Source organism: Drosophila obscura, unplaced genomic scaffold, assembly GCF_018151105.1.
Source record: "Drosophila obscura isolate BZ-5 IFL unplaced genomic scaffold, ASM1815110v1 contig_73, whole genome shotgun sequence".
Lineage (NCBI taxonomy): Eukaryota > Metazoa > Arthropoda > Insecta > Diptera > Drosophilidae > Drosophila > Drosophila obscura.
Genome location: NW_024542865.1, coordinates 1,537,428 through 1,644,490, shown reverse-complemented (window position 1 = coordinate 1,644,490; position 107,063 = coordinate 1,537,428). Strand labels below are relative to the sequence as shown.

Sequence of the window (107,063 nt, the reverse complement as noted above, 5' to 3'; positions counted from 1 at the left end):
AAAAAAGAGAATTTAAAAAAAGCAGCGACCTTCTGCTGATTTCTGTGCGCCTGGTATCTCAGATTTGAATTTAACGATTTTCTGCCACTTGAGCGGTGGAAAGTGGAGGCAGAAAATGGGAAAAATTAGGGCGAAAAAGGAGAGCAACGAAATACAAAGAGAAACAAGAAAAAAAGAGAATTTAAAAAAAGCAGCGACCTTCTGCTGATTTCTGTGCGCCTGGTATCTCAGATTTGAATGTAACGGTTTTCTGCCATTTGGGCGGTGGAAAGTGGAGGCAGAAAATGGGAAAAATTAGGGCGAAAAAGAGAGAGCAACGAAATACAAAGAGAAACAAGAAAAAAAGAGAATTTAAAAAAAGCAGCGACCTTCTGCTGATTTCTGTGCGCCTGGTATCTCAGATTTGAATTTAACGGTTTTCTGCCATTTGGGCGGTGGAAAGTGGAGGCAGAAAATGGGAAAAATTAGGGCGAAAAAGGAGAGCAACGAAATACAAAGAGAAACAAGAAAAAAAGAGAATTTAAAAAAAGCAGCGACCTTCTGCTGATTTCTGTGCGCCTGGTATCTCAGATTTGAATTTAACGGTTTTCTGCCATTTGGGCGGTGGAAAGTGGAGGCAGAAAATGGGAAAAATGAGAGCGAAAAAAGAGAGCAACGAAATACAAAGAGAAACAAGAAAAAATGAGAATTTAAAAAAAGCAGCGACCAGCAGAGGCAGAAGATGGGAAAAATGAGGGCGAAAAAGGAGAGCATCGAAATACAAAGAGATAATACAACAAAATACAAGAAAAAAAGAATTTAAGAAAAGCAGCGACCTTCTGCTTGAAACCTTGATATTGAATCAATAATTTGAGAGTCTCTTTAAAAAGTGAGAAATTTTGTAAATTGGTTCTTTTGGCTCTTCTGTCTCAAAAGGTTGCCAACCCCTGGCTAGGCTAGAGAGTATTAAAAAGTTGAAGAAATCAGCTCTGATTACACTAGTCAACACGATTTTTCCTCAAGGAACAAAACGAACTTTTTCTTAAAGATTTGGGGCTTAGAAATGGTTTGATGATATTTTTTTTTTTTCTATGGCAGAACTTTTTTTTAAAGAATTTTTGAAAACTGGTATTTTTTTTTTAAGCTTTTTTCAGAGGTAACGCTTGTTTTTTCCACTAACTCTAGTATATTACGTCTGGTTGTAAAGAACTTTGTTATTTTGAAAAGATAATTAAAACAGCTAGAAGTTGATGCCAATCACTTTGTGATTTCAGCTTTCGTCTGGGAAATGTAGAGCATTGAAATGCAAAAATGATGATTTTTGTGGGGTACTTTACGAAATTTTGACTTTAAAAACTCAGGAAAAGTCGAAAAAAAATTATATCTTGTGTCCTCTATTTTTTTTGGTGCATTAATTTGGCGTCGTTTAAGGTATCGCTCATTAAAATGTTGGAGAAACTTGGAGCTAAAATTCGTTAACCAAACCTAAACTATGAAAAAATGAACAAAAAATACCTTTTTGAAGGCTGACCCGAACCGATCAGGTACCAAATGTACAACCCTTGTTCGTTTGCTTTGGTCCCAATTGGCAAAACAACAGCCAAAAAAAGCGACCTTCTGCTGATTTCTGTGCTGGTATTCAGATTTGAATTTAACGGTTTTCTGCCATTTGGGCGGTGAAAGTGGAGGCAGAAAATGGAAAAATGAGGGCGAAAAAGGAGATCACACAAAATACAGGAAACAAGAAATAAAGGGAAATTTAAAAAAAGCAGCGACCTTCTGCTGATTTCTTGCAAAGATTTGAATTTCCCAGACGGTTTGAGCGGTGTGAAGTGAGGCAAAATTGGGAAAATTAGGCGTTCAAAAAGAGAGCAAAAATTTACAAAGAGAAACGAAAAAAAAAATTTGTGAAAAAACGACCTTCTTCTGAAAAGCTTTATACCAGACTTCAAAAATTCTTCAAAAAAAGTTCTGAGAAAAAAAACCTAAGGTTCTTTTGGCTTTTTAAAAGGCTGCCGTATCCAGGACTAGGCGTAGAGAGGAAAAAAAAGTTCAGAAGTAATCAGCTCTGATTAGCAATGCTTAAAAACTCATCAAGGGCCTATGGGTACTTAAATGCCCATGGAAATTATGAAACTCGCAGAACTTTAGCGCCAAACTGCTGAAAGGTATTGCAATATTTCTTCTCGCTAGGTAAAGAAAAAAGACGGATCTACAGGGAGAATTTTCAAATAAATAAATAAATATTAGTTTGCTCTAGTTTGCTGTAAGATAATTCCCAAAAAGGTGTTCAATAGATCTCCCAATAGTAGACAAAATATAGTTTCATATAAAAGTGCAATGATTTTTTATTGTTTAGTAAAAAACGAAGCGTAATCTAGGGATTCGATGAGGAAGGAAATTGCATGCTCTGATGGATGGTGTGTGGGGGTTCGTTCGCATGAGGGTTGTGCGATCCGGTGCCAACTAGTCACCGGATTGGATGTATTTTGGGAGTACAATACCCATGTCTCTATTGGCGGAGTCCCTGGCGCTGGCTCTGGCTCTGTCCCTGGCTGGACTGCCTCCAGGCCTCATGGACGGCATGGTAGCCGCTCTGGGTCTGGGCGGGAGTGCTGCGGCCGAAGGGGCTCTTGGAGTTCACCTGGAGCATGTAGTCACCCTGGACATCGTAGTCGGTGGCGATGCCCATGTAGGCGCGCTTGCCATAGCCATTGTTCTGCTTGTACTCCTTGTAGGAGCTGGCGGCGACGGCGGGGAAGTTGCGCTCGTTGCCAGGGCGGACGGACTCGGCGAAGTAGCGGGTGGCGCGCATGGAGGCCTCCACGACGTTGTCGGCGCCGGGCACACCGGCCGATGGTCCGTTGGGGTAGAAGTCGACATTGGCCAGACGGGCGGGGGTGCCCATGCCGTGGGCGGAGGTGTGGATGGCATCGACAAAGTCGGCATCGCCACGGGCCAGGCCGGTGAGCTTCTCCTCGGGCTTGCCGTAGATCTTGGCGGGGTCCAGGCCGGTGATGCGGCGCAGCTTGTGTCCGGTCTGGCGGGTGAACTGGCGACCGGCGATGCCGGCAACATGGGCAGCGGGTCCCTGGCCAATCAGATGGATGATCTCCTGGGGCACATTGACGGCGTTGGTCAGCTCCACGAGGCGGTTGCCGATCAGCTGGCCGAGACGCTCCACATTGAGGGTGGCGAACTGCTCAAAGTCCTCGATGGCATCGCCCAGATTGATCACGATCAGGTCTCCGGTCTTGGTGTCGTCCTGCTCCTGGCCCTGCTTGCGGCCCTGCTGCTGCTCCTCCTCGCTGCTGGACTTCTGCTTCTCCTCGCTGCTCGACTGCTGGCCGGGATAGGGCTGGAGGTTGTACCGCTGCTGGTAGGCCCTCACCAGCTTGCTGGTGGCCTTGCGCACCTGCGACGAGCTCTGGGGCAGGCCCTGGATGAAAATGGTCACCTCATCGTCGCCAAAGTTGGGCTGGCGCTTCACAGTCTGGACGAGATTGTTCAGGTTGAACTCGACCTTCTGGCCGCGCTCGCCCACAATGAAGCCCTTGATCTGGCTGGGCTCCGGGGTGTAGTCGGGCTTGAACACGCTGTTGAACTGGGAAAGATGATCTACAGCAGGCAGGGGCGGGAAACGCAAGTAAGCAGGGGGATTGGGAACGGATACGTGGGGGATTGACTACTTACAGAGCTTGTCCAAGAGAGTGGCACCCTCCTCGAGGCTCATCTCCTGCAGCTTGCGAAGGTTCACCTGCTTCAGCGAGGGCAGCTCCTCGATCTCACGAGGACTCACCCAGTTGCTGGGCTCATCGATGTTGCTCAGCGAGTTGGAGCGGCGGCTGGAGGAGGAGCCCGTGTTCGAGTTGGCCATCGACGCTGCCACCAGGCAGGCCATCAGGCAGAGAGTGCGCAGAGGATTCATTGTGATCGGTAGAGACTCGGATGGGATGATGTACCAAGCTGTACTGCATAATTCTCCAGCGGCTCGTTTGGCTTTTATAGCCCATCAGAAAGGGGGAAGCGAAGCTCGTCATTCATGGATCACACGTGCCACGGCACCTAACGGAAGCAGCGATCGATCGATCGATTGAGCGGATCAGCAGAAATTCTAGAACCGATTTGTGCAATTTTCTTTTTTTTTGTTTTTCGAGTATTTTTCCACATATATATTTGTATATATTTTTATATATTTTCCGCTTTATCAGTCTGTGCGGCGTCAGCAGTCCGTCGGGCTTGATTCTTGATGATGATGCGGCTTGTGTCTCTCTCTCTGCCACTTTCTGCTCTACTCGAAAATTGGGCAACTTCATGGGAAACTTACGTAACAGTAGCCGCGATGCAGCGGTTGTCGATCGGGTTTCATATGGGGGGGGGGAAAGTGCATGAGATAATCTCATGATCGATCGGGTTGAACGACCCTCACAGATTGATAGAATGTTGCAGCCATGCTCTGAGCAACATATAACAGAAAGATTGTATATTTTCAGCACTTAGATTCATGAAACTAATGATGGACTTGCTGGTGCCCAAAAGATGTACCATGGGCGATCAAAAAAGAGATGCCAAGCCACATGCAGAGCATTCCCTCGGTTCTGCAACTCTCCCGAATTGGTTCCTTTAAGATAAAAGACCGAAACCCATTGGGAATGGCAGCTCTCCAAGCTCAATCCAAATGAAGTTCTGCCTCACATCAGCATCAAGGTAGATGCAATTCCCTTTCATATATTCCCTTCCGTATGCGCTTGAGGCAAAGACTTTAGTATCAAAGAGAATGCACGGATAGTTCATGAATGAATTCTTAGAGTTCTGAGTGGGAACAGCTTGCCCTCCCTTAACCTTGAGCAGCTCTGCCCCTGAAGTGCGATTTTTCTCTCTCATTGTAACCTTTGGAATGCCATCTATCTATTCTGCATCTAACTGCCATAGCCTCTTGTCCATTCTGCGCGATAAATCTGCATTTGATTTGTCCCCCAAAATATTCAATATTGACAATTCAAAGGCAAACCAGAGATGAGGGATAAATGAGGGAGATGCATGCACAGATCATACGCCCAAAAATGGACTTGGGAGTAGAATAAGTATATGGAATGCCCTTAGGATTCACAATCAGTTGGGGGCTACAATGTAATTACAAATTAAAATATATGATTAATTATGGCAACCGCCTGCACTATCATCGTCAGGTGCTAAGTCATCAGTAGCTATAGCCTATAGCCCTATAGCCCATATGCGTACATATATTCGTAGTCGTTTAATCATCAGTTTGTTCCCATGATTGACAATCCCTTACGCTGCAGAAACCCCAATCAGAGCGGAGCACTGCACTGCAGCGAAATGCAGCGAAATGCCTGACGCGGCAGAAAGGTGCAAAATTGGAAATGGAAATGGAAAATGCAATACGAAAATATGAATATATGTATTATCAATTCGATTGATAAGCAGAAACCGATGGCTATATAAACGGATGGCCGGGCAACGGTAGGACAGTTCCACTCATCGGCTTGCAGCTTAAGTGTTGAAGTCGTAGTCGAAGTCGAAAAGGCGCTCTATACCCGGACACCCAACACCCACACCCACAGCACTACCATGAATCCCATGAGAGTGCTCAGCATGCTGGCCCTCCTGGCCGTCGCCGTTATGGCCAAGCCGGGCAGCAGCCATATGGACAACTCTGTCAGCCAGGCCCTCAAGCCGTCGCAGTGGCTGTCCGCCTCCGCTCTGGAGGCCATTCCCGCTGCCGATGACCTGACCGTCGAGCAACTGGAGAACATGTCCCTGGAGAAGGGAGCCGAGCTCCTGCAGCAGATCTGTAAGTACATTAAGTTACCCTTATTTTTGATTTGGGAATTAAAATGAATTTTTTGTTTGCTGCTCGCAGACCATCTCTCGCAGATCAACCACAATGTGGAGCCCAACTTTGTGCCCAGCGCCAGCAACATTCAAGTTTATGTGCCCAAGCGCAACGGCGAGAAGATCGTGGCGCCCCTGAGCGAGATGATCCAGCGCCTGAAGCAGAAGCAGAACTTTGGCGACGACGAGGTGACCATCATCGTTACTGGCCTGCCCTCCACCACGGAGACGGTGAAGAAGGCCAACCGCAAGCTGGTCCAGGCCTACATGCAGCGCTACAACCTGCAGCAGCAGCGCCAGCACGGAAACGGACGCGACTACGACGACAGCAACGAGAAGAAGGGACAGCGCACATCCAGCGAGGAGAACTCCAGCGAGGAGTCCAAGAATGCCAAGACCCAAAGCGGTGACATCATTGTACGTTAGCCCCCCCCCCCCCATATCGCCAGTGCCCGTGCCCGTCCACTAATCATCATCCACTCTGTCATCGTTTTAGGTGATTGACTTGGGCGCAACTCTGACCAACTACAAGCGCTATGCCATGCTGGACATTGAGAAGACCGGCGCCAAGATTGGCAAGTGGATCGTCCAGCTGGTCAGCGAATGCGACATGCCCTTCGACACCATCCATCTGATCGGCCAGGGTGTGGGTGCCCATGTTGCTGGCGCCAGTGCCCAGGAATTCACCCGCCTCACCGGACACAAGCTGCGTCGCGTCACCGGTCTGGATCCCTCCAAGATTGTGGCCAAGACCCGTCACACCCTCACCGGCCTGGCCCGCGGCGACGCTGAGTTCGTCGATGCCATCCACACCTCCGTCTATGGCATGGGCACACGCGTGCGCAGCGCCGATGCCGACTTCTATCCCAATGGACCCGCCGCCGGAGTGCCCGGAGCCGAGAACGTGATCGAGGCCACCATGCGCGCCACCCGCTACTTCGCCGAGTCTGTCCGCCCGGGAAATGAGCGCAGCTTCCCCGCCGTGCCGGCCAACTCCCTGCAGCAGTACAAGCAGAACGATGGATTCGGCAAGCGCGCCTACATGGGCATCGATGCTGCCCACGACATCGAGGGTGACTACATCCTGCAGGTGAACGCCAAGAGCCCCTTCGGCCGCAACGCGCCCGCCCAGAAGCAGAGCAGCTACCATGGGGTGCACCAAGCGTGGAAGAACGACAACAAGGACTACGACTAAAGTGATACGCCCCCCCAATGGATGGACAAACGGATGGACTTCCTTTTTAGCATTCTCTAGACACTAAGCTAAAACCCATAATTGGCATTTTTCTCAACGCATTTAACGAGCCACTCGCAAACAAAATTCAAATCGCAAATAAACGCTAAAGACTCCTTTTGACAAGGAGCTTAAAACGTATCTGAACATCTATGCAATGTGCCTCAAGGGAATAGCTTTGAGCAGATCTCGAGTCGGGGATTGCACTCCAAAAGAAAGCGCCACGCTTGGGCCTTAGGCCTTTCCCACTTACAAAAAGAAAACACTAAGCAATGTTCCCCATGGATTGGTTTCTGTAAACTTAGATTTATTTCATTTGTTGTCTGTGTGTGGGGTGTCAGGTGTTGAGTGTAGGGTGTTGGGTGTCGTGGTGTCCAGGTGTCCAGGTGTCGGGGTGTCCGGGTGTTGTGCAGCTCCATCGATTGCATTGCCTTGGCTTACAAAAGAAGATCTCAGGCGTGGTTTAGGGATTAGGAATTAGGGGTTTTCTGTGGGCTAACAATATGCCATATGATGCTCAACCCTGAAGCAATAATAACAACTAGAAATACAGCCAAGAGTTAGGATCAGAGCGTAGCCATGAACTTATGCTATTTATTTTGCTTGAGTTTGGTTTTGTTTTAGTTTTAGCTTTAGTTTTAGCTTTAGTTTTAGTTAGTTCTTTTAGTTAAGTGCACATTCCGAATTGTTAGAAATATTATTTCTAATAGGTTTTCTTTTCTTATCTTTTTTTGTTGTAGTTTTATTTGTTTGGTAGCTCTAGCAGATCAATGCAAAACGAAAATACATACGAGTATGTTCGGGCCAAGGCAGCGGCGGCCCGCCTTCAAAAACATTTCGTAAAAGCGCAGGCCAAAGTGTCTTAAATGTTAGCTACAGTCTTTCTTAAGATTTAGCCCACCCCAAAAACCTCTATATACATGTACATGTTCCCCCATTATAAATATACATATGTGTATATATTTCGCTATATATGTATGGTATATTTTCATATCGGTATATACACTATTTAATCGCTTGTTTAACAATTCATTTTGATTTTATATGTATTTTAGAACAATTTCATTGTTTTTTTTCCTCTCCATTTCTGTGGTTAGAGTTTACTGTGTGTGTGGAAGCAGCTTTTCTTTTTTGGGTTTTTTTTTTGCCCCCTGGGAAACGAATATATTTAATTTAATTTAATTATTTTCCCAGCTACAATAGCATGTTTAATAATTCTATAGCTAGGTATGTATATATTGGGTTTAGTTTATTCATTGGATTTATCATAATATCTTTTATTCAATTGAATTACAGTAGCTTGTGAGGCCGAAAACTAAAGCACGTGGCATTTTGCCATTTATTTCAAAATGTTTATCAAACTTGTATGTATATCGAATATATCGACAATCGATAATTAGAATCGATTATCATTTGGTGCGCTCTACAGTGCAAAATATTTGCTCAATTATAAAATTGTTTCACAGTTTGTTGAATCATTCGAACAACAAAACAAAACAAATCAACGAAAAAACTAACAACGAAAAAAACTAACAACAACGAGTCAGAGTCGGAAAGCCTATATAGTCGAGTGGTACAGTCAAGTCTGGTTACGACTACGAGAGAACCGTTCTGCCATGCAATCGGGTTGGGAATCCGAGATCTGAGATCTCAGAATCGTGGAACCCAAGAACTGAGCAGAAACGGATCTCAGCCAAAGGAATAGTTAGGAGCTTAAAGCAAAACTTTGGTTGGCTTTTTTTTGTTTTTGTTTGTTCTCTATATAAATTGAAAAGATGGCTGTGATGGCATTTAACTAGGCAGAAATTGAAAACTGTTTTTTGTTTGTTGGTAGCTTCAGCAAATTCATGAATAATTATACGTTCGTTATTGGTAAATCCTTACAATTTCCGTTCAATTGAATTTGGTATCACAGCAATATACTTGTTTTCTTTAGTATAGTTTAGTTTAGTTTAGTTATAGTTATAGTTAAGTTAGTGTATATATTCTAGATATTTGTGGCGTGTTGTGGTGTGGTGTGGTGTGTGTCGTGTGTGGTGATTCGGAAAAGCAAACCAAATCAGATATTGGAAAGCGCTTAGCTCGTCTCTGAAGCACGGAGGAAACCGAAATGAAATCAAACTGTATGCACCCGTTAACTGTAACTAGTGTGGTAAGCTCTAATAACAATCCGAGATCAAACCGCAATGTGGCAACAACCTATGTGGTAAGTGTTTGTACTCTCAAATACGCTTGATGGTGGGACCTGTAAAAAATACCGAAACTTTGCGCTTAAATCTCTCCATTGTGGGCTCGTGATCCTCCTCATCGTCATCGTCATCATCATCAAAGACCACCATTGGTGGCGGCGGACGATGTTGCGGATGGCCAACGGGATGCAGGCGACTGGGTCGTGGCTTCTGGCCAAAGATAATGGTGCGTGTAAATCGCACTCGTGCCTCCTCCTCCGCTTCGGCAGCCGCTTCCGCTTCGGCATCGTTCTCATCGTTCCCACCAGCAGCACCGCCGCCATCCGATTCGCTGAAACCGGGATTAAGTATTATATTCGGTATAAGCTCAATGCTATCCCAACCATCTTGCAGTTCTTCCCAGTTCAAGCCACAACAGCAGAAGGGTTCAAGAAGAATCATGAAGAATATATATTTTTGTATATATCAATATATAGAGATAGACAGAGATATAGAAAGAGAAAGAGAGAGAGAGAGAGAGAGAACAAATACATTTATTAGACAAATTTATGATAATTGTTCTGTACTTTACCTCTGCTTTTTTTTATGCATATATTTTTTGTTTTTGTTTTTAAGGGGATTCTTTTTTTAAGGCAGTTTTGTTTTAGCGTGTAGTTATTTTGTTTTTGTGTGTGATTGTGGTTGTGGGTACGAGTATATATGTGTGTGTGTTGTGTGCAACAGTTAAACAAAAGTTAAAGCTCGAGGAATAAGCTTGAAGCTCTAGGTTACACCATGGGCATTCCCTCCTAACGTGGGAGAGCATTGAAGCACGAGAACAACGTACACCCATTGAGTGGAATGCCCATCGTGTGACAGCAGCTGTGACTTTTGACTATAGTATATTGTAGGTATATATTGTATATAGTATCTGTATAGTAGGGTATCCAGTGTCTATATTTGTGTGTGTGTTTGTGTGCAGTTTCTATGGCGTGTACTCTGTGTGTGTGTGTGTAACGAACATATATCATAAACACTCAACAAAACATTTATACATTCTTTTTGGTGGTTTTTTGTGTTTTTGTTTTTTTTCATTTTCCATTAAAACGCTTAATGTTCGTGCTTGGTTTTTAAATGCAAATAACATAATAATATATTCAGTAAATTACATAAACGGTTACAACATTGATAAAGCGGTTTTTGATTATATATTTCATATTTTTGTTTTTTTTCTAGGCATATTACAATATTAATTAAGCAATAGTTTACTAGTTTTCTTTTATTTAGCGAGTATATCTTTGGTTATCCCTTTCTAGCCGTTGTTTAAAACTTCAAAAGAGTGTTCAGAGTTGTTCGGTCTCTTTTTATTTGTTTGATCGATTGCTTGCTACAAGTGCGCTGGCTATCACAGTTAAAGTGCTTAAAGCTTTGATTTCTTTTGGTCTACGATTGCAATTCTTTTATTTATTTATTTTGTTTTTCTTTGTTTTTTGTTTTTATGATTTAAGGGTAAAATCGCACTTTTGTTGGCTTAAGGTTATACCAGGGTACGGAATATCTCAGTTTCATATATAAAGATTTGTTCAATGATATCATTTTGAATGAATCGGGATGAATTATTGAGCTAGTTTTATTTTTCTACTGTCTGGAATATTGATTCAGCTAACTACATATATGGTAGTATATGGGGAAAACTGCTTGAAAGATCAGTTTTTATTGGGGAATAAAAAACAACACCGACTGAGAGGTGCTGCCGCATTACGCGCAACACCGAAATGGGAGCATGGTGTTGCTGTAAAGGTAATCTACTATTAATATATCAGAGCTCTATTTTAAGTAAAACTATTTTCATACAATAGATGCATTTAGTGGTATAACAAAAAGAATAAATTTTAAGGAATTTCCACTAAGCGCAGAATCTACGTTGAGCAAAGTCCCTCAAAAGGGAAAAACATTCAAATTAGGAGTCTGAGTGAGGGATTCACAACACTCATTTGTTTACTCATTAATTTTTAACACTGGTTCGTTATTTTAGTGCACTTCATGGCAGACCTCTAAACTTAAAATGAATGGAATTTAACTGATGGAAAAATCTTTATATACGAACGAACGTATTGTATAGTATGTGGATAGCATACTACGGTATTTGGTATTTGTATTTACAGATTATATAGGGGGCGGGCATTGGTACTAAAGCTATATACATATCATGACTTATAGCTAATAAACAACAATCGACAATAAAGCAAACAATTGTTTCGGGGGCCGTTACCAGGCATACATACGAGTAAGTTTCGATTATTGTAGATAGACACTCATACAACACGCAAATGATAACTGAATGGAACATCGAACAACAATTGCAACAATTGCAACAATATCAACAATAACAATAGCAACAACAATAACAGCAAATAGCAATAGCAATAAATGTATGTAGCAATGGCCAAAGCAATGAGAACAACAATGCGTGAAAGTAAACAAAAGGGAGACACGTACATAACTGAACTCAAGAGCTAGCTAAGCAACCCAAACATTATAGAACACTTAGATGGCGCATCCATTCTCATCTGTGACACATCATCTATGTGGTTCTAGAATCTTTGCTAAAACTCAAGAAAAATTAAATAAAAAAAAAATGGTTCTAGTAGATTGCATTGCCCAACACTGGCAGACACAAAAGACAGGAACACAGGAACGGTAACAGGCATTCGCTGCACAGCACTGGCAAGCCACACACAAAACGTGAAATCTTTTTTGGATTTTGATTAATTTTGATTGTTTGTTTGGTTGGAGTTTTTTTTGGAGTTGTTATTTGATTTTTTTGGTTTTTTTTTGTGAGTTAATTCGACTTAGTCTGTACCCATTTGCGATGCTTGGTAGCACTCCTTGGAGAGCACAATGCAGAGTCCAATGGCTAATATCACAAGTGTTCCGAGCACTATACTGACGGCCACTATCCAAATGCGTGGATCAAAATTGTCTAGGTCGGGTTTAATAAGGCGTATGAGATCTGAACGCGCAGCAAGAGAGATATATATAGAGAGAAAGAGAGATATATAGAGAGAGAGAGACACACACACACACATCGAGCACTCCCGAAAGGGAGACAGAGTGAGAGAGTGAGAGTGGGGGGGAGAGAGAGAAAAAAAAGATACATTGATGGACAACAAAAATAATTACAAAATATACATATACTAAAACAATGATCTATACGATAACGATTACGTTTACGTTTACGATTACAATTTAAGGTTAAGTCAATCGATAATACACGATAACACTAGAGTTGCGGGGCGATGGCAACCAGGGCTGCAACTAGTGGCTGCTGGTGGCAACTCTGGCCGCATCCAAATACCGACAACAACAACAGAACAAAAAAATCCAAGTACAGTTTACACATTGAAAAAAGTTAGTAGTAGAGTAGATATGGATTATGGAAAGATTATCCAACAGAAAAAACAAAACAAAAAGAAAGGTACAATCAGACCCTAGAACCTATGATAGATAGCCTATCCTATGATGGATAATGCCTATCCTAAGATACAGATCGCCTAACTATCGTTTGAGAGTTGTTTGTGAGTTGGATGTATGTGGACCTCCACTGAGAGTACTCACCCTCTTCCTTGGTCTCTGGCAGGGTGGTGACATTGGTGGTTACCACCACGCCGCTGCCCAGCTCATTGTTGGCCCATATCCGGAACTCATAGGTGGTGTTTGGCGCCAAACGATACACCTCCATTTGACGCTGAATCAATGGAATTTTTACTTTGGTATTTGTTGTGATTAAATGATGGGCACCACACAAAATACTGACCACATTGAATGCTATATTGATGGGATCCATGCGGATCCAGGCGTGCTCGAAGCTGGCATTTGCCGGCGGCTGGCTGTACGAGACATTGCGGTATTCGGCCGTGAAGCTGCGCACGGGATAGCCGCCCGACTGCGTTTTGTTGAAGCGCCAGATGAGAAAGCCCAGTATGGTGGATGCCTTGAAGTACAGCTGCGTCACGGGGCCGGGCACAGTGCGTACCGTGAGCTTTGTGCGCTGGTATGCCTGATACTTCAGCTCCTCCTCCACCTCCTCCTGCTGCTGCTCTTTGGGTTGTGTTGTGGTTGCGGCTGCGGCTGCGGTTTCCTCCTCTGGCAGCTGCTGCTGCTCCTCCTCCTCATTCTCCAGTCGCGGTGAGGTAGTTGTCGCTGGGCTTGTGGCTGTTGCTCTTGTCGTTGTGGTTGTGGCAAAGCACACATAAATGCCAGCATCCGATGTGCTCACATTTCGCAGCACCAAGAGGCGACCCGTCTGAGGAAAAAAAAGGAGTACATTCTGCAAGTGGATTCTGCATTTGTTGGGAGGGGTGTTACCTGGACTATTGTGCTGTTGCTGCCATGTTCTTTCACCCACATGATGTTGCCCTGGGCGATGCAGGGTATGCTGACATTGCCGCCCTTGTCCGTTGCGTATTCGTTGTATTTAATCGTGGAGCTGAGCACCGTGAGCACTGCAAAACAAACGAGAAAAACAGGGAACAGCATAGAGGACAATCGGAGGTGAAGTGAACTCGGTTCAAGCGCTCGCCCACCCATATCTAAGATAGATCTTAGATCTGCCCGCCCGCCACTTGGATTAATTGCCTTTGATAGACACGAGAGACGAAGCCACGCTTCAGGGAACTCACTGCAGTGCCCGTTGCGATGTCCGCCGACTGGCTAGAGCGCTGTCTGGGCGGATACTTTCAGCTGCTTGGCCTGCGATGCAGCTACTCCAGTCGTCGTGTGGGTCGCCTGCTGAGCAGCCTCTACCTGGTGCTGGTGATCGTTGATCTGCTGGTACAGATGAGGAACTATGGCAATGGCGAGGAGCCAATGGTCGATCGAGCGCTCTTCTTTCCCAAGGCCATTCAGGCGGTGAATATGTTCTACAAGCTGGTCCATGCACTGATCGCCCTCTTTGCGCTGCTCGGATGCCAGCGGGAGCGTCGCCTCTTGCAAAAGCTGCCACCAACGCATGCCACCGCGGCCATCTATCGACTGGTGGCCCTCGAACTGCTGATGGTTGTGTACGCCCTGACGATTTGCTTCAGCGATGCCTTGAGCAGCGGACAGATTCTTGAGAACCTGCGCTATGTCTTCAGCTCCCAGGGGGTGCGCGCCCGCTATTTGCAGATGTTCCTGCTGGTCGGCCGCCTCCAGGCCCAGCTGGAGCAACTGCAGCGCCAGCTGATCGCTTGCTCTCCGGACGACTACCAGCAGCTGCGCTCCTCGTATGCCCACCTGGCGCAGTTGTGCCGATCTCTGTCGCAGCTCTATGGCCCGTCGCTGCTGCTGCTGAATGTGCTCGTTCTGGGCGACTTCCTCATCGGCTGCAATGTTTACTTCATGGTGGAGCATATGGAGGCGGCGCCTGCCACATGGATGGTCTTCTGGCAGGCCGTCTACATTGTGGTGCCCACTCTCGTAAAAATCTGGACAGTGTGCGCCGCCTGTGATCGCTTTGTGGCCGGGGTAAGTGTCCTCCGATCGATCTCCAACGGAATACAGATAGAGGATTCTTCGTTACAGTCGAAAATACTGCGACAGCAGCTGAGCGAAAGGCGCGGCAGTACGTCCCAGGAGCGCTGCCAAATCGAGGAGTTCGCCTTGCAAATCATGCAGGATGCCCTGCAGTTCAATGTCTGTGGCATCTACCATCTGAATCTGCAAACTCTGGCGGCGGTAGGACACGCAACGGGCACAAATAAAAGGCACTCAAATGAACTCCTCTCCTCTCTCTCTCGTGTCTCGTCTCGTCTCTCGTTGCAGATGTTCTTCTTTATATTGGAGGTACTGGTCATATTTCTGCAATTTGTGTCCCTCATTCATTGAGTGAATAAATCATGAAGCGAACAAGGAAAATGGGGCAAAAGGAAAACAACTCGAACATGATTTTCTTTGGTGGTGGGGTGGGTGTCACAGAGGGAACTCTTCAATTTCTGGTTGTTGCAGAAAATGTTGCCACGACATGCGATGCGCGAAGGTCAGAAGGCGGCATACAAAAAGCACGCATACAACACAGCACGAAGCGACGAAGCCCGTCCACTTGCCATGCCCCCCTCCCCATCACCCTACATATCCTTGCAGGAGAGTGCTTTACTTTGCATCAAAAGCAGCAACTGTTTTCCATAGGCTTTCCCAAGGTTTTATTTAAGCGATGATTTCTTTGGCAGCTAAATGATTCCTTTTTACTTTCCTTTACTTTTTTTTATCATTCCGATTACGATGTTCATGCTGTGACTGCAGCAAGTATCGTATCGATCCCTCCCAATCGATAATTATCGATTAATTCTCAAATTTGTGCATCTTTCGATATCGATTTTGAATCTATCATATTACATTCCAATATCGAATATATCCTTTCTTGCTTTTCATTTGGCGTCTACTTTATGGCAAAATCAATGCCTAAACCGAAACTAATATGGCCAAAAATGCGTCACCGCAGACAATGGAGGAGCTAATTGATGGACAGCCAGCCAGCCAGCCACTGAATGAGCCCAGTGACTGAACGAGTGAGTGATTGAACAAGCCAGTGATTGAATGAGTGAGTGGGTAACTCACTGAACGGACGAATGTCGGACACATCCTGCCTCAGACTTCATTCGATTGGGTGGGGGTGGGGCCGGAGGGTATTCCGTGTTTCAAATCAATTAACTGACGTCAGCACATGGATATGGATGGACGAACGGATGGGGATAAACAGAGGCAGAGACAGCCTTACATCATTCTCATCCTGCCCCCCTTGAAGTGGTGGGCTCTGGGCCCCCACTTCCGGGCCGAAAAGCGCAAACTTTTGGCCAATCGCTTATCAAAATTATGGATGAATGCAAGAACAGAAGCAACTGGCACGAGCACTGAAGGTTACACACATATTTTCATTGCAAAATTACTAAAAATAAGTATGATTTTAATATGAGTTCTCACTGTTTTATTTTTGATTTGTACGTGAAAGTGCAGAGTGCCGAAAACACTTCAGGGAAAACAGACTGCCATTTAATTCGTATGCCCCAAATGAAAGCCATAGTCCAGCTCCCTCTCTATCCATTCCATTTGCTTTAGGGGATGCTGCCTTTCTTTTCAGCTCTTGAATAATTAAGGTGCTGCAAGCCTGCCAGCCGCCAGAGGAGCTTAGGGAGCAACATTTGCTGGTGGACATATCCACCTTTCGGGACAACAAGCATTAAGGCATCCCTGAAATAGGACCCTGCTGGGAGATCGAATCCAATAGGTCTTCAAGGCAAAAACTTTGCCAGCTGCTGCGAAAACTTTTCAAGTGCTTACACGCATAGTTTTTCCGGCATAGTGGCCCCCATGTGAGTAGCCCTCTCGAAAATTATACAACTTTAGAGTGGGGAACTTTGACTGTTGCTTGCAGCACACACACGAATCAAGAGCACTTCAAACGCAATTCAATTCGAGCTTTAATCAATTTTTTGGGCCTTAATCAATGTTTTCGGAATATTTTCCCATCCAAAATCAAATCATAGCATCAATTTACCCTTCGATTCATGGGTAGAACTCTTACTGCAAGTACTCATGTACCCAGAGTGCTACCCTGTGGCATGGTTTTGTCAATTTTGAGTTGAAATTGTTTGCAATATTTATGAGTCCCCCTAGAACGCCCCACGTTGATTCGTTGTCGCATTTGTCGTGTGTCAGCCACAAGCGACCCAAAAACCCCACCAGCAAGCGTCTACACATTTGCGGATATATGGTAGGGGCATGTAGGGGAGGAGTGCGACTCTATGTAAAAAATATAATATAAACAGAGAGAGGGCCCTGACATTTTTATGGCGTTTAATAATGCATTTGTCTTAGAACCATTTGCTGGACTCGTCGTCCACCGATGCATCGATGGGTTTGGGTTTGGGTTTAGGTGGGGGCGAATGTGGAACAACAAATGGCATTTGGGAAATGCAATTTTCATCCAGAGAGAACATTCAATTCCAATTCCAAAGACCATGAAAAACACACTCAAACAAATGCACGAAAAGAGGGGAAGATGTGCAATGCAAATTGAAATACCAATGAAAATAAATGTACAATAAATCCAGCATCCAATATTACCCTTTGGATGAACAACAGAGAGCCTTAGCCTCTAAATATTTCTTCAATCAAACATTTACCATTGAAATTCTTGGGTTGAAGGAAACATTCCGTCGAGGAAACGTTCGTGCCATGCCCCACAGAAGACCACTCGAGTGGAAGGAAGCGAAACTCAAGCGACAACAAAAAGAGTCACTCAATGTTAATACTTTTCCTCTCTCTTTTTATTTTATTTTATTTTATTTTTATTTTTGTTCGTGTCCAGTGAAAAAAGTGGCTTCAATGTCAAAAGTTTCACAGGCAACAAAATAGAAAAGCCGTCCAAAGAATTTTCCTGTGCAATTCCCCAGAACTCACTTTATTATTATTGCCCCAACGGGCTGGGCTCTTGGGGCTTGGGGCAACAAAATAAAATGCCAGAATTAATTAAAATTCATAATTAGTTGCATTTTTGCCCCACGACTCGACTGCGGTGCAGAGCTCACGACAAGAGCTAATCCTCACAGCCCCTGGGCTGTGGACCATGGAGCCCGCACAGTGGGAACAAAAGCGTCAGCAACAGCGTATCCTTTCGCTTATGGGACATTTGTACAGCAACAGCAAACGTCACTCTGTGGAAAAGTATCCCATTTCCATTCCAGATTAAAGGAACTTTAAGGCTTTAAGCCATTTCTGCATTCGGTGTAATTGCTTCCATTCCATTTGCCACTCTCTCCCCATATCCACTGTGCCTTGTTTCACGTCAATTCTCATTTCGCAGTTTATTTGTTTTGCAAAAACTTGCGTCCTGGGCTGGGTCCTGGTGGCAAGGATTAAGCCTGCGAGTACTATAATGAGTTGGCTCCATCGTGTCGGCATTCAACCGCAGCTGTTTCTCTCCCCCCCTCCTCATGCGGGCACACACTTGTTGAACTTTCTGCTGTTTGTGTTCAGAGGATGAGGCGGGAATAATTGAAAATACATTTTCCGTGGCAGAGCCACACTCGATCCGCATCCTTATCCCCAGTATCCAAGTGGAAAATCAATGCAAAAATCACATGATGCATGGACACGTGGGCGCTCCTCGGTTGGGTGGTGTGGGTTGGGTTGCGGCTTGGCGGTTTTGGGGTGCTGGGGTGTGGAATGACACTTAACCTTTTCTCTTTTTGGCATTGACATTGAGAGTTTCCGTAGCCGTCGCCGTCGCCGATGCCGACGCCTTCTCTTTGTCAACAGTGCCCCACACCTGCCCCAAGCAGGCCGCACCCGCACTTGCTGCACCATTCGATGTGTAGCCAGCCCCAAAAGGGGAACACAAACCCCTCTTTTTACAGTCTGAAGATCTTTCCAGATCGTATATCCACATTCACGTGCGACTGGCACGGAATCGCCTTAAAAATTTCCCATAAGCGATAGGATACATTCGGCCTCAACTCTTTTGATTCGTGCATCTATGGACAAGTGTATTCCATGACTCGACCTTGCCCTTGCCCTTTTCTGGCCTTCTGCCACACACACACACACACACACTTCTGTTGGTGCCACGCTGCCACACTCTGGTCCTCTGAGGTGTGTCTGTGTGTGGCAGAGTGACTAAAAATAGTTGCATTTGTTATCCTTTGTTTGGGGACTTGGGCTCTCAGCGCCCAGAGGGCAGAGTGTCGAAACCGCAGAATGGTTCAACAAAAAGGTGCAACGAAATTTGATTAGTCCCTGCAGCCTTTGTTTCCTTGGGTTATCCTCCAATTAAAAAGTCCCACGCTTTAAGCCACTAATTGTTGATTCCAGCCCAGTCTTGGCCATAAAAAATCAATTTCCCCTAAACAAAATAAGAAAAATTCCGAATTTCGCGCTTTCTTTTGCTTTAATTAAAAGCAAACATTTTGTCGCAAGAGAGAGGGAGAGAGAGAGCGCGCCATAAGATAATGAAAGTTTGGCCAAGTTAACTAACCAAGAAGCCATCTCTTCTACGTCCACCCTCCAATTCCCCACTCCGTGTCCGCAGCCCTTGCAACAATACCAAGAAATGGTGGAACGTGGCTTCAACGATTCAAGGATTTATACGCAATTTGCATGCAAATCAGGTTGGTTACGGCCCCAAAGTGGGAGGCCAGGATTAAGGCACTTTGACTGAGATTTATTGTCCAGCAAGAACGGCGGCAGTGGACATGGCTACACACACGATGGACTGGGAGGCTCCACTTGTAGTTGGACTCTTGGCAAATCCACGGCAAATTAAATGGCAAATTCCGAAGCCTTAATCGAATTGGAAACACCCTAAAATGGCAATCAAAAAGCCTATAGGGGTCCTTTGGCAGGCATAATAATAATAATCTGCAAATGGAACTCCAATAAAAATTGGCTCTATTTGCGAATAATAAGTGCTAACATTTATGGAAGTTTTTATTTTTAGAATCATTAATAAATGTTTTGATGATACATATATGTTATCTGTGATATATAGGATATCATTAAAGATCTTCCTCAGCTTTCGGTGGAATATACAGCAACAGCGATTACTTTATTTCCACAATTTTAATAACATTTTTCCTTAGTCTCTGGCAAAGTTCTTCCTCATTAATACCCAAAATCTTCATCAATTTATTATCATTCCCCGGGAAAGTACGAATACCCCAGGCACACAGGCCCCCACGTCTGAAGGATGGAAGCGAAAGGCGATTAAAGCCGAAACCCAGAACCAGATATGGGGGCCACATGGACATTAATTATGAGCAAGGAAATGAAAAGATAAATGAATGACCGAGCCCCAAGAGCACAATCTCCCTTGGTCCACCGCTTCGCTCCGCTAGCCATGGTACATGGGTCCTGCCGGGGGGTTACATAAAAATATATTGTATGTCCTTACCTTGGGTGAAAAATAATAGATTGAACGATGACAACGTTAGCACGGAGCTGGACGTGGACGACATGCTTCCATATTACGCTTTACATAAGCGTTGGTGTTCCCGTTACCGTGCCGTTCCCGTTTCCGCTGTGTTACGTTTGTCCGCCCGTCGTTTGCCTTTACTTTATCGTTGCACGCACCAGTCTGCCGTCTGCTGCCGCCGCTCCTCCGCTCTGCAGGACTCGGCGCTCTCTCCACTCCTCCGCTCTCAGACAAAGCCGGCTTACCAACAACAACAACAACAAAAAACAACAAAAAAAATGGAAAATAACAGAGCACAAAAAAAAGCAAGAGAACGTAACGGAAATGAAACAACAACAGAAAAGTAACGGCGACGCCGCCGCCAAAGGCAGTTTGTGCTCTCCTCTCCTTCACCACCTTCCTCGCCTCTTAGTCTGGTTCTTTCACAGTTTCTGGTCTTGGGTGCCCAGGCGGTCGGTTTGTTGTTGCCGCTGTGACTCCTTTTGACGTAACTCCTCCGCAATGCCGCTCCGCCTCACTCTTTTGTTCTGGCACACTTTTAGATGATTTCTGCACTAAAACTATTGTTCTTCGTTTCTATTTTTATGGCAAAAAAAAAAGCACGCACACGTTAGATTACTCTGCTTAACTACATTTAATTTGTTGCAAATCGAAGTGCGAGTGCGGGGAGTCACACTCTGGTGCGCGACGGTCGTTCTCTTTGTTACAGTTAAAGGTCACAATACAGGGACAACAAAATAATAAACTTAGCCTCAGATACGAAAATACAGCAACTGTTTCTGTCTGTTGGTTAATAAATACGTTAATACGCTAGAACACGACCGTCAGCGCCGAACTTTGTTTGGATTTTGATTGAAATATTGAAGGAATGACTGCTTGACTGCTCACAACTGCTGCGCGAAACTGAGCATCGTGCTCGCGTTTGCTTTGCCCAGAGGATGAAACTTTCTCTTTCCTCCCGCTGCTCCATGCCTGGCTTTCGGCTTCCTTCCTTGTTTTTTTTTTTTTTCGGCGAACTGAACACGCTTGCTTCGGCAATCGCCAATGCCAATGTGTGCGAGTGGGTGGGTGGGAGGTAGAGCATATAGCCTGCTGGTACCACCTCCCCTTATGCCGCACTCCGATGCGAATGCTTTTGGTTGTGCAACTCTGGGGCCGCCTGGAACTGTGTTCAACTGTAATTTTACCTTGGCAGGCGTACGAGAGAAGATGAACTCCACTCCCCCCCAATCCCACGCACACACACACCTATTGAACAGCTGTCTGTCGCATCTCACGGGCGCGGAACAGAGAGGACAGACGCCAGAAAACGACAAGTTCGCTGAACCCGCGGCAAATAACGGGGATTCTGTGGCCAGTGTTGTGTACTGCTCTACATAAATGCAAGCCGCTATGTTTTATGCATGGCATTTATTATAAATTTAGTCTGTTTCCAAATGCATTTGATTTAATATTAAGTTACAATTTACACTTAAAATACATGATGTGTACACTCCACGGTAGGATGGGGTCACCAATCGAATGGTGGGGGAGGGTTATACACTAGAACACTGAAATGCATCGCTTGCAAAGCCCGCACCGCACAAAGAGAATTTCGACATTTTGCTAAAATTAAAACAAACTATATACCGACAATTTGGTATGGAAGATACTCCGAACGGTACATCATCATTGGAGTACATGTACAATATAATTATTCTAGTATTTCTGGCGTTCGTTTGGAAATGATTGCATTCGAATATTGTCGATCCTCGTGTTTGGCAGTCGCGTGCCAGGAGTGATTAAAATTTACAAAAAAATATACTTATATAGTGACCCTCCTCATTCTCCTCTTCGTCACTCTCACACATACAATTTCTCTTTCAGTGTCTTTCTGCCTGTTTCTGTCTCTGTGCTAGCGACGCTTTTTGACGCGTTCAATGTATTTGGTTTTGTTAAGGGCACGATTGCCGGCATTGGGATCCATCATGCGCTTCCAATCGGTCTGCCCCACCACAAAGCCAATGGCACGCATCTTGTCCTGGGCGCGTTTCTCCTCGATGTCTGCCCAGCGCACCTGAAATGGATAGGACAATGAGTAAAGTATTCTTGTAAAAGATGGCTTGCATTTGAGTCAGATCTCCAGCTACTACTATACATATATACTCATTATATTCTTCATCCGTTTGAGGGATTATTTCATATACATATTAAATATCTAAATGGTATCCACAGATCTCAAAAAGCTTTCTTGTTTAACATCGAATTTACTTTTAGTTTCAGGAATCAATTCTTATAACCAATATCTATCTTTCTTTTAAGTTTTATTACAATCGTATAATGATTTCGGCTAGAAAAAATATCCAACAAAAGGGAATACCTTACCATACACCTAATTATTCAATATCTTTTTTTCTTCAAATCCAATTTAAATGAAACTTTAGGAATCACTTCCTATATCCAATATCTAACTATCCTTTAAGTTTCGTTACAATCGTTCGATAAAAACCCTTCAAAAAAAACATTGCACAAAATGCTAAATTCGCAAAGAGTGAGAAAAAGAGACAGCACTATCCACTATTTCTATCTCTTTTCTTTTAGTGTTTAGGTAATTTTCTACGACTTTTTTTATCCACAACTCACTCGCTTCTTGCCATCGACTGAGGTCTTGGGTGGCTCCCAGTCGTCCAGCTGCAGATATTCGGCCATGCTGGCGGTCTTGCTTTTCTTCAGGATGCGCATTGTGCCGTCCAGACGTGCTACAAGAACAATAATCAGTGAAGAGATCCCGACTAAAGTGAAGAGTATAAGGTAGCAGGACTTACCTAGATTATCCTCGGTGGTGTCGCTTTCCCACTTGCTTTTCAAATTGCCAAACTGCACGGAACCACACGGAACCACCGATTGAATAAAGGAGTAGAGGAAGGGGAGAACGTGGAGAAATTTCTGTTTTCTTTTTTGTTTGCTTGTATCCCCCCAATAACACCAAAACCCCACACTGGTTTTTTTTGTATTGTTTAACACTTACATCGTAGCAGATATCATCACCGTTGCTGTCATCTGTCGTTCCATCGACAGTGCCGGCGGCTGTGGAAGCGGAGCCGGAGGAGGCGGCGGCCACAACATCCGCATCCCCAGTGGCTGCTGCCTTGGTGGCGGCATTCGAAGCAGTGTCCTCACTATAGGCATTATCATCCTGAAATAAATGAAGCCGCCATAAATCAACAAAACGTTCGCATCGTTCGTGTTTTCAGCCTTTTTGCAGAAGTTGCCTTTACTAAAGAGCTTAATCATAGGATCATTTCATTGATAGGTTTTTGCTATAGATCTACAGTGAATTTTTCGATGATGTGTCGCTTTCGCTTGAGAACTTATGTGCTAGAATCTTGGCGATACAGAGCGCATACCCATATCGGTATCATAGTAATTCATAATTAATAATTCATTAATAATCATTGCATTTGCACATATGCCAGAGAACAAAACTTACGTCTAAGAGCATCTATCTCTAAATTATAATCTTTCCGTTCAACTTTCGACAGAAAGGCCAGAGTAAAGGTTAAAATTGTTTTGCTTTGAGTATTCATATATGACTAGATTGAGCGAGAGGCGACGACGACGGCGGTGGCGAGAGCCTCGCGGGCACTGGCCTGCAGCGCCTGTAGCCTGACGCCACATATGTCGGATACATAGTGTGGTTACAGGCTACAGGCGGCACAGGCCAGTGACCAACAGGCTCACGCCCCGTCCGAGTGTGCAGGGGGCGGCGGGAATCATACCGATTCCCATTCCCATTCCCACACCATTCCCGTTCAACGGGAGAGAACCGCATCTCGATTCTAGGGCATAGTTACCGTTGCCATATTCTCAACATCTTCCATCTCGACCACATTCTCCAGCAGCGTAGCCACGTCCAGTTTGATGTAGTGCAGCGGCGTCTCGTTCCAGTTAGCCAGCGCTAGCTGGATCTCCTCTACGGTGCGCTTGTGCGCATTGCGTCCCAGACAAGTCTCCACATCGCACCACAGATCCACAATGTACGGCTACAAAAGAAGATTTATTGAATATATACAGATACCGGCATGTAGATAGATAGAAAGATAGAAGGTTGTTTGTTTCGCACAACTCACCACAAAAATCGAGTCCTTTGCATTGCAGTAGAACTCGTTGAGTGTGCGCAGCGAATTGTTATTACAGTCAACAATTATAAAGTCGTACAGATTATCGCTGAGCGTCTTCTTGAACGATTTGATCAGGTATTGCATGTAGGTCTCCTCCATGGTCTCGTCGTACTCGTAGAGTAGCTCCTTTTTGGGTATCTGTCGGGCATAAAGTAAAACGGAATGAAATACCTCTCGAGTTCCATATCTCGAGCTCTCACTCACCTTCTTTCCCGTCTTGGGGCACTTCTCCTCGTAGTCATTCTCAATTATAAAGTAATCATCGATGCTGAGTATACGCGGTGTGGTGCCGCCCATTTCCAGCTCCTTCTCCTTGATGAGGCGTGCCACAAACGACTTGCCGCTGCCCGGTGGACCGCGTATTACAACACAGATACGCTTGGGACGCGTCAGGCGGCCGGGCGGCAATAAAATCTCATCAATCGAGATGGTATTGCGATTCTCATTCGTGGGCACACTCATCTCTAAATGTGGGGCCGGTACATGGCCAGCGGGCACATCCTCATTGGCCTTTGCCTGCGAGGGAAACAGAGATTGTGGCGCCGGAGGAGCAACCTCTGATGGCGACGACGACGGCAGTGGTTCCGCTTTCACTTTCAATGGGCTCTCGCCCAGCATGCGCCGCTGCGGATTGGCGGGGAAGGCCTTCTTGAAGGGTTCTGCACCGGAAGAGACGCTGTTCAAAATGTGCATCGATGGCGGCGACGGCAGTGAATCATCATCGCGCATTTCTGCCAGATTACTGCAAGGATTCAAAACAGAAAGGATTCACATTAGTCACTCAATTCACGTCTAACGTGACAGTGGCTCGTGGACTTTGGGACTTACTCTTCAGCATCGGATATATCCTCGAGATCATCGAACTGTTTGGCATTGTTTTGCCCCTGCGGCCCATGTGTCTAGGGGGAAGGATTACAAGCGGATTAGATATCGAATCAAAGGACGACTCCCCACGTGGTGTGGAGGGCGCTTGGGCTTACCTGCTGATCGCTCTCTTCGGGCGGAACCGCTTGAAGCTGACGATTCTGATGCATTTGCAGGCGCTCCTGCAGGCGCAGCTGTTTCTTTCTTTTTTTATTACGCTGTTTTAAGGTATTTTGATTCTGAACGGATCCGGGTGCGGATCCGGGTCCGGCTGCGATTCCAGCTGCCGCTCCGGCTGCTGCTACTCCACCTAAAACTCCTGGTCCTCCTCCTCGTTCCATCCCCATTCCATGTGACGCTCCGCCGCGTCCACCTCCGCGTGCGCCTCCTCGTCCAGGTCCCATTCTTCCACCAGCTGGGCCATAGCCATTGTTTGAGGCATGTCCATACTCAAAGGTTTTCAGTGGCCGAAATTCGGGCAGGCCATCGCCAGAGGCTGGGGCAGCGCCTCCTCCCGATGTGACCGATTTGTGGCCATAGTCGATGACCTTGGGGGCGGGCGTCTTGTTCTGGTAGTCGAACACCTTCATGGGACGATGCACGGGCTGGTCGTCGCCGTCCTCGTTTGTCTCCACACGTGGAAGAGAATGAGGGTGGAACGGCGGCCCCTGTGGCTGTGGATGTTGCGGCGGCTCCGGTCTGCAACGTGGGGGCAACGTGGTTTGTAAGAGGTGGCAGGCGTAGGGTGGTGGAAAGGACGCAGTGGCGTGGTCGGTATTGTCGGTATCAAATATCGGTATTTGTTGCAGTATTTTTAACGGTATTTTACGATATTTCGGTTGGTATTGTTTAGTCGTTCGATTTTTCATGGATTCGATTATCGATTATTTTCAATATTTTGAATTGATTTTTGTTTCGTTTTTTGAGGTTTTTTTTTCAATGTTTCAAAAACCAAAAGAAAAACACTTGAACTTTTACTTCTCTTTGAAATTTACCAAAAAAAAAAACGTATTGAAGATGTGCGGGGTGGGTTGGGCATGGTGGGGCCGGTTGTGAACGTGGTGGGGGCAGGGGAGGTGGGTCATAGTTCAGAGGTCCTAAGTTTCACACAGAATATAGCACGGACAAAAAGGGGGGAAAAAGCCTCACTCTATTCAGAGATTTAAAATTCGGACTTTCGGTGGATATTTTCGCGCCCCCCCCCCCCCAGCCCATACAGAGAATTTATATGTATATCGATAATTAATCGGAAAACTTGACAACTCTTTGGAGAGAATCTTTTGAGAGGAGGAATGGCATCTCATTACACCATGAGGTATCCTTATATTCCATTAATCAGCGGACAAGCAATACATATCTTATGTACATATCGTACATTTTATTTATTTCTTTATTTATTTCTTTAAAACTTTCGAATTTTGAGGCATACAGTGCGTTTCAATGGTGTATGTATATAAGGGGGACATCATATGGCTTATACAATATAGTTTTACAATATTTTACAGCTTATCGACTCTTTTGTTGGTCAGTCATCGAATATTGAGCTAACTATCGATAGCTACCGATACAACAATTTTAGCATGTTAGATTTAGAGAGATAGACAGAGAGTGAGAAAGAGTTATCGACAATAAAATCCATATCATTAATCGATTTATGTTTATAATTGATCGAGCAACGATTGAATTTATCGAACGGTTATCGAAACGTATTTATACGTATATGTACGTCTTTTATATCCAATAAAAAAGAATAAATACGGTATATATTGTGGATTGAATTACATATATGTATATCTTTTAGCTATCGAACAAAAACAATGTTCAATTATCTTAATGATTAATCGATCCATCTATTATCATCTATCATATATCGTTAATAAAAAAAAATTCAATATTGGTCTCACAATACTTAATAATGTGACATATTTCAAGCGCTATCTGTATTTATGGTTTATGTTTTGCTGTTCTGATCAATCATTTAGAAAAGTTCTTCTACTGAATAAGGATTCTACTATTCCTAGCGACTATCAAACGCACTGCACACCCCACTGTACACGTCTCTTTTTTTTTTTTGTAGTTTTTCTTAAAACATCAGACCGACCCCCAGACGACAATGGACACTGGTAACTGGAAACTTCTGCTATTGATCATCTTTATATACACATTGATCTGTCAGTGATCCCTCATTAGATGGGCACAACACAACGAACGGACTGACTGACTCGATATCGAACATTTCTCTCTGGTGTTCTTTTAGGTGTGTCTGAGTATGTTTAAGTCCAACCTCCAACATTGATTTAATTTGATCTTCATTTATTGGTATATATATAATATATCATTTTCGACTTATACAACTTTCAATTCTACTAAAAGAATACATCATGATCTTAACGTTCAAAAACTTCGATTCAGAATTAGAGAGAGAGAGTGAAGAAAGAGAGAGTCAAAGGAGAGGGAAAAATGTTCTGAGGAAACGAACAAAAAAAAACAACTAAATTTAACAAAGCGGAAATATTACAAAGAAAATAAAAATGTTTCATAAGCCAATTCATTTTGGATGTAAATTTTGTTATTTTTTGGGAGCAACGAACTTTTTCAGTTGTTTTGTTTTGCATTTTTAAGGACATGATTGAGCTCTAGATCTCTGTTCCTGGTTTTTTTTTTGGGCGATGTGTACATGGTGTGGGTGTGTTCTTATTTGCTGAATTAATCTACTATATCTCTATATAGTGCTATGTTTTATCGATGCATAAGTAGTAGAGGAAGCTCTGAGGCTGAGGCTACGGCTGGGGGTTCAGAGGAGCAGAGAGAGACCTGATCCTCTGGTGCCACTGGATCCACCATCCCAGTGCCGCTTCTTCACTGCTTCCTTCTCTAATACTCTCTTTCCTACTCAGATCCTGCGCTGCTTCTGCTGCTGTTGAACGTTTCTATTGGTCCTGTTTTTGAATTTAGCTTGGACTTGACCGCTGCTCAGACCACGCGGACACCACAAGACACCATTCATTCATCGTATGTGATCGTATGGGATCGTATGGGATCATGGATTTATGCATCGATCGATCGATTCACCCACCACCACCACATATCAATACCATAAATATATATATATATTTTTTTTTTCGTTTGTATTTTGTGTTTTGTTTTTGGTATTTTTAACAAAAGTTTTGTGTGGTATTTTTTTGTTATTTTTTTTTGTTTTCGTTTCGTATTTCGGATATTTTTTATATTTTTTATCAGTTGCATAGAAGTAGAAGAGAAGAAGAGAAAACGGGTATGGAATATAAATTCCAGCATTAACGATAACTCGAAAAAAACACATCGCCTGCACATAATCTACATAAAGAATTTTTTGGGGAAAAAAGAGAGACGAGAGAGAGCAACAAACAGACAGAGAAAGAGCGACAGGGAGGGGTGGGCGGAGAAGGTAAAAGATGAAGGACGAGCAGAGACGACAAATATCGACGGGGACTCGTCGGACGATGGTGAGGGGAGGGATGATGGGAGGGAAGATCTCAATAAAAACGCATGATATATACATATCTAGTATTTATGCGTAAATAAAACAAGTACTTAAGTCTGGTATTTTCTAGTATTTTTCGGAATAAACTACTATTTAAGTGTAGTATTTATATAGTATTTTTTGGAATAAACTAATAGTTAGATGTGGTATTTATCTGGTATTTTTCGGATTAAACTAGTATTTAACTGGTATTTATTCGGAATAAACTTGTATTTGATGATCGGACAAATATGACTAGATATTTTCTAAATTTGAGAAAAATTCGATTTTCCCAAGGAGGCATTCCGTTTTAAGTGTGGAGCGTCCTGCAGCAGCGACCCTCGGTCGATTATTGCATTACTGCCTGAGACTCACGAGTTAGAAGACTTTGATGAAGGAAATCGTAGCTTTATACATGGGAAAACAGCACTTTCTCTGAGCCAATGTTTCGAGCTATTCTCAAACATCGATTTCAATGGTGAAGGAAAGTAATTCATAAAATTTCTTACAAATTATAGGATGGACAAAACACCCCACAAAAATTTCTACAGGAGATGCAAGGGGAGATTCCTTAAACGTTTAAACAGAGAGAGATTTAGCGGACAGACAGTCTGTCGGCAAGGGAGAGGGATATCCCTTTGGCCCATTTTCTTGGGGGCATTTTCTTTAGCATTTTTGCTTTTTCGCACAAGAGATCAAAGTATTCTGGTGTTTTGATTTTGCGTTAAAAGAAGAGTTATTCATAAAAGTGTTAGGAGTTTCAGAGAGTTCTGTTTTTGGACACATACCCGTCATCCCATGGCTTCCGATTTCCAAAGTTCATCATGTTTCCGCCTCCGCCTCCGCCTGGTCCCGGTCCTGGTCCAAAGTTTCGACGATTGCGCGGAGGACCTCCTCCCATGTCCTCGTCAAAGTTGGGCATCGGGGGACCGGAGCTGCGCCGGAATGGATTATCACTATTATTGGGATTATTGGGTGGACCACCGCCTCCTCCTCCGAAGTTGGGTCCTCCTCCAAAGTTGGGTCCAGGACCATCGAAAGGCCCTCCAGGACCAGGGCCACCAAAGCCGAAGGGATTAAACGGTCCCGAGTCGGGGCCACATCCATGACCAGGTCCAGGGCCAGGTCCACGGAATTTCGGACCAAAATTGGGTCCTGGTCCGGGTCCACCGCCGCCGCGATTGTGGGGTCCGAAATTGGGTCCGAAGTTGGGACCAAAGTTCGGGCCATTTGGTCCATTGTTGGGACCGAAATTGGGCCTAAAGTTGGGGCCATTGGGACCAAAGTTGGGTCCTCCAGGGCCAAAGGGTGGGCCACCGTTTGGACCAAAATTGCGGCCGCCATTGGGGCCAAAGTTGGGACCGGGTCCGGGTCCGAAATTCCTGCCATTTGGCCCAAAGCCGGGACCATTTCCATCAAAATTGTTGCTGAAGTCCGTGAAATTATCGCCCGGCACCTGTCCGGGTCCAAATTGATTCATTTGATTGGGACCAAAGGGCCCGTGAGCATCACGAAAGCCAGGACCTGGACCACCGGGATGAGGACCGAGACCGGGCCCACCACCAGGACCATCACCAGCAAATCCACGATGGAGCCGCGAGTGCTGCTGCTCATCCATGTCCGTGGGTCCACGACTGCGGCTGCGTGAGTCGACGGCTTCGACGCTATCGCGACTCATCATCGACTCCCTGGAGTCCTGCGAGAGCTTGTCCACATTCCCAGGCGATTGAGACTGCGAATGGGAGTGGACCTTCTTCTTGCGCTGCCATTCGGCAAAGGACAGGGGCCGTCCCTTGTTGGCGGCGCCTCCTCCTGCTGCACTTGCATCCGCTGCATCGTTGGCTCCTGCTCCGCCCTGTTGATCGCTCAACCGCTCCTGGGCCTTGGCCACTGCCTGGGTGAGATTATTGATGAAATCGGGATCCTTGAGGGCGTTGGACACATTCGCTGGCAGAGATTCATCCGCCGTCTTTTTGCTGTCGGCGGTGGCGGCCACAGCAGGGGGTGCTCCTCCTTCTTTGACGGGTGTCCCTTCGGCAGCCACACCGGCTGCCTGATCCCCAGGGTTCTTGATCACCACATCGAACAGCGATGGTATCTTCTTGCTGTCATCAGTGGCGGCGGCTCCGCCTCCGGCGACGCCCGGCTTAGCTCCCTCCTCGACCAGATCGAGGCCAGGGATGCCATCGCTCTTCTTGAAGATATTCGTCATGGGTGTGTCCACCAGCTCCGGCTCTGGCTCGGGCTCATCGTCGTCATCGTCCAGTGAAATGGTGAGAATATCCTCCACTTTGGTTTGCTTCGCCGGCGTGGAGGTGGCAGCGGCACCCTCGAACCGCCGCTTGCCAAGAATATTCGTTGGTCCAGGTCCCGGAGCAGGCTCAGGTTTGCTCTTCTGGTGCTGCTGCTGCTGTTCCAGTGGCTTTTTGGGCGACAACTGCTTCTGTGGATCTGCAGTCTTTTGCTCCATGGGAGGCTCCACGATATCCCGGCGCATAGGCGGCGGCGGCTGCTGCTGCTGCTGCTGCAGCTGGTGCTCCTTAAGAGGTTCCTGCTCGCGATGCTGCTCGTGATTTCCGCCTGGGAATGGACCAGGGCCAGGACCATGTCTGCCTCCAAAGCCAGGTCTGCCGCCAGGACCAGGACCAGGTCCAGATCCAGGACCACTCCGATTGGGACCTCCATCAAAGGCCGGTCCAGGGCCTCGTCCTCCAAAGGGACCTCCCCTCTCAAAAGTAGGGCCTGGTCCCGGTCCCGGTCCATGTCCCTGTCCATCCATTGCAGGATCACCTCTGTTTGGACCCTCAAAGGACCCGGACCCACGGAAGCGTGCTGCTCCGTCTTCAATCTCTTCGATGGGATCCTTGCTGGCCATTGGTCCGGCTGGTGGACCATCTGGAACAGCGCCAGGTCCTGGGCCGCCTCCTCCTCCAGCACCCTCTTGAGCCTGACGGCGACGTCGCATCTGCTCGCGTCGCTCGGCAATGCGACGCCGCTGCTTCTCAAATTCCTCCTCGTAGCGGCGGTACTCATCGCGATCCGGATGATTGGCATTGGCCCGTTTCCAGTCCTCGAACTGCTGCTCCCACTGATCGAACAGCCGATCGAAGCTTGCCTCGTCCAGATCTGGCCCGGCCGGGGCTCCTCCTCCGCCACGTGGATGCTGTTGCTGTGGATTGTTGTTGTTGTTGTTCCTTGGGCCAAAGTTGCCACGATTCTGGCCACCACCGTTGCCATCGTTGCTGTTGCTGCTGTGGCCTCCTCTCTCGTCGTTATATCCCTGATTATCCCAGCGTCCCGCTTTGTTGTTGTTGTTGTTGTTTGGCGGTGGACCACGGCGATTGTTGGCCCCAAAATTGTTGCCAAAATTACTAGAATTATCGGATCCTTCAGTGACTCCTCCGCCTCCGCCTCCGCCACCTCCACTTCCAGCGCCATAGCTGTTGTTGTTAATAAAGTTCGAGCCTCCTCCGCCGCCGCCTCCCCCGCCCCCGGGACTATTACCAAAGTTTCCAGAGTTTCCACCGCCACCGGTATTGCCAGCAATTGATCGTCCAGGTGCTCCTCCGCGACCACTGAATCCTTCTTGATTTGAGCCAAATTCCTGGCCAGAATTCTGAGTAAAAGGATTGTTGCCACGTGCCGGGGGAGGGCCATCGCCTACTGCGCCTCCTCCCTGCTGTCCTGGTCCATCGCTCCAGCCCTTGCGCTGGAAGTTATTGTTCGGTTTATTCCCTGCATGGCGCTGCTCCATATCCGGATTATTCGTGGACCAGCGATTCATCCGCTGGTTGCTGTTGCTGCCCGGCGGCGGCTGCTCCTGCTGCTGCTTGTCCATAGATGGGGGTGGTGGTCCGTCCCAGCGTCCTCGATTTGTCTCAGCAGCAGGCGGTGGCGGTCCGCTCCAACGATTGTTGCCATCGCCACCCTGCGGTGGCGGCGGTCCGTCCCAGCGACGGTTTGCATCGGCGGCAGGTGGCGGCGGTCCGGAATTCCAGCGATTCCCAGCATTCACTCCCGATGGTGGCGGTCCCTCCCATCTGCCTGGTCCTACAGGACCTGGACCTGGACCTGGACCCGGACCAGGTCCGGCCCCATCTTTGGGCCCCTCCCAGCATGGTGCATTACGTGGCGGCGGCTGATGCTGCGGATGCTGTGGATGCTGCGGATGATGTGGATGCTGCGGATGCTGGTTCCATTGATTCTCCATGGGATTGGGCGGCAGCTGGCGCAACTTGGGGTCTCCACCCATAAAGGCAGGCGGCGGCTGCTGCAGATTGGGAAAGGGATTCATGTTGCCCTGCATCTCGTTGGGATTGGCACCCATGGGCGGCTGACTGTAGCCTCCCATCTGTGGCTGTGGCATTTGGTTGTAGCGAGCCGCCGGCGGCGGTTGCTGGAGATGCTGCTGTTGCGGCGCCGTCTGGGCAGCGGGCCACATATTGGGATGCTGATGCTGCTGGTGCTGCGGCGGCTGCTGCATGTAGCCTCCGGGATTGGCGTTCTTCTGCGGTGGCGGCGGCGGCGGCTGACTGTACATTTGCGGCTGGGCCATAATCTTGCCCGGCATTCCAGGCCCTTGCGGATTGGGGGGCATTTGAACGGGCACCGGAGCCACCGCCGGTGGAGCCTGGTAGTACGTCTGCTGCGCTGGCGGATAGCCCTGCACTCCCGGCTGTACTGCGACAGCGGCGGGCATCACGACTGCTGCTGCGACGGGGGCTGCAGCCACCGATGGTGTGACGGCGGCAGGAGCGCCGGCCGCGGGATTTGCACCGCCAGCTGCTGCGGCAGCCATCTCCCGTTTGTACTGAAAGAATGCAAGAAAATTAAATAAATTTAGGGCGAGTTATTATGGGGATGGGGATGGGGATGGTACAGGGTGGTACACACCTGCTCGCCGTATTGGGCATGCCACTTGGCGTACTCCTGCTGGTACGTCTGCCACTGATGCCAATGGTGCTGCAGCGCATACTGCTGCTCGGGGGTCATGGCCGCGTACTGGGCAGCCGTGTACTGCTCGTAGGGGTTGGTGGCCGTTTGGCCAGCCGCGCTGTAGGGGTTGGCTCCCAGTGCCGCAGGCATAGCGACTGGCTCAGCGACGGCGGTGGCGGAAACAGCGACGCCGGCGGGCACCACCGGGGCTGCTGTGGACGACTGCTCGACGGGCGGCGGCGGTGGCGGTGCGTCGGGTAGTGGTGGCGGTACCGTGGGCTGCGGCGGTGCAGCCATTGGCACGGCGCCTGGCACCATAGCCGCAGCAGCAGGCCATTGGTTCCACATTCTCACTCCTCTTTTTTTGCACACTTTAGGTCACAAAGAAATGTGTTTTTCGGTATTATTTTGTTGTGTACTGTTTGTATATGTCCTGTCCATATATTTGATTCATCATTAAACTTACCGAGATTTTGTTATTTTATGTAATATGCAGCAAAAAACTAATTTCCGAACTGAAGAAAACGTAAAAATTCCACTCACTTCGCCATTTTTGGCTTGAAAATTAGAGATGTGGAACGGGGTGCTCGATTGCCGCAATACTAATACGATAGCAATAAGCAAGTGATATCGATAGTCATATATTGGGCTATCGTGTTAAAACATACATACCATATATTATTAGTTATTTAGAACATATATTAACTCTTCCACTTGGGAAAATTCCAATAAGTGCCATTATATATTTTCAGGACCATTTTCTTTTTTTAATTTTACAACTTTTTGTATTATACATATGTACAATAAAATCTATCTAATGGCAGTGATACTTATCGGTCATCACTATCGATAGCAGAACTCGACACGTGCTGTCGAAATTGTGTACCTTTTATTTGTGTGAAGAAGACTCGCAATTAAAATGACCGAAACAAATGGAAAGATTAAATATATGGTGGCGGACACCACGGCATTCATCAATGCAGTTCCCCTGAACGTAAATTAAATTAAAAATAATGCTGAAACCAAACCATTAAATCCGTTCGCTTCCAGGAATACGCCGAAAATGTTCTCACTGTGCCCGATGTGGTTGCCGAGGTGCGCAATAAGCGCCAGATACGCCGCCTCTGTGTGCTGCCCTTCGGCATGGAGGTGCGCGAACCGCGCCCTGAGAGCATCAAGCACTGTGTGGAGTTCGCCAAGAAGACGGGCGACTATGCCAGTCTCTCTGGCATCGATCTAAAGGTAATCGCTCTGTCCTACGAGCTGGAGAAGGACAATGTGGGCACAGAGCATCTGCGCACTGAGCCCGTAATGGCCCAGACCATTGCCTCCAAGGAGGAGCCCAAGGAGATGCAGGAGGCCAACAATAAGCGTCTGGTGGGCTGGTTCATGCCCGATGGCGAAGAGGACGAGGAAGATGAGGACGATGATGATGATGAAATGGATGACGATGAGGACGATAATGAGGAGGTGGAGGACACCTCAGTGGATAACGTAAAAGCAGCCATTGAGGCTCAGATCGAGGGCATAGAGCTGCCCACCACAAATACGGAGACAAAAATGGACGACATCTCCGAGGAGGATCTAAAGACGCTTCTGGAGGAGTTAAGTTGCGAGTCCGATGTCCCGGAGTGCGATCAGCTATTGGTCCAGACCAATACAGAAGACGATGAAATGGAGCAGGAGCCGGAACAGCCTTGCTCCAGCAAGTCCAACAGCAATCTGGACGATGACGTGGGCGACGACGGCTGGATCACCCACTCGAACATCAGAAGCGCCAAGAAGGCGCTCGAGGGCAAGGTGGAGTCCGATGCGGTGCCCCTGGTGGCCTGCATGACCACAGATTATGCCATTCAGAATGTGCTCAAGCAGATGAATCTGAATTTGGCCGCCCTCAATGGGCGCATCATCAAGCAGCTGCGCACGTACATCCTCCGCTGCTACGCCTGCTTTAAGACCACCAGCATCATGACCAAAGTCTTTTGCCCGAACTGCGGCAACAAGACGCTGAAGCGCGTCGCCGTCAGCCTGGACGAGAACGGCAAGCAGGTGATCCACATCAATACGCGTCGTCCGCTCACGTCAAAGTACAAGAACCAGAGCCTGCCCAAATTCCAGGGCGGCAAGCATTCCCGTAATCCCATTCTGTTCGAGGACCAGCCCATGCCCCGCCAGATGCCATCACGCGTGGCCAAAACAAAGACAAATGCATTGAACGAGGACTACGTGGCCGGCTACTCGCCATTCGTGCTGCGCGACGTCGACTCCAAGTCAGCCATGCTCCGCTCCAAGGGCAATCTCAAGGAGTGGGCGCGGAACAACAACTTCGAGGAGGATCGCCGTCGCAAGCACTACAATCGTCTCTACAAGTAGAGGGGCGATCAGGGTCAGGGTGGGGTCCGTAGCAATTAAGCTTTCCATTAACATGTTATCAGTGTCTATTTAAAGAGTAAACTCTTCCTACACACAAAACAATTTTGCATTTTAGGTGAGCAGCCGGACAACCAGCTTGGAGCCGTAGGCCGGCAGATTGAGTTCGTATTTGCGCTGCAGGGCTGGCGGCACAAAGCGTCCGCCCAGGTAGTGATGCTCGCCCTTGAAGTGCTTCGCACAGAGCTTGGGAGCCGTCAGGGAGATGAGCAGCTTGGGCTCAATGTCGCAATCGGTCTGCTTGCCCTTCTCCACATCCCAGCCACTGGGTATGTCCACACTAGAGAAAGGGGCGAGTAAGTGTAAGTGAGCAGATAAATGGGCAACTTGCTCCATTCTCACCTGGCTATGGGCAGCTTTGTTTGCTGCATCATGTTCACCAGGGGCACAAAATCTTCGCGTACCGGCGGCTTGAAGCCAAAGCCAAACAGGGCGTCCACAATCAGGTCATAGTCCTCCTCGGCAGCAGCCACTGAGGGGCACTTTTTGACGTTGGGTATCTCCATGTGGTGGCACTGGTTGGTCAGATTCTCGTACAGCGCCAACAGTGTGGGCTTGGGATAGTAAACGGTGGGCTGGTAGCCCATCAAGGACAGATGACGGGCACAGACCAGACCATCGCCACCATTGTTGCCCGGCCCACAGACGATCAACACTCGCGGATGGGTCTGGTCGGGAAAGCACTCGGCCACCGCATCTGCACAGCTCAAACCGGCCAGTTCCATCAGCTGGCCCACATGGAACATCTCGAACAGGTCCAGGTCCAGTTCGATGGCTTCTGCTTGAGTCAGATACTTGACCATGTTTTTGCTGCAAGACTTTTGACGCTTTAATTGTTGTTTTTGTCTCTGCTGTTGATTTTCGATAAGTGCAAAATGCGAAAATGGCAACCGGCTTTGTGTGTTTTTTGCACGCCAAATCAATTGACAAGTCCTTGGGATGCACCCATTCCACCTGAGACATTGCCAGCTAAGCAAGCGCATATTTCCTCATATAAATTAGCACTTAAATAATTAGAAATTAATTTTTAAAATAAATAAACTCAAAATCAGCCTCAGATTATGCAGCTGGACAAAGAAAAATCTATCGATAGCCCTCAGCGATAGTTGCAGGGACAGTCGATGGCCCGCAATTTGAATGAATTTGAAATGGTTAACACACTTTATTCTTAAATCAGGTACACACTAAAACTAGCAAAAGGAATACAATAAAAGGTTCTTTCAGATGACTTCTCTGGCCCGACCATCACCGCCACGACCCCCGCAGGTAAGTTCCTGCTCCCTGTGCTGGGCTAGGAGGTCAGCGCTGGCAAAGTTCAAGCTGCAGGCGCCGCATATGTGCGGCTTGTGGCCGCTGTGACGCTGCTGGTGCATCTCCAGGGTCTGGCGGGTGACGCACGGCTTGTTGCATTGGGCACAGGCATAGGGCCAGAGGTTCTTGTCATGACTGCGCATGTGGGAGGCGAGTCGCTCCCCGTCGGAAAAGCATTTGGAGCACACATCGCAACGGGAGGGTCGCTGCTCGTCGCCGCTGGCGTGCAGGCGCTCGTGCCTCAGCTGGGAGGCATGGGTCCCGAAGCGTTTCTCACAGTGGACGCACTGGAAGCGCCGCTGGCCCTCGTGCACCACCCGCACATGACGAGAGATGGCGCTCTTGTGGCGGAAGAGCTGCGGGCACTGCTGGCACTTGAACTTCTCCCAGCTAGGGTTGTGTATGCGCAGATGGGTGAGCAGCTCCGTCCGCGTCACCTTGGCCACGCCGCAGTGCTCGCAGACGTGCTCCTTGCGCTGGGCATGCCGCTTCAGATGCTCCCCCAGGGCGTTCTTGGTGCTGTACTGCCGGTTGCAGTGTTCGCAGATCAGATGCTGCGCCTCCTCCAATTGCTGCTGCTGGCCAGACCCGCCGCCACCGCCGCCGCTCCCCTGGGACGGATGGGAGTTGCGCATGTGCGAACGGAGCTGTTCATAGCGCGTGAAGGACTTGTCACAGTTGCGGCAGAGGAATGGCTTGGCATGGCCCTGGTGCACGCTGCGGATGTGAGCTTCCAGGTAGGGCAGCTTGTAGACCTGCTTGCCGCACTGGTCGCAGGCCAGGGCTCCCGCTGCTCTCTTGCTGGACGAAACTGAAATCGAGCCGGTGTCGGTTTCCCGTTCGGCTGCATCTACGGATTCATTCTGACTCAGCTGCAGCTGCAGCTCCTCCTCCCCGTCTTCCTCCTCGCTGCCTGGTGGCTCGTCTTTTATCGGAACATCGCTGGGCAGCTGTGGAGAGACGCTAAGAGAGCATTAGTCAAGTGAATGTGTTTGGCAATAACAAGTAAGTATCGTATATCAACCAGCTGCGTTTCCAGGTGATGTGGTGACTGTTGCTGTTGCTGTTCGCCCTCGGCTCCAGCTGCGACGGAGTTCTTGGCCTGTTCTTGGAACAGGGGCGTCAGCTTATCGTTCGACTCTTTGGCGACCTTGCACAGCTCTTCAAAGTACTCAATGGCGTTGTAGCAGAGGGCGCATATCTGCTTGGGAAAGCCTTGGGGCTGCTCCAGCACATCAATGCCGAAGAACTTCTTCAGCATGTGGACCGAACGCGAGTTGAGGTTGTCCAAACTGTGGTCCGAGCGATGCTCCTTGAGCTCGCGCAGTTGACGCAGACAGATGCGACATTGTCGGGCTATATTGGCAATGGTGAACATTACTCAGACGCGGCCAGTTTCGTTGCGCACGGAACGCCCGAAAGGAGTTATCAGCAGACAAAATTTAGTTCTTGGTTCTTCTTCTTCTCCGCGGAATCCAACCAGTGGCCAGTGGGTAGGGGTGGTATTGTTCGCGTTCCCGTCTAGAGCTGGGTAAACAATTATCGATAATAAAACTGCTAGCGATGAGCGGTGACTTCAGTGACATGACTACCGGGTAGCAGTTTTATCAGTTCATATCAAGTGAAACGCAGTTTTTATTTGAGTATATCATATTATATTATGAAATATAAATATTCTGCTTTAGTTTGTCGCCATATTGTCTCTGAGGCTATATGATGTGGAGGAATCTGTTCTGATCGCGCTTCCTCCCTCTCTATACATTTTCCATTGTCATTGTGCAACCTATCTAGAAAAGTGCACGCAATAATTAACTTAGTAGCGACTATTAACGTTTCCACAAGCTTGCACCATTTTTCTGGTAGTTTGTATGCCATTGCACATTCTGAATTTTACCTGTGACTTTACTTACACTCTGACTTTATATCGTTAAGGTATCAATCATCGATATTTATTCCCCTTCGATATCCGTATGGCACTGCCATCTCTCACTTCACCATCGGACCTCGCTTGGCAACTGTGATTTTTAGTGTGATCGTTTTGAAGAATTTCGCAAATAGTTTTTGGTTAATTTGTTTGTAGCTTCTAAAGTAATTTGAACACGATGTCGCTGAATCCCCAGTACGAAGACATTGGCAAGGGCTTTGTCCAGCAGTACTATGCCCTGTTCGACGACCCGGCGAACCGAGCAAGCGTGGTCAATTTCTACAGCGTAAGTTTTTTTGTGTTCGCTTTTGTGGCCTGGACGCTCCAGTTTGTGAAACTTTGCAGAGGTGTCGCTGCAGCAGCGGCAGCAACAATTTTGGAGCAGCTCTCTGCTGCAGCTGCGCCTCCTCTTGGCGCACAGGTGACGTGCGTTGCGCCCTTGAAAATGTGCGCCTCCTCTCGTTCGGCCTCATCCGAGGCGGACACCAAAAAGGGCGCGCAAATGCGGAAAATCCCATATATGAGGCCTGAGCTGATCCAAGGGGGGATGGGGGGTTAAATTGGCCAATGCCTCTTCTCGAATCTTCCCATCGTTCCGGTCCGGTGTGACACATACTTCCAATACACGCGCGCCTACACATATGTACAAAGATATATACATGCTGCAAGACGCGTGTGTTGGGTGTGTGTGTGTGTGTGTGTGTGTGTTTATGTGTACATATGTATGTTGTATGATTTATCATGAAACAATTCTCTTTCAAGGCAACAGAATCCTTCATGACCTTTGAGGGCCATCAAATACAGGGAGCTCCAAAGATATTAGAGAAAGTCCAGGTAAGTCTCCACAGCATACAGTAGTGCTATGTACTTTAGCATCTTTATGAATTGTTTTGTTGTTCCACAGAGCCTGAGTTTTCAAAAGATTACAAGAGTGATAACCGCTGTGGACTCGCAGCCCACCTTCGATGGAGGAGTGCTCATCAATGTCCTCGGACGTCTGCAGGTAAGGCTCCCCAAGGCTTCACAGCACCCCCCAGGCGTGTGGTAGCAATCGAAAGAAGTCTCGGTGCAATTTCGAACATATGTTCGAAAATGTACCGCTACGGCTTCGCCTGCTCGATCAGGGATTTCGCGTTTCGATTGTTTTCGCAATGCCATCCCCCCCGCAATCGTATATATCCCGTATATATATGTGTGTGTATATCGTATATTTCAAATTAAACAAAAATTCAATCAATGGAACAACAACAACAACAACAGACCGACGAGGACCAGCCGCATGCCTACATACAGACCTTTGTGCTGAAGCCCGTCGGCGGTAGTTTCTTTGTGCAGCACGATATCTTTCGGCTATCGCTTCACGATGTGTAGCCCCCCGGGCAGTCGTCCTCCTACCACAACCACAACCACCACCACCAAGCGAGCAATCGGGCACGGGCCAGGCCAAGTAAAAAGAGAAGCGACACTTTTGTTGAGTTTACTGCAAAGAAATCCAAGAATACCTCAACCCACAAACCCAACTAAGACACAAAGCCCGACTCGGAATCCGACTCCGTCTTCGTCTTCGTATCTGAATCTGAGCCTCTAACGTAAATCCGTAACGTAACGAAAGTACATCCTAAGCGTTAACTCTGCTGTTTGTCATTTTGCTGTTGCTGTTTGCGCCATCATCTCCTCCTTCTTCACCTTCTCCTACTGGTCTTCTAATTTTTAATATCCAAAATCCACTACAATCTCGTGATTCGATTCTCTCATAAATTCCCACAATTAACATGATTCACATTTTATTTTGTGCATGATTTTCTTTTTGTGTTGGATTCTAACATTGAGAAAATGCCGGTATACCCCCTAAGGTACACGACGAGTGAGAGCACAAAAAGGGTTTACTCTCTCTCTCTTTCTGTCTGTCTGTCTGTCTGACTGAATCTCGAACATTTTGGCTGGACTTGGACTTCTATAGATCGCCCTTTTCTACTATAAAAATATTCAATTGCCGATTCCCCGACTGTTCTAAGAAATGAAATCAAAACATTTGTAAGCCAGCAAAAGTCTCGAGTGTAGCGGGTATATCTGATGGTCGGAATATGAATCCGGCTTTAGCGTTTTTATTCTGATTGTATTACTCTTTCTCTCTCGTCTTGAACTTTGTTCATGTTTCTCTTTTCTTTGTTCACGCCTTTTAATCGAAATTTAAAACTTTATTGATTAATTAATGATTATTGGGTTTCTACCTTTTGCAGTGCGACGACGATCCCCCGCATGCCTTCTCGCAGGTCTTTACGCTGAAGGCCAATGCGAATTCTTTCTTTGTGGCCCACGATATTTTCCGCTTAAATATACACAATTCTGCATAAGTAATATCCATAAAGACACATAACCACACCATACCCAAAGAAGCGGCAGAACAGACATCATAACGGCACCAATGATCAGCGACACGACAAGGAAAACTCAGCAGGAAAAGCAGAAACTCAACAGCAACTCGGCACGAACGAAAACGAAAATTCAAATTACACGAACAGCTCAACAACACTTCAAAATGCGAGGAATGTCATCAACAACACTACACAACAACAACAACAACAGCATCATAACATCAGTAGAAATGCAACAACAGCAAAATGTGGAGATGGAGCTGTTGGTTTTGTGGCTTTGTTGTTTTTATGCTTTTCATCAAACAACTCAACAACAAAAACAGCAGCTCAACAACACTATAGCATAAGCAGAAATGGCAACAGCAAAAGCAACAACTCAACAACCATTCAGCAGCGACACACCAATGAAAACAATTCAACGGCAACCACAACCAGAATAACAACATCAGCAGCAGCAACTCAACAACAATTCAACAACAACATCAACATTGGCTAGCTCAAGCAATGGATGGGGGGGTGGTCCATGCCCATGCTCATGCCCAGACGCATACGAAGCGCCGCAACAAGTTCTCACGTTAATCAGCAATGAACAAAACAGAATAAACAAAGAAATTAAATTCCAACTACTATTACTATGTAAACGAAACGCAAACGCAATGAGCGTGTACCGTGCTCCAATTTTCTTAGATATTTTCGGACCATTTTCCATGTCAATGACTAATTAAAAAAGCGGACGATTTACTTTTTATTGAGACTAAACCTCACACAAGAACAAAAAAATGTTGCACTTACATTTAAGCGAGTTTAGTGGACAAGGACGATCATCGAGAGTAAGAGAGTAACTAACGTGTATGCAAAATGTACAAGCAATTTTAGATGCGTTTAAGGAAAAAGCAATTGTAACCATCGTCCGATGCGTTGGATCCCAGAGAGGATAGATGCATGTGAGCTGCTGGAGTAGCTGGCAGCGTCTCTGGTCTCTCTCTGGACAGTCTAACACATCGACCCGGACGCATGGATCTGAAACGTATGCAAAAAATGTAATCTAAGATCCTTTTTTGTGGCAAAGGCAAAAGCAATCTGAAATTGTAACAATCATAAGTGCATCATTCGGATGCATCCAATCGCTAGTGTCGCTAATTTGCAATTGTGTTAAACTCTAAGAAATGCACCCGAGGGAAAGCGCTAGAGTGGCTATAACCTCTGCCGTTGCATTAATCTAAGACACCACTAAAACACCATCACCATCAGCACCGCACAGCACAGCACCACAGCACGTTGGGCAGGAAAGAACTTGGGGGGGGGGGGGAGCTCGCGAGTAAGTTGTAAGCTATTCAGTTGTATGTGTGGTTAGTGTTATTCTAAAGAGCGAATGTTTGAGTAAAAAATATATAAATAAATGAGAGTAAATTAACTCTGAATCTGGATCGACTTATGGCCTATTAAATGCATATGAAAGAGAGAGAAAAAAAAACACAAAATAAATGTTTTCACTTGTCACGAAAGGTGAAGATGGCATCGAAGCCAAACATCACGCCATTGACGATCGACAGTGAGGCCTTGATCAGCGCCAGGTCGCGTGTCCGTGTCCTGAAGGAGAACTCCCAGGCCTCGATGATGAACACACCGCTTGCCACAAACAGAGCGCAGCCCAGGACGCTGAAGAATATGTCGATGCGCTTGTGGATGGGTGCCCGCATCAGCACGCCTGAAAGAATGTAAGCGGAGAGGGAGAGTATGATGGATTTGCAGTGATATATTAGGGTTATATTCGAGTGCTTACCAGCAAACACACCAATCACCACGATAATGTAGCCCGTGAAGGTGCCGGTGGCCAGAAACGATGTCATAATATCCCGATCGTTAAAGCTGTAAAAGTGCAGCACCAAACAGGCCACAGCAAACCCCTAAAGAGAGATGATAAAGGAGGCGAAAGGGCTTTGAGTCGAGGATATCTGCTCAACACTCATTGGGATCAGTGTTGGTTAAGGGTAAGCAAATGGAGTATCCATTTCTGTTGTGTTTACGCAGATTGAAGGTTAACTTATTCCTTGGATAAATGGAGTGCATTTGAATATCCTTGCGAGCACTTTTCCTCAAACACTTTTCACTCTTAACTTTCCAAAAAAAAAAAAAAAAAAAAACACTTGATAAAATTGCGTTACCAATTCCAGAAATTTGACCACATTGAGGCGACCTTTACGCTCGCCGTGCGACATTTTGTGAAACTGTTGACGATGGTAGTCCTCGAAGATGTGATCCAGTTTGAAGACGCTCCCCGATCTGCGAGTCGACAAGTATTTATCTGGATTGGATGGATGGGATCTGGGATCTGGGAACCGTTCAGCGTGTACACGAGCAAAGCGGAACGTAAACTGATTGCTGCTCCCGTGGATGCGAGAGGCAATGCAAATCTCTGCTGTTCTGCCGCAGATCGGACAAGTCCGAAATTAATTAATTACACTTTTGGGCGGCGGCTCGAGAGGGCTGTGGCCCGAGAGGAAATAGGCTTTTAATTTTTGTGGCTCTGTTTATCTGCTGTTTATCGTGAAGTGGACACCGCCCGGCGTGCTTTCTGCTGTAAGACGGAACTACAACCCCAGACATCCCACGATATTACAGAGCGCACTTAAGGAAGGAGGCCCTCTTGATTGAGTGGAAGAGTGGCCATGGGCATCGGCATCGGCATGGGAAGGGAATTTGCTGTGTGTTTGTGCCCCATAATAATTATTGTTATGTTGCGGGGCATACATTATTTCTCGGATTATGATTATGACTATTATGATGCTGCCCCACATGGCTAATGATTTAGTGCTAGAAGGTTATGTCAAGATTTATGCTGCGCGACTCTCCCTCTCTCTCTCTCTGGAATCGAATGGGCAATGGGGCCATTAGGTTAAGTTGCTAATTGTAGGGCGCAATCCCCAGTTCAAGATGATATCTATTATAGATTTAGATTCTTATGGCTAACCCCTTTTAGATCAGGTTTGCATCAGCAACCCGTTTTCCCTGTGCTTCTGAATATTAGCTATGGCTTGTTATGTCTATTTTTAGATGATAAGTGCATCTATAAATCTATAGTATAGATATATCTAGTTGTAACATAGTTTTGGACCCTTACAAATTGCATTTGTTTTATTTCAATTGATTTTCCCCAACCTTTAGGGGGATTAATTACGAAATGCTCTTATCAAACAGCACAGAGCTTTGTAGCGCACCTGCTGATATGATCCCTCCCCACATATGGAAGTCTATGTACCTTACGACCTATATTTGGACCCCTGCTTATCGCTCGATTAATCCCCTCCGTATTTGTAGAGAATTGGAGGTTCGTTCGCTTACGATTATTTCTAGCGAACAATTTTCCAGAACGAAAGCTAATTGAGCTTTGGTTGGTTGGAGCTTTTTGTCTTTGCAATTTTACGCTAATTACCGGCAATTTGTATGCTTTTGTTGTTTCATTAAATGTTAATCATTGCAAAACGGGTATTAAGTAGACGAATACCCTGTTGATTACATGCCCCAACACCTTGGGGAAATGCTAGATCTGATCAAATTCACGCCAACATTCACACAGCAATGCCAGTATCAGTATATACCCCTTTTGGGGCAGACTCTACAGGGCATGAATTGCAATATTACTAGTATTTCCATCACTTGTCGTGCAACGATCGATTCAGTCTGTGAATGCACGCGAAAGATCTACCCGGCCTCAGAATGCTGCATCCCGAGTTGATTTCCATGGAGAACGAGGTGTTCCGCGTCTACCTCGGCTGGACAGCGGTTTTGGTCCTCAAAATCTTTGCCATGGGCATCCTCACGGGTCTCACACGCTTCGTAACGGCAGTAAGTAATCATCTTGTTCCCTTTTTTGTTGCATCTGCATCGTATCTGCGAGAACCTGTTGACACTACTTTGACTTGAGTTTCGGCTTCAATTTTTAATATTTATTATTTGTCAGCCAATGGTGCGGCTTGCCTTTAGCTTAGTGTAAACAGGGCATAAACTATCTCGAAAATTCGACATTTCTGACTAGCTCAGAATGACGCGACACATTCTCGCTTTGAGAGCTATGAGAGAGCTTTTCTAGCAACTGAGAGAGAGAGAGAGCGAGGGAGAGAGAGAGTGCAGCGATAGCGACAGCAACAAACAGCGATATAAAGAAAACACAAGCATGAAAGCTCTCACAACTTGAAACTTCACGGCGTGCGGCAGACCTGACGAGCGAGCCGGCAGAAAATCATACGAGAAATCTAAAATAAAATCTAGAATCAACACCCAAGTGAAAGATGGCCGGCATTGTGGAGCTGCTCAGCCTTAATAACCCAGTATTCAAGAGCTATGTGTTTTGGACCGGCGTTCTGGTCATCAAAATGCTGCTCATGAGCCTCCTCACGGGCCTGCAGCGTTTCAAGACGAAGGTGTGTGTGTGTGTGTGTGGCTAGGGCTGGGGCTTAGGTCAAAGTCTCATTTAAGTGAAAGTCACTAATGTTGCCGCTATCTCTCTATCTGCTGACATTCCAGACCTTTGCCAATCCCGAGGACTTGATGTCGCCCAAGCTGAAGGTCAAATTCGACGATCCCAATGTGGAGCGTGTGCGCCGCGCCCACCGCAATGATCTGGAGAACATTGTGCCCTTTTTCATCATTGGCCTGCTCTACACGCTGACGAACCCCAGCGTCTTCCTGGCCGTCAATCTCTTCCGCGCCGTGGGCATTGCCCGCATTGTCCACACCATCGTCTATGCCGTGGTTGTGTTGCCCCAGCCATCGCGCGCCCTGTCCTTCTTTGTGGCCCTCGGTGCCACAGTGTACATGGCACTGCAAGTCATTGCGGCGGCTGCCTTTTAATTGTTAGATTTAAAAACAGCTAATTGTACATTTTTTTTTTATACATAAATTCATATGTAAACGTAGGTGCAGCACCACGACACGTACATATGTACATACATATACCGTTTTATTTTTAAATTTGTTGGCTATCATTGGTGATCTTCCTGCAAGTGGCGTTGATTTAATTTTGGTTAGTTTCAATCAGCCTCGCAGGTGATTTCCAGACATACCTTAATTCCAATCTGCCTTGTGGTTTTATTCAATCAAATTGAACGTTGAACGTTTTCTGGTTTGAGAGCTGGTGTAAACGGGTTTAATTATGCATGTAGTTAAGCATTTGTACTTACATAAATCAAAGGTAACAGCGTAGTGTAAGTGCTGCACTTTAGCTGTTAACCGGTTCGTACAGTTTGAGAGCAACTGTATGCCCTGTTTACACTAAGCTGCAGGCAAGCTCCACACTGCAGCCCTGACGATTATTACCAAATCTATCCGCATCAATTTCACATTCACAACATCTTCAAGTTAGTTGAATTAACTGTTTCCAGAAATACTAAATTTTTGTATTTAATTTGAAACGAGCTTAAGTAGTGTAAACGCTTTTGCTGCGCTCTCTTCCTCAACCGGTTCTCTCTCACCTTGCCTGTTGCTCTCTGCCCTCCACATCGGCGGCTGATTTGGTCGATCATGGTAGAATATCTTCAAGGTAGGGACAACTTGGTGAAAACTTACCAAAAGGGAGAATTTCATGAATTCAGGGGTATTTCGGGTGACACACGACACTTTTATATGCAGATGAGCACGCTTATTATTTAAGTTTTGTTTTTTATTGTAAAATAAGAAAAATTTTGAGATTTTTCTGTGGCATAAGTCCTCAAAGAGCGGGAAGTGCTCACAGTCATACCTATTGCAGTGATACCTTGAACCAGCAGCCCCCAACAGATTGTAGGCCCAGTGGGGGCCGTTTCATTGACACATCCATCGTGGCGGCCGGCAGCAGTTCTCGAGCTCATTCTCGCTCCTCTCATTTGCCGCTCACTTCACACGTTTCGCGTTTTCTTCGCTTTAGTAAGTATTTGTTTTAACTGTAAACTGTAAAGCTGAGCGGGGCTTATTCTTTTCTCTGTTCGCTGCCAAGCCGCAGTTGCAGCCGTCTCGCTCACTCCTCGTTGCATCTACGCATTTTAAATGCTAATGTCTGTCGCACCGACCTCTCGACGGCTAGAATACCGGCTTTTTGGCAACGAAAATACATAGAGTAGGAGGAGGAGAGAAACATGTGCTTGTCTATTTTTTGTCTGTTCTGTGTGCCTTTTTTTTTATTTATTGGAGTGAAACAAGAATACACATGCACACACATGTGTACATAAGTGAGAGAGTGTGTTTTGTGAACATGTGTGCATGACAAACGATAATCAGGAGAGCAGGAGAGCGCAGCAAAAGTCCAGTTAGGACTCTATTTGTCTCCTTTCTTTCACCAGGAATGCAACAGGGGAACGGAAAAGATGAAATAAGTGCTTACACTGGAAAACAAGTTTGGGCCTAGAAGATTTCAAATAACCATTAAATCTAGCACCAAACAGAACCCCCCACCCACCCAGCCGTGCAAACAGAGTGTGGAACCCATGTGGAACAGGCCCCCCTGCCCCTCCCTTCGTTCCGTATTTACTCAGTTTCGAATAGCGTATCTATCAATCAGTGCCACCTGGCGGAGTACCCCTTATCTATATGGCATGCTCGTTAAAAAGTGCTCAGCCACCTGAACAGAAGCAAGCGACTCACATTTTAAGACTTTTTTAAGTATTTGGGCAAACATGGGAAACACTAAAATAAAATTTATTCAAGGCAAACAATTCAGGAAGAGATTTCCCATTGTGAAATTCGGAATCTCTCCGCCATCCTGTTCGATAAGGAAAACCTTGGAGTGGAGGCTCTCTCTCTATTGCTCGCTCTAATTTTAATTTAAACCACGTCATCGTATAATATGTACGGGCAATACGTAGTTCCGGACCTGACCTTTTGCCTACGATTGAATAGTAATCTCACGATACCATGAGACGACAAGAAATCGTCTCGGAAATCTATAGCGTGTTTTTGTTATTCGGCTGATTAGAGGCGGTGGGTTTAAGGGGTCGCCAGAGGCCAGATCTTTGCTGTAGGAACCATCTGGCAGTGGCTCTGGCTGTGGCTGTGGCATGTGGTGTGTGTAATCAGCAATCAGAAAGCAGCCTTCAGCATTTGGCATTTCTTCTAATTCATTCATTCACTTCCGCTCTGTGCGTAGAGAGATGCCTGCCAACAAGTCGTACCAGAGGCCCGCGGACTATATTGATCCCGGCACACCCTCCAAGTGCAAATGGCATCTGGGGACCAAGGAGAAGACGCCGCACACGCAGCGCGGCATTGCCCACAGGCAGAAGATCACCCCGGACATACTCGAGGTGATTGGCTGCACGCCGCTGGTGCGGCTCAACCACATCCCTGCGAAGGAGGGCATCGAGTGTGAAATGTGTAAGAGTCCTTCCTCATCCGAGTCCTTTCTTTCCTTCCTTCACTGACTCTCTAATGGTATTCTCCGATAGATGCCAAATGCGAGTTCCTGAATCCCGGCGGCTCTGTGAAGGACCGCATCGGCTACCGCATGGTGCAGGATGCCGAGGAGCAGGGCCTGCTCAAGCCGGGCTTCACCATCATCGAGCCGACGTCCGGTAACACCGGCATCGGCCTGGCCATGGCCTGCGCCGTCAAGGGGTACAAGTGCATCATCGTGATGCCGGAGAAGATGTCCAACGAGAAGGTGTCGGCCCTGCGCACCCTCGGCGCCAAGATCATCCGTACGCCCACCGAGGCGGCCTACGATTCGCCCGAGGGGCTCATCTACGTGGCCCAGGAGCTGCAGCGCCAGACGCCCAACTCGATTGTGCTGGATCAGTACCGGAACGCCGGTAATCCGTTGGCCCACTACGACGGCACGGCCGCGGAAATCCTCTGGCAGCTGGACAACCAGGTGGACATGATCGTGGTATCCGCCGGCACGGCAGGCACCATCAGCGGCATTGGCCGCAAGATCAAGGAGCAGGCACCCGCCTGCAAGATCGTCGGTGTGGATCCCTACGGCTCCGTCCTGGCCCGCCCCAAGGAGCTGAACAAGAGCGATGTGCAGTTCTACGAGGTGGAGGGCATCGGCTACGACTTCCCGCCCACCGTCTTCGACGACGGCGTGGTGGACCTGTGGGCCAAGATCGGGGACGCCAACTGCTTCCCGATGAGCCGCCGCCTCAACGCCGAGGAGGGTCTGCTCTGCGGCGGCTCCAGTGGCGGGGCCATGCACGCCGCCCTCGAGCACGCCCGCACCCTGAAGAAGGGCCAGCGCTGCGTGGTGATCCTGCCCGACGGCATTCGCAACTACATGACCAAGTTCGTCTCCGACAACTGGATGGAGGCGCGCGGATTCAGGCAGCCGGTGAACGAGCACAGCCACTGGTGGTGGAATCTGCCCATCGGCCAGCTGGAGCTGCCCTCCCCCATCGCCCTGCTCCGGTCCAGCGCCACAGTGGGCGAGGCCATTGCCCTGATGAAGCAGCATCGTGTGGACCAGCTGCCCATGATCGACGCCGAGGATGGGTATGTGGCAGTGTGCAGCCTCCTTTAGGGGACGTCCCTCCTTACATCTCTCTCTCCTTGCAGCTCAATTCTGGGCGTCGTCGGCCAGGAGACGCTGATCAATCAGATCGTTAGCATGAACCGCCAGCAGACAGAGCCCGCTCTCAAGGCGCTCAACAAGCGCGTGATTCGCCTGGCACCCAGCGAGGTGCTGGGCAAGCTGGCCCGCGTCCTCGAGGTGGATCCCAGTGTCCTGATTGTGGGCCAGAGTGCAGCCGGCAAGGAGGAGATCAAGTCGCTGGCCACCAAGCTGGATGTGACTTCATTCATTGTGGCCGAAAAGAATGTGAAGGCGGCGACGGCCAACGGCAATGGCACCGCCTCCAATGGCAACAGCCACTAAAGGACTTTTACCATCCACAAGAAAGGAGCAACAACAAAACAGAACCAACATACCCGACTCCCACTTTGTGTCCCATATATACTGACTGTAGCTACCAGCTGATAACTTATTCGTCTATCTACCAACTCGCATGCATTTGTCCATTTTATAATATTAAAAGAAAAGGAATTTTTAAATATACGCAAATTTGAATTCAAAAAACCGTTGGAGGTGCTGCCATCTGCACACATGAAAGTGCAGTTGGCGGCGCTGAAGCGGCAGTTTAGTTTGGCAGAAGTCCGCTAGATGGCGTCTAAAGGGGAGAAAATAACCAAAAAAAATGCTAAACGTTTTTTTTTTTGTTTTTATGGTGTACGTTTGTTTTGCAGTATTTTTTTTCTGTTTTTCAAGTAAAATTTTTGTAATTTTCATATGGTATTTTTTCCACATTTAATAGGGAAAAAAAACAAATAAGCTTTAATTTTACATCAGGTCAGAAGCTGGCCGATACGAAACTAAGGGCGCGAAATTCAAATTTGCGGATTATTTTGTTTAGTTAGAATTAGCAATACTTAAAACGCAATAGCTCTGTCATTTCTCCTCCGATCAGGACGTTATATGTGTCCTCGTGATCGGGGGAATATCCTTGATTTTATGGAGTCCTTGCCAGAAATATGATCCCAGAGACTGCGGATGGCTAATAACTTTTTAATCTCGCACTAATTTTTTTATTAAGTTTGAACGCTGACAATCGGCAGGTTTGTCGTAGTTGATGATCAGGTTTGTCATACGAGTATGTATACAATATATAATATATATTTCGATCTTTTCGCTTACACAATGTAGGATATAGGGGCAGCGTCTTCAGAGGGCTGCACGCACTAGAGGCCCTTTCATGAGTACACGCAGGAAACGCATATGTGCATATGTCTATGCAACTGTGTGTGTGTGTGCTCATATGGTAGGGGCTCTAGTGCGGAACCGACATTTACAGCTTGACAAATACTAGGCAAAAAAAATGAATAAAATTTTAAAACTAAATTGCCCGCTGTGAGAGGGGAAGGTGGAGAGAGCGAGAGGACAGACAGGGCGCGAGATTACCAAATGCGGTTTCCGTGAGATAGAGAGGGACACATGGAGAGCTAATATACAAGTACACACGCACACGAAAGGGACAGATATAGAGACAGCGATGCTTGGAATGCTTCCGGGGGGATTTTGGGGCGTACCGCACCTAGACCCCGCGATTGGGCAGATCCTTGACCTTGTAGATGCGCACCAGCCAATGCTCCGTGGTGTATGCCTCCTCGAGGACATCCAGCTCAAAGTCCTTGTTGCCAATTTCTGCGGCACGCACCCTGTCATAGCCCTGGGCCTTGCCACCTTCGGTGTACATCTGGCCGAAGCGATAGTAGCACATCTTGTACATGAGGCAATTGAGGAGGGTGGGTGAGCCCTCCTTGTCGACACGAAACTCCCCGTTGGCCGCATAGTAGTCCTTCTCCTTGATATGCGCCCCACGGTCCGTGCTGCCGCCGATGCGCACCATCCACAGGAACTTGTTGATATCGTCCGAGGAGTAGCCGGTGAGGCCGCCAAAGATCACCAGGACATAGTCCACATCTAGTTCGCGCATTATCTCGTAGGCCTTCTCCTCGGACGAGGCCATGGCCTGGCCCACGCGCGATATATGCGTATTATTCCACGTGTTATTGTCCACCAGAATGGTGCGATTAGCCATGGCGGTGATCTGATAGCCATAGTCCCACCACGACATAATGCGGGCGTCCTACAAGCAGACAGGCAAGAGATCAATCGATTAGAATGGGGAGGGGAATAATACAAGGTGTGGGTAGGATTTGTTGAAGGTCAGATATTGTTTTAGTACTCATTATGTTTCATACTCTTCCTATCAAGAATTTACACAATAATCATCATGGAAAGGTAGGTGGTAATTGGGTCTAGGATGAGGATGAGGATGATGGCATCTACCTACCTCTGGTGTATTCATCTGCAGCCAGTAGTAGGCCTCTCGAAAGTCATCAAAGATAATGCGACCACCGTCATGGGAGCGAGCACTGAGCACAATGCTGGGCGAGGAGTAGGCCTCGGAGGTGACCCACGTACAGTGGAGCGTGTAGACAATCAGCATCATTGTGATGATGCCCACAAAACCAATGGCCACCTCACTCTTGACGCCGCCCGCCTGCTGTTCGAGCTTCTTGTGATGCCGCTTGCTGTCCGTGGGCTTGGCGGCGCCGCCAGCGTCCACGCTCCTGATGTACTTGGCCAGCAGATGGGAGATGGCGATGCCCGACAGCACACACATCACGGGGGCCAGCACCAGCATGAGGCGCACCATAACACCCGCAAAGTAGATGCTCGTCACGCCATACAAAATGATGAAAATGTTCGAATCGGTGAGCTTCGAAAAGCAAAAGTAGAGGCCAGCGGGAAAGAGAAACACCAGAATCTGCGAAACAGGGAGAAGCATTGATTTTAGTTGGAGCAGCAGACGAGAGAGAGAGAGAGAGAGCAGCCGCAGAGGATCGTGGTGCCATGGACGCCTTCAGCGATCAAAGTGCTAGGTAATCATGCAATGCATTAAGTCGCAACTCATACGCATCGTTGTTGGGTTTTCATCACAGGCGGAGGCGGAGCGCAATCACCACAGAGTGATTAGTAGGTAACAAAACGCACCTGAAGATCAAAGTAAAATGATGACCAGGACGTGGGCTGATGCTCCGACACCGAGGCAATGATGGGTATGTGATTCTTGGCATAGGATGGGTCCAGCAGCGAGTAGAAGCGTCCCGTCCAGGGCGACACTTTGCCGGTAATCGTCAGCAGAGTGCCCACGACCAGCACCACAGTGAGCACACTCGACACCAGCGTCTTGAAGAGCAGCTCAAAGTGATCCTTGGGTATGCGAGAGCGCAGATAGTCCACGAACGCGTGTATCTGGCACAGCCCAAAGACGCCAAGGGCCTGTAAAAGGTGAAAAAAACGAGGAGCATTAGTTGGACTGAACAACGCGGAGGAGAATGGTGGGGCATGGCATCGAATGGAATCTAAGGATCAAATCAGTTTGGTTTGTTCGTACTCATTATGTTTCATACTCTTCCTATCAAGAATTACAAAAGTAATCATCACATTTTGATCCGTAAATTCAAGAGCAACACAAACAGGGAAGGGCGGGCAGGCGGCAGGCACTCACCAGCATATGCTCGGAACTCTGGATGGGCTGGAAGCCCACAAACGATATCTGCATGGAGAGGATGGTGCCCACGCAGTAGAGCGTGCTGTAGGCAATGTAGATCCTGTGCGAGAATCGTCCGGTGATCATCAGGGCCAGCACATGCAGCGGTATCAGATTGATGAGGAACACATAGCCGCCCCACGAGGACACCATGTAGAAGTAGGCCAGTGCGGACATGGCCGACCAGAAGATGGTGCCCGTCTTGACCGCCTTTATCCACAGATAATAGGTGAGCAGCATGCAGAAGATGGCGATGCCCTCGTTGTCATAGGATCCGGCCACCGACCGCGATATATAGCCAGGAACAATGGAGATCAAAGCGGCAGCCACTAGGCCAGCACCAGTGCTCTGCGGGGAAAGGAAACAAAAGTTGAAGCCACGTGCACGACGACATAACCTCCAACTGGGAGGGACACTTACATGAATTTCCTTGGTCAGGGCGTAGGTGACCAGCACGGTCAGGGAGGAGAAGAAGGGGGCCAGGAAGACGCACACATTGCGTATGTCAATGGTGATGTTCAGCAGCCACATGATCCGGTACAGGGCCGCGGATGTGAGCATCAGCCCCGGGTAGATGGTGCCGCCGATGATGCGGCCCAGCGGATACCAGGCGCGCTCATCGAACCAATTGTGGAACTTGTAGAAGCCCTGCTCGGCCAGGAACCGCGTGGTGCGGTAGTTGAAGTAAGGATCGAATTCATGGATCACACTCTCGAACCGCAGCACCGAAAATAAGCGCGTGGCGAAGGCTGCAGCCGGAAAGAAAAAGAGGTGAGCGTTGGATTAGCACAATATGTTCGATTATCGATTGGGTGCCTATCGATAGGGGAGCGCTTGAACCGGTTCGCGGCCGGCACGAACCAGTTTGCAATGTTTGGTTCTCTTTCCCAACACGCCCACACACATATTTTAGCTTCTTGAGATGCATCTCGTATGCATATGGTAGTACTTACACAGCACTGCCGCCAGTATGAGGATGACCAGCCTGAGCAGATGCTCCTGCTTGTCCCAGGTAAGGAGACCCTTGGCCCTGCTGGCGACGCTACCGCCCACGCCTCCGCCAATGTCCACGGCCATAGTTTTGCCGGTCGGTGTATGCCGGTTGCTGGGATTTGGGGTGTGTTGCGGGACCAAACTACACGTAGGTAAGGGCTCGGGTTACAGCTCCAATGCACGCGCTTGTCCTGCACATTACCTGCACTGGCTCACAGTTGATAATGGGACGAAAAAAATACTTTTAAACTGCGCGACGGAACTTTATTCGTGGCAGGAACTCAGCAATGGTAGGGATGTGGGTCGTTCATGAACGAACAGTGAAGCGCCATTGTCGCCAAAAATTTGATTGTTTTTCTTATCGATATAAGAAGCGCATCTCTAAGATGGTTGCACGGTGAGTTAGCTAGAGAGGGAACAACCAGGCGAAACTATTAATACAAATATCATTGTGGGATGCATCATCAACTGAACTAATTTTCAGTGTTGAGTCAGGGAAAATCGACACTATTTTCTGTTTTTTTTAATAACAGCGGTTTTTGAATCTACTTACAAATATCGGTGTTTTTGTGCGACAAACGGAACAGGGTATGGTATGTTAAAGAATTTGGGGTGTTTCTGGGCCGCTCTGCCTGTTTTCAATAACCTTGTTGTCCTCAGCAGCATGAGTTTTCTGTTATCATGTGACAGAAAAACATTTTTTCAAACAAGCGGCACATTTTGTAGAGGTGTCAAACCGACTATCGACTCTACCGGCAGCAAAACATCGATTTAATCGATAGTACCCTTTGTGGTTGGACACGCACCTCTAGTATCTTGGATCTTGGACGGGGCACGGCCTTGCCGCCCCCATTTGAAACACGACCGAACACTCGGGCCGCGAACAATGAAATCGAATTATTTTCTAAGTTCAGACTAGTTGAGATATCTCGAGAAATATATTATCAAAAAAATATATACATATATCAACATTCCCAGTCGGGTCGTCGGATTGTCGCTTGTCGTCGCAGTGTCGTTGGGTCGCGAAGCAAAAAATAGAAACAGATTTCTGCTGGTAAATAAACGAGTAAATTATTTATTCACTCTCGCTCTCTCACGTGTAAAATATAAATAAAAACTCTGTGCGTATCTTCGCTCCCCCTCCCTCTGTGTGTGTGTTAGGTTTTTTTTCGAGTGACTGGACTAGTGTGTGTGTTATTTTGTTCTTTTGCCAAATGTTGTTCATTCAAACTGGAGTGTGGTGTGAGTGGGAGTGTGACAGGGAGAGTTATATACATAACCTAAGCGTCGGCAGAGGGCTTTTTGTTGCTACTGCTGCTGCTGTTGTCGCGCCAAAAGTAATTAAATAATATCTATAATTACAGTTAATGTACTAACTGGAGTGTAAGCCTGTATGTATCTGCGTGTGTTTGTTTGTGTGTATTTTGAATACAAGAATGATGAAAAATCGAACATCAACACGAGTTACGCTCTCCAAAAATGCATAAGTATGTGTGTGTGTGATTGTCCCAAGGCGGGTGGTGGCAGCGCAGCAGCAATAGGAGCAGCAACAACAACAACAATTGGCAGGCAGCGACGTAAGCAGCAGCAATTGCAGCAGTTGCAAGCACGCACAAGGCAAAGTTGAAGAGGAAAGGGATGGCCAAGAGTTGGAGGAGGAGAGGACAAAGAGCTCGTAAAAAAAGGAAAAGAAAAAAGAACAGGCGGGAGAAGGAGTAACAGCAAAAGAAGGTGAACGGGTGGGAAGCAGGAAAATAAAGAGTGCAAGGCAGCGGCGGCAACAAACTCTCAAGCTCCTGCTAATGCTTTCTCCCCCACCACCACCTCTCCTCTCTAACTCGCTCCCACTTACTTCTACTCTGTGCGTTTCTTTGTAAGATTTGTAAGATTTGTAAGTGTGTGTGTGTGTGTTTGTGTGTGCGTGTGGGTGATTGCATTTGCATGCGTATGCGGGTATGGTATGTGTGTGCATTGATTTATGAATGTTTTGCATGTGTGTGGGGGACTAAAATGTACATGTACATACATACATAAGTAGATATATTACAGCCAGACTAGCCCCCCAGCCCTACCGTTGCCGGAGCGGGTGGTTCCGATTGCCGGCTCCAATTTCAGATTTGCATCCAATAAAATATTTACACCACCAAACGGTACAATATTTTGATTTCCACTTGCCATTCCGGGTGGAAAATGCATTTGCCAAGGCCCCTTCCTTTGGTGGGGTGAAACATCTGGTGGGGGGGAATCATCTGGTGCGGATTCCATCTATTAACCCATTGACCACAGTGCCGTCCCTGATCATCAAACTGCATTTCGGTTGGTAAATATTTTAATTTCATAATTGATTTGAGTGAAAACTGATTTGTTATTATTTAATGGGATTAAATTAGGATCTCTGATCTTTGAATAATTATATTATTATATTTTATTAGCGCCTGGCTATACATACATACATATGTACAGCTGTGGCATAAATAATAGCACCATGACACTAACTTTTCTGTATTGAATGATTTTGTTTAAATAGTGGTTTTAATGAACGGTTTTAAAACTAATATATAATCTTTAGGGTGTAATTTAATGTTTTTGAAAGCAATGGTATGTATTGCAGGCTTCAAACGAAAATATTTGAAAAGAATAGAAATTATTCAGGAATTAAGGCGGCAACAAAAATAGCACTGATTTCCAAAAATTAAAAAAAAATACAAATTTAAAAGAAGCTTTCCAAATTTTTCATTAAAGTAGGTTAGTTTAGTTGTATTCAAAGGTTAATATTTTATTGTAAAGCCTTTGGAAGCAACCACAGTGTCTCAGCGTCTTGTCATGAAAGTTCACCTCATTTTCGCATCTTTCCTGGGAGATATGGCTCCACCAACAATGCCTGATACCCCATAGATCAATATTGTTCTTTAGTTTCGTATTAGAAACATATTTTTTAGCTTTAGCGCATAGATTTTTCATGGTGTTCATATCTGGCGACTAAGCAGGCCAATGCATTACATTAAATACACTGATCTCGAACCACCTTCGAGCTTCCTTGCTGGTCTGTTTGGGATCATTGTCCTGATGGCAGACACAAAACAACGGCATTTCCTATTCCATATAAGGCAGAATCATTGTTTTCTAATATTTTAATATAGACATGTTGATCCATCATCGATTTGTGACATGTATTGGACAACCTCAATAATACGAAAAGCATGCCCATGCAATGATACTTATCCCTGAGTGTTTAATAGTTTAACATATTAGCCAGGGGTTTTTATTCTGCATTAAGTGTCGTCATACATAAGATTGATAGCCTTTTCCACAAAAAAAAAAAACAATTTGACTTTCTTCGGACCACATGATGTTTCTTTGGGACAACTCCAGTGCTATTTGCAGACTGCACTCACTTTGCCCCATGGCTTTCTTTCTAAAGTGAATTTTTCCTCAGACTTTTGGCACTTAATTTATGTTCTTGTATGCAAGAACTAACTTTGCTCATCATTGCCGATTTTTTAAGATCCTTTTTTAGCTCTGTGGACGATTTATAAGGGTCCTTCTTGCTCTCATCAAGCAGTAGTTTGACCGGAAATGGCGGTATAGCGGCTTTTATTCCATGTGTTTTTTGTTGGTTGCATGTTTTAAAGCATTGCGAATCAATGCTCAATGATCAACCAACAATTGGATTCACCTTAAGATAGGTGTCTCCTTCTGGGATAAAAGTTTTGATCCTCTTGCTTTATTCTTACCTAAAGTGCTTTCTAAGGCCCAAAACTAATTTTATTTTGTCAAGTTCCTGCCACAATCTACTAAAGACACCGAATTTTAATTTAATCAAGAACATAAAATATCAAAAAGCTCGGAAAAGTAAAAGTTTTTATAAAAAACCAATTTTAGTGCTATTTTTGTTGCCGCCCTATTTCGCTTCTTTTTTGGAAAATTGCCTAAAGTAATAAGAACCGTTAGGAATTTGAGAGTAAGCACACTTCTATCAGAGAGGAAACATGTAAACCTAATTGATATTATAGTAGAGGTCAAAATATGTTATTGAGTGATCATGTTTTGAAACAATAAAGACTGTAGTACCAAACAGTGCTATTATTTCTGCCGCAACTGTATGTATATTCCATTTCGCAATCTTTCTTTCTACTTTCCTTTACTGAAGCAGTTTTTATTATTCAATTTTTCACTTTGCGTTGCTGTTTTTTTTTTTTTTTTTTTAAATATGTTAAATACAGTATGTGATGGGACTCTCCGTTTTTATGATTACTATTATTATAATTCTTATTGTTGTCTGTTTTTTTCCGTCCTCGCTCTTTTTGTTTACTCCGTGGGAAACGGAAATTGCCAACTAAAAAAAAACCTGTCCGTCGTTTCACTTTCTGTTTTGCCTCGAAGGCATCCTCTCCACTCCACGCCACTCCACCATTATCCACTCTCCCCACCCTAAAAGTTGTTAACAAATTATAAATAACAAACGAAATGAAAGAAACACAAGCGAAGCAACACAGTCGCAGTCGCAGTCGCCGTTGCCCTACGTTTTCTTTACATAAATAAAATTTCATGTAATTAAACTTTTATGGCGCTTCCAACTTTGATGAGTCCCCCCCCGCCCCTGCTCCCTCGATCAGTGTCCCATTTTCCAATTTCTGCCATAAACGGAACGAACGGAACCAAGCGTATGGACTTCCAATTGGATTGCACGTCGAAAGCGGACATAATTTTTCGTCTGTGGGCTAAATACCAATTAGAATCGGGGGAAAAAGATACCGCGTATCGGAGAACGATAGGGGAAAGGCCGTCCCTGAAGGCAGTGCGCTAATTGTTTAAGGGGAAACACAAATTTTATCTGAATTCGTAATAAAATTGAATACAGGCCAAGGCGGAGATCAGTAGGGTTCCATAAATGCAGCGACACTCAAAGGGAAAGCGAGTACACATGCCCCATTAGACGATTTCCTCGCTTTTCCCGCATTTCCCCCACCGATGATCACTCGACTGAATTACCATCAATTGCAGTCCCTAGGCAATTCATGACTTGGATACCCCCAATGACTTCCTTAGAAAAAACAAAGCTCCCTTCGTTTCTCTTTGCAATGTGCGGTCAATATTGTCATTGGTCATTGGCCGTTGACATGCCATCTTCTGTATTGCTTCAACATCCCGTCCCACTGTTCGATGAGAGGCGATGCCCACACCAATCCAAAGCAAACCGGGCACTGTCCACTCCTCCGCAGCGCTGGCGTCAACTCCCTCGTGGCAATTATCAGACGAATGCAGCGACCAAGTCAAGTGCCCCACAAGCTTATTGGCATTTTAGCATCCAAGAGGTTTTATTTTCTGGTTTTTGTTTTGTTTTTGTTTTTGTATTTATATTTTCTATGTGCATATCGTTTAAAAAAAGAAAAGCAAAACCAGCAAATGAACTGAATGCGTGGTCGTTTGAATTGTCTTTGGTGCCATGTGTTGGCCCGGCCTGGCCTGGCCGCTCGCTCGCTCGCTCGTTCGAGTTGTGGCTAAAAATACCCTGACTTTCGGGGTATGCCATGGACCATTAGGGTGGGGGGCCGCTCTATCTCGGGGTAGAGTTCTTTACTATTAATGAGTTGTAGAACCAGGAATTGGTTTGATGAAGGGCTTGGGTAGAAGAGCATTGAAGAGTATTCCCAATGTGTTCAACTTATCTCACAGCTTTCCCACATTCCTTGCACCTACTCCTCCTCCTCCTCCTTCTGTAGAGTATTTAAATTTCATCATGCTTTAAACAGCAATTTCTAATTTATGGTTTTCATGTATTACACATTTTATTATTATATTTCTCTTCTTTCCGCTCTTCCCCTCTTCTTGGCGTGCAAGCTTCGTTCCCATTTTTATTTTTTGTTTTTTTTTTTTTTTTGGGCTTTAGGCCAGGCCGAGACGCTGGCTTAATCGTTGCTGTTGTGGTTGTGGTTGTTGTTGTTGCTTCTTTTTCAAGGCAACAACATGACGATGACTTCATCTTCTTTACTCCCATACATATGTACATACGTCGTTGTCGTTGTCGCCGTCTGCATGGTTTTTGTTTTTAATGAGTTCTGTGAATTGTGTGTTGGTGTAGCATTGTTGTAGGTGTACCGATGGTTGGTGTATGTTTTTCAACGCTAAACAATGATTTTAAAGTATTGTTGAGGGTGTAGATTGGTGCCGTTGACGCTGTACTATGTTGTTGGTGTGTGTTTTTTGTTGTGGTCTGGGTTCTAACGTGTTGGTGTGTTTCTTTGTGGTATGCGTTGCTTTTGGTGAATGTTTTTCGAGGGTTTTCTTTAATGTTGGTGTATGTTTTTCGAGGGTGTAGCATAGGTGTTGGTGTAATTACGTATGCTGTTAAAGGTGTGAATTGGTGTTGGACTGTTGTTAAAAGTGTTGATGTATTCTTTTCTTATGTTGTTGTGACTGTCTTCTCATGTTGGTTTGTCGTTGGTGTCTTTTTATTGGTGTGTTTTGGTATAGGTTTGTTGTTGTTGATGATGACCACACCATCATTGTTGTTGTGCTTTTTTTATGGTTGGTGTGGATTGTTCAGAGTGTTTGTTGCTGTGCAGCTTTCGTCGTTCCTTTGCTTACTTGCTACACACTTCCCCGTCCCCCTGCATCAACAACAATGATAATGATGATAATGGGCCATGATGATGGAAGCATTGGCCTTGTTTTCTGAATGTTGTTGGTGTTTCCTGTGCGATATGTGTGTCACATCATCATCATTATCCGCACAGAAGAAATTGTCGGATGAGGAGAAGCGTAAAAGTTTATGCAAAGTGTTGAGTAATCCTCCACATCAGCGTCATCGTCATCGTCATCGTCATGGTCAACATCCCCCCCTTCATCATAATCATCAAGCGCTGCTGTCAGGCGCTTTCAATAATACATTTGTATACCATACCCGGGATCCAGGAGTGACACCTCGACCACGACCTGTGGTCTGATGGTGACATCAAATTGATTATTGTATGCCTTTTCCCCATCACTCACTCACCCGCTCCCTCCACTCTAATTCTCTTTCTCTGTCTCTGTCTCTGTCTTGTTTGTTGTTTTATTGTTCAAGTCCATGCCGGAAATGTTTCCCGAGTGCCGACACCATCCCCAACAATGAACAGCGCAGCAAAGACCCAACCCAAACCCAAAACCATATACCAAAAAAACAAAAAAAATTACAGTGAAACGCTGCATAGCTGGAAGTGAAGGCTTCTCTGTATCTCTGGAATCATGGGGTGGACCTTTCACTGTATCTTTCCCCCTTTCGGCACAGTCTGTATGTTGGCCCCCCACCCTGTTTTTTGGTAGTTTGTTTTTGGGTCAGCTAAAAGCAGAAAACCAACATTTGTTGGGCGCTTGGGTTTCGATCAAGTTTCCGCATACAATATGTAAAATATTTGCTTTGTTGCACACGTACACCGAGTATGAGTACGAGTATTCTCTGGAGAAGGCATTTGGCCAGCATTTCGCTTCAAAGAACAGGTTGTGTGTGTGTGTGTGTGTGTGTGTGTGTGTGTGCCTGAAAGATCTGTATCTCCTCCACTGCGGACTTTTCTATGCGTCTGTGAATTCGGTGTGGTCCATGGACTTTTATGGGGAGCACTGATATTGTGTTGTGTAGGTGAGTGAGGAAGTGAGGTCAGAATGGAGTCTGGAAGTGAAAGTCTCTGTTCTGTTTAGCATCTGCTTCAAGAATAATAATAATGATATTCGAGTGTCTTTGGGCTATAATTTTTTGTATGGGTACAAAAACCAACTATGAATAATACATAAATACCATACGCGGATGGGAACACTCGGAACCCTTGGGAAATGCCATTTTTGTGCACAAAGAACTCGTCTAATGGCGAGGAGTGACGCAGCGTCATGTGGCGCGACTCCCACTGCTGCATCGTTGATGATTGACCGTTATTGATTAACGGTTTTGTAATTAATGGCAGCTTTTAATTTACCGTTGCAGCAGCTGCGAAACAATGCAACAATGTGAGACGGGACAGCAGCGAGAGACGAAGCAGCAGCAGCAGCGAACCCAAGCAGTGCGTTCAGCATACACCACCAGCAGCAGCAACAGCAGCAGCAGAAGAACCCCCCGCCACCATCCTCAGAGCGGACTGCCTAGCGCGGACTGCAACGCCAACGCCAACGTCAACGCCCACGCCAGCGACCACGCCTACGCTTACGTTTGCTGAGGCAGCAGCAGCAGCAGCAGGGTACAGAGACGGAGAGAGCAAGCTGACAAGGAGAGCGACAGACTGACACGCGGCAGAGTGAGAACGAGAGTGAAAGAGTCACGGGAGAGAGCGTCGTGTAGGTAGGCCAAGGCCATGCCCAGCACAGCCGGCAGCGCCGCCAGCGTCGGAGCTTTGATCAACAGCGCCGGCAGCAGCGCCAGCGTCATGGGCATCGGTGCGGGCGGCGGCAGTGGCGTGGGCGCAGGTGTGGCTGCTGCTGCCGCTGCCGAGGTGGGCGCTGGCGCCGCAGCTGCCGCTTCGGCAGGCACCATGATAGCGCAGAGCACGGCGGGTACGAGCGCCGCCAGCGGCACGATCACGTGGGATAACAACGGCACCCTGCGCTCCATCAATCCGGGCGACTGGTCCATCGAGCAGTGCCTCAACTGGCAGCAGCCGCATCATCTCTACTTTCAGCTCGGCTGGGCCTTCCTGTTCCTGGCCTTCCTCGCCCCCCACGGCCCCTTCGGCTCGCTGTGGATGCGTGCGATGCTGCTCATCGGCTGCATTATGATGGGCATGTACGGCTACCTGGTGGAGTGTACCCCGGATGTGGTGCTCTGGTCGGGCCTTGGCATCGGCGTCAATTTCATCTATCTTATTGTGGTGCTCTGTCGCCTGCGACCCGTACGCTTTGAGCAGGAGATTGAGGCGGTAAGTCCACACCATGCCAATATACTCGCATATATTTTCTTGTCTGACTTCCAAAAAGTAGGCTATGTATAAGTGGGAGCAGCAACGGCATTGCTTAACTTTCGAGACCACTCTCACAGATTTGGCTCTCTCTTTTCCCTCTCTCTGGCTACTTTGTTGGCACAGCCTAAAAGCATGCAATAAAATTCTTGAGGTGAACCGAAAGCTGACTAAAATAACTTTTGAAAAGAATTGGTTACCTATTGGTTAATATTTTGACCGATCTACGGATATTTTCTTTGGTTTACAATAATCTCGCCGCCCCCAGAAACCCATCGAAGGCAAAACAATTATCTCTTTAATTTAAGCACACATTCAAGTGGTTTGAATATTTATTATTGATTTTTTACTATTATTTTTGTTGTTGTTCGGTTTTCACTCTTTTTTGGTGTTTTTGTTTTGTTTTGTTTTTTTTTTTTTCTTTTTATTTGTGGTTTTTGTTTTTTTTATTTTATGTTTAATTTAAAAACTATTATTCACTATGTATTTGTTTGCTTTCTCAATTAAGCAGATAAATATTGTAGGTTCGATGAATTAATAAATAACCAAAAAAAAAGAGATATAAACGGAAATGTGATGGAAAAAAAACCGATTGCTTTCGGCATAATTAATTATTAATAGGCTATTAATTAATAACTGTGTGTGTGTTTGTTTATTTTCTACGCGGCTATCGACTAAATGTTTTGTGAATGTGTGTGTGTGTGTGTGTGTGTGTGTGGGTGGGTTTTTTTGGGGGCGGGGCGGGTTGGGTTGAGTGGGGTTGGTTGGTGGGGCTTGGTGGGGTTTGGGGGTGAGTTTATATCACAGGAAAATCAGATTGGGAAATCGCAGAAAATACTCGTTTTGTGTTTTGTGCGTTTCAAGAAATTATTTTGTGTGGATGGCAAATGATTTTTGAATATGGAATTTAATTTATCGTTGAACATTATTTAAATACAATCGAGAGAGTGCGTAGCGTGGCGTGACGTGGCGTGGCGTGGCGTGTTGTGGTCGTGCGCTTTGTGATTTGTATGAAATTTTAGACTCTAAGATTAATTTATAAATTCTTGGATGCCGCCAGAACAGATGATATTCCGGCGCTGAACGCTCGCTCCTTCCTCTCGCCAGACTCTCTCTCTATTCAGAGTGGGCGCTGTGCTGTGCCCTAGCTAAGATGTATTTTCGATGCCAGAAAATACAATTGCAGACACGTGGACAGCATGACGGTCATGTTGCCAATGGCAATGGTCATGTGGATGCGACGGAAGCCCTTGTGGATGCGCTGGTAGTGCGGACAGTCGATCAGGTCGCCCTGGACAAGGCTGCCCACCTCCTGGCCACTACCGATGGCGCCCTCGATCTTGTACTTCTCGTGCATCAGCTTGAGCATCGGCGGCACCAGATACAGTCGCACCACCACCTCAATGCCCGCCGCCAGAGCCAGCGATCCGACCTGGATGCCCGACGCGGTCGTCCAGCCGCTGAGGAAGTACTTTGCATAGGTCACCAGCATCGTGAGGCTGAGCATGGCGTTGAAGGCAAAGTACCGGGGGAACAGTATCTGCTGGCACTGCCCGAAGATGTGGCGCGGCAGGGAGAAGTACAGCGAGAGTCCTGCGCGAGAAAAAGAGAGGATTGGGGATTAATTACACGAGTTCCATGCGGGGAATGCACAATGGGGATTACGATTTGTCGATGGATGGAATGCTGTCAGATGGATGGATATGGATGGAATCCCCTTGAGCCTGGAGAGCGGCAGATTCGTCCAGTGGAGACGACGACACTTACCCGAGACGAATGTCATCCAGATCTGCGAACCAAAGTGAGTGGCGAATGCCCCCAGATAGACGAGGTTCGGCAGGGTCCCACCTCCGCCACCTTCTCCGCCTCTGGCTGGGCTGCTGCTGCTGCTCAGAGTTCTCGTCGTTGTTGTTGTTGTTGTTGGTGTCGTTGCGGGGCTACCCTCGATCAGGTCGCGACCGACAGTCATCAGCACAAAGGCCAAGATGCAGACGGCTATCAAGTGTGCTGGCTGTGTGGTACGTGTCAGTATTCTGTGCGGATAAAAGAAGATCGAAATAAAGAGTTAGTTAACCCGCAAAAGCAGTTATCAATTTGATGATTAATCGATGGAATATATACTGTTCGTGTTCGAGTGCTTTGATCTATCTAATCTGAATAAGTTATAGCCATATAGCATTGCAATCCAGAGTCCGCTGTTGCTGCTGCTGCTGCCTCACACGAGTAGTGCAGTCCAAACTCCAAACCCTCGAACCAGGCTGTTGTAACTCTTTTGGCCGACACGACATTTGCTTATGTCACAGACTGTACGTAAGGGCGGGAAGAATGCACTCACTCCACTCTCTTGACAAGAATATCCAACGTTTCTCTCTCTCTGTCTCTCTCTGGTTACGTGACGTATACACACACACGTGGCCCTCACGATTAGATTCGCATGCAGCGAACTTTCGCAGAAGCGAGCGAGCGAGAGAGAGAGCGCACGATCCGATCCGATCCGATCGCACGCTAATAAATTATTTCTGTCTGTCTGTTGCTCTTGCGTGTGTACGTCCAAGTATGTGTGTGTGTGTGTGTGTCTGTGTCTACGCATTTGTTGCGTCTCCCTTCCCTTTCCTCTTCGGTGGGTGCACATTTTTGCATACATATGTATGTATGTATATTCGCGCTTTTATTTCTGCTGTTGGCTGTGCTCTGCTTCTGCGGCGAATATAGAGCTAGAGCTAGAGTGGCGTACGTGCGAAAACGCATGCAACCGAATAATGAACATTTTTTCCACTTCCCCTCAACCAAAGGCCCCCCCCTCCACAACACAACAACCATGGTGGGTCGGGGGGAGGGAACGGGACAGAGTAGAAGCCAGAACTAAAGCAGCAAATTGCCAATCTACATAACCGTAGATAATTGTGCACTTGCACCTTTAAGGCGAATTCAGAGAACGGAGCGAATTCAGAGAATCAGCTGTGCGCGCCGTCCAGCTGATAAAAATCCAGAAACAGAAGCATGCGGAGAGGATGGCAGGAAGGGGGAACGTGACTGACTCAGCAACAGAGAAAGAGAATGAGAGAGGAGCCGACGGACTACGAAGACGACGACGATCCAGTAGCACCTTCCCTCTCTCTCTCTCTCTGGCACTGCTGTGACGTCGCCACAGAAATCAGACTTTGATCTAGCGGAGGGAGGAATGGGAGGCGAGGCAAATGCTGCTGGGGGAACTCGGGAACTCTGTTGACGCTGACGCCAAAGCGTCGCACTTTGTCCCATGCAGCATTTCATTGTCAAGGGGAGAGGGAGGGAACTCTATTGACACTTGGTTTCGTCAGGGATCCCCGCCAGCAGACAAGCTTTGGAGCACCCCCTCACGCTCTGAAGAGCTGACTCAACGGTCAAGGCTATACGCTCCGATGGTATTTTATCGTATCTATAAATATGTACCCTTGCTCGTATTCTTTAATTATATTTAGTAATACTTTTTGATAGGAAAGCCCGCCCGCCGTGTGTCTTCCCCCAAGTGAATCACCTGCATGAACTGGTTTTTTTTTTTCGTTGTGGGGTAGAAATTGGAGGTTTAATTGGGCTAGGTTATGGGCGTGTTTTCGGCCTTATCAGTGGGACCCCTTTATGCGCTTCATAAGGCAGTTCTAATGGGATTGAATATCAAATCCGCCTTTCTTTACGCATTGAATATCGTCTGGCGGGGGTCTAGCTTTCAGCTGCTTGCATAAAGGTAGTGTGGTGGCCAGACAACAACAGCTGACAACAGCTCATACAGTATATGCACATACGTATAAATTCCAAAAGCACTCGGTGAAAATAATGAATTGTCGTGATCGAGCGATCGGTGATCGGCCGGCATGATCCATTACCGTGCAAGCGAATGATAAGAGGGATGCCTGCTGCCTGCTGCTGCCCGTTGCCTGCCTGCTGATAATTTCCATTTTTCTACTGGAATTTTTTTTGTCACATGGTGCAATGATGATAGATGGATGGGTGTGTGCTCGTTTGTGCTATTTCAGGGGGCTCGTTAATATGCATGATGGGTATGATGGGGGAAGGTACTCACGTGTAGAGGCGACTCTCCTGCAGCTGGGCAACCAGACAGGCGATCCTATCCGATACCTTGCGGGTCATTTGGGTGCCAATGGCGAGGGCATCATCCATGGAGGGTTCCATCGAGCTGAGCTTTCGTTGCTGCTCTGCTTTCAGCTGAGAAATGTCCTCCACCTGTTGCTGTGGCTGCTGCTGCTGCTGCTGCAGTTTGCGGAATCGTCCGCACATTTTTGGAATTTTGAAGATCTCACTGTTGTTGTTGCTGCTGCTGTTTTCCATGCTGCTGTCCTTTGGGCTGTGGGTCTCTGTTAATGTCAGGTTCTCTGCCGCTGTCACAGCCACTGCTGCAGCGCTGCTTGTAACTGTTTCTGCTGTTTCTGGATCTGTGGCCTCCGGCTCTGTATCAACCATTTGCGCTGCCTCTGCTGAGACCAGCTGCATGGAGGTGCTATCGGTGCCGCTATCTTCGCTGTCGCTGTAATTATTGCTGCCGCTGCCGCTGCTGCTGCTGCTGCTCAGCTCCAGCTCTTCCAGGTATTGCTCCTGCTGATGGTGCTTCTGTCGCAGCTGCTGCTGCTCCTTCTTCTGCTGCTGCTTCTCTCGCTTGCGCATCGTGTATTTCACGCTCTTGACGGCGCGCGAGGGCAGCCCGAAGGCCATGTACCGTTCAATCTGCTGCTCGCCTTTTTCAATGCCCGAATTATGGCACATTTTTGCATTGATTTCTTTCTCTCAACGTAAGTTAACCGTTAGTTCTTTGCACACTCTCTCTCTCGTTCTCGTTCTCTTTCTGTCTCTTTCTGTATTTCGGAAGCACTTTTTCGCACAATCAAAAAAATTAACTGTTTTTTAGTTCGAAATTTACGTGGTGGTTAGTCGAGGTACCGCGGGGGCTGGGAGGGTGAGTGAGTGTGTGACCAAAGGGGGAGTGTGAGTGTGTGGTTGGTTGGTTGGTTGGTTGGTTGGGTGACGGCAGGCGACGACGTCCACGCGCGTTGAGGTGTGAATGGGGCCGACAGCCATGGCATAAGGTTTTATATACGACGGGGGCTGCCTGACGTTGCCGTTGCTGTCGCCGTCGCTGTCGCTGCCGCTTCGGTTCTTTGCGACGTCGCTGCTTCCTTCTCTGCAGCGCGCTCTCTTGAAAACGATCTCTCGCTCTCTCTCCGTCTGCGCTTAAACGGGATTAATTACGAGAGAGTGTGGGAGAGAGCCGCCGCCTCACAGAGAGTGGCGAGACGCTCTCCCATTCTCTTTCTCTCCTTCTTTTGCAGTTCCCTTATCACCTGCAGAATCTCAATTAGCGGCTTCTGTCACGCTGTTGCTGCGATCGTTTTGGTATTCGCGTTTTTGGCTCCCGATCCGAATCCGAACCCGCCCCCCATATAAGCACCTGACAAATGGGACCCTGCGCTTTAATGAGCGCCACATGTGAATAGTTTTTGTGGCTTAACCTTCATCCCCCAACCAGCCCCATCCCACTTGTTGCTCTTCCTCTTGTTCTCCATTTCCCAGCTCTCAGTGCTCACTTCTGTGCGCTGCTGCCCCGTCTCTGACGTTTTTTGTAGCTTTCCGTCCGTCTGGGCTTTGGAATTTCTACTACAAAAAACAACATTAAAATTCACAAAAAATTCATTGATTCAGAATTTCACACAGACGTCACAGAGAGAGAGAGAGCGCATGGGCTACCAAATCGAAGGGGGCGAGGGGATCTCTTTTGGGGACCCCATAACCCAAACACCCAATCTGCAATCCAAATCCCCGAATGAGTCGTCCATCGAATTCGATGAATCGAATTCGCGCACTTTGGCGTCGTCGGTGATTTTTTCGGGGAATCTTTATCTCTGGCGGATGTTTCTGTATTCGATTTTTGCTACCGATCTACCAGAAAATCCTATCCCTTTCTCTAAATCTCATTAGCACGAATACTAACGTTAGCATTTTTATTTGCTTTTACTTAGTTTTTAGATAAATTCACGAAAATCAACAGCATTGAAGGGCTCTCTTACGTTTCGTTTGAGGATCGTTTCAAAGGTGCCTTATATCATCTCTCAAAAACATCTTTGAATTTCTAGTGGGAAGTGAAGTATTTTCAAAGCTTTACCAATTGTTTGAGATGATCATTTAAGGTTTAAATATTACGAGTTGATTTCTTGGAAATTTCATACATTTTTCATATGAAAGATCACTTGGAAACATTTATGTATTTCCATTTATTATTAGATCCCCTACTTCCATCTTCTATTTTATCTTGCAGTATTTTAACACTTTAAAAACTCTGATGATCTTTGATCTTTATCGAAACTATAACCAATATTTTTTGAAGCATTTGTTCAACTGACTGACTAACTGCCTGACTGACTGACTGATTGATTCGTCGGCCATTTTTCTGAATTTTGTTCGGCACGTGCCCCACATGACAAGAGAACTGATCTCTCGCATAGATATATCGATATCGAGGGAACTTTCTATATAGTATCTTCTCATCCGCTGATCGACGGGCTGCCTGCCCACGGCCCACAAACTGCTCATTATCTAATTACGGTGGCGGGTCTCCCACACTCCACACTTCACTCTTTCCCGCTTCCCATCCGATCCGATACGATCCGTGCAGCTCTGGAGCTCTGGCCTGGCCGGACGTGGATCTTTCCACAGACGATCAATCGATGGATCCGTTTATGGCGATAGGGACTCCTTTTTCTGCATACAAATGCTTCAATTAGTTTCGTTATGGCAGGCCTGATATTCTCTCTCTTTCTCCAATCAATCGAACCGATCCGATCCGATCATCGTGACCATTATAATTGCATTTTAATAATTCCATGGGGGCTCTCCCTATTGATTCTCTATTCACTCGATTTTATGCCCGCTCATCGTTGCTAAGGAAGATTCGCTGGGGACTTTGGTTCTTTGAATTTTTGGAGACGCAATACCCTCGGAAGGGTGTCGTGTCCCGTCCATCCATCCATCCACTGATTGACCATGATTGCTGGATAGCTGCCTGGCAGCGTAATCAATGCCGTGGCTGACCTTTAATCAGTTTGTTTATTTGGCAACTTTCTGTTTTGTTTATTTTTAATTTTTTTTTCGCGAAGAACCGACCCGTGGGGGCGATACACCGATCCCCTATGGACTTTGATCTCTGACTTTGATGCTTAAAATTCTGGCAGGGCAGTCGGTTGTAGGTTGTTGTTAGTGAATCATTTGAAATCATTTGCTTACTCATTTGCTTCTTCGGGAGGAGTTTATGAATGGGGAGAGGGGGGGCCTCTTATCAAAATTTGATTTTTAATAGCGTATTTCATTTGAATTTGTTTTTGTTAGGGGGTTTGACCCTAGAAGACACGTCCTAAAAATATAATTGGCTTTTTAGAAGATCTGAAATTGTATACCAAATATTATAGAAATTGGATCTGTTATGAATTGATCATAGGTACAATGGATCTCTACAGTTCTACCAAAAAGATTCTAGTTCCCTCTTTAACCTTTTTCGGTACGTTCGTAAAATGTAAGGGCAGATCTCCTGTTTGTTCTTTGTGCTTTCGATCCTCGAACATTGATCTTGATCGTTGAATATTATCAGATTTCGATTTAATTTTGCGCTTATCTCTCGTTCATATTTTGTATTTTGACAATGGGACGCGATGGTACATACGTAGGCCAAAACACGTCTGGTTGATTTTTGTTTTCAATTTTTTGTTTTTTTTTTTTTTGGCATTCACTTTGGGGCTGTGGCAAATTCCACTTGATTGCCGCAAATGCGGACGTGCCGCTTGGCTTTCACGTCACATGCGTGTGTTATGATCGGTGGGCGAGGAGAAAAGTGGAGCGTACAGGGTACATGGGGGGGGGGGCATAGAAATGGTTTTCTTTTAGCACCTGACGCATTCATCGTCTCGCGATGTCGCGTCGGTCGTCAGGCGGTGCCCGAATTCTGATGAAAGATGTCGTTCCTTGCGTCAGCATCAAGCATCTAGCATCATCATCTTCGGATCAGCTGTCTGTCCATCATATGGCAGTGATCCAAACAGAGATCTCCATTCCAGAGGGTACGCATGTCTTTGGTCACGATCCCCCCAAAATCCCACACAAAGTCTTCGCTCAATCAGTGCCAAAAAAAAAAAAAATTAAATGCAAACAAAATGTAATCACCATGGAGGTAGGAAAATAACCCACGTGAGGCGGTGTCTGCCTCAAAGAGAGTCATGTGAATCGCACACAGAGTCGGGAATCATCATCGATTATTGACAATAGAATTCGATTAGCACTAAACAATGAAAAAAACAAGCAACAAACAACAGCCAAAAGGCAGGAGTTCGATTTCAAATGGTAGCTACTATTTCACCATGAGGCGGCAATAGTGACGATCCCACTGGCTAGAGGATCGGCTGATTAGATGGTGGCGGCTAGTGGGGCGACTGGTGGGGCGCCAGCCCGCTGTCCAGAGGCGCAATGATAAGGCTGTGGGCAGAGTGGAGTGTGGCAGAGTGCGAAGTGAAGTGCAAGGGTGCAGTTCCTCTTATCAGCAGGACAAGATGGTTGTTGTTTACGACGATCCACAGTTTTTACGGCCTGCACTGGAAACCTCCCATAGATACTACCTTTGCCAATTCTGAGCATTGGCCATGCGGCGGATCGTGTGCACTTATCGATTTGTCCTCACTCTCTGTCACGGCCTCTCTCTCTCTCAATTATTGGCTAAGAGAGCGGCGGCTCTCTTTGCGCTTATTTTGTGCCAAGGCATTCGATGGTAAAAATAGATATCTATGTACTGGTAGGTGACGTTACTCCTTTCATTTGCTCTAAACTAGTTACGTCACACCCCCCTTTGGCGCTTGCTTATCAGCTAAATACACACACACACACATACACAGCACACTGCTTGCATGCTGTCGCACATAACAGGTTCAATGGCTCTTGAATGCTTTTCTGCGCTCGGCTCAGCCCTCTGGATCGATCTGCTGCTGCTGCTGCTGTTCCAGCCGCTGCCTCTGCTGGTGCTTTTGCTGCTGCTGCGCTGCTTCTTTTAGTTCTGCTGCGCTTCTGTTTCCTCTGCTGCTGCTGCACCTCTTTTACTGCAGAACTGCTCCTTCTTCTGCTGCTGCTGCTGCTGCGCTTTCACAAACACATGAAACGACTGATCTATGGTGGGATCAGTCTCTCTTCTGTTTAATCGGGCAGGTCAGTTTTCAGTTCTCAAAGCTCAAAGCTGAGAGCTAGAAAACGTACTTTGTTGTCTCGATCATCGCCCAAGGAAATACATGCGTTAAACACGTTCTGACATTTGATGGAAATTCCACAGGCTAATAAAATGCATTCAAAGAGCACAGTGCAACGAAGGAAAAACCCCTGTGATTGGACTGCTTCTTGGGCTTATGTATCTACTGCTTGCTAGTCAGTCTTGTCTACTGCTTACCTGACTCAACCACTGATGCAGTAGATCACCGACAGCTTCTTTTTCATAAAGCTACTGCTTCCTTGATGGAAATACTGCTTCGTAAAGAGTTTTTTCTTCTTAAATGTTGATATATAAAGAGTGTTTTCCATTATGATTTATACGATATCTGCTTGGGAATGCTGCCTGCCCCCTATATCTCTACAGTATTTATGGGTCAGCCTGCGCTCTCCTTTCGCTATCACTCCCTGGATTTATGGCGCCTGGAAGTGCGGATCGGTTCCGCAATGCTCTCGAAGTGGAGCGGAGAGCATTATCTGTCATAAAGATCATTCAGATCATGCAATCCATCATGCTCATCCCACCCCCATTTTGATGCCTCAAATTGGTCCAGTGGTAGCCGTATTATCATTATGTGGTGTACGCATTATTATTATTTATTTTTTGTGTTCTGTTTGGAATTCTCGTCGCATTCATTGATTTCAATTCGCAAATTGCGGAGCGGCTCAACGGAATTGCACTTTGTTTCCCACACAAAAAGGAACGACAATAATCGTATGGGCATCGCTCATCTGTATCTGTATCTCTGTATCTGTATCTCTATTCCAGTCCAGCAGTTCATCTTCATCAAGAGACCCGCTAATCTGCCAGTGCCTCCTCCTATTTCCAGTGCTTCGTTCCGTTTTGTGCCTCCTCCTACTCCACGCTTACAATATTCTTTACCCTTTCAGAAGGGGTATTCTAATTTTGGATAATCTGTTGGTGTTCCTCATTGGATAATCTCTCAGTTACCCTCAAGATTGAGGCACTGTAGCATCTATTAGTTGGATATTTATTACCGCTACAAACTCCTCAATATGTCCCTCAAGTTTCGTGGCAATCGAATGACAAAAGTGCATCCGCTACAACCAAAAATTTCTTATAATTAAATCGATGCATTCTGCTATAGATTTCTGGCTTTGAGCCGTTGATCTTTCGTTTTGCAAGGGTATCCCGTTCGTGTGTGTAGCCTTTGCGGATCTTTGTATTTGGAGCCGCCGTCTGGCGGCTCAGAGCTCCGCCTGGGCTTTTGGCGTACGTGACTTTGGCATCTGCGGCAATGTCCGCGACGACCGACGACTGCCGGCTCTCGACTGCTGTGGCGACTGTTGCAAATCGAAACGAATCGCTGGATTCGCCCCATGGAGTGGATGCCGCATGCGGCACAGAGCGGCGGTGGCGGAGGCGGTGGCGGTGGAGCAGGAGAAGCCGCCAAACCTGCCCGTCGTCGGATTTACAATTTGTCTGCTCTGCCGCTCGGGCTAAACTTTTTTGATTATTTTATTTATTTATTTTGCCATGCTCGTTAATGTTTAATGTTATTGCCGCCACAAAACAGGCAAAAAGTGGAAGGAAAATCCACATAAAACAAAGCAACGTTGTGGAAACACCCTACGATTGCATTCACATCAAATTCCTTAGCACTTCTTTACAGCATTACTTTTTCTGCTTTTTGGATCGTTATATTGCTTAAATTTGCAAGAATTTCCTACCTTAAAAATGATCAAACAAAATAAATGGAGAAGCAGGCATGGAAAGTGTATTTATCCCTGAATATAACAATCTGATATGCCCAAAAGTACAGCTCCCTAATCTCTAATTCCCATACTTTCCTGCATGTAATTCGCGTCATGCAGCAGAGCCCATCGGTCACTCGACAAGCCGCCCATGTGCTCCGTATTTAGGGCAGAGCATTCGTGGGGCCAAAACTGCTTGCGTTTCATGCAATGCGATCTGCTGCTGCTGCTGTTGCTGCTGCTGTTGCCACTTGCTGGTTGGTGTGCCTCCATACGATGCCGATTGAGGGGCACCCTGGGGCGTCTGTCTAACGGCTGCGTCAGCAACATTTTCGCATGGCAACACCCGATCGTTTGGGCCATGTGATTTGCTGATCACGGATCGCGGATCGCTGTTTGCTGTTCGCTTGGCTTGTGGCCCATTTCGCTGTGTGTGCGTGGGGGGTTGGGGGGGACGACTATTACAGACGACTGCCCCCGAAAAATAAACTGGTCGAAACGTCATCTAGCTGTGAGCGCCTGCACTCCCGCAGAGCGTCTGCTTCTATCTTGTTGTACTTGACGATTAGCAGGGCGCGAATCGGAGCCAAAACGAATGTCAACAGTCGAGTCGTTTAGTGGAAAAATATTTACTAATTTCTACAAATTGTTTTTGTTTTTGTCGCGAGGGAGCACCCCTGGCAACAGATGAGGCAACCCCCCAACTAACTTCTGGCGGATCAATGATCTCTCTCCACTCTCTCTGGGGCTGCTCCTACTTTTGCCGAGCGAGGGGCTCGACCTGGAATGTAGTTAATTTTTGTAAGCACAGATGTGGAAACAGCCCCATTAAATATACGGAATACTTACACTGTACTGCCCATCCAATGATCGTGGGGGGAAAGGTGTACGATGACTAATACGAATGCCATTATGAATAATCATCTGCGCTCAAGCCCAGAGTGAAAGGGCTTCCAACCAGAACTTAAACCCGTCAAAAGCGAAAGTAAACCTACAGATGAAACGATCTTCCATTAGATTCGATCTGACTTAATCGCACAGATCAAGGGCAGATCTTTCCTTGGCAGCCAACAGCCTAGGCTAAGTTCCATCTTTGATAGAATATATCTGATAATTTTGCTTGTATTTCAGGTGTACATGGCCCTGTTCCAGCCGCTGCATGTGACGCGACATCAGTTCAAAAAGGTGCTTAACTGCATGAAGGTGATACGTGCCCTGAAGTACCAGGAGGTCTATGCCCAGGAGAAGGTCACCAAGGTCGATAGCCTGTCGCTGGTGCTGAGTGGCAAGTGAGTAACCACAAATGATTCAAGCAACAATAAATACAGAACATGCTACATTTATTCCCATTTTCACACCCTAAAGGCTGGTCGTCTCGCAGCATCAGAGGGCATTGCATATTGTGTTTCCCCATCAGTTCCTAGACTCGCCGGAATGGTTTGGCGTCTCGACCGATGACTACTTTCAGGTATACACACACAGATACAAATAATATACGTTCAAATAAAGGCATGTGGCATATCTAATTGATATTTGGCAGGTCTCCATTATGGCCATGGAGGAGTCCCGTGTTCTCATCTGGCATCGCGACAAGCTTAAATTGTCAATTATGGCCGAGCCCTTTTTGCAGACCGTCTTTGATCATATACTGGGTCGGGATGTCGTAAAGAAACTCATGCAGGTCACACAGGTCTGGGTTCTCCCCACCCCCGTAGGTGCAGTAGCCAATAAATGATTCGTTTCTTTTGATTTGGTTGTAGGTGAGCGAATCGATAGCCAGCAATGGCTTCCTGCCATCTGGGGGCTATGCGGAGGATGCCGAGGATAAGCCGATGCTCATACTAAAGAAGAGCGTGGATGTGGGCCATGGACTGACGGCGCTAATTAATCGACAGCTGCAGGGTGAGTCTCTTCTCCTTCTCTCGCCCACCATCTCTCTCTCTCTCTCTCTCTCTCTGTCTGTCACTCTGTCTCTCTAGCTGTCGTCCTATTTCATTCAGTCTTCATTTTTTCACCTCACAAACTCTCTCCCTCTCTCTCTACCTCCTCCTCTACCACTACCTCTCTGTCTCTCTCTCTCTCTCTATATCTCCGGCTCTCTGTTTGCACGCATTCTGCTTGTAACGGGGCTTTTGCATGGCTTAACCTCACTTTTGGCTAGAACCTAACCTCACATTTGGAACCCAACCAACCTAACCTAACCTCAAAGTACGATTTACAAGTAGTTTGATTTATTCGTTAAGTTAAGTTATTAATATTGATTTTTGTACGTTTCTGTTTATTGTTCCGTTTATTTTTTCTTTTGTTTTTTTTTTTACCTATTTGCAAAAACAAAACAAAAAACAACAAAAAAAACTCTAATTTTAGAAGAGCATGTTCCCTTACTTGGTCGCACGTACAAACAACAACTGCAACAGCAACTGCAACAAGAACAACTGCAACTGCAACACCAACTGCAAATGCAACTGCAACTGCGAGAAGCGCCACGAGTGCACGAGTCCTCCGCCTCCGCCCCCTCGAACAACAACGATCAAAGTGCTTTGTAAAATGAACGGGGCAAATGAATGAAGAAATGCTGCTACAACGATGCTACTCGCTACTCGCTCCACCACTTGCCATACCAACAGAACAGCTCACCTCTGACCCAACAACAATCAGTCACCACAACACAGACACACACACGCAATCGCTGAAAGCAGGAGTCCACCCACCCAATAGCAGCCGGCAGCAGCAGCAGCAGCAGCATCCTCCACAGTCCATCAGTTCATCATCCACTCCAATCATCAACCCGATCCGATCGCAGAGAGAGCCAACGCCAACTCCAGCGCCTAATCAGCACATCATCCAGAAGCAATCATCGCATCGCATCGCATCTCATAGAATCTAGCACACACACGCTCCTCTTAACGCCCACCCCCCCTCCACGTCTAACCAGATCTAATCACTCTAATAGCATTACGATATGTACTCTACATTGTTTGTATAACCCGAACGAGAAACCCAAACCCAATATCCAAACAAATTGCCAGGCACCACTCGAATTTCACAGTCTAAACAAAATCTCACTTATCACTCGCCCGACCGCCCGCCCACTCCCGCACACCAGCACAAAAAATATTCCACAGAAGTACGGAAATTTCTTATTGAAGTCCATCGATCAGAGCCGCTAATGAAAGATCACAGAGAAGGCAGCGCAGCGCAGCGCAGCTCTGAATTGAATTGAATTGAATCAGAGGAATTTGTTGAAGTTAATTCAAATCCTTGAATGTCTCACGTCTGCTCTTATGAGTTGTAGTCAAACCAGATATGAGCATGAGATAGATAGACTCGACTGATCATGATCAAACGTCCACATACTTGAGGTTGATTCGATTATGAATACATACATATGTATCTATTGTACGCTCGTATGGTAGTTTGTAGTTTAAATGTTTGTTTGACTCTCACACATGATCCTATGACAGATGATCTTGTAGCGTGTCGAGATCTGAAGTTGATAGACATTTGTGACTATTTGTGATCATGAGCACAGATTTGAATTAGATTAAGATACTTGACTGCAATTAAAGAGATTGTTCATCATAGATTAGACATTTAGTGTAGATTATGTTCTGTTTTAGCACGAGAATATCAATCACAGAAGATTCTCCAACCGAATCTCTCATAGATTGTGTCAATCGGTAGTTAATTCCCAGCTTCTTCAATATCCTTAAATAGAAAACGATCGAAGATTGTGCCACCAGCAGAGACACAAACATTGAACATAAAGCAGCTACAAGATCCTTGACATAAGTATGATCATCGATTCAGTTGCTCGAAAGACAACAAGCAACTGGTTTGAGAACAGCTCTCGAATGCAGCGATTGAAGAACGATTCAACGTTCGATACGGGTGATGGAGGGGTCGATCGAGTGACAAGTGATGATCAATGATCAACGATCGATGTTGAATGATAAATGATTAAATGATCTTTAAAAACCCAAGTGAAGATCAGTTCTCTGAATGAATTTTGTTATCTAATATACTTTCTATCCATTTGTTTGACATTAACACATTTATAATATTATTAATATATATTATTTTTGTTTTGTTTTGTTTGTACTCTCCACATTTATGTTGATTTGCATACAAATTGAGCGCGAAAACTAATTAGAATTAATATTGAATAATAATATTTAGTACTGTGTAAGCAATACACCTAGGCACCTACATAAGTCTCTGTACATACATAACCCATACATGCAATATAGTACATACCATATACATATACATATACATACACATACATATACTATACATATGTACATATGAACTGCTGTGTATAATCACCCTGCTCCAAGTCCCACACGATACCCACAACAAATAATTATTTGTATAACGAAAGGAATCAATGTGAATGTGTAAACAAGCCAAAAACGAAAGCAAATAAATAACTAAAAAATCATATTATATATCAAGAGAAGAACATCCTCACTCGTATCGGATATATGTATCTATCAGATATATATTTATATATATTCCAATTGAATGGGGAGGCACGCGCTCTGCCACTGGCGACTGTCGGCCATTTGGCATCATTAACATTATTTTGGCATTGATTTGTTTTTTATTTTAATAACAAAAATATTTTCTATTTAATTAAACAATTTTGCTATTGTCGCGATCTCCGCGCCGACTGTTGATTGCGATCTTTTGCCGACTGTCTGTCTGTCTCTCTATCTATCTATCTTTGTGTTGTGCCGATCCGATGATCGGGGGCGGCACAGCGGTTGGGTTCTCGCACACACTCTGTAAACACATCGATAGCTTGGGCTGTCGATCCGATCATTTCCGCCCCATTTGTAAGCCCCGTGTATCAATAATAATAATAGCGCAATTAGCACCAATATTAATGTGTCTTGGAGACAACAGCTCTACAAAAATAAGCAGTAATAATAGTTTGGGGGTAGCCAAGGAGTAATCAAAATTAAAATTCGAACCATCAAATAAATATGACTAAGCGCTCAACCAAATGGGGGCTATAATACCTGAGAATGATAGTCTTATCTTATGTAGCCGGAGTACCTATTAGAAATAAGCTAAGGAATAGAGCTGCCTGGAAATCCATAGACGATACGGGTGATTAATTCATGAATAGCGATCTACAATTAAGTTCAGAGACAGATTGTACCGAAATAGCATTCGATTGGAGGCTCTGAAAATAGCACGCACGATTAGCGGGCGTGACACACTTCCCCCATAGAAGACTAGTCGTAATTTGTATCTGGATCTACCATAGCGTACGTCGTACTTCCTCTCACTCTCTGTTACCCACTCTGCTTTTCTCCCAACTCACTCAAATGATTTTCACAATTTCCCCCAACCCCGCTACCCTATTTAAAAAAGACAAGCCAACATATATTGTAATCTGTATGTTTGATTTGTGATGAAATTTATGTATTTGATTTTCTATTTTTTCGGTGAACTATAATTTTGTTGTACGATATGTCCAAAATATGAACAAACAAAAATAAAAACAACTCTCGATCATAAACGTTAATCAACAAAAACAACAAAACTACAACTCCAACTACAAACCAACCAACCAACCAATCAACCAACCAACCAACCAATCAACACCTACTGTACCAATCCTACAAACACCAACAAATAAAAAAACAACAACCACCAAACAATCGATTAATAATCGATTAACTGTTGTGTGTGGTGTTAACGGTGTATCAGCCCTGCCCAGGATATCGAAGTATTACGATTGCGGTAAGTCCCAACCATAAACTCCAACTTCAACTCCAACAAAGAATCAGATCAGAAATGAAATCAATGAAAAGATGCTTTAGCCGTCAGCGTATGTATGCTCCTAGTCTGTGTGTCTCTCTCTCTCTCATATTCTGTCTGTGTTACCGTTACCGTTACCATTACCGTTACCGTTTGTAGTGTGACCGTTTGTGTGTCTGTTTTTAATAGTTTTTACGTTTTTGTAAGCTTTTTAGAGTTATATTCTATGCATGCCTGCCCTGCCTTTTTGTTTAATCAACAAAAACAAAAAAAGCGTTTCCATATTCGTTAGCCCCCGCCGCCCGCCCGCCCCCTCTCAAAATGCCGATAAACTCTTTTGCTACACGCCGTCTCTTCAAAAAGAACTTTTTAAGAACTTAACATTTGGGAATCCATTGAGAAATAATAAACAAACTCTTTTCTTCTCTTTTGTTTCTTTCTATTTCTGTATCTGTTTTTTTAATTTTCGATTTTAGCTGGTGATCCAAACTCCTGGCGCCTGGGACGGATCGATGAGACTGACCACGAGACGGCCGTGTGAGAGGATGATCAGCGCAATGGAGGAGCGAAATGTTTAGACTTGTGTTTTTGAGTATTATTAGATGTATATTTTAGGTAATACTGAGAGAGCCCCCGCTGCTAATGGTAACCGCAGAAAAGCAACCAAAAAACAAAAGAAACCAAAACCAAAAAAAATTACAATATTTCTAAGGAAACCAAATGCCATTGCGTCGTTAAACAGATACAGATAAAGATACAGATATATATATATATATATGTATATATATATATATTGTACGATAAACTATCAATTTCGTTATGGGTATTTCTATGGCAATGCGAGTGTGTGAGTGTGTGATGCCATGCCACTGATATGCATATGTTTAATTTTCATCAAATTTCATTTCAATGTCAATGAGCTTTAATAATTGATTAAGTCCTTCAATCAGTTGATTTTCTATGAACATCGAATTTAAATGGATTTTGTATTGGTCAAAACGATATATTTATTTTGATTATTTTTGTATTTTAAATATATTTTACGTACGTTGGCATCCATGGCATTTGAATTGGAATATTTTTAGTTTCACAGCATGGCACTGCTTTCAGTGTTTCAGAAATACCCATAGCCAATACCACAAAATGGAAATGCGCGAAAGTATATTTATAAATTAAATTTAGTCTAGTTGCAAATTGTATTACGCTATAACTATGGATAATAAGGGTTGGACGAGCGAACAGAGAGAAACAAGAGAGAAGTGGACAAACGACCGTGGTATGAAACGGCAATGACGCGGTACGGAACGGCAACGGAACGAAATGATTATTAATTAAATAAAGAAGAAAATGTATTTTTTTATTACCCTAAAGTTAAGAAAATTACTAACAAACAAACAAAAAATGGTTAAAAAATGGTTACAAAACAATTAAAAAAATGCAAAAATGAAAGTAAACCCAAAAAAAAAAAAATTAAGTGTACAATATACAACAAACAAAAAAACATACTAAATATAGGAACATACACACAGAAACATACATACAAAACATACACATATGAATACGTAGCTATAAGAATGATATTGTTTTGTGTGGCTAACTATTCCCCATCCAGAAAATACGATACCAGACGATGGCTTAAGAATAGAATTCCATTCCATTCAAACACACAATCACAACGGACACAGTGCAGGTACAGTCTGTGCTGTACTCCAGTCATCCAGTTCCCGCCTAAATTGTCATATGGAATCATTTACAAATAATAAATTTCCGGATACGAGTTGCTGCAGAAACAGAAGATCAACAGCGATCCCCAAGCCTTAGGACAGTACTTGCTCGTAGTGGGCCAGTGCATTTATACCCGTACTCAAAAAGAGTTAAGACCCCCTAAAGTATATATATATATCTTATTCGGCATCGGCAGCCGAGTCTATGTGTGTCTGTCTGTCTGTCCGACTGTCTGTCTGGTTGTCTGTCTGTCTGTCTGTCCGTCATGATGAGCGCCTAGATCTCAGAGATTATAAGAGCTAGAGAAGCCAAAATTTGTTTCCAGACTCATGAGATATCACACTGCTACAAGTATATTTCAAAATTTCATTAAACATCAAATTACTGACTGAGTACGGGTATAAAAGTAGAGTCGCGTCCAAAGAAGCGACTCACACGTTCCTTCTCGTTTCTTTTTTGTTTGGTGCTGCATGAAAATGCCTACCCCCAAACCCATACATACATATATTCATACATATATTCATACATATATTCCCCATATCACTAGTCGTCCCACCACCCTAGAAAAAAATGAAAGAAAAACGGGCAAAGCTAAAAGAAATACCCGGTACTAAAAGACGGACAGAAGGAATAGTTTCTGAACCCATTAGGTATATACCAAATGCTTGATCAATCCAAGTACCGGGTACCATGTGTGCCTCGCTATATTTTTGTAGTATACATAGCTGATGAACCCCCCGCCCCGCCCCGTTGGGTTATTGATGGTCAAAAAAGTGAATAATTTTCGTTAGCTAGTTAGGGATCAATATCAATGGATATATAAACTGAGAGTTAGCCCTGAAAACTTCCTTTAAATTTGGAATTTTTTTTTTCAAGGCATACAAATATGGAATTTGGTTTCATTCCCACACAGTATTCGAGTATTCCCTCCCATAGATTGCATTCTATTTGTATTGTATCGATCCCAACGTCTACTGTCTCTCATGTAAGATCCACATTAAGCGAAAAAGCATAAGAGTACCGAAGATAAAAGCAAACAAAACAAACAGTTCAATGTATCTCGTACCTTGGAGCATAATTAAAAACTTAATTAAAATGAAAATAAAATGAAAATAAAAATAAAACATAAACATAAGTTTACCGACAGCTAAACGCTCATAGCACAAATATTTATCTATTATCTTAACTAACTCTGCGGGGTGTTTGCCAGTGGGTAAGTTTCGTGGCCAGTTAATGTTCATGGACATCTAATCGGATATGGACAACAGCATTATCCAGTCATAGCTGCATAATTAGCTAGAAATTTTACCCAACCTTAGAGGGATGCTAAAAACGGAAGCCAAGTGATGTTCAGTCTCCTTTGCTCTGCTCTCTGCTGGAACAGCAGGCAGCAGAATTGCAATTAATGCATGCAAGTAGTAGCCACAGATCCGGGGGACAAACAACTTTGACAACGACATTGTCCTGGAGTTAGCCGTTGGGGCCACAGGCGACCAAACTCTCTCTCTCGCTCGCGCTCCCTCGAAAAGTTGAACAAACGACATTTTTAATATTTGATGTGGCTTTGCTGTATGCGGTGGTGCCATCCAGCGGGTTATCTATCTATATGCAGGGTGGGCTGGTGGGTTTGTTGCAACTTTTCCTTTATACCCATTAAGGCGGTACTTTTGGCCGCTAAAAAGGTTTTATTTTACTTAGTTCCGTATTCACTTGGCATATATGTATATATGTACATCTAAATCAGAGTTTAATCAGCCATCAAATCAACGATGGATCTGCATGGGCGAGACCTGTTCCTGTTGTGGCTGCTAACTTTGTTCTCCCTCTCCTTCACTACCCTTCGTTCTTCATCTGTTTTACCTTTCTCTATATTTTACTCACTCTTTTTTTTAACTGGGGGTGGGGTGGGCAAAAGTTTAATTGCAATCTATCACTCAAGCAGTGCACTGCTTGTATGGATGTATGTGCATGGGTGCAAAAAAAAAAGAAACTGTTGCATACTTTCCGGCGGATGTGTGCATTCGCCTGTGTACAATACACACACACACTCAAACACACTTTACCTGCTCTTTTTATCATTGTCTCCCTTAATCCTTGTGCTGCTCTTTTTTTATCATTTTTATTTTTAGTCTATCGGTCACGTGCCCAAAGGGCTCGGCTCGGCTCGACAGGCAGACAGAACATCAAATAAAAAAAAAAGGTCTCCCTGTTAATAGAGTACTCCATCAAATGATTGACTGCCAGAGCTGTGAAAATATTTACACATTTTTTCTAGCTTAATTTTTGGAATTTTCAACATTTAACTGAATTTTGCCCATTTTGTTTTTTTTTCTTGTATTATTTCTGCGCTGGTGCCATCTTTTTATTGAATTTTGCTGGCAAGCTGGCAAATAAATTCAAATCTTTTTTCCTCTTTCTGTGGATTGGGGCAGTGGGTAGCTGGGTAGCTGGGTGGGTTGGGGGCAGCTGTGGTGTTGCATGTGCAAAATTAATTGCAGTTTGCCTTGCTCATTTCGTTTGTTTGCAACACTCTGCTTCCGCTCCACTTACGGCTGGAGCCGCTGCTACCGCTGCTGCTGCTGCTGCTGCTGCTGCCTCTGACGCTTTGAATTTAGGTTAGTCGTTCACCTTAAATCAGTTAATGTTAATCAGCATTTCGCCGCGTTGGTGCAGCACCAGGGCGGAGGCAGCCGGCAGCCAGCAGCCAGCAGCCTGTCACTCAGTCAATTGCTTCCGCTTCCGTTTGACGCCTCTCATCCGGCGGATTGGTTTGGATGAGCATCGATCGGGCCAGGGGATGTCTATGTCGATGTCGATGTCCCTGCCATGGTAGGGTGGCCATGGGCATGGGCATGGGCATGGGGGGCTGGGCTTCATTGTTGTCGCTTGGCTGATTCCTTGCGATTGGGTCACACGAGGTGGCTGCCTAGCCAACCGTCATTGTCCCTATGCCACCCTTCGACGGGCTGTTGGTCAATAACCTTAATTGCTCATCAATTTTCACACAGAGCCACACAAACACACAGCAAAGGCGCTAATCAGTCAGCAGCAACACCAACAGCAACACCAACAGCAGCAGCAACAATCTGTCCCTGCGGCTTATGTGTGTCACTATGCTAGACATCCCATATCCAAACCCAAACCCAAACCCAAACTCAAACCGAAACCCAAGCGATAGGGGGAAGTTCTGTCCGTTGGCTTTGGTTTTTGTGCATTTAATCAATATTTGGACACCAGCCACAGCAGCATCAGCAGCAGCAGCAGCAGCAGCCACAGCCCCACCAACTGACAAAGTGTCGAAAAGAGTTTAAGCCAGACAGCAAGAATATCTGAATATAAACTCGGGCACAGAGCATCATCAGAAGAGCCCTTTGAGGTTTTACGTGACATGTAAATATTTAGATAAAGTTGTTTAAGGGGAACTTCTTAGGCCAGTAATTACTGGCCCCGAATTATTGTTTATTCAGTGCCAAAATGTTTAATAATTTACGGAAATTTAAGCTACATTTCACAGACTTAAATTTAAAATAAAAATTCACATCTACAGATCTTAATGCTCTGATCGGATGCCAAAGACCAAAAACACAAAAATCCAACAAATGTTTCTGTAAGTTTAAGTCGACCATGGAATCAGCCGCTGGCCCGCACAGGCCTTCATTTTGCCTTTTGTTTTTTTTTTTTGTTTGAGCAGCAAATATTGAAGTGCAGTTGCAACTGCAGCAGCAACAGCAGCAGTGGCTGCCAAAGGCTGGGGCAGGGCACCCCAAAAAATGTCAAAAAGTGACCGCAAACAAGGGGCCAGCCAGGCCAAGAATTTTTGGGAAGGCGGTAGTGGAGTGTGCTGCTCGTTTGTACCTACAGACAGAAGCAGCACGAAAATTAGCTTGCCACACAGCCACACACACACACACACACACACACACACACACATGATGCAATATGCAATCAACTTTCACATCCACATCCACTTCAATAGTAGATGTACAATGTACACGAAAGCAAATAAAGTGGCTCCAGATGGACTCGCCGCTCACCCGTGCCAGCAGCCCAGCCCTGCCATAACTACAAGGAATGATCCGCAAGGGGCACTAACAGCATGGTTGGGACTGTACTCGTGTGTCAGTGACTGCGCCATCAAGCAAACATTTGACATTTTTACAGGAAACAAAACAAAAAAACACACACAAAAAATAAATAAAGACAGAAGGAAAGAAATGCAACAGTAAACTGCCAAAAGGCACAAAGCAAACATAGTACACTTCCCCCCGCTGCCCGACCCCTCACTGCATCACTGTGTAAAACAAAACGCAACATTTAATATATAGTATATGTATATATACAAAGTCTATATAGTAGTTATGTATATAAAGAAAAGGAGCAAAAGTGCTGCCAACATTTTGCAAGCAGCGCATTTAGAATGAAAACTTTTGCAAAAGTTTCTGCTGCTGCTCTGCATTTAAATGCTCCAAAAAAACACACACACACACACACACATAGACAGACACACACAGACACAGAGAAACTGCAACCCAACGTGAGTGAAGCCTGGCAAAAGTATCAAAATTCAATAGAAATGTAATGCTTATCTAATTAATTATTCAGTTTTGCGCAGCGGCGCCTTGGAAATCTTGCGAAAAAACGACCCGAGAGCAACTCATTTACTTATCTACATATATATGTATATATATTTTAAACTATTTTGCACTGCAATTACAACAGTCAGAAAACTGCTGTGCTGAGCTGAGCTCTGCCCTGAAATCTCTAGCCAATCCATTTATATTTATATATTTTTTGTATATTGAACGCCAAAACTTTCAGACGAAATTTACGCATTTAATTAAATTTGCATCGGAAGCAACAAGTTTTGCTGCCAGCTAAGCCCACAAATGAATTTCCATGCGGAGATAAAATCGAAAGCCCGTAAAATTCAACATAAATGAATTTGGCCCTGGGCTCAAGATAAAAATGGGAATAGGGCCGGGCAAGAATTAAGCTAGAGCCCAACTATGTATGAGGCATGGCGGCGGGATTATTGCTTGCTGCTTGGCAGCTGCAGCTGCAGTTGCACAAAGAGTGACAATTTGTTCATTTGGGGCATAATCCAAAGATCCTTGTTGCTTGCTCTATTTCGGATTTCAAATCCTGTCACATGCTGCATGCACTGCAAGTAGCTTTCCATTTTGGTTTTCTAGCTTCAATTATTGTCCATTAAGTCCATCAATACGAGCTACCACCAATGCCCCATGTTCAATGCCCAATCACCTTCATCTTTTGATGACTAATGGCCATGAAGTACCACAGATTTTCGATTAGTTGCCGCCTGCCCATAGCACATTCCTTTGTGCTAATCTGCGGCTTTTGTCTACCAAATGTTGCACTCTGCATGCAACAAGCCAAAATCCCCCAATACCCACTCAAAGTGTGCACAAGGAGCAGGAGCAGAAGGAGCAGAAGGAGGAGGTAGGAGGTGAGGTGAGGTGAGGTGTGGTGTGTCGATGATGCCACTATAATCTTTTGCTTTTAGTCGAAGAACAGAGCCCAGAGCAGAGCCTGAGCCTGAGCCACTCAGCAATTCCACACTTTCACTTTATTCTCGTGCTCTCAGGGCTCTACTCTGCTCTACTCTGCTGCAGTAGTGCACTTAACAAGCTGCTTCTGAGAGAATGCGAACGGCTGTATGGGAGAGCCTCAGGTACGTGTATGATGTTGTGGTGTGGCACAGGTATTGTACCCTTTTAATGTGGCACCATCATGGCAACGGAGTCGTTGTCGGAGTTTGCCTCAATCACGTGTGGGAATTCAATTAAATAAACGAGAGTTTGCAAAGGGAGCGAACCAGTAGCAGGAGGAGCAGGGGGAGGAGCCGGAGGAGCAGCAGCAGTTGCTGGTCAGGGCAATAAATGTGCACACAAATAGACACGGAGACGGAGACGGATAGGTAGATAGATGGATGGATAGATCCCCCAGCGGCCGGAAGTGACTTTTGGCCAACAGCGGAAGCTGCTAACGGCTGCTACTCCTGCTCGTCCTGCTCCTCCTGCTCCTCCTGCTCGTCCTGCTGGTGTTCTCCTTATGTTGTCGGGCTGCTGCTCTTTTGCATAGGTTATGGGAAAACATTTAGCTGGCCATTTCTTGGGGATCTCAAACCAAAACAAAACTCATCCACGAGGGCATTCAAGTTTCCCTGCCCTGCTGCCTGCCCCCTGAGCTGCGTGCCTCAGCGATGCTGCAGCCAGCCGATGTATGCTCGTGGGTGCGCTCGTGGAGCTCGTTTGCCACAGCCGAATGCGTGTCCGTGTCCGTGTGCTGCTGCCTGGCTGGCTCCTTACTGGCTTGTTAGTCGCTTGAAAGTTCTTCAGAGCAACAGACGTGCCCCGGAAGCAGCAGCAGCCGTAACAGTAGCCATAGCCATAGCCTCTCTGTCCATCGAGAGTCCATTCTTTGACTGACAGTTTGTTTCTGTGTGTGTGTGTGTGTGTGTGTGTGTTTGTTTGTGCTTGTGTTTGTGTGCTTTGCTTTTTGGCGCGTGAATTTTTGTTGTTTGTTTAAGTGAGTTTTGAGTTTTGGGGCAGTGATTGGAGAGGCAGAATGAGGGACTATCCATCGGTGCCCAGTGTATTCCGCGTGGCCTCCACGCACAGCATCAACAGCGAGAGTCCCTACAACAATGTGCAGCAGCAGCAGCAGCAGCAGCAGCAGCAGCAGCAGCATCCACATCAATTGACCACCAGTGCATCCATTGAGCACAGCTATCCGTCACAGCAGCAGCAACAGCAGCAGCAGCAGCAACAGGAGCACTCGCCCTATGCCACATTGCCACGTGGCCAGAGATTTGCCATGCCACATCCGTATCCTCATGCACAGCGACAGCAGCAGCAGCAGCAGCAGCAGCAGCAGCTGAATACGGGCGTGATCAATACCATTTCGGGCAGCATTCCCGCCACTGGCTTTGGCAGCGATCTGCAGCTCAACAATTTGGCAGGAAGTCGACGCCCGCAGCAGCACCCGCGACAGGCGATGCCACCAGCTTTGGGCCACTACAAGCCAGCATCGCCGCTGCCGCCACTGCTGCCCATGGAACAGCGCCCGCGGCATCAGCAGCAGACCCGTGGAGGCGTTGGAACATCCGATGGACAGCAGCAGCAGCAGGCACACGGATTCAGCAGTCTGAGCAGCCTGGCCAACGGCAGTTACCTGTGGCTCCTTACACCTGTTGCCGCCAGGTAAGTGGGGTTGGCACTGCCACAGCCTTCCCACACCTTTATGTGCAGTTCTTTCAGAAATTGTGGGCTTTGCTTTACTTTAATAAATAAATAAACACACACAAATAAAATTGTGTGCGCCTTTCAGCTTGCTTTTGTGGCCCCTGGGCGCTGCCTGCTGCCGCAAAATGCCAGAAATTCTTTTGCAAAATCTTTTAGAAACTAAAACCTTTAATACACACAGAAGCAGCAGCAGCAGCAGAAGCAGCAGCAGCGTGCATGAAGCACCTTCAGGCAACCATTTTGCTTTGCTGCCATTTCTGTTTTGTGTTTAAAGAAAATTGAAGAAATGTCGGCAGGCGGAAGGCAGCAGGCGGCAGGCAGCAGCAACATTCTCCTTCCCGACGACGCATAATTGTGTTAGCAGCACAAATCACTGCAAAGTGAGGCTTAATTTGTTCGCAAACTATTTCGCATTTCGCACCACAGCCACCCAACCACCCAGCCAAGCCAACCACCCAGCCAAGCCACCCAAGCCACCCACGCCACAAGCCCCAAGTTTCAGTCCCAGGGAAAAGAAACAGAAAAGAAACAGAACAAATTTATTGAATTTCTGTTCATAGATTTATGACGGCAAATATTTATTTATAAGTACATATTTATGCATGGCATAGTTGAGTAGATTAATCCACACATTGTATTTATTATTTTTTGTAGGCCTGAATTTAGCCGTGGATCACATACTCTGTTTTGTGCTTAGAGTTCCCCAAACAATCCGCTTTAATTTTTATTGTTTTTATAATTTTCAAAACAATTAATGGTTCCAAAAGCGAATACAGTATTAATATAGTATATAGTACAAATAAATAATAAATAAATATAGTATTTATTTATTCAATACCCAATACAGGCTATACCTGAAGATATAGCAAAACAAAGTTAAAGTTTTCTGACATTTTTAATGTTTCTTAAGCTTTGGAAATTGTTTTAAAATTTTGGTTGCATATTTTGATTACAATTTTACACCTTAATTTTTTAGTGACATTAATTTGTAAGCAACCGATCAAAGATCAATTCAAAGAATGCCCAAGCTACGAATTATTTAGTAATTCAAACCCATTTTTTCCATGCTCCAAATAATGCTAATTATTTTGTGTCTACTGCAAAGTAAATTCAAAGTTGTTCATTTTGTTGCACAGTGTAATCGGCATTAGCTGCAATGCCATGCACAATTAATGCCAACAAAATGGATTTGGCATCGAGTTCCGTGCATTTACATGGCAATTGCACATTGAAAGGAGGGTCCTTAAAAAAGCAAAAAATAAAAATACACGAGGCAAAATCGGAGACACATTAAAGGTATTCCCCATATACCTATCCTAGCCACACACACACCCACACACACACACCCACACACACACACCCCCACACACACACACACCCACTCCCAATGACCTTCAACGCATTCCGCGTGCTTTTTTTTATTTTTATTTTTCGCACATATTTTGCCAATACGCCAACAATTTAATTTGTGCGACATTTATTTGCATATCCCTGGCAGAGTGGAGTGGAGAGGATTGGCATTGGCATTGGCAGGGGGCTCTCCGCTCCGGTTTTGTACCATTTTTGGAGGTATTTTTAATCAGTCCAAAATTCGAAAGGAAACAAGCGGGAGGAGGACATGTGGGTGGGGGGAGGCTTGTAGGCCTGTAGGAATCGCATCTAATGGCTCGATTTGAATCGTTTGCACTGCAGCATATCCGTGGCCATTGTGATTGCCGCCCTGGCCGGACCCCAGTGGCTCTTCACCGAGGAGAAGCTGCCGAATGTCAACTACAATGGAACGGCCAATTTTAATGCGCTGGACGATGGCGCCTACGTCACCAAATACACAAAGTCCAGCCTCTGGATACTGTGCACCACACTGCCAGGTAAGCCAGCCCCGAAAACCAAATTGAGATGAATGTGTGACAGGCAGACACACACAGCAGACAGAGCCCAGCACACACTGCTGTGACTGCTCCCTGTCTCTGCCTGTCTCTGCCTGTTCCTGTCTGTCTGTTCCTGTGCACTGATTGAATGATGAGGGATGTGTCTGTGTCTGTGTCGTGTGGCCTTACCTTACCTTAATGAGAGCCGCTGGCCGTTGGTGAATTTTAATTGTTTTATTTAATAATTTACTCGCTGAACGACACACACACACAAAAAAGAATAAAGAAATAAAGAGCGAGGAGGATCAACGCTTGCCGTTAACCTTCCGAGCTGCTCTGCTTCCTGGAGGAGGGCAGAATGCCGCCCATGCACTGAATCAGCTGAAGGACGGCTGTGCGCATGCCCTGCACCTCGTCGCGGGCGATGAGCAGGCTGCTCGAGGCATAGCCACAGCGCAGCACATAGTCCGCCACATGGTCGGCCATGCACATCACATGGATGCCCGACTGGTGCTCCTCGTTGTGTGCCTGCTGCAGGCAGCGGCCCACCACCAGGCTGAACTCGGTGAGGGCCAGCGGCGCGCTCAGACACTGGTGCAGTGCGCCAGCCAGCTGCCTGTGGCTGTTGTCCAGCGAATCGTAGTAGTACAGCTTGCGCTCCGGCCGGGCGATGAACAGCAGCGACCAGTGCTCGTGGGCCACGTGAAAGGCGCCCGGCTCACTGCACATTGGCAGCAGGATGAACTTGCGCTCGTGCAGGCCACGCTCGCGCATCTGGCGCTTCAGGAGGCGCTGGCTCGTCTGGCGCAGGCTCCTCGCCAGCGACGGCTGCATGAAGTACACCTGCGACTGCGCCTTGTAGCGCCTGTTCTGCAGGTAGGCAAAGTAGAAGGCCACCAGTCGCTCGTTCATGCCGCCTCGACGCTCCTGCAGCAGCCTCACGTCCGTGTGCAGCAGCGAGATGTCGTGAAAGCGCAGCGACACCAAGCGATCCTTTGACGGTCCATCTCCAGCGCCTTCATCGGAACCAACTGCCACAACTGCTGCCTGCTGCTGCTGCTGCTGCTGCAGCAGCCCCTTGTTCCTGCTGGCCGCGACTGCCACAGCTTTTCCCACATAGCTGGGCTGTGGTTTCTGCGGCTGCGGCTGCGGCTGCTTCTTGGCTGCTTGCTGCGATTGCTTTGCCGTACGCATTCTGTTGCAATCTGTTGTGTGTATCTGTATCTGTATCTGTTTCTGTTCTCTGAGCGGGTGGGGGGGCTTATGTCTGTTTGTGTGGCTCCTGAGTGTAAAATCGAAATTCTGGGATTACTTTTTCTCACTTGAATTTGGGAGTTTTACTTTCTATCTATTTTCTTTCTGTTTGTGCACAGAATCTGCCGAATTTATTCCCTATACATTTTGGCAGCTAGATCTTTTTTTTTATTTGCAGACTTTAATTACTTTTTTGTTTCCCAGATATTTCCTTGACTTATTTGATATTTTTTAATGGGAATTTCTTGCACTTTTCTTCTCTTCGACGATGCATTTAATTTCGAGCTGAAGGAGTGCGTATTTATTTCGAAAATAAAATCCCAAGGCTACGTATCAGTGGTACTCCTTTTACATACCCTTTGGAAACTGCAATTAATTTTTTGTTTTAGTTTTGAAAAAAGGCAGAGAAAACAAGTTGTTGGGCTTGGCTTAGATTTAAATTCCTCTAAAAACTTCAATTAATTTCCAGCTAAATTTATGTTTAATTCTTCTAAAAATAAATTGAATATTAAAAAAAAAAAATAAAAAAATTAAATGTCTATTTTCTTACGTGTTTTACAGGCCTTGATGTGGACTCGTATAATTGCATTAAAATTGACTATTTTCCCAATGAGGGCTACCAGCCGGATCCGCATGACTCGACGCCAGCGATACCCTGTAAGTGGCTTGTGACTTTTATTGTTTGGTCTGCGACTGCGACTGGGACAGCGACTGGGACAGCGACTGCACTTCATTACGGTTGGTAATCAACTGGCTGAAGGCATTGGCCAGGCCATGGCATGGCTTAAAGGCTCTCCTGTCCCTGGTCTTAATGGGCCCCCACCTGCCCCACGCATTTATTGTGCTGTGTGTACTTGTGCTTACAGGTGGGCTTCTCCTAGGCCAAATTGGAATTGATTTATTGCTTGTGGCCAGTCTTAAGAGAGGGAGAGCGAGAGCGAGAGAGACTGCCTTTAGCTTTGGCTGAATTTTAATTAAAGACTTTTGGCCTCTGTTCTGTTGAAAGTTTTGTCCAAATGATTTCTGGTGTCCCCACAGACACAGGCAAACACAGAGGCATGAGGCAGAGACAGAGACTGCCACAGACTTCTCTGTGTGTGTGTGTGTGTGTTGCAGGCAGGGGGTTCAAAGGGTGCCTCGACTGAATAGTTTGAATATTTTACAATTTTCCATTTAATATGCGAATAAGAAATAAAGAAAATTCCAATCCCCCACCCCACGCCTGCTGCATTCGAATTTGCTAAATAAACTTTTGAAATGTCAAAAAGGATATGCGCGTGTGTCCTCCTCTGTGACAATTCCAATTTACAATGATAGAAAGAGATAGAGACAGAGAGTGAGAGTGAGAGAGAGACGGAATGGAATTTCATTAATTTTCATTCGCACAATTGGCCAACAGCCAATATCCCCATCCCAAACAGAGATTTGAAATATTTTCATTAATTTCGTATCTAGGCTCTGCTCTGCTCTGCCATTGTGCGTTTGCCTGTCCCCTTGCCAGGCGGGCCCTGCCCCCCACAACACAAGGGCAATTCCTCAAAACTAATTTTAAACTCGCCGTGGGTGACAATTTCGCAGAAAAAAAACCAAAAAAAAAATACAAAAAACTATTAGACAAGCGAACGGCCAACGGCCAACGGCCAACGGCCAAGCTCATCGCAAAGGGCTGTGGGTGGCAGGGGGGGGAGGGATGCATGCCAGCCGATGCCAGCCAGGTATGGCGCCTCGACGGGCTAGGTGTCGATGATATTTTTGGTGCCCTGCGGCGGCATTCACACGCTCGATTGGACGTGGATGTGTCCTCAGTCGTTTGACTTGTGTGCTGGGCAGGGGACGCCACAGCATCAGAGCATCAGAGCACCAGGATGCACCAGGAACATCTAAAGCGACGAAAAGCAAATTAAAATTTATTTTAGAGCCATGGATATGCTCGGTACATACTCGCCGATATGCAGATGAATCCTTCATTGTTTCATTGTTCGGCTGCTGCGCGCGGGGGTTCCATTCCATTAAAAAGAGTTCTCTGTCTCTGGCAGCAAGCAACAAAGAAATTGCTGCATTTATTTTTGTGTTTATACGAATCCTCCGCTAGCAGGCAATGAGGAAATCTCTATAATTATTTGCTCTTCTTTTTATTTTGCAGATACGGTGACCAAATCGTGCCCCATCTTTCTGGCCGCTGGCATCTTTCTGGTCATCAGCTTCATTGTGTTCCTGATACCGACCTGCTCGCACCAGAACAATCTCTTCTACTTCAGTGCCGGAATACTCTTCATTGTGAGCGGTACGAGTGGGTGCCCACGCCTTGCCCGCTGTCTTCTCAGATTAAACGCGAGAGAGTTGTTCTGTTTCTGCTTGTCCACTTGCAGGCCTCGTGATGCTCATCGGACTGATTGCGTACATATCCATATTGAAGGCGGAGATTGGATCGAAGCTGCGGCCACGCTCCACCCTGCAGCCGGCCCTCTTTAAGGTCACCTACGGCCAGAGCTTCTTTCTGTTCGTGTTCGGCTTCATTGTCACCGAGTTCGTCGGCGTCCTCAACATCTTCCTGTTCATCAATCTGCAGGAGATCAGCTATTATGGTGTGGGTATGCGCTCTGGGCGCTCCTGGCTCTGCCTTGAGCCTTCCTCTCATTTTCCCTGTTCGTTGCAGCGCCTGCCCTGCTTCAGCGTGGCCAACATTCATGCCAAAATCAAGGAGGGCCAACAGCAGCAGCAGCAAAGCAGCAGCAGCAGCATGCCCTGAGTCACTCCTACAAGCGATACAAGCAGCCCGGAGCCCAGCAGCAGCAGCAGCAGCAGCAGCAGACAGGCAGTCAGGATACATTGAACCAGAGCCATCCTCCAGCCAACCATCAACAGCAGCAGCAGCAGCAGCAGCAGCAGTCGCATGAATCGTATCAGCCGCAAGTGCAAAGGACGCTCAGGGGCATTACCGCTGGTGCTGGTGCTGGTGGCAGGCAGCATCAGGTGCACGACGCGGCACGTAATCCCGGCCAGACACAGACCCTGCCCGGCGGCTATGCCTGCCGCAAGCATCCGAATGCCGCCTCCAATCTCAATCTCTATCTGCACAACGACCTGGATCACCAACGGCGGTGAGTACCAAGAAGCGCTCAGCTGGAAGCCATAAGCATAAGCATAATCAATTCCCCGTTTGGGGTCCTCGGGGGGCAGCTTTTACTTTGAGAAGCCGGCGGTGTCCAAGTGCAATCTGCATTCGCGCAGCTTCGCCAAGTCCCTCAACGAGCTGTCCGGCCCGACGCCAGTGGCGCTGACGCTGCCCGCTCCCGCTCTGTTCGCCGATCTGCCGCAGGAGTTTCCGCTCACCCGCTCCGTGTCCACCACCACGGACATCTACAGCACGCCGCCGACAGCAGCCGCAGCCGCAGCCGCTGCCGCGCCCAACACTGGCCAGCTGAAGCGCAAGCAGCAACGCAACATGGCCACCAATACGCACCACAGCAGCCAGTCCCGTCCGCAGGAGGAGGATCAGTCGCGTCTGTGCGGGCTGAAGCGCGGCCTGCGCAAGACCAAGGACGAGCTCTTCCAGGAGTTCTGTCGCAGGGCTGGCGTCCTGGGGCGCGCCAAGCCGAAGAACATCTACTACATCAGCGGCGGCGAGGAGGAGCAGGAGCAGCAGACCGACACGGAGACGGCTGTACGGCCTGTACGGCCTGTACGGGCGATGCGGCAGGATGACGACGATGCGGATGGCGATGATCACGGCTTCCGGCAGTTCCGTGCCGGCGGTGGCATGGACGAGGACCAGCTTTACGTTGTCGGAGGTGAGTCGAAAGTCGAACCTGCTTCCAATTCCAATTCCAATCGTCAACAGATCACGCTCAGCTGGTGGGGCCACGACGCGCCTCGATGTGCCCCCTGGCAGACGGCGCCTCGCTGGGCCATCCGCTGCGCAAGCTCAACTCGAATCTCTCGCTGCACAACGAGACGGCCTGGCCGGGCGCCGCCTTTGCCTCCGGACAGCTGAGACTGGCGCCCCCCGAGCAGGCCCAGAGCCGCACGCTGCCGCGCTGCTTCCTGCGACAGTCGGCGGCGACGGCGGCGGCGGTAGCTGGCAGCCAGGACAGCCTCGGCTCGCTGCAGAGCGGCATCAGCTTCAGCGCCAACGCCAGCGCCAGTCAGCAGCGATTCAATCACCTGTTGATGCAGCACCAGCAGCAGCTGCAGCAGCAGAACCGCTACCTCTCCACCCTGACGCTGCCGCGGCCAGCGGAGGAGCAGCAGCAGCAGCAGCAGCAGTTGCCACCCAAGTCGGTGGTGCAATGGCCAGCAGCCATTCCATCGTCGCCCTCGAATTACGGCCACGGGGGATACCAGCAGCATCCGCAGCCGCTGTATCCAGCGACGAGCTCGGGTCCGGGTGCTGCCGCCGCCACTTCTGGTGCCCATCCACCGAAATTCCAGCGTGGCTATGCCTTCGACGATGCCCAAAGGCGGGCCAGCTTCGCCGTCAGCGATGCTGCCTTCGATCTGGACGAGATCGAGCGCGAGCGCCGACGCTCCCATGCGAGTCTCTTTGGCCAGAATCTCGATCCCTACGATCTGATTCACGGCACGGCGGTGTAAACAGACAGACAGAGAAAGAGAGAGAGAGAGAGAGAGAGGAGAGAGCGTAACCAGAGCTTCTATTCCCACTCCGCCCCATCCACCTGCTAGTCCGTCTTCTATCTACGTAAACTTTAAACTAAATAAAATCCCCTTCAAGACTTTGGCTTGGGCATGAGTGGCGCATTTATGGGCTAAGGGAAGGGGAAGGGGAATGGAACCTCCCGGGGGGTTTCTACGCTTACAGGTTCAGTCGCTTCCAGAACTCGCGGCTGTGCAGAATCTCCGGACTGGACGGCAGCCGATTCGTTGTCGTGCCATCGAACAGATTGTCCAGCACCAGTCCCTCGTAGACATCTGCGGTGCGATACTGGCGATAGCTGCTGTCAGCCGAGCTGCTGGCATGGGAGGAGCTCAAGAGCAGAACATCCTCGGATGAGGGGAACTGCTGCTGTGGCTGCTGCTGCTGCATTGTGGGTGCCGTGTGTGGGCGATTTCTGCCGCCTCCAGCTCGTCCTGCTCGTTCTGCTGTCCCTCCGGCAGTGGGTGCACTGACGGGCCGTATTGTGGATCTGGGCAGTGGCAGTGGCAGGGGCAGGGGCAACCTTTGCTCCGCTGGCTTTATCCCTGCGCCTGCGAATAGCTGCTGCATCTTGGCCATGGACCGCTGTAGCCGTGTGCTCGGCGACTCCGCTGCTTCCAGCTGCATTGCCTCCAAGCCTGGAATGGCAGCCTTGGACGGGAATAACTCGCTGGCGCCGTGCCGGCTGCTCCTGCTGCTGCAGCTGGTGAGGGTGCTGCTGGTGCTGTAGTCCAGCAGATGGATATCCGGACGTGCAGGCGGCTGCTCATTCAATCGCATCGCGTGCTTGGCCCGCCGCATCAGCACACTCAGCTCCTCGTTGCTGCTGCTGTTCATGGGGGACGTGATCTCCGGCAGCAGGTGGGTGGTCTGCGAGAACTCCGACCGCACACGGTAGAGAATTTGCTGCGTTTGCTCCTCCACCTGCGCCACCTCCCGGCTGACTCTCAGCGGGCTCCTGCCCGTCGCCGACGTCGCCGGCTCGAAGTGTTCGCCCAGCAGCTTCCTTCGGGCCACAGCTAACGTATTGGTGAAGTGATAGTTGTCTGGCTCTGGCTCCGGCTCCGGCTCGGGCTCGGGCTCAGGCTCCTCCTCGCTCTGCGCCAGCTTTCGCACTCTTTGCTGTTTGAGCTCCTCCATTTCGGACACTGTCGCCGCATCCTCGAGGCCCATCCTTCGCGGGAACCTTTTCTTTGGCTTATTGGATACACTGGGCTGCTGCTGCTTCTGCTGCTTCTGCTGCTGTTGCTCCTCTTGCTCCTCGGGCACCCTCTGACGTGCTCGCTCCAGATAGTCGAGGAAATTCTGCTCGAGCAGCTCGCTCTCCTCCTCCAGCTGCTGCATGCGGTTCTTGGCACTGGCCAGGGCCTCCTCGAAGCTCGTAGCTGGTGCCGCCTGAGACGACGCTCGGTAAGAGGCAGCTGCCTGAGACGAGGCGCGATGGGAGCTGGCTCGATAGCACGAAGTTCGATAGGAGGACGTTGCTGGACAGGGCGAAGCTGGATAAGACGAGGAAATGGCTTGATGCGAAGATGCGGACGTGGCCTGTGGCGATGCTGTCGTATTGGTGGCCACCGTGTGCATGGCGGGCCTGTGCGAGGGTGGCACCACCACAATTTCCGGCGGTGCTGGTGCTGGTGCTGGCACCATCTGCTGGTGGTAGCCACAGCGCGGCGATTCTCCCATTGATGTGCACTCCACTCGGCAGGCAGCGGCCGGAGACACCGCTGCTGTGGCGGATGAGTGACTCGAAGCCGTCGTCGTCCTGCAGGTGGACGCGGCCGAGGTGCAGATGGGCGCCTCTGATTCCTGGCCACCATTGAACACGGGCATAAAGCGAACCGCCTTCTCGGCGGCCAGCTCCGTTTCCTGGATCTTTTCGGACAGCATCTGCTGATGATCCTCGTAGTGCTCCAGCAGATTGAAGATCTTGTGCACCAGCTCCCGCGCCTCGACAGACGAATGCGACTCCTTTTGCACGTGGCGGCAGAGTGTCTGTTTGTGGGGGAGGAGTGGCGATTAGGAATAGGAGTAGGAGTAGGGCTCTGGGGCTCTGTGGCGCCATTTACTCACCCGCCAGGAGCTCTGTCGATGGCTGAGCTGCATTATCTCGGACTGATGGCGCAGCTTCACCTGGTAGAGATCCTCCAGTCGCCGCTTCTGCAGCTCGTAGGCCTTCTTCAGCGACAGCTCGACGCGCTCCAGGAAGATCTTTCCACTGCCACTGTGCAGCATCTCGTCTATCCAGTTCTCATAGCTCTTTGTGCCTGTAGGCGCCTTCGGCGTCTGGGTACCCTTTGCCACTTGCTCCTTGGCCAGAGGCTGCTGCTGCTCCTCCTCATCCCTCCCCTCCTTCATCGTTTGGGTTGCCACAGCCGCTTGGGCTGGGGTTTCCCTTTGCGTCGTTTGGCTGGCCACAGCCACTTGGTCCAGCAGCATCGTTTGGGTTGCCATCTCGCTCTGCAGCCTGTGGGTTTCCAGCTCCACTGGGAGCTCCACTGGGAGCTCTATTGGAACCTCCACTGGGTGCTCCACTGGGTGCTCCGCTGGCAACTGCAGCTGCACCTTCTTTTTCTTGGTCTGACTGGCTACACTTTTGCTTCGTATTGCCATCGCCTGGACAGCCACATCCTGGGCTGGTCTGGCGGGGGGCTGCGCCTGGGGCTGCTCCTCCAGGGCCAGTTGCGCGCCCTCCTGCACGCCCATGTAGTGGCCATGGCCGAAGCCCTCATGGTAGCCGGCCTTGAAGCCGCCGTGCCTGCCCACCGCATGCTCCTGCTCCATGGACATGTTGACCACGTTCACCAGCAGGCTAACGTTGACGCACAGCTCCGACACCAGCATCTGCATCTGCTCGAACGATCCAAACAGGGTGCTCGGCTGTGGCTGCTTCTCCTTGCGCAGCAGGCGCCCCAGGCTCTGCCGGATGGTGGCCATGAATCCGATTTGCTGCGGAAAGAGTTGCGGCAGATCGGGCATCTCCACGCGCATCACCGGCACCTTGATCTCCCCCACATTCGCGTCGACCACCGAGTTCTCCTCCTCCTCCTCCTCCTCCTGCTGCTGGGCGCCCGTCGGCTGCTGGCGAGGCTCTGGAATCATGATGGCCGTCTCGCCCGGCGCCAGCCTCTCTCCGGCCTTGAGCAGGCGCTCCCGCTCCTCCAGCTCCACCCGAAGTATGTCCTCGAGATCCTGCTCGCTGACAATCTCCACGGGAGGGGCACACGACGCCGAGAGCGTGATCAGGTGCCGCATCAGCTCGCCCAGCCGCTGCTCCATGGCGTGAATGGTTTCGCAGAGGCGGGGGCCCACGAACACGGCTCGGCTCGTGGCATCATGCTCCTCCGCGGGCTCCTCCCTTGGAATGCTGTTCTCCTTGTCCTCCTTTGGGGGCGTCTTCACCTTTGGAGGCGTCTTCGCCGTCCTCTCTTTGCGTTGCTGCTGCTTGGCATCCGTCGTCAGGACACGCAGCAATGCTCCGAGCAGGCTCTGACCCGCGCTGGGATGTCCCTGCTCCTGGAAGTAGCTGCGCTGCACTGCGGCATTGAGCGTGTTCGCGGCATCTGCCCCTCCGCCGAGCACAGCGCTGAGCACGTCCTGCACATCGTCCTGGCTAAAGCGGAAGCCGCTGTGCGCCGCCGCCGCCGCCGCCGCCTTCGAGTCGGCATCGGCCTCGTGGCTCCGCTGCGGCGTCTCGCTGCAGAACACAGAGTGGGCCAACTGATAGTTCTCCGCGCGCAGGAACTCCGCCACCAGTCTGCGCAGTGCCACGGCCAGCGGGCAGAGCAGCTGGGAGTCCGCTGGGGGCTGCGGCTGACGAGCTGCCGAAAGGGGATGAGGATTAGGTGGCAGGATCAGGCTGGGCCGACACTTACCCAGCGATGTGCTGAGGTTCGGGGCCATCGGCTCCTCCTCCTCCTCAATTATCCTGCGCATCTCCGCCTCGCTGATCCTGCCATCGTCCTGCAACAGCTCCTCGCTCCACAGCTGATCCCTCTCCGTCTCCTGCGCTCTAGGGGACTCTTCTCGTCCTTTCACTGCCGCCGGCGATGGCTTTCTTTTCATGTCTGGCTTTCCCTTAGCCTTTAGCTTGCCTCTGGTGGCCGGCCGCCCTGTGGCCACGGCCGCTGGTTTCTTCTTGCTCGTTGGTTTCTCTGGCACCGGCGCTCGTCCGCTCTCCGTGACCCTGGGGGTGTCCTCCGGCCAGCGTTGGCTGCTACGCGCCGACTGCTGCTGCTGCTGTTGCTGCTGGTGCTGCTGCAGGCGCGATCTCAAAGCCGCCGCCGAAGCGGCTCTATTGCGTTTCACCTGCTCCTGGCGCTCGCGGACGTGGGCCTCGTGTCTCCTTTCGCGCTCGCAGGGCGCCCGGCAGTCATCCTCGCTGCGGCTGCGCCGCTTGGCCCGGTAGGAGGCCGTTGTGGACGTCATGGCGGACGCGGAGCTGTTTGGCACAGTGTGGCGGGTCTTCATTATTCTTAGCCACGCAATCCTCCCGCAGGATCCGCTGAGTTCTGTAGTATTTTCTGGTCTGTGACTCGAACGTGTGGTGGTGCCTGTTGGCAAACAGTTTTCGAAATGAGTTTCCCTTTTGACACAACGAAAATTGTGACATGTCGTGCGGCAGGGACCTGGGACGGGACTCACCCCCGTTTCTCGTTGGGAATGCGGCAGGTGGCAGGTGGTGGCAGGATCGCCCTGTGCACTCAGCCGGCAAGTCAGTGCCACAGTCCTGTCGCAACGGTCAGGAGAACACGAGTTCACAACAAACAGCACAATTGAAAATGAAAGTAAAACCATATCACTGGTGTACGAAATAAGCTGTATGTCTATATGGCTGAGCAACAATTGCATTGAAACAAGTAAAACAGATGACTAAAGCCAAAACATAGAACAACGGAACTAGAAACGCAAAGAACCACATTGATTCGCAAAGTTTTTGCCACGAAATACACTTATTAAAAGGCAATAAACACACACGAAACTTGTACACAAAGCAGTTGAAGTTCAAATAGTTGCTGACATTGGAAATGTATCGATACTTAGCGCTCTTGGTATATCGGTAAGATATCTATCGATAGCTTAATAATACAAATAATTGTGGAATTTCTAAAACTGCTTTGAATAAGCTGTCAATCAGTAAATTTATATTTAGCTTAATAATATTAATACAGACAATATTATTAATCTACTTTGAGCAATTACTTTAACAAACAGATATGCGCCACAGTCGATAGATAACAGTCGATAGGTAATGAATATCGCGAGTCAGCTGTAAATATTATCTTTTCACTTTCAGGCCACAAATTTTTGTAGTGACAGTGCACAAAATGTGTTAATGTTTTAGATCTGAAACGATCCGATTTGCTAATGCTACAATAACACAAACAACAACAGCAACGTAGTTGCTGCACGTTCGGCAGAGAGGAGTTTACTTCCATTCAAAATTAACCGTATATTGAGGTAAATATTGTGCTGCATTTTGCTTTGCACTGCCCTGACGTGGTTTCTAATGGTTGATTGCAGCGTTTAGGTCATGTCACATATAGAAAATGTGTTTAATCTGGTGCGGGCCCGCCTCCAGGCAGAGAAGGTGAAACTGTGGGAGGAGCCGTACTACACGGAAGGCATCGGCAGCATTGAACTTGTCATGGAGGTAAGAGGTCCGATGAGTTTCTGTTAATCTTTGGCATTGATGTGATTCTGTGCACAGGACCTGGCCGAGCGCTATGCCCAGTTCCTGGGTATTGACGTCTCCAACTGCATGAGCGCCCTCAGCGAGCTGCAGGACCATGCACTGCGCAAGTTGGCCGCCCGTCGTGAGTTTAGCGAGACGGGGATGGCAACGTTCAAGGTGCGACGCATTGACAATCGCAGCGGCACCACCACCATGCTGGAGATCAAGTGCGACCTGAACTCGCTTGGCTCCGAGCTGCAGGCGGCCATTGCCGCCAAGCTACAACTGGGCAATCCGCAGCACGTCAAGTGCATCGCCTCCGGGAAGATCGTAGCGCCAAATGTTACGCTGGGAGCGCAGAATCTGAAGAACAACCAGGCTGTGATTGTGATCATTGGCCAGGGCGACAACCAGAATGGGGACCTCTACGAGAGGCTGAACAAGATCAAGGCCGATGTGGAGGCGGTGGTCTCGTCGCAGAACCGCCTGATGGAGATGGAGGATCAGGATGGGAATCCAGTGTTCCTGCCGCCCGAGGAGAACCGCGCATTGCTGTTGGCCCTCGGCTTCTGTGAGAAGGCCAAGGCGGCCATGCGGCGGGAAGACTACGAGGAGTCGCTGCTCCTGCTGCTCGAGGGTGACGAGAAGTTCGGCGCCTGCCAATCGAGCTTCCTCGAGTCGGTGGACAACTTTGCGCTGCTCAATCTGGACATTGTCTGGTGCTACATGTGCCTGAAGAACGTCTCCCAGCTGCCCGACGCCGAGGCGCGCCTGGGCATCTGTGAGCGCAGCTTCCGACGCAGCTACGGCGAAAGCTTTGAGCGTCTGTACGCCCTCAAGGGGCGCGACTGTCCCGAGCGGGCCCTCTTCATGCGCCTCAGGCTGCTGCAGGGCATCGTCCTCTTCCATCAGAATCGGCGCGACGAGGCCTTCGAGAAGTTTGAGGCTGCCTCCACGCTGCTCAAGGAGCTGAAGGTAGACGAGGACAAGCTGCTGCTGCTGATGGAGATGGGCTTCGATGTCGGCGAGGCCAGGCTCGCTCTGCGCTCCTGCTCCTCCGGCAGCGGCGGCAACATTGACCAGGCCGTGCAGTTCATTCAGGAGCGCAAGAAGAAGCTAAACGATGCTCGCAAGGAGTCCACGTTGGAGCGCAAGGTGCATCGGCGTGGCGGGGCCAACAGGGAGGCTGCCACGGATGCAGACTGGGTCAATCCGCGCAGCGTTTGCACCCTAGTCGAGATGGGCTTCGACACACAGCTGGTCTCCCTGGCCCTGCAGCGCACCAAGAACAACGTAACGAAAGCGGTGCGTACCCAGAGTCTGATCCCTATGAATTGGCTCTATAGCATCTCTCTTTTTAACCGTTTTACAGCTGGATATGCTGGAGAAGAACTCGGCTGAGCTGCTGGCCGCCGTGCCCAACACAAGTGCCGCCCCTGCGGATGCGACCCAGATGGCAGCCCTACAGCAGCTGGGCTTCGACGACGCCACAATTCGCGCCGCCCTGGAGTGCACCGGTAACGACGTTGAGAGGAGCATAGAGTTCCTGCTGCAGGCCCTCCAGAGCGAGGAGAAGCTAAAGGAGACCCTCGAGCTGGCCACGAAGCTGGCGAACGATGGCGGCGACAGACCCTCCACCTCATCGCAGGCCCAGAACTCGTCGATCATTGACTTTGTGATGGCCAAGGCGCGCGATGAGCTGGAGTCGCTCAAGGCCTACGAACGCTTCAATTCGGATATCAATCAGACCGATCAGGACCATCTCGATCTGCCGCTGATACGTGAGGAGCAGCTCCTGTGCGAGTATCGCCGCCTGCTCGAGCAATGAGCTCCAACCAAAAACCAAACAAAATCAATTGCAAACGTAAACCACACGTAAGCGCCTGAAACGAAACGATACGAAACGAAGCGGCTATAAAATGATTACAAAATGGAGAGAACCGGTTACGGAGATAACTGTAATCATGACTTGTCTATTGCAAATCGTCGTCTTATAAATGCCACTTAAGTGGCACTCATCCACTCATCCACTCAGTCCCTACCCCCAGCCCCCAGCCAATCCACCCCTCCCCTCGCCTGCTTGCCAACCGCCCCGCCGCTTGTGTTTGAATAACTTGGCAAATAGTAACGATATAAAGACTTACAACCAGATATATACATATATTCTATTGACAGCTACGACAATGCGATTACGCCCCAGTCCGTGCCCCTCCACGCCGTTTGTTTCGTTTCGTTCCGTTCCGTTCCGTTCAGTCGCGAACCTGTTAACGTCTTTTGCAATTATTTATTTTCTATATATATACATATATATATATATATTTTGTTTTTGATATTGCCTCTTTTCGGACTTTCGATCCCAGCAACCTGGTGTCCGGAACCTGGTCAAAGAGATGCCAAAGGGCACACCCAAGCCAAGCCCCCACCCCCGTCCGCTTTCCGACAAATTGAGACTGGATATACCATCATACATGCATACAGACATGTGTTATATTCCTGTGATAGTTTGGGTGCCTTATAATTCAATGCATAACGTAGAAATGCTCACGATTGATCTTTGCACATGTCCCTGGCATATGGGCAGTTCCGCCAAAAGGTCAACCAGGCCATAAATCATGAAAAGTCAACAAAAACCGACTTCCATATAATTTTTTTCGCGATTTTTTTTTCTAAATTTATTAAATATTCTATTGACATATAATTTCATTAACTTTAATGCGAAAACCCATTAAAATAAGCAAAAGTTCACGTTTTAGGTATTTTTTGTAGACACGTTTTCGTTGAATATTATCTCCTAGGAAAAAGATGATTCTTGATAGAAGTTTCTCCTTAAAGTTTTTCTAACATATTGAACTACTTACAAAAATTATCAGAATATTTGCCCAACCTCGGCTAAAAGTATATTTATAGGACTTAATTATCGCTGAATTTGGTAACGTCAAGTCAGTAACTCGTACTTATAGCAAAAAAAAACAAACAAGGAAGTTTTTTACAGTAAAAAACTTTGAAAATGAACACTACATATTTCATATACATGCACAAAATATTTGTATACAGATAGACCTATTTTTTGTGAACATTTTGTAACGTAACGCCAGATAGGAACTGCCCATATGTAACTAGTTATTTTGTATCGTTTTCTTAAGGTTAAATATGCAACAGATGTAAGGAAATGTAGCAAATGGAATTATTAATTGATATACTATGTAAACGATTTTTCATGCACAAAATTTAAGCGAAATAAAGGATACAAAAGTGAAGAACAAACCTATAAATATCTGTATTCAAAATGAATTAACTTCTTTCTTTTACAGATCTGCTTGCAGAGAAGATTCTTTATGGAAATAAATTCAAAATTGGAAAAGTAGGAAATAGATAAATATTTGCATGAATATCGATTATGGTTGTGATTAGCGACTTTTGCCCCCTTTTTAAGGCAAATAAAATTCTCGATCGATGTGCGTGTCTCGAGTGGGTGGTGTCCACTCGCATCTGAGACTCTGGGAAGGGGAAGCACTATGCGACTTCCTGCTCAAGTATATTTATTTCAGAGTAGCCCCTATAATGAAAAGCTTCAATTTTAATCGAGTCCGAATGATGGGGTCGCTCACCAGCTGAACCCGGAATGAGTTCAGGAGACTTACTACATGCGTAGTAAGTGTGTACAGTCATTTATAGTACTTCATAGTACATATGAAGCGTGCATGGAGCCAAGGATTATGGAACAGATACATACATATGTATATCTGTTTTATTTGTGCAGCAATTTTGAATTTGCATGTCAGAAACCAACAAAGTTTAAGGATTGAGAGCCCAAAGCCCTGGCAGCTAGTGCTCCATAAATTTGGCTAAGAATTTTATGGTTTGCCTTCATATTTATAAATAAAAAAATATAATCTTATTGAAGTGTAAGGAATAGAATGAGAGCAGGTGGAACAGGTTGTCCTTCCTGTCCACTGGGAGCTACCCAGAAGAAGAGACTGCCATCTGAACACGTATAATCTTGCATATATGTATGAAGCCTCTCAATTAGTTCTACTGGAAGTTCTTTGTTTTGGTGGTGTTTCTTGTTTTATAATTGCCTTTAGTTAGGGTTTTTTGTTTGTTTGTTGCTGCCCGTACTTTGGCGATTGCCATCTCGCTACTTGTAGTTGATGTGTGTGTGTGTGTGTGGTG

General features: G+C 47.1%; 19 protein-coding genes, 1 long non-coding RNA gene and 2 other non-coding genes across 34 annotated transcripts; 9 read left to right on the top strand and 13 right to left on the bottom strand.

The window, feature by feature from the left end:
- Positions 1-2,309: 2,309 nt before the first annotated feature.
- LOC111065031 (vitellogenin-2) lies at positions 2,310-3,970 on the bottom strand. Its single transcript, XM_022352980.2, has 2 exons — positions 3,673-3,970; positions 2,310-3,597 (listed from the first exon to the last, which is right to left on the bottom strand). The coding sequence occupies exons 1-2, from the start codon at positions 3,905-3,907 to the stop codon at positions 2,492-2,494; spliced, it is 1,341 nt and encodes a 446-aa protein (XP_022208672.2). The 5' UTR covers positions 3,908-3,970; the 3' UTR covers positions 2,310-2,491.
- A 1,492-nt stretch (positions 3,971-5,462) lies between these two features.
- Positions 5,463-7,210, top strand: LOC111065033 (vitellogenin-1). Its single transcript, XM_022352984.2, has 3 exons — positions 5,463-5,794; positions 5,864-6,252; positions 6,332-7,210. The coding sequence occupies exons 1-3, from the start codon at positions 5,572-5,574 to the stop codon at positions 7,028-7,030; spliced, it is 1,311 nt and encodes a 436-aa protein (XP_022208676.1). The 5' UTR covers positions 5,463-5,571; the 3' UTR covers positions 7,031-7,210.
- Positions 7,211-7,452: 242 nt separating this feature from the next.
- On the bottom strand, positions 7,453-21,396 carry LOC111065032. 4 transcript variants are annotated; one of them, XM_041595612.1, is made up of 7 exons: positions 20,960-21,396; positions 20,165-20,761; positions 13,606-13,742; positions 13,055-13,543; positions 12,856-12,985; positions 12,101-12,250; positions 7,453-9,653 (listed from the first exon to the last, which is right to left on the bottom strand). In XM_041595612.1, exons 2-7 carry the CDS (start codon positions 20,226-20,228, stop codon positions 9,292-9,294), a joined length of 1,332 nt encoding a protein of 443 aa, XP_041451546.1. In that variant the 5' UTR covers positions 20,229-20,761; positions 20,960-21,396; the 3' UTR covers positions 7,453-9,291. The 4 variants fall into 4 exon arrangements, with proteins under 4 accessions (XP_041451546.1, XP_022208673.2, XP_022208674.2 ...); XM_022352981.2 differs by having other exon boundaries at positions 20,165-21,396; XM_022352982.2 differs by lacking the exon at positions 12,101-12,250 and having other exon boundaries at positions 20,165-21,395.
- LOC111065202 (putative gustatory receptor 9a) lies at positions 13,836-15,105 on the top strand. The gene is made up of 2 exons (XM_041595644.1): positions 13,836-14,745; positions 14,803-15,105. Exons 1-2 carry the CDS (start codon positions 13,936-13,938, stop codon positions 15,103-15,105), a joined length of 1,113 nt encoding a protein of 370 aa, XP_041451578.1. The 5' UTR covers positions 13,836-13,935.
- Positions 21,397-21,554: 158 nt separating the features above from the next.
- LOC111065020 (collagen alpha-1(III) chain) lies at positions 21,555-34,223 on the bottom strand. 3 transcript variants are annotated; one of them, XM_022352962.2, is made up of 12 exons: positions 34,113-34,223; positions 33,605-34,017; positions 29,500-33,521; positions 25,326-25,908; positions 25,174-25,244; positions 24,550-25,087; positions 24,295-24,483; positions 24,019-24,207; positions 23,193-23,360; positions 22,990-23,041; positions 22,808-22,923; positions 21,555-22,241 (listed from the first exon to the last, which is right to left on the bottom strand). In XM_022352962.2, the coding sequence occupies exons 2-12, from the start codon at positions 33,992-33,994 to the stop codon at positions 22,080-22,082; spliced, it is 6,480 nt and encodes a 2,159-aa protein (XP_022208654.2). In that variant the 5' UTR covers positions 33,995-34,017; positions 34,113-34,223; the 3' UTR covers positions 21,555-22,079. The 3 variants fall into 3 exon arrangements, with proteins under 3 accessions (XP_022208654.2, XP_022208655.2, XP_022208656.2); XM_022352963.2 differs by lacking the exons at positions 21,555-22,241; positions 24,019-24,207; positions 24,295-24,483; ... (1 more) ...; positions 25,174-25,244; positions 25,326-25,908 and having other exon boundaries at positions 22,832-22,923; XM_022352964.2 differs by lacking the exons at positions 21,555-22,241; positions 22,808-22,923; positions 22,990-23,041; ... (4 more) ...; positions 25,174-25,244; positions 25,326-25,908 and adding an exon at positions 27,780-28,178.
- A 269-nt stretch (positions 34,224-34,492) lies between these two features.
- On the top strand, positions 34,493-36,118 carry LOC111065029 (RNA-binding protein NOB1). The gene is made up of 2 exons (XM_022352978.2): positions 34,493-34,640; positions 34,697-36,118. The coding sequence occupies exons 1-2, from the start codon at positions 34,566-34,568 to the stop codon at positions 36,017-36,019; spliced, it is 1,398 nt and encodes a 465-aa protein (XP_022208670.2). The 5' UTR covers positions 34,493-34,565; the 3' UTR covers positions 36,020-36,118.
- LOC111065037 (NAD(P)H-hydrate epimerase) lies at positions 36,067-37,119 on the bottom strand. Its single transcript, XM_022352993.2, has 2 exons — positions 36,419-37,119; positions 36,067-36,356 (listed from the first exon to the last, which is right to left on the bottom strand). The coding sequence occupies exons 1-2, from the start codon at positions 37,057-37,059 to the stop codon at positions 36,131-36,133; spliced, it is 867 nt and encodes a 288-aa protein (XP_022208685.2). The 5' UTR covers positions 37,060-37,119; the 3' UTR covers positions 36,067-36,130.
- A 104-nt stretch (positions 37,120-37,223) lies between these two features.
- On the bottom strand, positions 37,224-38,902 carry LOC111065030 (zinc finger protein 665). The gene is made up of 2 exons (XM_022352979.2): positions 38,412-38,902; positions 37,224-38,337 (listed from the first exon to the last, which is right to left on the bottom strand). Exons 1-2 carry the CDS (start codon positions 38,763-38,765, stop codon positions 37,297-37,299), a joined length of 1,395 nt encoding a protein of 464 aa, XP_022208671.2. The 5' UTR covers positions 38,766-38,902; the 3' UTR covers positions 37,224-37,296.
- Positions 38,903-39,364: 462 nt separating this feature from the next.
- LOC111065040 (probable nuclear transport factor 2) lies at positions 39,365-41,888 on the top strand. 2 transcript variants are annotated; one of them, XR_005968302.1, is made up of 5 exons: positions 39,365-39,597; positions 40,074-40,145; positions 40,216-40,314; positions 40,572-40,758; positions 41,552-41,707. XR_005968302.1 is itself a non-coding variant. In XM_022352998.2 (4 exons), exons 1-4 carry the CDS (start codon positions 39,490-39,492, stop codon positions 41,663-41,665), a joined length of 393 nt encoding a protein of 130 aa, XP_022208690.1. In that variant the 5' UTR covers positions 39,370-39,489; the 3' UTR covers positions 41,666-41,888. The 2 variants fall into 2 exon arrangements, 1 of the variants encoding a protein (XP_022208690.1); XM_022352998.2 differs by lacking the exon at positions 40,572-40,758 and having other exon boundaries at positions 39,370-39,597; positions 41,552-41,888.
- Positions 41,889-42,695: 807 nt separating this feature from the next.
- Positions 42,696-44,074, bottom strand: LOC111065041. The gene is made up of 3 exons (XM_022353000.2): positions 43,852-44,074; positions 43,470-43,593; positions 42,696-43,394 (listed from the first exon to the last, which is right to left on the bottom strand). Exons 1-3 carry the CDS (start codon positions 43,903-43,905, stop codon positions 43,177-43,179), a joined length of 396 nt encoding a protein of 131 aa, XP_022208692.1. The 5' UTR covers positions 43,906-44,074; the 3' UTR covers positions 42,696-43,176.
- A 1,284-nt stretch (positions 44,075-45,358) lies between these two features.
- On the top strand, positions 45,359-46,637 carry LOC111065039 (microsomal glutathione S-transferase 1). 2 transcript variants are annotated; one of them, XM_022352996.2, is made up of 2 exons: positions 45,359-45,532; positions 46,211-46,637. In XM_022352996.2, exons 1-2 carry the CDS (start codon positions 45,374-45,376, stop codon positions 46,535-46,537), a joined length of 486 nt encoding a protein of 161 aa, XP_022208688.2. In that variant the 5' UTR covers positions 45,359-45,373; the 3' UTR covers positions 46,538-46,637. The 2 variants fall into 2 exon arrangements, with proteins under 2 accessions (XP_022208688.2, XP_022208689.1); XM_022352997.2 differs by lacking the exon at positions 45,359-45,532 and adding an exon at positions 45,867-46,107.
- Positions 46,216-47,045, bottom strand: LOC121404982. Its single transcript, XR_005968303.1, has 3 exons — positions 46,867-47,045; positions 46,750-46,805; positions 46,216-46,683 (listed from the first exon to the last, which is right to left on the bottom strand). It is a non-coding gene; the product is annotated as an uncharacterized LOC121404982 (long non-coding RNA).
- A 432-nt stretch (positions 47,046-47,477) lies between these two features.
- Positions 47,478-50,701, top strand: LOC111065027 (cystathionine beta-synthase). The gene is made up of 4 exons (XM_022352974.2): positions 47,478-47,587; positions 48,804-49,030; positions 49,102-50,143; positions 50,207-50,701. Exons 2-4 carry the CDS (start codon positions 48,808-48,810, stop codon positions 50,523-50,525), a joined length of 1,584 nt encoding a protein of 527 aa, XP_022208666.2. The 5' UTR covers positions 47,478-47,587; positions 48,804-48,807; the 3' UTR covers positions 50,526-50,701.
- A 508-nt stretch (positions 50,702-51,209) lies between these two features.
- LOC111065025 (dolichyl-diphosphooligosaccharide--protein glycosyltransferase subunit STT3A) lies at positions 51,210-55,063 on the bottom strand. Of its 2 annotated transcripts, XM_022352971.2 has the most exons (7): positions 54,959-55,063; positions 54,717-54,898; positions 54,184-54,512; positions 53,722-54,111; positions 53,205-53,492; positions 52,501-52,977; positions 51,210-52,293 (listed from the first exon to the last, which is right to left on the bottom strand). In XM_022352971.2, the coding sequence occupies exons 2-7, from the start codon at positions 54,838-54,840 to the stop codon at positions 51,739-51,741; spliced, it is 2,163 nt and encodes a 720-aa protein (XP_022208663.1). In that variant the 5' UTR covers positions 54,841-54,898; positions 54,959-55,063; the 3' UTR covers positions 51,210-51,738. The 2 variants fall into 2 exon arrangements, with proteins under 2 accessions (XP_022208663.1, XP_022208662.1); XM_022352970.2 differs by having other exon boundaries at positions 54,717-55,063.
- LOC121405063 lies at positions 52,366-52,447 on the bottom strand. The gene has a single exon (XR_005968356.1). It is a non-coding gene; the product is annotated as a small nucleolar RNA Me28S-U3344 (small nucleolar RNA).
- On the bottom strand, positions 53,582-53,665 carry LOC121405062. The gene has a single exon (XR_005968355.1). It is a non-coding gene; the product is annotated as a small nucleolar RNA Me28S-U3344 (small nucleolar RNA).
- A 7,830-nt stretch (positions 55,064-62,893) lies between the features above and the next one.
- Positions 62,894-81,851, top strand: LOC111065034 (blood vessel epicardial substance). Of its 3 annotated transcripts, XM_022352988.2 has the most exons (7): positions 62,894-63,638; positions 75,807-75,964; positions 76,041-76,143; positions 76,216-76,365; positions 76,436-76,577; positions 80,400-80,432; positions 80,927-81,851. In XM_022352988.2, the coding sequence occupies exons 1-7, from the start codon at positions 63,078-63,080 to the stop codon at positions 80,989-80,991; spliced, it is 1,212 nt and encodes a 403-aa protein (XP_022208680.1). In that variant the 5' UTR covers positions 62,894-63,077; the 3' UTR covers positions 80,992-81,851. The 3 variants fall into 3 exon arrangements, with proteins under 3 accessions (XP_022208680.1, XP_022208681.1, XP_022208679.2); XM_022352989.2 differs by lacking the exon at positions 80,400-80,432; XM_022352987.2 differs by lacking the exons at positions 80,400-80,432; positions 80,927-81,851 and adding an exon at positions 77,043-79,120.
- Positions 64,566-68,679, bottom strand: LOC111065028 (transmembrane protein 205). 2 transcript variants are annotated; one of them, XM_022352975.2, is made up of 3 exons: positions 67,738-68,679; positions 65,445-65,710; positions 64,566-65,270 (listed from the first exon to the last, which is right to left on the bottom strand). In XM_022352975.2, the coding sequence occupies exons 1-3, from the start codon at positions 68,433-68,435 to the stop codon at positions 64,822-64,824; spliced, it is 1,413 nt and encodes a 470-aa protein (XP_022208667.2). In that variant the 5' UTR covers positions 68,436-68,679; the 3' UTR covers positions 64,566-64,821. The 2 variants fall into 2 exon arrangements, with proteins under 2 accessions (XP_022208667.2, XP_022208668.1); XM_022352976.2 differs by lacking the exon at positions 67,738-68,679 and adding an exon at positions 65,799-65,905.
- A 6,912-nt stretch (positions 81,852-88,763) lies between the features above and the next one.
- On the top strand, positions 88,764-97,282 carry LOC111065024. Its single transcript, XM_041595486.1, is given in 10 exon segments — positions 88,764-88,844; positions 88,938-89,398; positions 91,133-91,308; positions 93,124-93,219; positions 94,706-94,876; positions 94,932-95,269; positions 95,272-95,663; positions 95,743-96,353; positions 96,404-96,636; positions 96,673-97,282. Coding segments are annotated over 10 exon segments (3,042 nt in total). The 3' UTR covers positions 97,156-97,282.
- LOC111065036 lies at positions 91,538-92,541 on the bottom strand. The gene has a single exon (XM_022352992.2). The coding sequence runs from the start codon at positions 92,500-92,502 to the stop codon at positions 91,627-91,629; it is 876 nt and encodes a 291-aa protein (XP_022208684.1). The 5' UTR covers positions 92,503-92,541; the 3' UTR covers positions 91,538-91,626.
- Positions 97,283-97,344: 62 nt separating the features above from the next.
- Positions 97,345-102,046, bottom strand: LOC111065023. 2 transcript variants are annotated; one of them, XM_022352967.2, is made up of 4 exons: positions 101,861-102,046; positions 101,092-101,769; positions 99,290-101,037; positions 97,345-99,211 (listed from the first exon to the last, which is right to left on the bottom strand). In XM_022352967.2, exons 2-4 carry the CDS (start codon positions 101,684-101,686, stop codon positions 97,376-97,378), a joined length of 4,179 nt encoding a protein of 1,392 aa, XP_022208659.2. In that variant the 5' UTR covers positions 101,687-101,769; positions 101,861-102,046; the 3' UTR covers positions 97,345-97,375. The 2 variants fall into 2 exon arrangements, with proteins under 2 accessions (XP_022208659.2, XP_022208658.2); XM_022352966.2 differs by having other exon boundaries at positions 101,092-102,046.
- Positions 102,047-102,361: 315 nt separating this feature from the next.
- LOC111065026 (NEDD8 ultimate buster 1) lies at positions 102,362-104,785 on the top strand. The gene is made up of 5 exons (XM_022352973.2): positions 102,362-102,464; positions 102,513-102,676; positions 102,740-102,869; positions 102,927-104,195; positions 104,263-104,785. The coding sequence occupies exons 3-5, from the start codon at positions 102,750-102,752 to the stop codon at positions 104,716-104,718; spliced, it is 1,845 nt and encodes a 614-aa protein (XP_022208665.1). The 5' UTR covers positions 102,362-102,464; positions 102,513-102,676; positions 102,740-102,749; the 3' UTR covers positions 104,719-104,785.
- The last annotated feature ends 2,278 nt before the right edge of the window (positions 104,786-107,063 follow it).

Bases quoted from the DNA above. Each gene is read 5' to 3' on its own strand.
- LOC111065031 (XM_022352980.2), bottom strand. From the start codon at position 3,907: ATGAATCCTCTGCGCACTCTCTGCCTGATGGCCTGCCTGGTGGCAGCG. The intron at 3,598-3,672 runs GTAAGTAGTCAA...TGCCTGCTGTAG, and splicing joins CACTCTCTTGGACAAGCTCT to ATCATCTTTCCCAGTTCAAC.
- LOC111065033 (XM_022352984.2), top strand. From the start codon at position 5,572: ATGAATCCCATGAGAGTGCTCAGCATGCTGGCCCTCCTGGCCGTCGCC. The intron at 5,795-5,863 runs GTAAGTACATTA...TGCTGCTCGCAG, and splicing joins CGAGCTCCTGCAGCAGATCT to ACCATCTCTCGCAGATCAAC. The intron at 6,253-6,331 runs GTACGTTAGCCC...TCATCGTTTTAG, and splicing joins CCCAAAGCGGTGACATCATT to GTGATTGACTTGGGCGCAAC.
- LOC111065202 (XM_041595644.1), top strand. From the start codon at position 13,936: ATGTCCGCCGACTGGCTAGAGCGCTGTCTGGGCGGATACTTTCAGCTG. The intron at 14,746-14,802 runs GTAAGTGTCCTC...TCTTCGTTACAG, and splicing joins GTGATCGCTTTGTGGCCGGG to TCGAAAATACTGCGACAGCA.
- LOC111065032 (XM_022352981.2), bottom strand. From the start codon at position 20,228: ATGTCGTCCACGTCCAGCTCCGTGCTAACGTTGTCATCGTTCAATCTA. The intron at 12,986-13,054 runs GTCAGTATTTTG...CCATTGATTCAG, and splicing joins TCAATATAGCATTCAATGTG to CGTCAAATGGAGGTGTATCG. The intron at 9,654-12,100 runs GTACAGACTAAG...TGAACTGGGAAG, and splicing joins CTACCAAGCATCGCAAATGG to AACTGCAAGATGGTTGGGAT.
- LOC111065020 (XM_022352962.2), bottom strand. From the start codon at position 33,994: ATGTGGAACCAATGGCCTGCTGCTGCGGCTATGGTGCCAGGCGCCGTG. The intron at 33,522-33,604 runs GTGTGTACCACC...GCATTCTTTCAG, and splicing joins ATGCCCAATACGGCGAGCAG to TACAAACGGGAGATGGCTGC. The intron at 23,361-24,018 runs GTAACTATGCCC...CATTTATTTCAG, and splicing joins ATGTTGAGAATATGGCAACG to GATGATAATGCCTATAGTGA.
- LOC111065029 (XM_022352978.2), top strand. From the start codon at position 34,566: ATGACCGAAACAAATGGAAAGATTAAATATATGGTGGCGGACACCACG. The intron at 34,641-34,696 runs GTAAATTAAATT...GTTCGCTTCCAG, and splicing joins TCAATGCAGTTCCCCTGAAC to GAATACGCCGAAAATGTTCT.
- LOC111065037 (XM_022352993.2), bottom strand. From the start codon at position 37,059: ATGCGCTTGCTTAGCTGGCAATGTCTCAGGTGGAATGGGTGCATCCCA. The intron at 36,357-36,418 runs GTGAGAATGGAG...CCCTTTCTCTAG, and splicing joins ACAAAGCTGCCCATAGCCAG to TGTGGACATACCCAGTGGCT.
- LOC111065030 (XM_022352979.2), bottom strand. From the start codon at position 38,765: ATGTTCACCATTGCCAATATAGCCCGACAATGTCGCATCTGTCTGCGT. The intron at 38,338-38,411 runs GTTGATATACGA...GTCTCTCCACAG, and splicing joins ATCACCTGGAAACGCAGCTG to CTGCCCAGCGATGTTCCGAT.
- LOC111065040 (XM_022352998.2), top strand. From the start codon at position 39,490: ATGTCGCTGAATCCCCAGTACGAAGACATTGGCAAGGGCTTTGTCCAG. The intron at 39,598-40,073 runs GTAAGTTTTTTT...TTCTCTTTCAAG, and splicing joins GCGTGGTCAATTTCTACAGC to GCAACAGAATCCTTCATGAC. The intron at 40,315-41,551 runs GTAAGGCTCCCC...TACCTTTTGCAG, and splicing joins ATGTCCTCGGACGTCTGCAG to TGCGACGACGATCCCCCGCA.
- LOC111065041 (XM_022353000.2), bottom strand. From the start codon at position 43,905: ATGTCGCACGGCGAGCGTAAAGGTCGCCTCAATGTGGTCAAATTTCTG. The intron at 43,594-43,851 runs GTAACGCAATTT...ATCTCTCTTTAG, and splicing joins TGGTCAAATTTCTGGAATTG to GGGTTTGCTGTGGCCTGTTT. The intron at 43,395-43,469 runs GTAAGCACTCGA...ACATTCTTTCAG, and splicing joins GGTGATTGGTGTGTTTGCTG to GCGTGCTGATGCGGGCACCC.
- LOC111065039 (XM_022352996.2), top strand. From the start codon at position 45,374: ATGCACGCGAAAGATCTACCCGGCCTCAGAATGCTGCATCCCGAGTTG. The intron at 45,533-46,210 runs GTAAGTAATCAT...CTGACATTCCAG, and splicing joins TCACACGCTTCGTAACGGCA to ACCTTTGCCAATCCCGAGGA.
- LOC111065027 (XM_022352974.2), top strand. From the start codon at position 48,808: ATGCCTGCCAACAAGTCGTACCAGAGGCCCGCGGACTATATTGATCCC. The intron at 49,031-49,101 runs GTAAGAGTCCTT...ATTCTCCGATAG, and splicing joins GGGCATCGAGTGTGAAATGT to ATGCCAAATGCGAGTTCCTG. The intron at 50,144-50,206 runs GTATGTGGCAGT...CTCTCCTTGCAG, and splicing joins ATGATCGACGCCGAGGATGG to CTCAATTCTGGGCGTCGTCG.
- LOC111065025 (XM_022352970.2), bottom strand. From the start codon at position 54,840: ATGGCCGTGGACATTGGCGGAGGCGTGGGCGGTAGCGTCGCCAGCAGG. The intron at 54,112-54,183 runs GTAAGTGTCCCT...CTTTCCCCGCAG, and splicing joins CCCTGACCAAGGAAATTCAT to AGCACTGGTGCTGGCCTAGT. The intron at 52,294-52,500 runs GTAGGTAGATGC...GTCTGCTTGTAG, and splicing joins TGCAGATGAATACACCAGAG to GACGCCCGCATTATGTCGTG.
- LOC111065034 (XM_022352987.2), top strand. From the start codon at position 63,078: ATGCCCAGCACAGCCGGCAGCGCCGCCAGCGTCGGAGCTTTGATCAAC. The intron at 63,639-75,806 runs GTAAGTCCACAC...CTTGTATTTCAG, and splicing joins TTGAGCAGGAGATTGAGGCG to GTGTACATGGCCCTGTTCCA. The intron at 76,144-76,215 runs GTATACACACAC...GATATTTGGCAG, and splicing joins CGACCGATGACTACTTTCAG to GTCTCCATTATGGCCATGGA.
- LOC111065028 (XM_022352975.2), bottom strand. From the start codon at position 68,435: ATGTGCCATAATTCGGGCATTGAAAAAGGCGAGCAGCAGATTGAACGG. The intron at 65,711-67,737 runs GTGAGTACCTTC...TTATCCGCACAG, and splicing joins CAGGAGAGTCGCCTCTACAC to AATACTGACACGTACCACAC. The intron at 65,271-65,444 runs GTAAGTGTCGTC...TTTCTCGCGCAG, and splicing joins CTGGATGACATTCGTCTCGG to GACTCTCGCTGTACTTCTCC.
- LOC111065036 (XM_022352992.2), bottom strand. From the start codon at position 92,502: ATGCGTACGGCAAAGCAATCGCAGCAAGCAGCCAAGAAGCAGCCGCAG.
- LOC111065023 (XM_022352966.2), bottom strand. From the start codon at position 102,013: ATGGTTTTACTTTCATTTTCAATTGTGCTGTTTGTTGTGAACTCGTGT. The intron at 101,038-101,091 runs GTAAGTGTCGGC...CCCTTTCGGCAG, and splicing joins GAACCTCAGCACATCGCTGG to CTCGTCAGCCGCAGCCCCCA. The intron at 99,212-99,289 runs GTGAGTAAATGG...CCCCACAAACAG, and splicing joins ATCGACAGAGCTCCTGGCGG to ACACTCTGCCGCCACGTGCA.
- LOC111065026 (XM_022352973.2), top strand. From the start codon at position 102,750: ATGTCACATATAGAAAATGTGTTTAATCTGGTGCGGGCCCGCCTCCAG. The intron at 102,870-102,926 runs GTAAGAGGTCCG...TTCTGTGCACAG, and splicing joins GCATTGAACTTGTCATGGAG to GACCTGGCCGAGCGCTATGC. The intron at 104,196-104,262 runs GTGCGTACCCAG...ACCGTTTTACAG, and splicing joins AGAACAACGTAACGAAAGCG to CTGGATATGCTGGAGAAGAA.